Source organism: Ranitomeya variabilis, chromosome 5 (assembly GCF_051348905.1).
Source record: "Ranitomeya variabilis isolate aRanVar5 chromosome 5, aRanVar5.hap1, whole genome shotgun sequence".
Taxonomy (NCBI): domain Eukaryota; kingdom Metazoa; phylum Chordata; class Amphibia; order Anura; family Dendrobatidae; genus Ranitomeya; species Ranitomeya variabilis.
The window spans coordinates 284,086,160-284,230,338 of record NC_135236.1 but is presented as its reverse complement, the minus strand read 5'-3'; the positions used below and the strand labels follow the sequence as shown (position 1 = coordinate 284,230,338).

The 144,179-nt window shown below is 42.1% G+C and overlaps 5 protein-coding genes across 8 annotated transcripts; 2 read left to right on the top strand and 3 right to left on the bottom strand.

The window, feature by feature from the left end:
• Positions 1–31,022: 31,022 nt before the first annotated feature.
• On the top strand, positions 31,023–36,873 carry ATP6V1F (ATPase H+ transporting V1 subunit F). Its single transcript, XM_077264384.1, has 2 exons — positions 31,023–31,249; positions 35,548–36,873. The coding sequence occupies exons 1-2, from the start codon at positions 31,083–31,085 to the stop codon at positions 35,747–35,749; spliced, it is 369 nt and encodes a 122-aa protein (XP_077120499.1). The 5' UTR covers positions 31,023–31,082; the 3' UTR covers positions 35,750–36,873.
• A 15,085-nt stretch (positions 36,874–51,958) lies between these two features.
• On the top strand, positions 51,959–63,138 carry SPMIP1 (sperm microtubule inner protein 1). Of its 2 annotated transcripts, none has more exons than XM_077261013.1 (3): positions 51,959–52,219; positions 52,291–52,835; positions 62,913–63,138. In XM_077261013.1, the coding sequence occupies exons 2-3, from the start codon at positions 52,394–52,396 to the stop codon at positions 63,023–63,025; spliced, it is 555 nt and encodes a 184-aa protein (XP_077117128.1). In that variant the 5' UTR covers positions 51,959–52,219; positions 52,291–52,393; the 3' UTR covers positions 63,026–63,138. The 2 variants fall into 2 exon arrangements, with proteins under 2 accessions (XP_077117128.1, XP_077117129.1); XM_077261014.1 differs by having other exon boundaries at positions 51,960–52,123.
• A 1,476-nt stretch (positions 63,139–64,614) lies between these two features.
• On the bottom strand, positions 64,615–107,106 carry LOC143773615 (uncharacterized). 3 transcript variants are annotated; one of them, XM_077261010.1, is made up of 13 exons: positions 106,825–107,106; positions 104,257–104,415; positions 103,788–104,066; positions 100,740–100,907; positions 95,662–96,111; positions 94,857–94,979; positions 89,334–89,738; positions 86,702–86,839; positions 81,327–81,425; positions 73,656–73,847; positions 67,504–67,608; positions 65,642–65,733; positions 64,615–64,854 (listed from the first exon to the last, which is right to left on the bottom strand). In XM_077261010.1, exons 1-13 carry the CDS (start codon positions 107,053–107,055, stop codon positions 64,758–64,760), a joined length of 2,538 nt encoding a protein of 845 aa, XP_077117125.1. In that variant the 5' UTR covers positions 107,056–107,106; the 3' UTR covers positions 64,615–64,757. The 3 variants fall into 3 exon arrangements, with proteins under 3 accessions (XP_077117125.1, XP_077117126.1, XP_077117127.1); XM_077261011.1 differs by having other exon boundaries at positions 73,656–73,844; XM_077261012.1 differs by having other exon boundaries at positions 94,872–94,979.
• Positions 107,107–107,408: 302 nt separating this feature from the next.
• Positions 107,409–113,827, bottom strand: LOC143774985 (uncharacterized). Its single transcript, XM_077262799.1, has 4 exons — positions 113,804–113,827; positions 113,001–113,627; positions 109,288–109,465; positions 107,409–107,614 (listed from the first exon to the last, which is right to left on the bottom strand). The coding sequence occupies exons 1-4, from the start codon at positions 113,825–113,827 to the stop codon at positions 107,409–107,411; spliced, it is 1,035 nt and encodes a 344-aa protein (XP_077118914.1).
• A 25,737-nt stretch (positions 113,828–139,564) lies between these two features.
• LOC143774984 (uncharacterized) lies at positions 139,565–142,153 on the bottom strand. The gene is made up of 3 exons (XM_077262798.1): positions 141,621–142,153; positions 141,072–141,227; positions 139,565–139,630 (listed from the first exon to the last, which is right to left on the bottom strand). Exons 1-3 carry the CDS (start codon positions 142,062–142,064, stop codon positions 139,565–139,567), a joined length of 666 nt encoding a protein of 221 aa, XP_077118913.1. The 5' UTR covers positions 142,065–142,153.
• Positions 142,154–144,179: the final 2,026 nt, after the last annotated feature.

Here is a 144,179-nt window from a genome sequence, read left to right as displayed (position 1 = left end):
AAAACTGGGGGCTAAAAAAAACATTTTTCTGAAAAAAAAAGAATTTTTATTTTCACGGCTCTGCGTTATAAACTGTAGTGAAACACTTGGGGGTTCAAAGCTCTCAAAACCCATCTAGATAAGTTCCTTAGGGGGTCTACTTTCCAAAATGGTGTCACTTGTGGGGGGTTTTAATGTTTAGGCACATCAGGGGCTCTCCAAACGCGACTTGGTGACCCATCTCAATTCCAGTCAATTTTGCATTGAAAAGTCAAATGGCGCTCCTTCCCTTCCGAGCTCTGCTATGCGCACAAACAGTGGTTTACCCCCACATATGGGGTATCGTTGTACTCAGGACAAATTGCACAACAACTTTTGTGGTCTAATTTCTTCTCTTACCCTTGGGAATACAAAAAATTGGGGCAAAAAGATCATTTTTGTGAAAAAATATGATTTTTTATTTTATGGCTCTGCATTATAAACTTCTGTGAAGCACTTGGTGGGTCAAAGTGCTCATCACACATCTAGATAAGTTCCTTAGGGGGTCCACTTTCCAGAATGGTGTCACTTGTTGGGGGTTTCATTGTTTAGGCACATCAGGGGCTCTCCAAACGCAACATGGCGTCCCATCTCAATTCCAGTCAATTTTGCATTGAAAAGTCAAATGGCACTCCTTCCCTTCCGAGCTCTGCCATGCACCCAAACAGTGGTTTACCCCCATATATAGGGTATCAGCATACTCAGGACAAATTGCACAACAATTTTTGGGGTCCAATTTCTTCTCTTACCCTTGGGAAAATAAAAAATTGGGGGCGAAAAGATCATTTTTGTGAAAAAATATGATTTTTTATTTTTACGGCTCTGCATTATAAACTTCTGTGAAGCACTTGGTGGGTCAAAGTGCTCACCACACATCTAGATAAGTTCCTTAGGGGGTCTACTTTCCAAAATGGTGTCACTTGTGGGGGGTTTCAATGTTTAGGCACATCAGGGGCTCTCCAAACGCAACATGGCGTACCATATAAATTCCAGTCAATTTTGCATTGAAAAGTCAAATGGCGCTCCTTTCCTTCCAAGCTCTGCCATGCGCCCAAACAGTGGTTTACCCCCACATATGGGGTATCAGCGTACTCAGGACAAATTGTACAACAACTTTTGTGGTCCATTTTCTCCTGTTACCCTTGGTAAAATAAAACAAATTGGAGCTGAAATACATTTTGTGTGAAAAAAAGTTAAATGTTCATTTTTATTTAAACATTCCAAAAATTCCTGTGAAACACCTGAAGGGTTAATAAACTTCTTGAAAGTGGTTTTGAGCACCTTGAGGGGTGCAGTTTTTAGAATGGTGTCACACTTGGGTATTTTCTATCATATAGACCCCTCAACTTTTAACCCTTATAACTCCCTAACAAAAAAAAAATTTGGTTCCAAAATTGTGCTGATGTAAAGTAGACATGTGGGAAATGTTATTTATTAAGTATTTTGCGTGACATATCTCTGTGATTTAAGGGCATAAAAATTCAAAGTTGGAAAATTGTGAAATTTTCTAAATTTTCGCCAAATTTCCATTTTTTTCACAAATAAACGCAAGTTATATCGAATAAATTTTACCAACAACATGAAGTAGAATATCTCACGAGAAAACAATGTCAGAATCGCCAAGATCCGTTGAAGCGTTCCAGAGTTATAACCTCATAAAGAGACAGTGGTCAGAATTGTAAAAATTGGCCTGGTCATTAACGTGTAAAACCACCCTCGGGGCTTAAGGGGTTAACACATCATAGGACAAACTCCCTATGACAGAAATCTGTCCATCTTCAACAGAAGCTACTGGAAACCCTATAAAAGCAAAATCTTTTTATTCCAATATACATCCTAAACCACAAGGACCCCCATCAAAGGGCGTAAATAAAGACAATCCTAGTCTGCAAACCGAACTGACTCTCCAGGAGACCTAGAAGCTACCCCATCCCTTTTTGGCCTTATGGAGGAATTGGAGTCAGAGAACAGCAACCTTACATTACTAATTGTCATTTACGATCCTCTACTCAGAAGAATGGGAAGCTCACAAAGCAGTCTTTAGAGGACAATGTATAGCCTAGCCATGAGCTCTAGACATAAGAAAAACTACAAACTGAAACAAGAAGCTTTGACTTCGGAATTAAAGCTTCTCAAAGCAAGTATGTTCTCTAACCTTTCCAGAATATCCTTAAACAACTTATAGACGTTTGGGCTCAGATAAAAACTTAGCTTTGAAACGGGTGGACAAGCTTCTTCTCTATAGTCGACAAAGATATTATGAGAAAGCCAATAAGCACCACACGTTACTAGCTATACAATTTAGAGATCATAGAGAACAGACTACCCCTCATGCCTTACTTAATAAAAATAATCAAATTGCACATAACCTGCAGACATTTTTCATGACTACTTCTTACAACTTTACTCTCTCCCTTCCACTCTCCCATTTAACCCACTAGCCAGAAGTAATCTTGTTGGCTCTTTCTTGGACTCTTGTCAATTACCTTCTTTTTCCTCGATTTGAATACTTTTGTGCCCAATGATGACAGAAGTATTCTAGGAGTGATACCTTTATTGGCTAACCAGAAAATAATATGTTTGCAAGATTTCAGAGCACAGTGGCTCCTTCTTCAGGCAGGATAGCAAATAGATTAATAAGAAACAAGCACAACATTTAGAGAATATTACAGCAGGACATTTGTTCAGGGTGGTGGGAAAGTTTCGTGCCTTCTAAAGATAAGCCAAGGTAATTAAATTAGGCATTTTCTTAAGGTACCTTCACATTAAGCGACGCTGCAGCGATAGCGACAACGATGCCGATCGCTGCAGCGTCGCTGTTTGATCGCTGGAGAGCTGTCACACTGACAGCTCTCCAGCGACCAACGATGCCGAGGTCCCCGGGTAACCAGAGTAAACATCGGGTTACTAAGCGCAGGGCCGCGCTTAGTGACCCGATGTTTACCCTGGTTACCAGCGTAAAATGTAAAAAAAAAAAACAGTACATACTTACATTCGCATCCCCCGGCGTCTGCTTCCTGCACTGACTGAGCCCGGCCCTAACAGCAGAGCGGTGACGTCACCGCTGTGCTGTACTTTCACTTTCACTTTACGGCGCTCAGTCAGTGTGGGAAGCGGACGCCGGGGGACGCGAAGGTGAGTATGTAGTTTGTTTTTTTTACATTTTACACTGGTAACCAGGGTAAACATCGGGTTACTAAGCGCGGCCCTGCGCTTAGTAACCCGATGTTTACCCTGGTTACCAATGTAAAACATCGCTGGTATCGTTGCTTTTGGTGTCAAACACGACGATACACGCCGGTCTGACGACCAAATAAAGTTCTGAACTTTGTTCAACGACCAGCGATATCACAGCAGGATCCTGATCGCTGCTGCGTGTAAAACTAAACGATATCGCTAGCCAGGACGCTGCAACGTCACGGATCGCTAGCGATATCGTTTAGTGTGAAGGTACCTTTACAAATAGAGAGGCAGTGGGAATAATGTTCTTAGTTATCTGGAGTCCGTCTGGTGGAGGTGTGAATTGTATCCATGTAGTGACTCATAAATCCAGGTGTTAAATTGAGTCCTAGTGTCAACTAATTGAACATCTTCATCAGTTTGAATTCCCAAATTTTTCTTTCCCTGTGGTCCTTAAAATGACCTTTTAGTATTAAGACTTTTAAGTCTGTCATACAATGTCCAGTTCCAGAGAAATGTTTTCGTACAGGCGTGTCCATTTCATTCCTGATTGTGTGTCTGTGTAGATTCATTCTAGTTTTGTAGTTTTTGCATGGTTTCCCCAATTTAAATACTTCCAGGGCACCTTGTACATTGTATCATGTACCCCACGTTGGAGGATGAACAAGAAAAGGAACCCGTGACCTTATAGTCCTGATTTGTGTTTGGTACACGGACTATATTGGTTGGTAATATGTGGGTACACGTTTTGCATTTTTTATTGTTACAGGGGAATGTGCCAGTCACTGATGGTGATGACAGGACACTTCTGACAAGGAGGTTCCGTTAGGCGGTTGTTTGTAGGAGAGAAGTTGTAGTTCTCGGAATGTCTTTCAATTTGTGATCTCTATGGACTATGGAATATGGGTTGGAGATCAGCACCAATTTTCCTCAGGATGCTTATGTGGAGGTTGTATGTGACCACAAGAGGCACCCTGTTATCCTCTCTCAGTTTGTAATCCAGGAGGCTGTTTCTTGGGATCCTCCAATGTTCCAATAAATATATTCCTTTATCTAAATAAAAAAACAACAATAAAAGTACACATATTTAGTATCGCCGCGTCCATAACGACCCGACCTACAAAACTGTACCACTAGTTAACCCCTTCAGTGAACACCGTAAAAAGAAAAAAAAAACGAGGCACAAAACGCTTTATTGATACCGCCAAACAAAAAGTGGAATAGCACGCGATCAAAAAGACGAATATAAATAACCATGGTACCGCTGAAAATGTCATCTTGCCCCGCAAAAAACGAGCTGCCATACAGCATCGTCAGCGAAAAAATAATAAAGACGAATATAAATAACCATGGTACCGCTGAAAATGTCATCTTGTCCCACAAAAAACGAGCTGCCATACAGCATCATCAGCGAAAAAATCAAAAAATGTCACGTGCCCGAAAATGTTACCAATAAAAACGTCAACTCGTCCCGCAAAAAATAAGACCTCACATGACTCTGTGGACCAAAATATGGAAAAATGTGGAGACGCAAAAACTATTTTTTACAATAAAAAGTGTCTTTTAGGCTGCTTTCACACTAGCTTCGGTACGGGGCCGTCGTGCTGCGTCGGCCCGACGTACCGACGCATACTGTGAAAAAAATGACTGACGTGGGCAGCGGAAGCAGTCTTAAGACGCTGCCCCATTGTAAGGTCTGGGGAGGAGGGGGCGGAGTTACGGCCGCGCATGCACGGTCGAAAATGGCGGACACGACGTGCAAAAAGAGTTACATGTAACTTTTTTTGTGCCGACGGTACCCCATAACACGACGCAACCGTCGCACAACGGTTGCAACATGTGGCACTGCGTCGCTAATAAACGTCTATGGAGAAAAAACGCATCCTGCGGGCAACTTTGCAGGATTCGTTTTTTCTCCACAACGACGCATTGCGACGTGCAGTGACCGACGCTAGTATGAAAGTAACCTTAGTGTGTGACGGCTGCCAGTCATAAAAATCCACTAAAAAAACAGCTATAAAAGTAAATCAAACCCCCCTTCATCACCCCCTTAGTAAGGGAAAAATAAAAAAATTAAAAAATGTATTTATTTCCATTTTCCCATTGGGTTAGGGTTAGGGTTGGGGCTAGGGTTAGGATTACATTTACGGTTGGAATTAGGGTTGGGGGTGTGTCAGGGTTAGGGGTGTGGTTAGGGTTATGGTTGGGATTAGGGGTGTGTTAGAGTTGGGGTTAGGGGTGTGGTTGGGATTAGGGTTAGGGGTGTGTTTGGGTTAGGGTTTCAGTTAGAATTGGGGGTTTCCACTGTTTAGGCACATGAGGGCTCTCCAAACGCGACATGGCGTCTGATCTCAATTCCAGCAAATTTTGAGTTGAAAAAGTAAAACAGTGCTCCTTCCCTTCCGAGCTCTCTCGTGCGCCCAAACAGGGGTTTACCCCAACATATGGGGTATCAGCGTACTCAGGACAAATTGGACAACAACTTCTGCGGTCCAACTCCTCCTGTTACCCTTGGGAAAATAAAAATTTGGGGGGCTAAAAAAACATTTTTGTAGGAAACAAATGATTTTTTATTTTCACGCCTCTGCGTTATAAACTGTAGTGAAATACTTGGGGGTTCAAAGTTCTCACAATACATCTAGATAAGTTCCTTGGGGGAGTCTAGGTTCCAATATGGGGTCACTTGTGGGGGGTTTCTACTGTTTAGGTACATCAGGGGCTCTGCAAATGCAACGTGACGCCTGCAGACCAATCCATCTAAGTCTGCATTCCAAATGGCGCTCCTTCCCTTCCGAGCTCTGCCATGCGCCCAAACAGTGGTTCCCCCTCACATATGGGGTATCAGCGTACTCAGGACAAATTGGACAACAACTTTTGCGGTCCAATTTCTCCTGTTACCCTTGGGAAAATACAAAACTGGGGGCTAAAAAATAATTTGTGTGGAAAAAATAAAAATTTTATTTTCATGGTTCTGCGTCATAAACTGTAGTGAAACACTTGAGGGTTCAAAGCTCTCACAACACATCTAGATAAGATCCTTAGGGGATCTACTTTAAAAAATGGTCACTTTTGGGGGATTCAATGTTTAGGCACATCAGGGGCTCTCCAAATGCAACATGGCGTCCCATCTTAATTCCAGACAATTTTGCATTGAAAAGTCAAACGGCGCTCTTTCCCTTCCGAGCTCTGCCATGCACCCAAACAGTGGTTTACCAGAGTACTCAGGGCAAATTGCACAACAATATTTGGGGTACAATTTCTTCTGGTACCCTTGGGAAAATAAAAAATTGGGGGCGAAAAGTTCATTTTTGTGAAAAAATATTATATTTTATTTTTACGGCTCTACATTATAAAATTTTGTGAAGCACTTGGTGGGTCAAAGTGCTCACCACACATCTAGATAAGTTCCTTAGGGGGTCTACTTTCCAAAATGGTGTCAGTTGTGGGGGGTTTCAATGTTTAGGCACATCAGGGGCTCCCCAAGTAATATGGCGTCCCATCTCAATTCCAGCCAATTTTGCATTGAAAAATCAAACGGCGCTCCTTCCCTTCCGAGCTCTGCCATGCACCCAAACAGTGGTTTACCCCCACATATGGGGTATGAGCATACTCAGGACAAATTGCACAACAATATTTGGGGTACAATTTCTTCTGGTACCCTTGGGAAGATAAAAAATTGGGGGCGAAAAGTTCATTTTTGTGAAATAATATTTTTTATTTTTACGGCTCTGCATTATAAACTTCTGTGAAGCACTTGGTGGGTCAAAGTGCTCACCACACATCTAGATAAGTTCCTTAGGGGGTCTACTTTCCAAAATGGTGTCACTTGTGGGGCGTTTCAATGTTTAGGCATATTAGTGGCTTTCCAAATGCAACATGGCGCCCTATCTCAATTCCAGCCAATTTTGCATTGAAAAGTCAAATGGCGCTCCTTCCCTTCCGAGCTCTGCCATGCACCCAAACAGTTGTTTACGCCCACATATGGGGTATCGGGGTACTCAGGACAAATTGTACAACAACTTTTGGGGTCCATTTTCTCCTGTTACTCTTGGTAAAATAAGACAAATTGGAGCTGAAGTAAATTTTTTGTGAAAAAAAATTAAATGTTCATTTTTTTTAAACATTCTAAAAATTCCTGTGAAGCACCAGAAGGGTTAATAAACTTCTTGAATGTGGTTTTGAGCACCTTGAGGGGTGCAGTTTTTAGAATGGTGTCACACTTGGTTATTTTCTATCATATAGATGCTTCAAAATGACTTCAAATGTGATGTGGTCCCTAAAAAAATGGTGTTGTAAAAATGAGAAATTGCTGGTGAACTTTTAACCCTTATAACTCCCTAACAAAAAAAATGTTGTTTCCAAAATTGTGCTGATGTAAAGTAGACATGTGGGAAATGTTACTTATTAAGTATTTTGAGTGACATATCTCTGTAATTTAAGGGCATAAAAATTCAAAGTAGGAAAATTGCGAAATTTTCAAACATTTTGGCAAATTTCCATTTTTTTCACAAATAAACGCAGATAATATCAGAGAAATTTTACCACTATCATGAAGTACAATAAGTCTCGAGAAAACATTGTCAGAATCAACAGGATCCGTTGAAGCGTTCCAGAGTTATAACCTCATAAAGGGACAGTGGTCAGAATTGTAAAAATTGGCCCGGTCATTAACGTGCAAACCACCTTCGGGGCTTAAGGGGTCAATATAATAGTGGTGCTTCTTACAATCCATGCATCTTATTGTTTATTGCTTTCCGGGGGTGGTGGCTGCGGTGAAGCGGGGTCCAAGGGTCGCTGCTAGCGGAGGCAGGAATGGGGCAATTATGCGGACACCAGACTGGGAGAAAAGGGTGTTCAGATGTGCGACGCTGCGGGTGTTCGATGGTGCGGGGGCTCCGCCGACATTTTGTGAAAGCCAGTAGCCCCCATGTACTTCCATGGTTTACTTTGAGGTGGACTCCAAGAACATGGATGCCGGGGGCAACGCATGCGCAGATGGAGATCTTAGCACTGAGATCTCATCTCCCAAGATCTTGGTGCTGAGATCTCCATCTGTGCATGCGCTGCCCCTGACAGCCATTTTCCCAGAGTCAATGTAAACCATGGAAGTACAGGGGCTCCAGGCTTTCACAAAATGTCGGCGGAGCCCCCGCACCACCGAACACCCGCAGCGTCGGACATCCGAACACCCCCTCATCCCAGCCTGCGGACTGCAGCAATGCTCTACCCTTGCCTCCTCCAGCAGTGACCCTGGGACCCTGCTCCACCGCGGACTGTAAGGTATATTCGAATTTTAAGTTGCACCCCCATTTCCCCCCCAATTTTTTGGGGAAAAAGTGCGTCTTATAATCTGAAAAATACAGTAATTACTTAACAGGAAATTAAGGATGCAATCCATAACCTTCCAAATAGTAAGACCCCAGGCTCTGATGGTCTGTCCTACTTATACTACAGGACCTTCCAAGATGAACTTCTCACTATGTAAATTCTCCTTTTCAATTCTTCTCTAAACGGAACCCCGATCCCTGATTCCATGCTACACTCATGTATAACATTGATTCCCAAACCAGGCACAGATGGACTACTGTAGACTGGAAAAACTATAGACCGATTGCCCTTCTCAATTCAGATGTTATAATATTCACCAAAATTTTAGCAATACGTCTGAATTAATGGTTGCCTTGTATGATCCACAAAGATCAAGAGGGATTTTTTCCTTTTAAACAAGGAAGTGACAACACCAGAAGGGCAGTTGATCTCATAGAAATAGTTAAAAAATATGGGGATCTACTCCTCTCCTGAGTTTGGACGCTGAGAAGGCATTTGATTGCCTCAGTTGGCCTTTTATGCTTAAGCCCTTTGGAACATACAGTATCTCATAGTAGCCCTCGGCTACGATATATCTTCCTCATAACTCCTCAAAACCAATTAAGATTAAAAACGGCAACAGACAAGGTTGCCCACTTTCCCCTCTACTTTTTAAAGGCAAAGGATTTCAATTATTCCTTTTTGCCGATGATATCCTCCTAACACTCACAAAACCTCATACATCACTCCCAGCCTCCATTCATTGCTTTTAAAATTTGGACAGGGTATAATATAAACACAAATAAAACTGAAGCCCTTCCACTTAACATAAATGACTCCCATTTAGATCACCTGCAGAGTAACTTTAAATACCACTGGCGTACTGCCTATCTCAAATACCTAGGAATTAATCTCACAACCTCATACTCCACGCTATACGAGAACAATTTCCCTCCATTATATAAAGAAATGTGATCCTTAATGACTAAATGGAAATCACTCCCTCTCTCACTATTTGGACGCATTTCAGCAATAAAAATGACTATCCTCCCAAAAATGTGATGTCTTTTTGAGACTTTACCCATATCAGTCCCACTCAAAGATTTACATGCTTTTCAAGGAATCACTTTACATTTCATATGGGTAGGAAGATGCCAGAATGCCAAAGTCAGTAATATTGGCTGATAAAAAGATGGGAGGTCTAGCGGCACCTAACTGTATTCATTATTATTATTAGCTTAACACAGGAACAAAAATGAAATGATGTGTGGCCATTCATGAACATGTAACCTATAAGTATGAAACATGACAGAAAATTATAAAATGTAAATAATTAACAATTTTTTTAAAATTATTGGGGATATGAATTAAACATAAACTCAAGAAGAATGGTTGGTCGATAACAGTTCAGACCCTCTCCCTCTGTAAACGGTACAAAGCGGTTCTGTAAATTTGACAACACCATAAAGTGTAATATTTCTTCATGGCTCACGCTGCTTTTATAGAAGTGCTTTATTTTTAGGTAATGTTTTTCACAACAATAGATTTTCTCAAACATTAGTACAATGTTTTATTGGATTTAGCCTGTATGGTTGAATATTGATTGACTAGGTTGATTTTGTAGTGTGACACTTTACCTTGTCCATTACAGATGATCAGGGATCAAAGTTGTATACAGTATCTAAGCCTAGACCAGTCTGAATTCTACTTTTGTTTTTCCCTCTTTTTCCACTATTTGTGACCATTAAAAGAGTTGGTTATCCATAAATAATGTCATTAGGAATAAACTCCTAAATTCCTTTTTAATTAGAAAAACAATTTTATCCAGGGATCAATATAAAAGCTAAATAGCTGCTGTCTTGTTACTGACAAAAGTGTCCTAGAATAGTAGTAGAGAGTGTGCAGTAGGAAGCTCCACAGCTGTGACCTGGAGATTGCTTGACAGTAGGTGATGTAGGCAAAGTCCAGGTCAATGCAGTGGGGCTCTCTGCTACTGCACAAGCCCTATTATTATTTTAGGACCAGTTACACTCAGTGTAACAAAATGGTGGCTATTTTAATTATAGATGTTTCTACACATTATATTCTAACAAAAACCTAAAGATGAATTGCAATATAAGTTTGTGTGCACGTAATCACATGTTCATGCAGGCCACTAAACAGACAAAATCGAAGATAAAAACAAAATAAGCAAATACCCTGGAGCAAATAGCAATAGTGCATGAAAATAATTCAAGATGCTTAGATAACACAGTTTTAACTAAAAAAAACCTTAAAAGCCATCCTACCATGTCAATGTGACCCTATTTGGGACTGTCCTGCATTCACTCCAACTTATGTTCCAGTCATCTCTTAAGTTTCTTGTTTGTTTTTTTGCTCTGCGCAAATAAGGTGGTGGCTCCCTCTTCCTTGAATTGGACATTGCATTCATATAATTCCCCATAGCTGGCTGTCCATTAGCTGGTTCTCAGTCCATCACAGCCTTTATTCACATTTGTCACTTGACATATGATAAGGTTTTAATACTGGAAATATTCAATAAGTTTGATGTGTCACATGATCCTCTTCCCGTTGGAAAAAAATAAAGTTGGATCCAAAATGGCTTACTTCAAAATGGCCACCATGGTCACCACCCATCTTGAAAAGTTTTCCCCCTCCCATATACTAATGTGCCACAAACAGGAAGTTGATATGACCAACCATTCCCATTTTATTTAGGTGTATCCATATACATGGCCCACCCTGTATTTTCATGCACTGTTGCTATTTGTTTACTGCATGGTATTTGCTCATTTTGTTTTTATCTTGTCACAAATACATTGTAGTAGGCTATTGGTTGAACAAGCTATGATTGCCTGTTTAACAATTTTATATCATAAACCTTTAGGCCTTATTGTCCCTTACAGTAGTTCAGTGATGCAAGAAGGTAGACTAACCTATTTTATGTGAATATTCATACAGAAAGCCCTTTAACCCCTTAATGACTGGGCCACATTTTTGAAATCTGACCAGTGTGACTTTATGTAGTTATAACTCTGGAACACTTCAACATATCCCAGTGAGTTTGAGATTGATTGTTTTTTATGGTGACACGTTATACTTTATGATAATGGTGAATTTAGGTCGATATGTTTTGTGTTTATTTATAATAAATATCCGAAATTTGACAAAACTGTAAAAAATAGCAATTTTCAAACTTTGAATTATCCCTTTAATCTAGATAGTTATACCATAGCAAAACATTAATAAAATTTATCTCATGTCTGCTTTAAATTGGCACCATTTGTAAAATGTTATTTTATTTTGTTAGCATTTTAGGAGGTTTAAAAATGTAATTGCAATTTTTCCATTTTCCAAGGAAATGTATAAATTAATTTTTTTATGGACCTATCCAGGTTTGAAGTGACTTTGGCGGTCCTATATATTGGAAACCCCCCAAAAGTGATACTATTATAAAAACAGCATCCCTTGACATATTGAAAACTGCTGTCAGGTAGTTTACTAACCCTTCAGGTGCTTTTCAGGAATTATTGCAAAGTGACATGACAGGAATGAAAACGTTTATTTTTACCACCTAAATGTCGCTAACGTCAGAACATGTTACTATAGCCGGCAGACTCTAAGGCCGCTATTTGGTCATGAATTGCCACGGCAAACATAAGGACTACATAATCATGATCTCATGGTGCCGATGAGGACAAAGAGAAGCCCCCACACCCTGTTAACCATTTATATGATGTAGTCACTATTGAGAGCAGTATCTAAGGAGTTAAACAGATATGGCTGGTGCCAACACTGATCGTGGCTGATGCAGCTAGTTGTCAGCTACAGAGTACAGCTGCTGGATTGTCACCTGTATGGGGAGGCCATTCTCTTATATCTCAGGTCAGTAAAAATACGTATTGGTGGTCATTAAATGGATAAGACTAATGGAAACAACTGACTTTTTCCAGCGGTGTAATGGTCTGGTACATTTGTGGGGATGCGACACCTGACACTCCTGACAATCGGTTGTTTTTGGTGGCCGTCAGAAGTGCTTATTTGTGGCCCCTGCACAGCTCCTTCAAAGATTTAATGGCCAAGTATTGCACATCTTCACACTATTGATTTGACTAGGGGGCTGATGTGTGGTATCTGACTGCAACCACAAGACCGTTGTTGGTGCTGTGCAGATCGGCAGCTGAGCACTTTCGAAGGGCATTGGAAGCCATGTGTTGCACCTCCACCATTAGATTTTGAAGACCTGTCCTATGGAAAAACCATCACTGTGTGTACAAAACAAATAAAGTTTGAAGTGATGTGCAAATGATGCTGTAGATCTGAAGCCTCTAACTCCAATGCCACCTCCTCCTGCTTCACTGACAGCTGCTATCCTGTGTGACTTCAGAAAATAAAAGCCATCAGTCAAATAGGAGGCTGTGGCGCTGGGCAGGACTTACAGCTGGAGTGACAGAAGCATTTTGGGGTTTTTTTTTGCTGGCGTTTTTCAGGATCCGAAAGTTCAATTTAGCTTCCACCATACAAGCGTCAACAATACAAGGTGTTAGGCCACCAACACAAGAGCTAAGTGAAAAAAAACATAAAACCTTTTTGGAAAAAAGGCCAATTTGATTAAATTGTTTAGTGGAGAAATTTTTTTATGTCTGAAAAAAGTGACTATTCTGAGCAAAAAAGTTCATAAGGTCATGAAAAATAAAGAACTGCAAATGTAAAAACAACAGGGGGAGCTGAATTGGTCAGGCATAGCTTACCAAACACATTGGTAGTGCATTGAGATGGCGGGCATTGTTAAATTTCACACATTGGTCGGCAAGGTTTAGTTTTACATGTTGGTCGGGCCCTTGAGATGGTCAGCCAATGTTTACTTTAACACATCACTATATTTTAAATTTGTTAATCCTAACTGCCATTTTCAGGTGAGGACACATATTTTGGCTTAAACTTGATAAAATCACAAAACTAAATGCGTTTAATATCCTGCTATAACCTGCTTATTTGCCCCTAAAAACGAGGCAAAACTGATGACAAGTTTTTTGCTATCTTTTTTTGCACTTTTTCCTTTGCTTTAAGACTCCTTACCTTAACATGCTTAACATGTTACTCTCCGCAAGGAGGAACGATACTTCTTGGATTCCGGTCAGACGCCTCTCAATCAGCCAAACCAGATCTCCACTTTGCACTGACGAGGGTCAGTACCCCGAAACACAGTGTCTGCAAATTGAGATTCTGGTTTGGCTTTTATCCTAAGTCATGTGACAAGGCTTGTTAAAGGGTCGACACTGACTGTTATGATTGCTACTTCCAATAGATGGCACTAGAGTTCTAGTCCTCTTCCTCTCTGAAGAGACGATTTGCATATTTCCTAGAGTAGCATTGCAGTTTTAAGTCTCCTCACCTTGACATGCAAACATGTCACTCTCCGCAAGGAGGAACGATACTTCTTGCATTCTACGCAAAAACTCTGAAAGAATTGGCATGCTGCTATTTTAAGAAAAAGCAGCAGTTTTCCAATTAATCAAAAAGTGTGTACATGAGATTTCTGAAAGCTTTTCGCTTTTGCTGGTACTGCAAGGTTTTGTGCATACGATGAGGCGCAGGCAATGATTTGATACCTTGGTGTTTACAGCCTGAACTTAAGTTTAGATAATGACTTCTAAATGGGAAGCACATGGCCTCCCTGGGTAAGAGGGCTGATGACTTGAAGAAAAGTTTCTCTATTCCTCCCTGGGGCCCCCGGAGTTTATAACATTAGAAAGATGACAGGAACAGGCTGTAATTTTTTTATCTTGAAACTCCCTTGCTGCCTCACCGCTTCACAGGTACAGATGAAAACTTTACCTCTTGACCCCAGACTTCAAAGAATTGCCCCCAAAAATTTACATAGCTTTCAAATGACACTAGGCTGAGTATGCTAATACATTCAGCCATATAGTGTACCTCTAGTTTCACTAGAAAATAATTACAATTTAGGACTTTACAGTATAATATTATAATTACTCTTCGCGATTTCTGCTGATAACCCACGGGTTACACTAAATATGTTGCATCTATCTTCTGCTGCCCACCATCTTCAGTGCAGGAGCAAGCTACATAGGAGTTTACAGGGCCTACTCCTGCACTGCATCAACAAGTTGGAGACACTCTATACTTCGGGAAGTCTATGCTACGAGTTATTGGCATTAATCTCTAATGGTGAATTATTAAAATGGTTAGACTGCACTATAATCACTTTCTTGTGTAAGTGGAGGTGCACTTTAACCCCTTCCCGACCTTTGACGCCACGTAGGCGTCATGAAAACCCATGCCAATCCGACCCATGACGCCTATGTGGCGTCATGGAATGATCGCGTCCCTGCAGATCGGGTGAAAGGGTTAACTCCAATTTCACCCGATCTGCAGGGACAGGGGGAGTGGTACTTCAGCCCAGGGGGGGTGGCTTCACCCCCCCGTGGCTACGATCGCTCTGATTGGCTGTTGAAAGTGAAACTGCCAATCAGAGCGATTTGTAATATTTCACCTAAAAAACTGGTGAAATATTACAATCCAGCCATGGCCGATGCTGCAATATCATCGGCCATGGCTGGAAAACCTAATCTGTCCCCCCCCACACCCACCGATCTCCTCCCCAGTGCTCCGTTATGTGGTCCGCCCCCCTAAGTCGTCCTGTCCGCTCCCCCGTCCTCCTGCCCGCTCCCCCGTGCTCCGATGCCACCCCCCCCGTCCTCCGATCCACCCCCCATGCTCAGATCCCCCCCCTCATACTTAGCGAGCCTCCGGACGTCCGTCCGTCTTCTCCATGGGCGCCGCCATCTTCCAAAATGGCGGGCGCATGCGCAGTGCGCCCGCCGAATCTACCGGCCGGCAGATTCGTTCCAGGTATATGTTGATCACTGCGATATAACCTATCACAGTGATCAAAATAAAAAAAATAGTAAATGACCCCCCCCCTTTATCACCCCCATAGGTAGGGACAATAATAAAAAAAAAAGAAAATATTTTTTTTTCTTTTTCCACTAGGGTTAGGGTTAGAACTAGGGTTAGGGTTAGGGCATGTGCACACAGTGCGGATTTGGCTGCAGATCCGCAGCGGATTGGCCGCGAATCCGCAGCGGATTGGCCGCGGATCCGCAGCGGATTGGCCGCGGATCCGCAGCGGATCGGCCACTGCGAATTCGTAGCAGTTTTCCATCAGGTTTACAGTACCATGTACACCTATGGAAAACCAAATCCGCTGTGCCCATGGTGCGGAAAATACCGTGCGGAAACGCTGTGTTGTATTTTCCACAGCATGTCAATTTTGTGCGGATTCCGCAGCGTTTTACACCTGTTCCTCAATAGGAATCCGCAGGTGAAATCAGCACAAAAAACCACTGTAAATCCGCTGTAAATCCGCAGGTAAAACGCAGTGCCTTTTACCTGCGGATTTTTCAAAAATGGTGCGGAAAAATCTCACACGAATCCGCAACGTGGGCACATAGCCTTAGGGTTAGGGTTGGAATTAGATTTAGGGTTGGAATTAGGGCTAGGGTTGGAAATAGGGTTAAGATTAGGCTTGTGGTTAGGGTTACGGATAGGGTTAGGGGTGTGTTGGGGTTACAGTTGTGGTTAGGGTTGGGATTAGGGAAAGGGTTGGGATTAGGGTTAGGATTAGGGTTAGGGTTGGGATTAGGGTTACGGGTGTGTTGGGGTTAGGGTTGTGGTTAGGGGTGTGTTGGGGTTAGGGTTGTGATTAGGTTTATGGCTACAGTTGGGATTAGGGTTAGGGGTGTGTTGGGGTTAGTGTTGAAGTTAGAATTGAGGGGTTTCCACTGTTTAGGCACATCAGGGGTCTCCAAACGCAACATGGCGCCACCATTGATTCCAGCCAATCTTGCGTTCAAAAAGTCAAATGGTGCTCCCTCCCTTCCAAGCCCCGATGTGCGCCCAAACAGTGGTTTACCCCCACATATGGGGTATAAGCGTACTCAGGACAAACTGGGCAACAACTATTGGGGTCCAATTTCTCCTGTTACCCTTGCGAAAATAAAAAATGACTTGCTAAAACATAATTTTTGAGGAAAGAACAATTATTTTTTATTTTCACGGCTCTGCGTTATAAACTTCTGTGAAGCACTTGGAATTTGAAAGTGCTCACCACACATCTAGATAAGTTCCTTGGGGGGTCTAGTTTCCAAAATGGGGTCACTTGTGGGGTGTTTATACTGTTTAGGCACATCAGGGGCTCTGCAAATGCAACGTGACGCCCGCAGACCATTCCATCAAAGTCTGCATTTCAAATGTCACTACTTCCCTTCCGAGCCCTGACGTGCGCCCAAACAGTGGTTTACCCCCACATATGGGGTATCAGCGTACTCACAACAAACTGGGCAACAAATATTGGGGTCCAATTTCTCCTGTTACCCTTGTGAAAATAAAAAATTGCTTGCTAAAACATCTTTTTTGAGGAAAGAAAAATTATTTTTTATTTTCACGGCTCTGCGTTGTAAACTTCTGTGAAGCACTTGGGGGTTGAACGTGCTCACCACACATCTAGATAAGTTCCTTGGGGGGTCTAGTTTCCAAAAAGGGGTCACTTGTGGGGTGTTTCTACTGTTTAGGCACATCAGGGGCTCTGCAAACGTAGCATGATGCCCGCAGACCATTCCATCAAAGTCTGCATTCCAAATCGTCACTACTTCCCTTCCGAGCCCCGGCATGTGCCCAAACAGTGGTTTACCCCCATATATGGGGTATCAGCGTACTCAGGAGAAACTGGACAACAACTTTTGGTGTCAAATTTCTCCTGTTACCCTTGGGAAAATTAAAAAATTCTGGGCTAAAAAAATATTTTTGAGGAAAGAAAACATTTATTATTTTCACAGCTCTACGTTATAAACTTCTGTGAAGCACTTGGGGGTTCAAAGTGCTCACCACACATCTAGATAAGTTCCCTAGGGGGTCTAGTTTCCAAAGTAGGGTCACTTGTGGGGAGTTCCTACTGTTTAGGCACATCAAGGGCTCTGCAAACGCAACGTGACGCCCGCAGAGCATTCCATCAAAGTCTGCATTTCAAAACGTCACTACTTCCCTTCCGAACCCCGACGTGTGCCAAAACAGTGGTTTACCCCCACATATGGGGTATCAGCATACTCAGGAGAAACTGGACAACAAATTTTGGGGTCCAATTTCTCCTGTTACCCTTGGGAAAATAAAAAATTGTGGGCTAAAAAATCATTTTTGAGAAAAGAAAAATCATTTTTTATTTTCATGGCTCTGTGTTATAAACTTCTGTTTAGCACTTGGGGGTTCAAAGTGCTCACCACACATCTAGATTAGTTCCATGGGAGGTCTAGTTTCCAAAATGGAGTCAATTGTGCGGGTGCTCCAATGTTTAGGCACACAGGGGCTCTCCAAACGCTACATGGTGTCCGCTAATGATTGAAGCTAATTTTCCATTCAAAAAGCCAAATGGCGTGCCTTCCCTTCCGAGCCCTGCCGTGCGCCCAAACAGTGGTTTACCCCCACATATGGGGTATCGTCGTACTCAGGACAAACTGGACAACAACATTTGGGGTCCAATTTCTCCTCTTACCCTTGGGAAAATAAAAAATTCCGGGCTAAAAATCATTTTTGAGGAAAGAAAAATATTTTTTTATTTTCATGGCTCTGCGTTATAAACTTCTGTGAAGCACCTGGGGGTTATAAGTGCTCACTATGCATCTAGATAAGTTCCTTGGGGGGTCTAGTTTCCAAAATGGGGTCACTTGTAGGGGAGCTCCAATGTTTAGGCACACAGGGGCTCTCCAAACGCGACATGGTGTCTGCTAACGATTGGAGCTAATTTTCCATTCAAAAAGTCAAATGGTGCGCCTTCCCTTCCGAGCCTTGCCGTGCACCCAAACAGTGGTTTACCCCCACATATGAGGTATCGACGTACTCAGGAGAAATTGCACAACAAATTTTAGGATCCATTTTATCCTGTTGCCCATGTGAAAATGAAAAAATTGAGGCTAAAATAATTTTTTTGCGAAAAAAAAGTACTTTTTCATTTTTACGGATTAATTTGTGAAGCACATGGGGGTTTAAAGTGCTCACTATGCTTCTAGATAAGTTCCTTGTGGGGTATAGTTTCCAAAATGGGGTCACTTGTGGGGGAGCTCCAATGTTTAGGCACACAGGGGCTCTCCAAACCTGACATGGTGTCCGCTAAAGATTGGAGCCAATTTTTCATTCAAAAAGTCAAATGGCGCTCCTTCCCTTCCGAGCCCTGCCGTGCGCCCAAACAGTGGTTTACCCACACATATGAGGTATCAGCGTACTCAGGACAAATTGCACAACAACGTTCGTGGTCCAGTTTCTCCTTTTACCCTTGGGAAAATAACAAAATTGTTGCTAAAATATAATTTTTGTGACTAAAAAGTTAAATGTTCATTTTTTCCTTCCATGTTGCTTCTGCTACTGTGAAACACCTGAAGGGTTAATAAACTTCTTGAATGTGGTTTTGAGCACCTTGAGGGGTGCAGTTTTTAGAATGGTGTCACTTTTGGGTATTTTCTGCCATATAGAACCCTCAAACTGACTTCAAATGTGAGGTGGTCCCTAAAAAAAAATGGTTTTGTAAATTTTGTTGTAAAAATGAGAAATCACTGGTCAAATTTTAACCCTTATAACTTCCTAGCAAAAAAAAAATTTGTTTCCAAAATTGTGCTGATGTAAAGTAGACATGTGGGAAATGTTATTTATTAACTATTTTGTGTCACATAACTCTCTGGTTTAACAGAATAAAAATTCAAAATGTGAAAATTGAGAAATTTTCAAAATTTTCGCCAAATTTCCGTTTTTTTTCACAGATAAACTCAGAAATTATCGACCTAAATTTACCACTAACATGAAGCCCAATATGTCACGAAAAAACAATCTCAGAATCGCAAGGATCCGTTGAAGCGTTCCTGAGTTATTACCTCATAAAGGGACACTGGTCAGAATTGCAAAAAATGGCCAGGTCATTAAGGTCAAAATAGGCTGGGTCATGAAGGGGTTAAATGCTATTTTTTTTTAAGCAATGAGACCTATTGTATTCTAGTGAAATGCATTTTCTTTACTAATTGTTTATTTTACAGGTCCTCTCAGGATGTGCTATTACTGTAAGAGGCCAACCATGTGGCAGTCCACCCCAGAGCGTAACATCTACCTAAGTAACATTCGTGCTGGAGAGCTCTTGCACGCAGAGCAGTGGCTTCTCAACAAGATTCAAAAGATGTTCCTGATGAGTGTTCAAAGATGTGGCCTATGAATTGCATGTGGCTTAGCTCCTATTCACAATTCCAATTATCATGTACGGGTTCTTTTTTTTTTTAATGGCAGTAATGCATCTTAGTGTGCAATAAAACAACCTCAAAGCACAGCCTGGTACATGTCAATGTGGTTTACAAACGTTTGTTCACATAAAACAAACTTGCACGCTTTAGATTTTCAACTTTTTATCATGCTACATGAAAAAGAATTGGCACCTTTTCAGCATAACTCTGTATGGAGTTCATAAGCATTCTACGTGACTAGTTCTGGCTGTGTTATATAGCTAGCACATTCTTGCCATTGCAGTTTAATGCCTTAGATACAGCAGTCAATAGCAATTACAGAATTTAAAGGGGTTAGAAGAAGGGGGATGGTGATATGCTCATGGTGTTTTCATTGTTGCTGAGGGCCTACTCAATGACCTCATGTCTTTCATGATTGTGCCCCCACGAAGCACTGTGTTGCAATTTATTGCTCAAGATGTCACCAGTAGAGATGAGCGGTGTTCAAGTTGAACTGTTCACCAATTTCAAATTCGAGCCGTTTTGGGCGGTGTTCGAGTCGTTCGACGAACCCGAACAATTTGCTTAAAATTCGGCTGTTCAAGTTTCTGTTCGATAACTGTTCGTTCAGCAAAAGCCTAGCTTGATTTGCACATTAAAACTGTTTATCATTGTTAATGGACTGTTTCAGTGTATAGTGGGCGGGGGATAGATCTGTGCTGAAATAACACCGATCTCCATTTTTTCTTTCTTTCCCGCATTTACAGAGGGGCTGTGCAGTCTCTCAGCCTATCAGCAGTGCGCACACACACAGCAATGTGCATGTGATGCAGAGAAGCAAGGGCATGTGTCATTGGCTGTGTATGTCACATGTCACTCCTTGCCCAATGAGAACCAGCCATTTCCTCACTGCTGCAGCTTAGTGTTAGACGGCACCACTGCTGCTGTGGGCGCTATACAGTCAAAGAGTCTTTTTTTGCCAGCAAATTTTCTGAGAGATAGGTTTAGGGAGTCGGGAGTTGGGACTAGTTGTAATATCAGCCCTTTTCAGGGTAGGTTACAGCAGTTCATAGCACTGTTTGCCAGGCAGGTCTGAGCCAGTGCGGTGCAAGTGTTAGTCACAGCATTTGGTGTAATCTAGCTCAGCCAATCCTTTTGGGCTAGTAGCATTGTCTGATAGTCATCTGAGTAGCCCGCCTGTGAAGCTAGCTACACCACCTGTGTATCTCAATTTTTACGGCATCTAACCCAGTAAATCGTTTTGGGGTTTGGAGCTTAGTAGCAGTGTCTGCACGTCAGCAGAGTAGCCCGCCTGTGAAACAAACTATACCGCCTGTGTATCTCTATTTTCACTGCATCTAATCCAGTTGATAGTTTTGGGCCTAGTAGCATTGCCTGCACGTCAGCAGAGTAGCCTGCCTGTGAAGCTAGCTACACCGCCTGTGTATCTCTATTTTCACTGCATCTAATCCAGTTGATAGTTTTGGGCCTAGTAGCATTGTCTGCACATCAGCAGAGTAGCCCGCCTGTGAAACAAACTATACCGCCTGTGTATCTCTATTTTCACTGCATCTAATCCAGTTGATAGTTTTGGGCCTAGTAGCATTGTCTGCACGTCAGCAGAGTAGCCTGCCTGTGAAGCTAGCTACACCGCCTGTGTATCTCTATTTTCACTGCATCTAATCCAGTTGATAGTTTTGGGCCTAGTAGCATTGTCTGCACATCAGCAGAGTAGCCCGCCTGCGAAACAAACTATACCGCCTGTGTATCTCTATTTTCACTGCATCTAATCCAGTTGATAGTTTTGGGCCTAGTAGCATTGTCTGCACGTCAGCAGAGTAGCCTGCCTGTGAAGCTAGCTACACCGCCTGTGTATCTCTATTTTCACTGCATCTAATCCAGTTGATAGTTTTGGGCCTAGTAGCATTGTCTGCACGTCAGCAGAGTAGCCTGCCTGTGAAGCTAGCTACACCGCCTGTGTATCTCTATTTTCACTGCATCTAATCCAGTTGATAGTTTTGGGCCTAGTAGCATTGTCTGCACATCAGCAGAGTAGCCCGCCTGTGAAACAAACTATACCGCCTGTGTATCTCTATTTTCACTGCATCTAATCCAGTTGATAGTTTTGGGCCTAGTAGCATTGTCTGCACATCAGCAGAGTAAACCACCTGTGAAGCTAGCTACACTGCCTGTGTATCTCAATTTTTACGGCATCTAACCCAGTAAATCGTTTTGGGGTTTGGGGCTTAGTAGCAGTGTCTGCACGTCAGCAGAGTAGCCCGCCTGTGAAACAAACTATACCGCCTGTGTATCTCTATTTTCACTGCATCTAATCCAGTTGATAGTTTTGGGCCTAGTAGCATTGTCTGCACATCAGCAGAGTAGCCTGCCTGTGAAGCTAGCTACACCGCCTGTGTATCTCTATTTTCACTGCATCTAATCCAGTTGATAGTTTTGGGCCTAGTAGCATTGTCTGCACATCAGCAGAGTAGCCCGCCTGTGAAACAAACTATACCGCCTGTGTATCTCTATTTTCACTGCATCTAATCCAGTTGATAGTTTTGGGCCTAGTAGCATTGTCTGCACGTCAGCAGAGTAGCCTGACTGTGAAGCTAGCTACACCGCCTGTGTATCTCTATTTTCACTGCATCTAATCCAGTTGATAGTTTTGGGCCTAGTAGCATTGTCTGCACGTCAGCAGAGTAGCCCGCCTGTGAAGTTAGCTACACCGCCTGTGTATCTCTATTTTCACTGCATCTAATCCAGTTGATAGTTTTGGGCCTAGTAGCATTGTCTGCACGTCAGCAGAGTAGCCTGCCTGTGAAGCTAGCTACACCGCCTGTGTACCTCTATTTTCACTGCATCTAATCCAGTTGATAGTTTTGGGCCTAGTAGCATTGTCTGCACGTCAGCAGAGTAGCCCGCCTGTGAAGTTAGCTACACCGCCTGTGTATCTCTATTTTCACTGCATCTAATCAAGTTAATCGTTTTGGGGCTTTGGGCTTAGTAGCAGTGTCTGCACGTCAGCAGAGTAGCCCGCCTGTGAAACAAACTATACCGCCTGTGTATCTCTATTTTCACTGCATCTAATCCAGTTGATAGTTTTGGGCCTAGTACCACAGTTTGGCCACTCAGTTCTGCTTGGTTTTCATCCATCCGTTGTTGTGCCAACAACTTCAGATACAGAGTTGCCAATTAAGCACTAAAATGAGTGGCAAAAGGCCTGCTGCTGGTGGAAAGGGGAATAGGAGTGTTGGAAAGGGAAAAAAAGGTTGTGTCCGTGGGGTAGGTGGTAAAGCAACAGTAACATCTGCAGAAGAAAGACCATCTTCCAGCCAAAGTAAGATGTCTACTTCTTTTTGTGGACAATCTGATATGATCCCTTTCTTACGACCATCGCTACAAGCATCGCCAAAAATTCCAGATGAGGCACAAAAACAGCAGGTGCTTGAACGGATATCAAGTGCTCGTTCAAGTGGGCTCTCCTCCATGTCAACTTCAACATCACAACTACTCCAGTCCTCAGAGTTGTCACCCCAATCGCACTTGCTTCCTCACAGCTCCCAAGTCTCCAGCTGCCCGTCTGAGCATGGGGTAGCACACATGGTTGAGTCTGTAGAGCTGTTTACGCATACCATAGCCTGGGAATCAGAGGTCTGCTCCAGAGCTTCTGTGAATCCAGACGAGGAAATGATCTGCACTGATGCCCAGAATCTTTGTGAGTCAGATCCAGGCCCAGATGAAGAAGGTTCTGAGCATAATGTAGACCCTCGCTCCCAAACTGTAACTCCTGTTGGTGGAGACAATGAGAAAGATGATGATAAGACTGAGATACCTGATTGGAACGAAAAGTTGACTTTTCGGTCGGGGCAGGAAGAGGTTGACTCTGAGGATGATGGGTGTGAGAACACACAGGATGATGACGAGGTTGTAGACCACACTTACTGTTAACCCCCAGTCTGCCAGTCCATGAGGTCAGCAGAAGAGGTGGAGGGAGGATGCTAGTGACGAGTCTGACGACGAGGTAACGGTGCGCCTTCCTGGACAGAGACGGAGTACTGGAAGCACGTCATCAACTGCATCCTCAACCCCAACTGTGCCTCAGACCAGAAGTCGTGGTGGCTCTTCAGGTCGCACGGGCTCTAAAGCCTTGCATAGCCTGGGCATTTTTTGACATCGCAAAGGATGACCTAACTCATGTTGTCTGTAAGATTTGTCAACAAAATCTCAGTAGAGGCCAAAAAATCACTAGCTTGAGTACTTCATGCATGAACCGTCACATGGATATGAGGCATAAGTTGCAGTGGGAAGCTCACTGTGCTACAATGCGGCCTAGTGGGCCGGGTCAACCACCGTCTGCCCCATCAAGTGCATCCGCGTCCTCTTCATCCTCTGTGACTGTGGGGACAGCAGTCGCACATGGTTTTGGAAGCAGACCTTCCACCTCTTTACCAGCAACAGCCAGTGTGATTGGCAGGTCATCAGGACATTTGCAAGTGGAAACACCTGCTGGTGTTGAGCGCTCTCCGACATCGACACCACATTTTGATCAAGGCAACATAACATCTCCGCCTGCACCTTCCTCACAGACCAGCAGTTTGCCGGGGACACCCTACTCAACTCCGTCTAAGCACGGCAGCCAGCCCTCAGATGTGGACAAGTAAAAGACCATTTCCTCCTAGCCATGACAAAGCTAAGAGGTTGAATTTCTCCATCTGCAAGCTGTTGGCTACAGAAATGCTGCCTTTCCGCCTGGTGGACACAGAGGATTTTCAAAACCTTATGTCCGTCGCAGTGCCCCAGTACCAGATGCCCAGTCACCACTACTTCTCAAAGAAAGCTGTGCCTGCGCTACACCAGCATGTCACACACAACATCACCGCTTCCTTGAGAAACTCTGTGTGACAGGGTGCATTTCACCACAGACACTTGGACGAGTAGACATGGACAGGGGCGTTACATGTCGGTGACTGGGCACTGGGTAACTACGGCGACATCAGGAGAAGGGGCTGCTGTCCAAGTCTTGCCATCCCCACGAGTTGCTCGTCGATACTCTGTATCTAGAAGTTCCTCCACTGCTTCTGCCTCCTCAACCTCCTCTCGGTCCTCCACCTGCACCCAAAGCCTGTCTGGTAATGCCACCCACGTTGTAACTGCGCAGAAGGAATCCTGCACACCTCCTCACTATGCTGTCACCAGGGCTCAACGGCATCAGGCAGTGTTTACATTGAAATGTCTGGGAAATGTGAGTCACACAGCTGAGGAGTTGTGGTCAGCTCTGGAGACCGAGTTCCATCAATGGTTGTCTCCACTCAACCTGCAGCCAGGGAAGGCCGTGTGCGACAATGCTGCAAACCTGGGTGCAGCCCTTCGCCGGGGCAATGTCACACACGTGCCTTGTATGGCTCACGTTTTGAACCTTGTTGTCCAGCACTTTTTATCCCACTATCCCGGACTAGATGGGCTTCTGCAGAGGGCACGGTCACTGTGTGCTCACTTCCGCCATTTGCATCCTGCAGCTCGATGACTTGCATCTCTACAGAAGTCGTTGGGCCTGCCAGTTCACCGGCTGAAATGCGATGTGCCCACATGGTGGAATTCAACTCTGCACATGTTGCAGCGACTGTGGCAGCACCGACGAGCCCTGGTGCAATACGTTATGACGTATAGCCTGGGCCAACGAGATCAAGAGGTGGGGCAAATCATGCTGCAGGAGTGGTCTCAGATCAGGGACCTATGCACCCTTCTGCACAGTTTTGAAATAGCAAAGAAAATGCTTAGTGCTGACGATGCCATTATCAGCATGACCATTCCGGTGATTTACATGCTGGAGCACACCTTACACAGTGTTCGGAGTCAGGTGGTGGAACAAGAGGAGGAGGAGGAGGAACAGGAGGAGTCGTATGCAGAAGGGATCATATCTCCAAGGTCAAGAAGATTGGCAGCACCAAGGCGGCTGGCATTGGAGGCTGGGGGAGAGGGATTACCGAGGGCACATGGTAGCAGCCAAACTGTTGAGGAAGGTGCAGGAGGCGAGGAAGAAGAGGAGGACGAACTGGCGCTGGGCATGGAAGACTCATCAGATGAGGTCCTTGATCAAATTTTTGTTGTGCGAGGTTGGGGGGAAAGGGCAGACGATGGAAGCATGATTCTCACCTCGCCACCACCAAGACAACAAGGACTTGGTCCTCCTGGATGCGCAAGACACGAGTTCCTTCTTGCTGCACTACCTGCAACATGACCCTCGGATTGTCAGAATCCGAAGTAATGCCGACTACTGGGTTGCCACACTCTTAGATCCCCGGTACAAAAGCAAATTTGGCGAAATAATTCCTGCCATAGAAAGGGATTCACGCATGCCGGAGTATCAGCAGAGACTGTTACAGAATCTAACATCTGCTTTTCCACAAAACACCAGTGGTGCACGTAGTGAATCTCTGAGTTCTAACTTGCCAACCGTGGGACTATCGAGTCATCACTCAAACCGTAACAGTAACATCGTATCTGATGGTAACAGCAATTTTTTCCAATCGTTTCAAGATTTTTTTAGACCATCCTTTGCAAGGCCACAGGAGACAAGATGTCTGACGCACAGCCAACGCCTAGAGAGGATGGTACAAGAGTATCTCCAAGTTAACATCGATGCCATGACTGTGGAACTTGGACCCTTGCTCATTTTGGGCTTCCAATCTTGAAAAATGGCCTGAGCTCGCCACTCATGCCTTGGAGATCTTTTCGTGCCCCGCAGCCAGCGTTCTCTCTGAACGTGTGTTCAGCGCTGCTGGTGGTGTGCTGACAGATAAGCGCACGCGCCTGTCCAGTGACAATGTAGACAGACTAACGTTCATCAAGATGAACAAATCCTGGATCCGCAAAGACTTTTCTACCCCTGTGTCATCTTGGGGAGACTAAAAGCTTGATGATTTTTGAAAATCACCTCACCAACCGTTTTAAAAAACTCTGGCGAAATGCCACTTAAGTGGTGTCTGTGGCTGAATTTTTGGAAAAAATGGAGACTCTTTGATTTAGTCTCCTTGCTGAGTTTTACATGATGTTGCCATTCCAGGTGGGTGGGGTCGTCTGCAGAGTTGTTTACTCATAATATGGCCTGGGATTCAGAGGTCTGCTCCAAAGCTTCAGTGTCTGCTAGTCAGCAGAGTAGCCAGCCACCCACCGCCTGTTTACCTAAGTATTATTTTTAACAGCATCTGGCCCAGGAAATCCTTTGGGGCCTAGTAGAATTTTCTGCAACTCAGCAGCGTACCCCACCCATGAAGCAAGCTACACCGCCTGTTTACCTAAGTACTATTTTTAACAGCATCTGGCCCAGGAAATCCTTTGGGGCCTAGTAGAATTTGGTGCTACTCAGCAGCGTACTTCAACCATGAAGCAAGCTACACCGCCTGTTTACCTAACTACTATTTTGTAACGGCATCTAGCCCAGGAAATCCTTTTGGGCCTAGTAGAATTTAGTGCTACTCAGCAGCAAACCCCACCCATGAAGCAAGCTACACCGCCTGTTTACCTAACTACTATTTTGTAACGGCATCTAGCCCAGTAAATCCTTTTGGGCCTAGTAGAATTTGGTGCAACTCAGCAGCGTACCCCACCCATGAAGCAAGCTACACCGCCTGTTTACCTAACTACTATTTTGTAACGGCATCTGGCCCAGGAAATCCTTTTGGGCCTAGTAGCAATTTCTGCTACTCGGCAGAGTACCCCACCCATGAAGCAAGCTACACCGCCTTCTTTCTTTCTCAATCTAACCCCTCGGCTCTGGGGTGTCAACTCTCCCTCCAGCTCTCTCCTTCTCACAGGTGGACTACCGCGTGTTTTCACACTGTGGCGAATCTTTTGGGCCCAGGCATAAGAAGTCGTCGAGGTAATGGATATGTGCCGCCTTACAAACGTCCATGACGACACATTCGAGGAAGCAACTAAACGCCTCAAATAGTGAGCAGGATATGGAGCACCCCATGGGCAAACAGCGATCTATGTAGTATGCTCCTTCACAGAAGCAGCCCAATGGGAGGACACTATTCGGAGGCACAGGTAGTAACCAGAATGCCCCCTCAATGTCTGTTTTGGTCGTTAGGGTGCCCCTTCCCAACTTCTTGACCCACCTGATTGCCTCGTCAAAGGAGGTACAGTACATAGTACTGTACTTGGTTCCGCGTCGATGTTGTCGTTTACTGACCTGCCCCTTGGATATGACAAATGGTGGATTAGTCTGAATGTATTGGGTTCATTTTTTGCCACAACTCCCAACAGGGGTACCACTACGTCTTCTAGGGAAAGTGTTCTGAATGGACCCGCCGCCATTCTACCTAAAGATATTTCTTTTTTTTTTGTCAAGACGTCTGGGTTTTGGTAGAGTGAGTTTAGATTTTTACTCCAGCCTTTCTTAACTTTAGAAGGGCATGACATGCCTATATCTGTGTCTCCTCCTCCTTTTACTCATCCACCTCTTTTCTTTTCGCATGACTATGTGTAGTTGTGACTTTTCCATGTGTTTGTTGTGTCTTCTGAGCAGTTTGTCAGCTTTTGGACACCTTTTAAGGTGTTTTCTATGTGTTTTCCATGTGTTTGTATGTGTTTGTGTTTGCCTGCCATTGGTTTCAATGGGTTCGACGGTGTTCGTCGAACAGTTCGGCGAACATCTCTCTGTTCGACGAACCGAACCCGAACACTAGGGAGGTGGTTCATCTCTAGTCACCGGTTCAAGAACAGCTAAAGAAATAAACTGCAAAATTGAAAAGGTTTAAATCTCTTTCCCTGACTTTTCCTGTTCTGTTTAATTTTTGTTGTTGTTGCCATGTCTGAAAATGTCAATGAACATTGTAGAGAACAAATCTAGGTTATTGCTTTTTTCCGCTCCCTTCACCCTCTTAATTAAAAATGAAATATAAAGCACAATGTACCCTGAAGTGGGTACTGAAAAAACTGCAGTTGGCCATGCAGAAAGTAAGTCATTATATGGCGCCACGAGAAAAATTAGATATGGATCTTAAATTATAGTGATAGAAATGTATATATTTATTTTTTTAATGCAAAATCAGACCAGTAATATCAATTTGCTTTTGCTGTAATAATAACACTATAAATATTAAATGTGGCTGAGAATTCACCTTTGTTTTACTGTACATTATTAGCAGTAAATTATATAGGGTCTTTCAAAGTAACATCTCATCGTAAGAAAAAGCGTTAATTTAGCTCTTGGAAGAAGAGAATGGAAAAAGGCTAAAAGGCTGATGGTAAGTGGCTAAACGGATTAAATTTCTAACATATCCAGTCTGTTTTGCCTGTAGATAATCTGCTGCTGAGGGAGACTACCTAACAATCCGGATCCCTCTTCCCTACATTTTGTAGGGGAAAAATTTGATCAATAACATTGGTTTTGAAATAAAGCAAAATCTTTATTCATCTTCTCCAGCAGATTCCATTTCTTTTAGTAATCTCGTGAGGAAGAACGCACAGTATTTAAAAACCTCAGCATGTAATTCAGCATGCGAAATGTAGCTCATCCTATTGTTGTATGTTAACTAGATCTTTTGATGATGTATAGGTCACTTTTTTTCCCTTACATTTTTATAGCATCAAATAAAATAATTAAATGCACATTATACATGCGCTCATGCTGCAGAGCCCCCACCTGCCTGCTGCAGGTGATATTTTTTTTCAATATATATAATATTCATTATGTAAAATAGGGTGCAAGTCAGTGAGGGATCAGTGGCCTGTCAGAAGCCACATAGATGAATAGCTAAGGCATCCTCTACATCTGAAGAAAAGACAGTTATATCAGAGACGCAGATTCTCTACTGTAAGAGCAGTGAGACTATGGACCCCTCTGACTTGTGATGTAATGGCTAATTCACTACTCAAGTAGGCCTGGATGCCTTTCTTGATGAATATAATATTGCAGGTTATGGGCACTGGATTGTGTGATAGGCAGATCCAGGGAACTAGTCCGATCCCCATATGGAGGAGCGAGGGAATTTCCCCCAATAAATATCATCTGCCTCATGGGGTTCCCCTTCCTCTTGATTGGGTAATTTGTTGAGCTTGATGGACTTGTGCAGAAGATATCAGAAATCTCATTGATTATGCTGGGAATGTAAAACACTGTGTTGTTCATGTACCAAATAAATGGTGTAAGCGCGCTACAAAAACGCCTGATGTGAACATACCCTAAGGGTATGTGCACACATTGCAGATTTCCTGCAGATCTGCTGCTTTTTTTTTCCGCGCAGAAACGCTGCCGATCTGCAAGTGATTTACAGTACAATGTAAATCAATGGCAAAGAAACCCGCTGTGTTAATGGTGCAGAAAAATAAGCAAGGACAACGCAGCAGCTTCAAAAAAGGACCATGTCAATTATTTGTGCAGATCTGCTGCGTTTCTGCACCCATTCAATGATAGAAAACTGCAGGGGTAAAAAAAGGAAGATATCGGCACAAAAATCTGTAACGTGTGCACATACCAAAAAAAGGCGCAGATTCTGACCAGCGTTTTCTGCCAAGAAATGCAGAATCTGCACAGAAAATGCCACTGTCAAATCTGCAACGTGTACACATACCCTAAGGCTGCAGTCACATGTTGAATATTTGGTCATTATTTTTTACCTCAGTATTTGAAAGCCAAAACCAGGAGTGCGCGAAAAATACAGAAGTGGTGACGTGTTTCTATTATACTTTTCCCGATTGTTCCTCTCATGATTTTGGCTTACAAATACTGAGGTAAAATAGTGACTCATACTGAGGTAAAAAAAAAAACAACAAACCTCTCCAAACACTGTGGTAAAATGCTGACCTCTGAGGTAAAAAAAAACAAAAACAAAACTCTCCAAATACCGATCCTGTGCACGTCGCTTTTTTTTGCTGCAAACAACATAGCACTTCAATATTTTGCCACGTTTTTGGAGCTATGATTGCTAACAGTTGATGACACTCTCTTCTAGTTCCTCAAGTGGGCCTGACGGCCTGTATGAGGAGGTGTACGCAGCTGTACGCACAGGTCACACCTGCTGCGGCTAGAACGCACACACTACAGTGCCAGCTATACGACTGGGAGACGCACAGGCGGCCGGCTCCTCTGTCACAAGCGTGTGACCTTCACACTGAGGAACCCGCCGCCGACTGACACCATCCGCTCAAGTCTGCCGCTCCCTCTCCCCCAGTAACGGACCGCAGCTCCGCCCCTCGGTGTCACCTGACGCGCTGGTCACATGACAGACAGGAGGCGCTAGGCTCTGTGAAGAAGAAGCTGTGAGCAGTCAGGGACTGACAGAAGCAGGCGACATGGCGGGCGGCCTTGCACGGGGGAAGCTGATCGCGGTGATCGGGGATGAGGACACCTGCACCGGCTTCTTGCTGGGGGGAATCGGGGAGCTCAACAAAAACCGCAAGCCGAATTTCCTGGTGGTGGAGAAGGAGACGAGCGTGACGGAAATAGAGGAGACTTTCAGGTGAGAGACTGCACCGTGACCGTATGTTGTGCTGTATCGTGACAGTAGGTAGTAGCCGCTTAAAGGGATACATTATGTGTCGGCACTGTGCTCTTCTGTGGAGACCACTACACACAGGCCGCCTTCTGTGGTGGGGGCTTGGTAGAGCTGACTGGTGTCCCAGTGTGCCCTCCAGGTGTCTGTGGTTGTTATTCTGTGTCCCATGGCTGCCATGTGTAATAGTGCAGTGGTGGTCTCTGGGGTCTGAGCATAGGCCCCCCATCCTGGTAGCTTCATACATGTGACGGCTCACACAGCAGAGGTGCTGGCTTTGGCCTCTTCCTCTTTCTGAGGGTCACATGAGCCGCAGGCCTGGACGCTGATTTTCCACCCATTTTCCTCCCTGTATGTTTCTCACCCAAGCAGAGGCCTGTTTACTGCAAACACCGTCCTGCGGGTGTAGGGAATATCTGCCCTGAGCCGGACTGTGGTGTCCGCTGCCTGCTTCTCGTTTCCGTGAGCCACTAGTCACTTCATGAATCCACATTGTTACATGAAATGATTGCTGTAGGCTGATCTAAAATACTGACCCTCATTTCGGTGCCGCGTCACTTTTTCTTCCAGCTGTTTTCACATGTTTTTCTCTATTCTGCATGGTGAAAACAAAGGGGCTTGCTCATGACGATGACACGTTTATGTCATATAGCGGGTCTCACACCCGAGACCCTAGTGAGCCAAAGTGGCCAGTTGCTATGTAGGGGTGACTCCCATTCCGGTGTCCTGGTGATTCCCTAGTACTACAAGAACTGCCATTTCTGTGCCACAATGTAGTAGCACTCCCCACAGGATGCAGAAGTTGCCAAGTCCCCGCAGCTGATCAGACAACTCTCTTAGGTTAAGTTCACACTTGCTTGTGGCTGGTCTGCAGATGGCTGCGTATGTCCTCCCTTAAGCTCCGCCTACGTGTTGCGTACCTATCTTTAACATTGGATACGCAGGGATATGCGTTGTATCCGGATGCGGGGTTTTGACAAGCTCGCCGACCACACGGGAATGCAACTTTTTGCGTTCCCGTGCGGTCGCCGGGCACATCAAAACTCCGCCTACAACGCATGTCTCTGTGTACCCAATGTTAAAGATAGGGAAGTAGGCGGAGCGTAAGGGACGACATACGCAACCAGCAACATGCAAGTGTGAACTTAGCCTTAAAGGGAACCTGTCACCCCCCCAGGCTCATTTCAAAACCGCGCTGAAGAGGCGGCGCCCGGCGCCAAGAAGACTTGAGTGACAGCTGTGTGGCGTCTGCAGCAGGGGGGAAACGCCTGCCTTCTTGACTGAAGAAAGGTATTTTCTGACAAATTACAAAACGGATTATTTCTGCAGTTACAGCACCCAGAACTAAAAGAGCCACCTTTTCAGAATGCAGCATTACTGCTGCACAAGGTGGCTCTTTTAGTTTCAAACGCCTGGGGGGGTGACAGGTTCCCTTTAAAAGGTTCCCCGGTGAAAACAGGTTCTATTGAATCCCTGGGTAGGAGATAAGTTATTGACTGGTGGGAGTCTAATTGCAGAGACCCGCACCGATTGGTAGAACGGGGCACTTTAATCATAGTTAAAATGGAGCTGCACATCAGATGCCCAATCGCCACTCCATTCATTCTCTATGGGTCTGGCAGATAAAGCCAAGTACTCTGCAGCCCCACAGGAAATGACTTGAGCACTGATCAATCATTGCACATTGCTGCTCTATTTTAATGGGGATAATGGGTGCCTCCTTCTGCCGGTCAGTGCCGGTCCAGTGGTTGGGCACCCGCCAAACAAGTTATTGCCTGTCTCGTTGATGAGTGATAACTTGTTTTTACTGAAGCATCCCTTTAAAGCTTCACTTACACTTAAAATGAAATTTTTAACTTGCTCATTTCACAATTATTTTGCAGTGTAAATGGGCCTCAGATCACATGAACAAGCTAAACACTCATTGGTTGAAACAAAAGCTCATCATTTTCGGCAGCATATTGTCCTGTGTAAACAGGACTCGCCCGGCCTAGATAGTGTTTCCCAAACTGCAATACTTAAGGCCCCAACCGATCATGTCTTCAGAATTTCCTTGGCATTGCACATGTGATGGTATTATTATCAGGGCAGCAGACATTTCTGTAGGTTCTCTCACCTGTGCAATTCTACGGAAATCCTGAAAACTCGATGTATTGGGGGCTGTGATGCCTAAGGCCAGTTTCACACGTCAGTGGCTCCGGTACGTGTAGTGACAGTTTTCTCACGTAACGGAGACACTGACACACGTAGGCCCATTCAAATGAATGGGTCTATGCACATGCCTGCGTGTTTTCACGGACGGTGTGTCCGTCTGCAAATCAGTGAGACATGTCCGCTTTTCTCCGGCAGCACGGTCCGCAAAGCGTCCCGCACATGTGCACACGGAGAACAGTGTGCACTCTCCTCTGTGTGCACGTCCCGCTGCAGGAGAAACAGCGCTACAGTTTAGCGCTGTCCCCTGCGTGTGGTGCTGAAGCCGGCATTCATCCCTTCTGTCCTGCTTGGCTGAAAGCGGCGCTTGCAGGAGAGAAGGGATGAAAGATCAAGTTTTTTTTGTTAAAAATAAAGTTTGGGGTCACCTCCCGCGCACCCGCCCGCTTGCAGAGAAATACTCACCCAGCTCCCGAGATGTCTCCTCTCAGCGCCGGCAGCTTGTGCTGTGTGAGCGGTCACATGGTACCGCTCATTAGTGATTAATATGCGGCTCCTCCAATAGGGGTGGAGCCACATATTCATCACTGTAATGAGCGGTACCACGTGACCGCTCACACAGGACAAGCTGCCGGCGCTGAGAGGAGGCATCGCGGGAGCTGGGTGAGTATTTCTCTGCAAGCAGGCGGGTGCCCAGGAGGTGACCCCAAACTTTATTTTTAACAAAAAATAAATAAAAAAAAAATTTTTCATCTCTTCTCTCCTGCGAGCGCTGCAGGGGACAAGAGATGAATGCCGCCTTCAGCACCACACGCTGGGGACAGCGCTTACTGTAGCGCTGTCTCTCCTGCACAGTCCATGTGGTCCTCAGGCGTCACACGGCTGCAGCACATGTGGCACACTGATGTGCCACGTTTTCTCCGGTACCGGAATTATCTGGACGTGTGAGACTGGCCTAAAACAATGGTAGCCAATGTGCACTGAGTGATCTATTGGGGTATGTGCACACATTGCGGATTTGGCCCTGCGGATCCTCAGCAGTTTTCCATGCATTGTACAGTACCATGTAAACCTATGGAAAACAAAAACCGCAGTGCACATGCTGCGGAAAATTCCGCGCAGAAACGCAGCTGTTTATTTTCCGCAGCATGTCAATTCTTTGTGTGGAAACACAGCGTTTCTGCATCCATTGACTATACATTGAGTAAGGCACATCAATCGCAAGGTAATCCGCATAAATTCCGCATTAAATCCGCAACCATTTTGGCCTGTGTTTTCTACCAAGTGATGCGGATTCTGTGCTGAAAAATCTGCATCCAAATCCGCAACGTGTACACATTCTCTTACAGATCGTTCAGTGCAAGTCATTAAATTTGGTCTGCCTGTGTAAACAAGCTATTTAACATTCGGCAATCGTATCATACCATTGGTTGGTGCATGTAAACAGACTTTTAACTCTTGCTTTACTTTTTAGAACTTCAGCAAATGTGATTAAATAATCTATACTCTCTTCTGTCCCCCATCCAACCATCGCTGATTCTCCAGAAGTTTTCTCTGTCTTTGTCAGGCACGTGACCACTGTAACCAAAGACATAAGGCTATGTGCACACGCTGCGAAATGGTGTGCCTGATTTTTCCGCACTGATTTTGGTAAATCCGCCAGTAAATCGCAGTGCGGATTTACCACGGTTTTTGTGCGGATTCCACTGCGGCTTTACACCTGCGGATTCCTATTATGGAGCAGGTGTAAACCGCTGCGGAATCCACACAAAGAATTGACATGCTGTGGAATATATACTGCTGCGTTTCCGCACGTTTGTTTCCGCAGCATGGGCACTGTGGGTTTTGTTTTTTATAGGTTTACATGGTACTGTACACCTCATGGGAAAACTGCTGTGGATCTGCAGCATCAAATCCGCTGCGTGTGCACATAGCCTAGAGGGCCCCCACCCGAGCGCCAGTGATGGATGGTCGGAGGAGAGAAGTGAGTCTCGTTTATTTAATCACCTACTGTATATATTTTCTAGGGCAGGATACCCCATTAAAGTCAAAGTAGTAGTATTATAGATGCAGTTGAATTTATAGCTGGGTTTCTTTTCTTCCGCTTTACCCAGGAGTTTTCTACAGCGTGAAGATATTGGAATTATCCTGATTAACCAGTTCATTGCTGAGATGATCCGGCATGCTATTGATGCTCACAACGTCTCCATTCCAGCCGTGCTTGAAATCCCATCTAAGGAGCACCCATATGATGCCAACAAGGACTCCATACTGCGCAGAGCTAAGGGCATGTTCACATCGGATGACTTGCGATAATTTGCTTAACCCTATAATCCTTGTCTAGGACCTTTTGCTAATAAAGTTGTGTAACTTCCCTCCTATGTGATTCTGTTTGTTGTAGGTTCCTTTTTATTATACTTTTATTTATTCCTGCTGTCGGAGCTGTCTTTACAATATTTTTCTATACTTATTGTATGATCAAATTATATAAAGCTTGTTCTGCTGTTCTGACTCTTATTCATACTTGTACAATTACTGTATTTAGTGCTCAGATCTCTATATATTAAAGGGGTCACATTCTTATTAGTGGAGGACATGGTCATAGCCAACAATCCCATCGTGTCTGGAGTGAAAAGAAGTGTTGGGTCTGGAGTCTGAGAGCACTTCTACTTCTTGTCTGCACCAGTTAATGTAAATGACATTAATTTCTAAAACTTGATCACCTGAATTATAGGAGATGTTCATACGGTCAAACATGTCCATATATTACCAAAAAATAGAGTAAAAAATGACCGCACCAACAGCTGGTTCTACCACCTAAACAACATCAATCCCGACTTGTTACCAGAAGCTATAGGATATCGGGTGCTCTCGCTGAAACAAAGTCCAAGTCATTCGTGCGAGAAGAAAAAAGAAGAAATGCGGGCACTCACCATCCGAAACTTATTCTTTATTCCAACATAGCATAAAATGCAGGACAGGCAGGGAAATGTATATCCACTAGGTCTAGTGGATATACATTTCCCTGCCTGTCCTGCATTTTATGCTATGTTGGAATAAAGAATAAGTTTCGGATGGTGAGTGCCCGCATTTCTTCTTTTTTCTTCTCGCACGAATGTCCATATATTAGATCGGTGGGGAGCCCCTTACCATTTAAATCTAAGTCCTGTATTTATTTATTTTTTGGGGGGTGCATTAAGCCATCTGCCCAATTAATGAGCAACCAACTAGTTATTTGTTTTAGTCTATTGGTGGGAGATATGGCTGCTAAGCCCCCCACCCCCCCACCCCATGTTTTGTTTTGTAAGGCATGGTACGTGTACACTGTGCCGGCGTACCCATGTTGTTTTTGAAGTGGAAGACACTTAAAGAAAAGTGACACCTTCTTTTACATACTTTGCAGCAGTTTCTGATGCAGTTTTCTTTTTTTTTTTTTTTTTTTTTGTTTGTTTAAATAACATATATATAGCATAGTGCCACCAGAAGAATGCATGGGTCACTTTTTAGCCACTTCGTGACTTTTGAAACCCAAAACTGTTGAAGCTGTAAAAGATTGATCATATGCACAGCAAATCATTTTCACATTGCTCTGCTGATGTTTGTTTTTGAGGGGTTTTAGCTTTTTTTTCAGGGAGAATCCGCCTGAAAAACCAGTTACCGTATGTGCATACTCCTTTATATTGAGAGCTCATATAGGATCCTGTCATTGGACTATCCTTGTTTTGTCTGAAAATGCTTTGTACATGGCTTCAGATATCACGGTAGATAAATTAATGTGTGTATGTATAATATAAATTATAGCACGTACTGATGGTCCGGTGAATGGGAGCTCTTTGACAACTCCCACATTCCTGGATTTTGTGACCTTGTCTCTCCTTGCAGAATTTTTGTTGCTGAACAACTTCAATAAAGACCCAACAACAAATAACTTGAGTAGTGTTTTTATGTTCACCAGAGGCAGCCTTATTATGCAAGCATGATTTTTCCTAAGTGATTTTTCCTAAGTTTCTGCGTATTTATGTTGTCCACTCTAATATATTTTACAGAATTTTATTAGGTATTTTCATTATAATATCAATAATAAGCAAACTAACTACAACTACAGACCTCCCCAAGGATTGGTAATTTCCAGACATTCATGCATATTTTGCAGATACAACCTCCATCTATGGAACAGATTTACAGTCATGGAGACCTCAACCATAGATCTGCTGTAAGTGAATTGTATACTGCAAACCTCTGAGATGACCACACAAAATTGCATGCTTCCCCACAGGCTGTTTGCACCTTCATGACCAGGTCAATTTTTACAATTCTGACCACTGTCACTTTATGTGGTAATAACTCTGGAATGCTTCTCCACATCCCACTGGTTCTGAGATATATATACATTTTTTTGTGGCATATTGTGCTTTATAATAGTGGTTAAAAATGTATTCGATATCACTTGTGTTTATCAGTGAAAAAAAAATTATTGAAAATTTCACAATTTTTCTAACTTTGAATTCTTATACCCTTAACTATTTTGTGTGACATACCTCTCTGATTTAATAAATAACATTTCCCATATGTCTACTTTTATATCAGCACAGTTTTTGAAACAATTGTTTTTTGTTAGGAAGTTATAAGGGTTAAAAAATGACCAGTGATTTCTCATTTTTACAACAAAATTTAAATAAAAAACTTTTTTAGGGACCACATCACATTTAAAGTAACTTTGAGGGGTCTATATGACAAGAAAATATCCAAAAGTGACACCAGTCTAAAAACTGCACCTCTCAAGGCGCTGAAGAAGTTCATTAACCCTTCCGATGCTTCACAGGAACTGAAGCAATGTGAAAGGGAAAAAAATGACTTTTTTTTTTTTTTTTCATTTCAAATTTACTTTATACCCATTTTTATTTTCACAAGGGTAACCACAAAATTTGGAGTGCCATTTCTCACCCAACATTTATGCAATTTCTCCTGAGTACATGAATACCCTGTATGTTGGGGATGACTAATGTTTGGGCGCACTGCAGGTTTAGAAAGGGAAGGAGCCACATTTGACTTTTTTAATGCATACTGCGCTTTCCGGACCCATTTTATTGAAGACACTGTATGTGCGAATTTGCAGACAGTGTCTTGAAAAAAAAAAAAAAAAATGGCACCAGAAATTTACAGATAAAAATGCTCACTACCCGGGCGTAGAACAGGTTCAATAGATAGTGTAATATTTTGATGATATATTCTTAGGATAGGTCATAAATATAAGGTTAATGAAAGTCCGGCATCCTGCACCCCTCCACACCAATCAGCTGTTGTTAGCTTCATTAGTGGCCTGATGAAAACTACACTGCTCAAAAAATAAAGGGAACACTTAAACAACACAATGTAACTCCAAGTCAATCACACTTTTGTGAAATTAGTGTCCAGTTATGAAGCAACACTATGAATCAATTTATCCTGTTGTGCAAATAGAACAGACAGAAGTGATAGTCAATTAGCAAGACATCCCCTATAAAGGAGTGGTTCTACAAGTGGTGACAACAGACCATTTCTCTGTTCTCATCCTTTTTGTCACTTTTGCATTTTGTCATTGCTCTCATCCTTAGAAGTATAGTAGCATGAGGCATTATGTACAGTACAACCCAGAGAAGTGCCTCAGGTAGTGCAGCTCATGCAGGATGGCACATCGATGCAATCTGTGGCAGATACCAGTAGACGTGGTGGGGGCCGTAGGAGGGCAACAACTACTGCTACCTCCTCCTTTGTGCAAGGAGGAGCAATGCCAGAGCTCTGCAAAATGACCTCCAGCAGGCCACTAACATCCATGTGTCTGCTCAAACTGTCAGAAACAGACTCGACGAGGTTGGTATGAGGACCGACTTCCACAAGTGAATGTTGTGCTTACAGTCCAACTCCATGCAGGGTGATTGGCATTTGCCAGAGAACACCAAGATTGGCAGATTCGACATTGGCGCCTTGTGCTCTTCATGGATGAGAACAGGTTCACACTGAGCACATGTGACAGACAACAGAGTCTTGAGATACCAATTGGAAAGTTCTGCCTGCAACATCCTCTAGCATGACTGGTTTGTCAGTGGGTCAGTAATGGTGTGGGAGGGCATTCCTTTGGAGGACCTCACAGTCCTCCATGTGCTAGCCAGAGGTACCCAGACTGCTATTAGGTACCGGGATGAGATCCTCAGACCCATTGTTAGACCATATGTAGGTGCAGTGGGCCCTGGGTTGCTTCTGATGGATGACAATACTAGCCTCATGTGGCTGAAGTGTGTCAGCTTTTCCTGCATGATGAAGGCATTGATGCTATGGACTGGTTTGCCCGTTCCCCAGACTTGAATACAATCGAGCACATCTGAGACATCATGTCTCATTCCATCCACCAACACCACATTGCACCACAGGCTGTCCAGGAGTTGACTGATGCTTTAATCCAGGCCTGTGAAGAGATCCCTGAGGAGAACATCTGCCGCCTCATCAGGAGCATGTCCCGACATTGTAGGGAGGTCGTACAGGCACGTGGAGGCCACACACACTACTGAACATCATTTCCTTGTCTTGAGGCATTTCCACTAAATTTGGATCAGCCTGTAATTTGATTCTCCACTTTGGATTTGAATATCAACTCAAATCCAGATCTCCATGGGATATTAATTTTCATTTACATTGATAATTTTTGTTTTATTGTTCTCAACGCATTCCACTATGTAATGAAGAAAGATTTGCAACTGGAATATTTCATTTAGTGATATCTAAAATGTGGTATTTTAGTGTTCCCTTTATTTTTTTGAGCAGTACCTGGCATTCGGTAACCACTTACTAACAGTGCAGTAGCACTGGGTTAGTGCAAGACCTCACAAGAACACTCAAGATCTCGCTCTTCCTTAGCGATGGGGCTTTGGAGGGTTGCCAGATCTCACTCTGCATGCCGGGATCCCACAAGCCGGGACTATACAGACGTCCTTGGCTCTCAGACCGCAATGAATGGTTTGACTATGTGTGTTCCGACCTGAGCATTACAGATTCATATATTTCTATGAGACTGTCACACTCAGATCGTGAGATGTTATGATCCGGTGACCTTGGAGCCGCATGAGAGACTTTCTCAGGAGTAGGTGGTACCTGTACTGACCGTAAACCCTAAACTAACACCGCAACTAGAAGTAGCCGTGGGATGTACCTAACACGTCCTAGACACCTCGACACAGTCGGAGGACTAAATACCCCTATAGATGGAAATGGGAACTCTATCTTGCCTCAGAGCAGAACCCCAAAGGATAGGCAGCCCCCCACAAATATTGACTGTGAGTATAAGAGGAAAGACACACGCAGGCAGAAAAACAGGATTTAGCAAAAGAGGCACTTCTAGCTAAATAGAAAGGATAGGACAGAATTCTAAGCGGTCAGTATTAAAATCCTAAAAATATCCACAGCAGATAATAGAAATATTCTACATCTAACTAAAGACATAGAAAGTGTATCTGCATCTCCTGAGAATCCAGCATGACTGAAAAATCCAAACAAAGTCTAAGCTGGACAAAAACACAATGAATTGCACTGAATTGCAAAGCACACTGCATGTGTGCACAGAGACAAAAAACAGACACTTATCTTAGCTGAATTGGCAGCAGGGCATGAGGAACCAGAGAGATGCAATCCCTCCAAGAACAATGGACAACTGGCAAGGACTCATGGATCCCTCACACCTAAATACCTAGTAGAACTGCAATCAGCAGAAACACCTGCCCTAGATTACAACCCCAAGACAACTGCACTACCACCAACAACCACCGGAGGGAGCCCAAGAGCAGAATTCACAACAGTACCCCCCCTTGAAGAGGGGTCACGAACCCTCACCAGAGCCCCCAGGCCTATCAGGACGAGCCAGATGAAAGGCACGGACCAAATCAGCAGCATGGACATCAGAGGCAAAAACCCAAGAATTATCCTCCTGGCCATAACCCTTCCATTTGACAAGGTACTGAAGCTTCCGCCTCGAAAAGCGAGAATCCAATATCTTCTCAACCACATACTCCTACTCCCCATCCACCAACACAGGAGCAGGAGGATCAACAGAGGGAACAACGGGCACCACATATTTCCGCAATAAAGATCTATGGAAAACATTATGGATGGCAAAAAAGGCCGGAAGGGCCAAACGAAAAGACACCGGATTGATAATCTCAGAAATCCTATAAGGACCAATAAACCGAGGCTTAAACTTAGGGGAAGAAACCTTCATAGGAACATGACGGGAAGACAACCAGACCAAATCCCCAACCGGAAGCCGGGAACCAACACACCGACGACGGTTAGCAAAACGCTGAGCCTCCTCCTGAGACAACACCAAATTGTCCACCACATGAGCCCAAATCTGCTGCAACCTGTCAACCACAGAATCCACACCAGGACAATCAGAAGGTTCAACTTGCCCCGAAGAAAAACGAGGATGAAAACCAAAATTACAAAAGAAGGGTGAAACCAAAGTAACCGAACTAGCCCGATTATTAAGGGCATACTCGGCCAATGGCAAAAAGGCCACCCAATCATCCTGATCAGCAGACACAAAGCATCTCAAATAAGGTTTCAAAATCTGATTAGTTTGCTCGGTCTGGCCATTTGTCTGAGGATGAAATGCGGAAGAAAAAGACAAATCAATGCCCAGCCTAGCACAAAAGGCCCGCCAAAACCTAGAAACAAACTGGGAACCTTTTGTCGGACACAATATTCTCCGGAATACCATGCAAACGAACCACATGCTGAAAAAAACAAAGGAACCAAATCAGAAGAGGAAGGCAATTTAGGCAAAGGCACCAAATGAACCATCTTAGAAAACCGGTCACAAACCACCCAGATAACCGACATCCTCTGGGAAACCGGAAGATCTGAAATAAAATCCATAGAAATATGCCTCCAGGGCCTCTCAGGGACCGGCAAAAGCAAAAGCAACCCACTAGCACGGGAACAACAAGGCTTGGCCCGCGCACAAGTCCCACAGGACTGCACAAAAGACCGCACATCACGCGACAAAGAAGGCCACCAAAAGGACCTACCAACCAAATCTCTGGTACCAAAAATACCAGGATGGCCAGCCAACACAGAACAATGAACCTCAGAAATCACTCTACTAGTCGATCTATCAGGAACAAACAGTTTCCCCACTGGACAGCGGTCAGGTTTGTCAGCCTGAAATTCCTGCAGAACCCGTCGCAAATCAGGGGAAATGGCAGAAAGGACCACCCCTTCCTTCAGAATGCCGACCGGCTCAAGTACCTCAGGAGAATCAGGCAAAAACCGATATCAAATCTTTGTAGACGATGAAGATGGCACACCTAAGGATGAAGCACTACCAGCAAGCAAAAAAGAAAAGGGTACACAGCAACAAGTGACAGCAAAAAGTACAGCCAAGAAGCAACGAAGAGTGGTGGTGGTGGGAGACTCACTACTGAGAGGCACAGAAGCAGCCATCTGCAGACCGGACATAACCGCAAGAGAAGTATGCTGCCTTCCAGGTGCGATGATCAAGGATGTGACCGATAGGATACCAAAGCTCTTCAGCTCCAATGACGTCCACCCATTTCTTCTGATACATGTTGGCACCAATGACACGGCAAGGAAGGACCTACCGACAATCTGCAAGGACTTTGAAGAGTTGGGGAAGAAAGTAAAGGAACTGGATGCACAGGTAATTTTTTCTTCTATCCTTCCAGTAGATGGGCATGGCACCAGGAGATGGAACAGGATCCTTGATGCGAACAACTGGCTAAGACGATGGTGCAGACAACAAGGATTCGGATTCCTGGACCACGGTGTGAATTACTTGTACGATGGACTCCTCGCCAGAGACGGACTACACCTCAACAAACCTGGGAAACACACATTCGCCAGAAGACTCGCTACACTCATCAGGAGGGCGTTAAACTAGAAGAAGAGGGGACGGGAAGAAAAACATTAGACTCGAACAAAGAAGACCCAGGAAAACATACTCAGAAGGGAGGTAAGAACATTTCTAAAACAATCCACAGCGAGGAGATTGGAACAAAACAAAATCCTCTAAACTGCATGCTCGCAAACGCCAGAAGCCTGACAAACAAGATGGAAGAACTAGAAGCAGAAATATCTACAGGTAACTTTGACATAGTGGGAATAACCGAGACATGGTTAGATGAAAGCTATGACTGGGCAGTTAACTTACAGGGTTACAGTCTGTTTAGAAAGGATCGTAAAAATCGGAGAGGAGGAGGGGTTTGTCTCTATGTAAAGTCTTGTCTAAAGTCCACTTTAAGGGAGGATATTAGCGAAGGGAATGAGGATGTCGAGTCCATATGGGTCGAAATTCATGGAGGGAAAAATGGTAACAAAATTCTCATTGGGGTCTGTTACAAACCCCCAAATATAACAGAAATCATGGAAAGTCTACTTCTAAAGCAGATAGCTGAAGCTGCAACCTATAATGAGGTCCTGGTTATGGGGGACTTTAACTACCCGGATATTAACTGGGAAACAGAAACCTGTGAAACCCATAAAGGCAACAGGTTTCTGCTAATAACCAAGAAAAATTATCTTTCACAATTGGTGCAGAATCCAACCAGAGGAGCAGCACTTTTAGACCTAATTCTATCTAATAGACCTGACAGAATAACAAATCTGCAGGTGGTCGGGCATCTAGGAAATAGCGACCACAATATTGTACAGTTTCACCTGTCTTTCACTAGGGGGACTTGTCAGGGAGTCACAAAAACACTGAACTTTAGGAAGGCAAAGTTTGACCAGCTTAGAGATGCCCTTAATCTGGTAGACTGGGACAATATCCTCAGAAATTATAATACAGATAATAAATGGAAAATGTTTAAGAACATCCTAAATAGGCACTGTAAGCGGTTTATACCTTGTGGGAATAAAAGGAATAGAAATAGGAAAAACCCAATGTGGCTAAACAAAGAAGTAAGACAGGCAATTAACAGTAAAAAGAAAGCATTTGCACTACTAAAGCAGGATGGCACCATTGAAGCTCTAAAAAACTATAGGGAGAAAAATACTTTATCTAAAAAACTAATTAAAGCTGCCAAAAAGGAAACAGAGAAGCACATTGCTAAGGAGAGTAAAACTAATCCCAAACTGTTCTTCAACTATATCAATAGTAAAAGAATAAAAACTGAAAATGTAGGCCCCTTAAAAAATAGTGAGGAAAGAATGGTTGTAGATGACGAGGAAAAGGCTAACATATTAAACACCTTCTTCTCCACGGTATTCACGATGGAAAATGAAATGCTAGGTGAAATCCCAAGAAACAATGAAAACCCTATATTAAGGGTCACCAATCTAACCCAAGAAGAGGTGCGAAACCGGCTAAATAAGATTAAAATAGATAAATCTCCGGGTCCGGATGGCATACACCCACGAGTACTAAGAGAACTAAGTAATGTAATAGATAAACCATTATTTCTTATTTTTAGGGACTCTATAGCGACGGGGTCTGTTCCGCAGGACTGGCGCATAGCAAATGTGGTGCCAATATTCAAAAAGGGCTCTAAAAGTGAACCTGGAAATTATAGGCCAGAAAGTCTAACCTCTACTGTTGTACTACAGCATGGTCAACCTCAATAAATACTAAAACATAACATTTAATAAGCTTTTAAAATACATAAACAGCATAAAGAAATCTAAGTGCTCAAAATAACCAGTGCTCAAGTAAAAAAGGGTTTTTGGTTCAATCTCACCCATATGAGTATTTCCTTCTCATTTCTTTTTTTTGGCTTATTCTTTTAGAAATAAACCGCACCAGCAGGATGAAGAAGATATAAATATATAGTTATGGGGGGGGGATCTTAGGGTCTAAATCTCCTTGTCGTGCCCCTGTATATCTCCCGCCCTAACAAGGGCAGTACCCGAATGTCATCCTGCTCAAAAGGATACCCATGACAAATGTAGCCTCCCTATAGCATGTATACTCCCAACGCGTTTCCTTCCCCGTTACGGGGAATTCATCAGGGGAAATTTAGAATAGGCTCAAACAGTTGCCTGCAATAGCACGTGCAACTTGAAAACCGACTGGTGTGGTCGGTGCCCCTCAATCGGGAAAGTGCTCTCTGGAAAGAAATGAGAAGGAAATACTCATATGGGTGAGATTGAACCAAAAACCCTTTTTTACTTGAGCACTGGTTATTTTGAGCACTTAGATTTCTTTATGCTGTTTATGTATTTTAAAAGCTTATTAAATGTTATGTTTTAGTATTTATTGAGGTTGACCATGCTGTAGTATATATTGTTGCCTATGGGTCAGTTAATGGCAGAATAGATAATTCTAGTTCCTTAAGCTGAATTGTTAACCTCTACTGTTGGTAAAATATTTGAAGGGTTTCTGAAGGATGTTATTCTGGATTATCTCAATGAGAATAACTGTTTAACTCCATATCAGCATGGGTTTATGAGAAATCGCTCCTGTCAAACCAATCTAATCAGTTTTTATGAAGAGGTAAGCTATAGGTTGGACCACGGTGAGTCATTGGACGTGGTATATCTCGATTTTTCCAAAGCGTTTGATACCGTGCTGCACAAGAGGTTGGTACACAAAATGAAAATGCTTGGTCTGGGGGAAAATGTGTGTAAATGGGTTAGTAACTGGCTTAGTGATAGAAAGCAGAGGGTGGTTATAAATGGTATAGTCTCTAACTGGGTTGCTGTGACCAGTGGGGTACCGCAGGGGTCGGTATTGGGACCTGTTCTCTTCAACATATTCATTAATGATCTGGTAGAAGGTTTACACAGTAAAATATTGATATTTGCAGATGATACAAAACTATGTAAAGCAGTTAATACAAGAGAAGATAGTATTCTGCTACAGATGGATCTGGATAAGTTGGAAACTTGGGCTGAAAGGTGGCAGATGAGGTTTAACAATGATAAATGTAAGGTTATACACATGGGAAGAAGGAATCAATATCACCATTACACACTGAACGGGAAACCACTGGGTAAATCTGACAGGGAGAAGGACTTGGGGATCCTAGTTAATGATAAACTTACCTGGAGCAGCCAGTGCCAGGCAGCAGCTGCCAAGGCAAACAGGATCATGGGGTGCATTAAAAGAGGTCTGGATACACATGATGAGAGCATTATACTGCCTCTGTACAAATCCCTAGTTAGACCGCACATGGAGTACTGTGTCCAGTTTTGGGCACCGGTGTTCAGGATGGATATAATGGAACTAGAGAGAGTACAAAGGAGGGCAACAAAGTTAATAAAGGGGATGGGAGAACTACAATACCCAGATAGATTAGCAAAATTAGGATTATTTAGTCTAGAAAAAAGACGACTGAGGGGCGATCTAATAACCATGTATAAGTATATAAGGGGACAATACAAATATCTCGCTGAGGATCTATTTATACCAAGGAAGGTGACGGGCACAAGGGGGCATTCTTTGCGTCTGGAGGAGAGAAGGTTTTTCCACCAACATAGAAGAGGATTCTTTACTGTTAGGGCAGTGAGAATCTGGAATTGCTTGCCTGAGGAGGTGGTGATGGCGAACTCAGTCGAGGGGTTCAAGAGAGGCCTGGATGTCTTCCTGGAGCAGAACAATATTGTATCATACAATTATTAGGTTCTGTAGAAGGACGTAGATCTGGGGATTTATTATGATGGAATATAGGCTGAACTGGATGGACAAATGTCTTTTTTCGGCCTTACTAACTATGTTACTATGTTACTATGTAAAAAACTCCTAGAGAGGGCATCAGCCTTAATATTCTTAGAACCCGGAAGATACGAGACCACGAAATCAAAACGGGAGAAAAACAGGGACCATCGAGCCTGTCTAGGATTCAGCCGTTTGGCAGATTCGAGGTAAATCAGATTTTTATGATCGGTCAAGACCACAATACGGTGCTTGGCTCCCTCAAGCCAATGTCGCCATTCCTCAAACGCCCACTTCATAGCCAACAACTCCCGATTGCCGACATCATAATTACGTTCAGCAGGCGAAAACTTACGGGAAAAGAAGGCACACGGTTTCATCAAGGAACCATCAGAATTCCTCTGAGACAAAACAGCCCCTGCCCCAATTTCAGAAGCGTCAACCTCAACCTGAAACGGAAGAGAAACATCTGGCTGACGCAACACCGGGGCAGAAGTAAATCGGCGTTTAAGCTCCTGAAAGGCAGAGACAGCCACAGAGGACCAATTAGTTACATCAGCGCCTTTCTTTGTCAAATCGGTCAGGGGTTTAACCACACTGGAGAAGTTAGCAATGAAACGGCGATAAAAATTAGCAAAGCCCAAAAATTTCTGAAGGCTCTTCACAGATGTGGGCTGAATCCAATCATGAATGGCCTGAACCTTAACCGGATCCATCTCTATAGATGAGGGAGAAAAAATGAAGCCCAAAAAAGAAACCTTCTGCACTCCAAAGAGACACTTAGACCCCTTCACAAACAAAGCATTATCACGAAGGATCTGAAATACCATCCTGACCTGTTTCACATGAGACCCCCAATCATCGGAAAAAATTAAGATGTCATCCAAATATACAATCATGAATTTATCAAGATAATTCCGGAAGATATCATGCATGAAGGACTGAAAAACAGATGGAGCATTAGAGAGCCCGAATGGCATCACAAGGTATTAAAAATGGCCTTCGGGCGTATTAAACGCAGTTTTGCATTCGTCACCCTGCTTAATCCGAACAAGATTATATGCCCCCCGAAGGTCAATTTTAGTAAACCAACTAGCCCCCTTAATCCTGGCAAACAAATCGGAAAGCAAAGGTAAGGGGTATTGAAACTTGACCATGATCTTATTCAAGAGGCGATAATCAATACAGGGTCTCAAGGAGCCATCCTTCTTAGCAACAAAAAAAAATCCCGCTCCCAACGGTGAAGAAGATGGCCGAATATGCCCTTTCTCCAAAGACTCCTTAACATAACTCCACATGGCGGTATGTTCAGGCACAGACAGGTTGAAAAGTCGGCCCTTAGGAAACTTACAGCCTGGAATCAAGTCAATAGCACAATCACAGTCCCTATGCGGTGGAAGGGAACTGGACTTGGGCTCATCGAATACATCCTGAAAATCAGACAAAAACTCTGGAACTTCAGAAGAGGAGGAAGAGGAGATTGACATCACAGGAACGTCTGCAACCGTGGAAAACCCAGCACAATAGCATCATGCAAATTATGCAACACCAGAAAACGACAATCTTCCTGATGGGCTGGCGCCATGCACATGGTCACCTGTGTCCAAAACTGGGGTTTATTTTTAGCCAAAGGTGTAGCATCAATGCCCCTTAAAGGAATAGGGTTCTGCAAAGACTGCAAGGGGAAACCACAGCGCCTGGCAAATTCAAAGTCCATTAAGTTCAAAGCGGCGCCCGAATCCACAAACGCCATGACAGAAAATGACGACAATGAGCAGATCAAGGTCACAGATAACAGAAATTTAGGTTGTACAGTTCCGATGGTAACTGAACTAGCGATTCTCTTTGTACGCTTTGGGCAGACTGAAATGACATGAGAAGCATCGCCACAATAAAAACACAACCTATTCTGACGTCTGAATACTTGTTGTTCCGTTCTAGACAGAATCCTATCACACTGCATAGGCTCAGGCATCTGCTCTGAGGAGAACGCCACAGCGCGCACAATTCTGCGCTCCCGCAAGCGCCGATCAATCTGAATGGCCAGAGACATAGAATCACTCAGACCAACAGGCGTGGGAAACCCCACCATAACATCTTTAACAGATTCAGAAAGACCCTTTCTGAAAATTGCCGCCAAAGCATCCTCATTCCATTTAGTCAGCACAGACCATTTTCTAAATTTCTGACAATACAATTCTGCCGCTTCTTGACCCTGGGTCAGGGCCAACAAGGTCTTCTCCGCTTGATCCACAGAATTTGGTTCATCATATAATAATCCTAGAGCCTGAAAAAAGGCATCTACATTAAGCAAGGCCGGATTCCCAGATTCCAGGGAAAATGTCCAATCCTGAGGGTCGCCACGCAGCATGGAGATGACAATTTTAACCTGCTGAATGGGATCACCAGAGGAACGAGGCTTCAGAGCAAAAAACAGTTTACAGTTGTTTTTAAAACTCAAAAATTTGGACCTGTCCCCAAAAAACAAATCAGGAGTAGGAATCCTAGGCTCCAAAAGCGGAGTCTGAACAATATAATCAGAAATACCCTATACCCTAGCAGCAAGCTGGTCTACATGAGAAACTAATCCCTGAACATCCATGCTAGCACAAGACTCCTCAGTCACCCAGAGGAAAAGAGGGAAGAAAAGACAAAGGCTACAGAAAAAAAAAGGCTCTTTCTTCCCTTCCTCTGAGATGCATTTAACTCATTGTCGTCCAGTTGTACTGTTATGATCCGGTGACCTTGGAGCCGCATGAGAGACTTTCTCAGGAGTAGGTGGTACCTGTACTGACCGCAAAAACTAAACTAACACCGCAACTAGAAGTAGCCGTGGGATGTACCTAACACGTCCTAGACACCTCGACACAGCCGACGGACTAAATACCCCTATAGATGGAAATGGGAACTCTATCTTGCCTCAGAGCAGAACCCCAAAGGATAGGCAGCCCCCCACAAATATTGACTGAGTATAAGAGGAAAGACACACGCAGGCAGAAAAACAGGATTTAGCAAAAGAGGCACTTCTAGCTAAATAGAAAGGATAGGACAGAATTCTAAGCGGTCAGTATTAAAATCCTAAAAATATCCACAGCAGATAATAAAAATATTCTACATCTAACTAAAGACATAGAAAGTGTATCTGCATCTCCTGAGAATCCAGCATGACTGAAAAATCCAAACAAAGTCTAAGCTGGACAAAAACACAATGAATTGCACTGAATTGCAAAGCACACTGCATGTGTGCACAGAGACAAAAAAACAGACACTTATCTTAGCTGAATTGGCAGCAGGGCATGAGGAACCAGAGAGAGATGCAATCCCTCCAAGAACAATGGACAACTGGCAAGGACTCATGGATCCTGCACACCTAAATACCTAGTAGAACTGCAATCAGCAGAAACACCTGCCCTAGATTACAACCCCAAGACAACTGCACTACCACCAACAACCACCGGAGGGAGCCCAAGAGCAGAATTCACAACAGTGAGCCCCTCGGCCAGTCCATACATTGTGGTCCGAGATCGGATCAAGATCCACAGACGTCTGCATGAGTCCTAACTTCCCTTAATTTGTTGGAGGGTTGACTGCCCTCTGCTGTTTTTGGAACCTGGTGGCTGGAGCCTAAATGCAATTATTCCCGTTTGGCCATAAAACACAGAAATAGAACTAATTAGTGATGAGCAAGTGTATTTATTGCTCAGGTTTTCCCGAGCACGCTTGGGTGACCTCTGAGTATTTGTTAGTGTTCGGAGATTTAGTTTTCATCACGGCAGCTGAATAATTTACAGCTATTAGCCAAGCTGAGTACATGTGGGGGTTGCCTGGTTGCTAGGTAATCCCCACATGTAATCAAGCAGGCTAGTAGCTGTAAATCATGCTGCTGATGCGATGAAAACTTAATCTCTGATAAATACGTACTCGGAGACCACCCGAGCAACGAGTACACTCGCTCATCACTAGAACTAATACTTTCAAGAGGTTGTCGGCTACTTTATCATTAATGACCTATTCATCAATATCATCAATGTCTAATCAGTCGGGGTCAGCAGCTGGGTATTGCACATCCATGTAATTTTCAAATCAATAGAAGGCAGATGTGCCGCGGCCACTATCAGAAGACTGAGCAGCTCCACAATTCAGCATTTGAGAACAGATGATCATTGGGGGTGCCGAGTGTTGGACCCTGACCAATCAGACATTGATGACTTATCTTAAGGATGGGTACTGCATGATAAAGTAGTGGACAGCCAACTATTGGCAAAAGGGAGCTGTGACAAGAACAATAAGCACTGATGTGCAGCAGACTCCTTGATATCTCATGTCCAGACCTGTCCTTTTATAGGTTGTTCTTCCTGGCAACCAGTCACAGATATCCAAACCTAGAAGTGAAGCGTGCAGAATCTATTTTATTCCCATGGCTGCTAACAAAGGAGCCTTATGAATCAGAGGCAGCCACACGTAACTGGAGTTTTCGTACCATGTATTTATTGGATCATATATCCCCAACACTCCTACAAGACTTTTCTCATTGGCATCTGCTTATCAGATCACATCTCACAACTGGCATATAATCTGTCTTGCATAGAAATAGATTTCTGAAATTTCAGAAATGAATTTCGAAAGAGTGTCAAGTATCGGTGAAAGATATCACTTGTCTTTTACTTATGATCATTAATGAAATATACATAACTTTGTGAATTTTATTTGGGTTCATCCCGACCTCCATTCTTTTAAGTGCAAAAATAATATATATAAAAATAAAATGGGCACAATGATGATGTTAAATATGCCCCAATGTGTACAAAAATAATTATGATGATGGCATAATGTGCTAAGTGGGCATTCTGCATTTAGTTCTTATCTCCATGGCAACCTGATGTCAACAATAGTAATGACTCTTGCACAGCCTGCAAGTTAGTGGTTACCAGACCAGCCAGCTGTGACAGAAGAAGAGGCATTACCAAGGTGCCCAGTGAACACACATTTGAAAGGGATGTAATCGGCACATTCATGCACTGGCTAATGCACATATACACCTCCCATATCCAGTAGGTGGATTTCTTGCAATGAAAACCTTATTACTAAGTGACGGATCAAATTAGTGACTTCTGATACAACACAGAAGCTTGGAGTAACCTGCACAGGTATAAAGCTCGGTATGAAGTCACAGTAATAATATTTATTTCATTTTCATTCATTGTTTTTGATATTCCAGGCTACTTCTTCCATCCGACAACCATGCAGTTCAGTTAATTTAGTCTCTTGCTTCACTTAACAAGTATTTCCAGGTGTGAGATAACTGGTTACAATCAACAATAATGGCTCGGGAATTAAATTTAACCACTCAGAAACAAGAATTTATAAAAGAGTCTAACCTGAAAGAGATACAGACCCGCATGAACTGGTGGCGGAAATACAGACAGAACTTGCAGGCTGTGTCCCATGAAACATCTAAGATGAAAGCCAAAGTGAAAGATCATTTAAAGCTGCCAACTATTAGTCATCCAAGTCTTCAGGCAAAGATGGAAAAGAAAAAACAAGATCAGGAGCCATCAAACAGACAGAGTGATCAAATGGAAACTAGCCCAACAGAATACCAGATGAAGCCCGTCAGTGGTGAAACTCGAAGTCTGCTCTACCATGGCACATCCAAGGAGGGAAAAGGGAGGTACCACTACCTAAAAATAAGGAATAGCCTTGGACCGGAGGAGAAATACTACTACCCTTTAGCTACAAGTTGGGTCTATGGGTGGCATGTAGGTAAGTCAAATGTTAGTCACTTAACTACAGGCACAAAGTATCTTCATATTGTGCTAGTTTGTGGTCCATGCGATACAATACAACACACAGATGAAGCTACGAGCCTCAGACTTTCTTACATTGTAAATCCCCTCCCCCCCCTACAAGAAAGTTATTGCATTCATTGCACAATTTTTTAACAATACGGATTATGAATTTTAATTGACTTCAGGCCCTGTTAACGAGGCCAATAACAAGGGTGGAAGAATGTTCATATTACCATTTATTTTTACTATTGTTCAGTGTATATGGGTCTGACAAAATACCAAGTCTCTCATTGTAATACAATTGTCGATGCATTAACCCCTTCACGACCAGAGGTATTTCCGTTTTTGTGGTTTCAATTTTTGCTCCCCTTCTTCCCAGAGCCATAACTTTTTTATTTTGTGGTCAATATGGCCACGTGAGGACTTGTTTTTTGCGGGACAAATTGTACTTGTGAAAGACACCATTGGTTTTAACATATCGTGTACTGGAAAACCGGAAAAAAAGTGCCGTGAAATTAAAAAAAAAAAAAAAAAAAAAGCAATTCCACAGTTTTTTTTTTTACCATGTTCACTAAATGCTAAAACTGACCCCTCATTATGATTCTCCAGGTCATTGACAGTTCATAGATACCAAACATGTCTAGGTTATTTTTTATTTAAGTGGTGAAAAAAAAAACCCAAAATTTGGTTAAAAAAAATAAAATAAATGGCACCATTTTCTGAGACCTGTAGCGTCTCTATTTTTCGCGATCTGGGGCTCAGTAAGAGATTTTTTTTCGCACCGAGCTCACATGTTTATTGATATCATTTTGGTGCAGATACGATCTTTTGGTCACCCGTTATTGCATTTTATTGCAATGTAACAGTGACCAAAAAACCATAATATTGACATTTTGAATTCTATTTCTTGTTACACCGTTTAGCGATCAGTTTATTTTTTTATATTGATAAATTGGGCGATTCTGAAATGCTCAGTTGCTATGATCGCTGACCACAGGGTGGCGCTCATAGTAATCTGGCAATGACAACCATAGAGGTCTGCTTCAGACCTCTGGTTGTCATGCCGACCCATTAGTGACCCGTAATCATGTGACTGGGTCACCATTGGGCGGGATTTATGACGCCCATCCGGTAAGCGCAAGTTAAATGCCGCTGTCAGAAATTGACAGCGGCATTTAACTAGTTAACATCTGCGGGTGGATCGCGAATCCACCCACAGCTGTTGCGGGGACATGTCAGCTGTGTATATCAACTGATATCTTCCTGGAAAGGTGCGGGCTCAGTGCTGGAGCCTGCACCAAACGGGGAGTCTGACATCTGCATACTATTACGGCCGATATCGATAAGAGGTTAAAAGATGCAATCACTTGTCAGAAGCACTTTCCTTCATGTAACTAGGAATGTGCTGCCCGCAATAATGAAACAGTGTGCGAAAGATTGCGTGATCATTCTAACTCATAGAGTGCCAATGTTTGCTCCGCGTAAATGGAGCAAAATGAGCGCTGATCAACTTGATATTCATTTTTATTGGTTACAGGTACAAAAGTTTTATGTAATTAAAATTTCATTTTACACTGTGTTCCAAATTATTATGCAAATAATATTTCCTCATATTTTCTCTAAATTACCTATCTGAATTGCAGTCATTGTTATTTTCCAGTCATCTACTATTCTAGTATAATTGCAATGTTTTGGAACAAACTGCCTATGAAAACAGTATCTTTAAAAAAAAAAAAAAACACTCAAAATGCATGTTCCAAATTATTATGCACAGCAGAGTTTTCAACCTTTTTTTTTTATTTTGAACAAAAAAATGGTCAATTGTGAAGTTATAAGCATTATCAGCTTATTACAAAATGAAATCAAACAGTTTTCAAGTGAAAACGTTATTCTTCGTGATGTTACATTTGCGCATAGGACCCCTTGTTCGAAAGAAGCTTCTGAACTCTTTCGTCCATTGAATTTGTCAGTTTTTGGATGGTTTCTTCTTCAGTTGTTTTGCATGTGGACAGAATACCCTCCCAGAGCTGTTGCTTAGATGTGAACTGCCTCCCGCCATCATAGACACTCCTTTTGATGATGCTCCAGAGGTTCTCAATGGGGTTGAGGTCAGGGGAAGATGGTGGCCACACCATAAGTTTGTCCTCTTTTATGCCCATAGCAGCCAGAGATGCAGATGTGTTTTTTTGCAGCATGAGACGGTACATTATCATGCATGAAAATGATCTTGCTGTGGAAAGCACGGTTCTTCCTCTTGAACCATGGCAGGAAGTGTTGTTTTAGAAACTCCACATAGATTATGGAGTTCATCTTTACCCCTTCAGGGATCATAAAGGGGCCGACAATCTCTCTCCCCATGATTCCAGCCCAAAACATTACTCCACCTCCTCCTTGTTGGCGCCTTAGCCGTGTTTTCATGGGGTGTCCATCAACCAGCCATCCTCCACTCCATTCATCTGGACCATCGAGAGTTGCACGGCACTCATCGGTGAACAAAACAGTTTGGAAGTCAGTCTTCATGTATCGTTTGGCCCACTGGAGCCATTTCTGCTTGTGTGCAGTGGATAGAGGTGGTCGACAGGATGGCTTACGCACCTCTGAAGGACCCTGCATCTTGTTGTTCTGGGGACGTTGGAGGCACCAGCAGCTTCAAAAACTTGTCTGCTGCTATGACAAGGCATTTTTGCAGCTGCTCTTTTAACCTTACGCAATTGCCTGTTGGAAAGAGTCCTCAAATTTTCCTTATCAGCACGCACACGTGTGTGCTGGGAATCAGCTACATATTTCTTGATTGTGCGATGATCATGATGAAGTGTCTTGGCAATGTTGATTGTAGTCATGCCTTGACCTAAATACTCCACAATTTGTTGCTTCTCAGCAGCCGACACATCCTTTTTCTTTCCCATTTTGGCAAAAAATGTAGGCTGCTTAATAATGTGGAACAGCCTTCTTAAGTAGTCTTGCCTTTATTTGGACACACCTGCCAAACTAATTTGCACAGGTATCTGCAATTGCTTTCAGTGATATAAAGAGCCCTGATACACATCACCATCAATGAGTTTAAATGACAAACAAACAAATTCTAACCTTATCACTCCTAAACGATTTGTGCATAATAATTTGGAACACAGTGTATATTTCAATAATTTTGTCCATCACAGAAAATTATTAAACTTTGCAAATCAATTTATTAGGGAATTTGTCTTCATTCCTATAAAAAATGTATGTGTGAGTGGCTTCCAATTCATGGGCTTTAACCATGTTTATTTACCTACATTGAAATCAGAACATACTCATTTGGACTACAGATAATTGCAGTGAAAGGATCAGCACTAGTGATGATCGAGTGTACTCGTTGCTTGGGTTTTCCTGAGCACGCTCGGGTGGTCTCCGAGTATTTGTGAGTTCTCAGAGATTTTGTTTTTGTTGAGGCAGCTGCATGATTTGTGGCTGCTAGACAGGCTGAATACATGTGAGGATTCCCTAGCAACCCCCACATGTACTCAGGCTGGCTAGCAGCCGTAAATCATGCAGCTGCGTCAACAAAAACTAAATCTCCGAGCACTCACAAATACTCGGAGATCACCCGAGCATGCTTGGGAAAACCCAAGTAATCAGTTCATCATTAATCAGCACTTGTTTCTTTCTCTGTGTGTTCAGCTTTTCTGACCAGTTTCTTCCAGCTTCTTCTTACACTCCAATAAGACCTGTAATGTCTATAGTATGTGTCAATATGATTTGCAAAATTTCAGAACTTTGTATATTGGACAAAATTACTTTAAAAATGAGGACAAAATCAACTTAGTTCACTGTTGTGAATTCTGCTCTTGGGCTCCCTCCGGTGGTTATAAGTGGTAGCGCTGCTGTCTTTGGATCGCAGCATTCATCAGGTGTGTCCACTTATTGCAATTCTGACTGGGCTATTTAGTCTTGCTTGACCCTTTAGTTAGTGCCAGTTGTCCATTGTTTCCTGGAGGATTCACTTCCCTGCCTGGTCTCTCTTGCTTGCTGTTCATTTCAACAAAGATAAGTTCTGGCTTTGTTTTTTGCAGTCCACATGCTGTGGGCCTGATCGTTCAAGTTATTTTCCATGTTTTGTTTTGTCCAGCTTGGTCTGTATAAGGATTTGTTCAGCCAAGCTGGTATCTCTGGAGATGCAGATATACCCTCCATGTCTTTAGTTAGATGTGGAGATTTTGTATTTTCTGTGGTGGATATTTTCTAGTGTTTTAATACTGACCGCATAGTACTCTGTCTATCCTTTCTATTTAGCTAGACGTGGTATCCTTTGCTAAATTCTGATTTCAGTCTGCGTATGTTATTTCCCTCTCCTCTCACAGTCAATATTTGTGGGGGGCTGTCTATCCTTTGGGGATTTTTTCTGAGGCAAGATAGTTTTCCCTTTTCTATCTCTAGGGGTAATTAGTCCTCCGGCTGTGTCGAGATGTCCAGGGAGTGTTAGGTACATTCCACGGCTACTTCTAGTTGCGGTGTTAAGTTCAGGGTCTGCGGTCAGTACAGGTACCACCTTCTCCAGAGTACGTCTCATGCTGCTCCTAGGCCACCAGATCATAACAGTTCACAGTGCTCAAATGGACTACCATGAAATACTACTTTAGCTGTTACAGTGTGAAATGTGTGTCTGGATGCAGGCATGGGGTGGGTTTATTTCTGATTTTCACAATTCCTTTCAGGGACAGTCATTATCAGAGTTATTTGACCTAAATACTCCACAATTTGTTGCTTCTCAGCAGCCGACACATCCTTTTTCTTTCCCATTTTGGCAAAAAATGTAGGCTGCTTAATAATGTGGAACAGCCTTCTTAAGTAGTCTTGCCTTTATTTGGACACACCTGCCAAACTAATTTGCACAGGTATCTGCAATTGCTTTCAGTGATATAAAGAGCCCTGATACACATCACCATCAATGAGTTTAAATGACAAACAAACAAATTCTAACCTTATCACTCCTAAACGATTTGTGCATAATAATTTGGAACACAGTGTATATTTCAATAATTTTGTCCATCACAGAAAATTATTAAACTTTGCAAATCAATTTATTAGGGAATTTGTCTTCATTCCTATAAAAAATGTATGTGTGAGTGGCTTCCAATTCATGGGCTTTAACCATGTTTATTTACCTACATTGAAATCAGAACATACTCATTTGGACTACAGATAATTGCAGTGAAAGGATCAGCACTAGTGATGATCGAGTGTACTCGTTGCTTGGGTTTTCCTGAGCACGCTCGGGTGGTCTCCGAGTATTTGTGAGTTCTCAGAGATTTTGTTTTTGTTGAGGCAGCTGCATGATTTGTGGCTGCTAGACAGGCTGAATACATGTGAGGATTCCCTAGCAACCCCCACATGTACTCAGGCTGGCTAGCAGCCGTAAATCATGCAGCTGCGTCAACAAAAACTAAATCTCCGAGCACTCACAAATACTCGGAGATCACCCGAGCATGCTTGGGAAAACCCAAGTAATCAGTTCATCATTAATCAGCACTTGTTTCTTTCTCTGTGTGTTCAGCTTTTCTGACCAGTTTCTTCCAGCTTCTTCTTACACTCCAATAAGACCTGTAATGTCTATAGTATGTGTCAATATGATTTGCAAAATTTCAGAACTTTGTATATTGGACAAAATTACTTTAAAAATGAGGACAAAATCAACTTAGTTCACTGTTGTGAATTCTGCTCTTGGGCTCCCTCCGGTGGTTATAAGTGGTAGCGCTGCTGTCTTTGGATCGCAGCATTCATCAGGTGTGTCCACTTATTGCAATTCTGACTGGGCTATTTAGTCTTGCTTGACCCTTTAGTTAGTGCCAGTTGTCCATTGTTTCCTGGAGGATTCACTTCCCTGCCTGGTCTCTCTTGCTTGCTGTTCATTTCAACAAAGATAAGTTCTGGCTTTGTTTTTTGCAGTCCACATGCTGTGGGCCTGATCGTTCAAGTTATTTTCCATGTTTTGTTTTGTCCAGCTTGGTCTGTATAAGGATTTGTTCAGCCAAGCTGGTATCTCTGGAGATGCAGATATACCCTCCATGTCTTTAGTTAGATGTGGAGATTTTGTATTTTCTGTGGTGGATATTTTCTAGTGTTTTAATACTGACCGCATAGTACTCTGTCTATCCTTTCTATTTAGCTAGACGTGGTATCCTTTGCTAAATTCTGATTTCAGTCTGCGTATGTTATTTCCCTCTCCTCTCACAGTCAATATTTGTGGGGGGCTGTCTATCCTTTGGGGATTTTTTCTGAGGCAAGATAGTTTTCCCTTTTCTATCTCTAGGGGTAATTAGTCCTCCGGCTGTGTCGAGATGTCCAGGGAGTGTTAGGTACATTCCACGGCTACTTCTAGTTGCGGTGTTAAGTTCAGGGTCTGCGGTCAGTACAGGTACCACCTTCTCCAGAGTACGTCTCATGCTGCTCCTAGGCCACCAGATCATAACAGTTCACAGTGCTCAAATGGACTACCATGAAATACTACTTTAGCTGTTACAGTGTGAAATGTGTGTCTGGATGCAGGCATGGGGTGGGTTTATTTCTGATTTTCACAATTCCTTTCAGGGACAGTCATTATCAGAGTTATTTGTAACAGTTAAGGAGAAAATGATGGGTCCCAACTATCCTCAGTTACTAAAATGACATGGGTGCAGATATCTTAATCCTAATAAGGTGTTTATTTAACCCCTTAGTGACAGAGCCAATTTGGAACTTAATGACCAAGACAATTTTTACAATTCTGACCACTGTCACTTTATAAAGTTATAGCTCTAGAATGCTTCAACGTATCCCACTGATTATGAGATTATTTCGTGACATATTGTACTTCACATTAGTGGTAACATTTCTTCGCTAAAACTTGCATTTATTTATGAAAAAAACGGAAATTTGGCAAAATTTTCAAAAATTCTGCAATTTTCAAAATTTAATTTTTGTACCCTTAAATCAGAGAGTAGTGTCACACAAAATAGTTAATAAATAACATTTCCCACATGTCAACTTTACATCAGCAAAATTTTGGAAACATAATTTTTTTTTGTTAAGACGTTATAAGGCTTAAAAATAGACCAGCGTTTTCTCATTTTTCCAAAAAAATTTACAAAAACATTTTTTTTAGGGACCACCTCACATTTGAAGTGAGTTTGGGGGGTCAATATAACAGAAAATACCCAAAGGTGACACCATTCTAAAAACTGCACCCCTCAAGGTGCTCAAAAACCACATTCAAGAAGTTTATTAAGCCTTCAGGTGATTCACAACAACTAAAGCAATGTGGAAGGAAAAAAATGAACATTTTACTTTTTTCACAGAAAAATTATTTTGGGACCAATTTTTTTTATTTTCACAATGGTATCAGGAAAAATGGACCACAAAATTTGTTGTGCAATTTCTCCTGAGTAGGCCAATACCCCGTATGTGGGGGAAAGCCACTATTTCGGCACATGCCAGGGCTCAGAAGGGAGGGAGCACCGTTTTACTTTTTCAACACAAAATTGGCTGGAATTAATGGCAGTACCATGTCGCGTTTAGAGACCACCTGATGTACCTAAACAGTGGACCCCCCCAATTCCAACTCCAACCCTAACCCCAATACACCCCTAATCCCAACCATAACCCTAATCCTAACCCCAACACACCCCTAATCCCAACCCTAACCCCAACACACCCCTAATCCCAACCCTAACCCTAATCTCAACTCTAACTGTAATCCCAACCCGAACCCCAGCCCAACTTTAAATTTTGCCCAACTCTAACTTTAGCCCAACCTTAACTTTAGTCCCAACCCTAACTCTAGCCCAACCCTGACCCTAGCTATAACCCCAACTATTACCCCAACCATAACCCTAGCCCCAGCCTTAACCCTAGCTATAACCCCAACTATAAGCCCAACCATAACACTAACCTTAACCTTACTGTAACAATGGAAATAAATAGATTTTTTTAATTTTATTATTTTTACCTAACTAAGAGGGTGATAAAGGGGGGTTTGATTTACTATTTACTATTTTTTTTATTTTGATCACTATGATAGAAAAGGGGGATGTGATTTACTATTTTTTTATTTTGATCAATGCGATAGGGTCTATCACAGTGATCAAAATGAACCAATAGGAAAAATTTCCTATTGTTGCCGGGTGCTGGCTGGCAGATCTCGGCGGGCGCACTGCGCATGCCCCTGCCATTTTCTTCCCAGAAGAAGATGCCGGTGGCCGAGGGACAGGACCGGGGGATGGAGGAGGGTCCAGGGACACCGGAGGTACCAGGGTGTTGTGAATTCTGTTCTCGAGCTCCCTCCTGTGGTTATGAATGGTACTTTGGCGAGTTCTGTTCATGGACTCCCTCTGGTGGCTGTGAGTGGAGCTGCTGGTTCTGAGATTCCTTCTCCAGCTCATCTCGTTCAGGTCTTGGCTGGCTGCTCTATTTAACTCCACTCAGATCGTTACTGGATGCCAGCTGTCAATGTTCTAGTACTGGTTCAGTTCTCTTGGATCTTTCAGATGACCTGTCTACTTCAGCAAAAGCTAAGTCCCTGCTAGCTTATTTGTTACCACTGTGTTTTTGTCCAGCTTGCTATTATGATTTTATCTTGTTAGCTGGAAGCTCTGGGATGCAGAGTGGCACCACCGCGCCGTGAGTCGGTGCGGTGGTTTCTTTTGCACACTCTGCGTGGTTTTTTTGTTAGTTTTTATGCTGACCGCAGAGATACCTTTTCTATCTTCAGTCTGTTTAGTTAAGTCTGGCCTCCTATGCTGAAACCTATTTCATTCCTGTGTTTGTGACTTCCATCTTAACTCACAGTCAATATATTTGGGGGCTGCCTATTTCTTTGGGGAATTTCTCTGAGGCAAGGTAGGCTGTATTTGCTATCTTTAGGGGTAGTTAGCTCTTAGGCTGTGAAGAGGCGTCTAGGCAGAGTCAGGAACGCTCCACGGCTATTTCTAGTTGTTGTGATAGGATTAGGGCTTGCGGTCAGCAGAGCTCCCACTTCCCAGAGCTCGTCCTGTATTGCTAGTTTGCTCATCAGGTCATTTCTTGTGCTCCTAACCACCAGCTCAACATAACACCAGGGGAGATCAGGGGACCCCATTTCTCCCTCCTCAGATGAGAGAAATTTCAATGGGAAATCTGACTGGTTTTTTTTGCGGTCACTGTTATTCCGTTAATAACGGAGATCGCAACACTGGGGTTGGTAAAAACGAACCCAAATCATGTTCTTAGAGAAATTCCGATGCGGGGGTGCTATACACTTTTCTCAGCACTGAGGAATAAAGTACCCTTTACTGCCGCCGTTAAAAGGCATTTTGGCGGTCGTTAAGGGGTTAAAGAAAGTTGATTTATCCTGCAGCGCCGCATATGCTAATGAGTCAGAACTAGTCCAGTGGGGCGTCCAGTGGGGCGTCTTTTCTCCCCAATTAGCCCTTTCCTGGATTTTTTAATCATTCTCTTCTGGGACATGATTGATAGCCTGCATAATGACTACCAAGACAAGCTGTCAATAACTGCCTGAGAAGCGTGATTAGAAGATCAAAGGCACGATCTAGCCCAGGGATAGATATGACCCTCTGGATTAGTTCTATTTATTACCACAAATAACACTGTATGATAATACTGTTCTTCAAATATTGCAGTGTTAATAATGGAACAGCATATAAGAATACAGAATTCTGAGTCACACTGCTATAGTAACGATTGGTGACAGTCAGGGGATCTGTCGGTTCCTTTAATTCAGGAATGCCTTATACTAGACATCATTTGGGCACAGTGGTTATGCCTGCGTGACTACCCTGACGAACATGTATGGTTTGTTGAACAGTAATACCATTTTTACAATCCTTTCCTTTTTTTTAATCTTTGCTTTTTTATTTACTCCCAACATGTGACTTATTCTCTAAAGTACATTTGATTTATAACCAAGCTGGAAATGATTCTTAATTGTCTAAAAATTCTGTTATGCTTAATACCTTCTTTTTACTTGTTTCCACTATTACCAATATGTAAGTATTAATTTCATACTGCAATAATAACTAAAGTGATCTCTCTTTGCCAGGTAATCTTGTAGACAACTGTCCCCAATTTCGACGTTGTCGCATTGTGAGTGACACCTTCTACAGGAAGAATGGAATACCCACTCAGCCAAAATATACAGACATGGCCTTGTAGCCCTGCAAATGGCAATTACTGAAATCTTTTAATGAATTGTCATTTTTGTGCATTTGATGTGTGAGTAGCTGCAAATAACAAATAGGACACACTAAATGGCTTCTTGCAGTTTTGTGTTAAAATGATAGCAACATGATTCTTTATGTTCAAATGATATTTAGTGCAAAGCAAAATCGATAAGTATAAGGAAAACACTAATAGAAACCAACAAATACAACTAAATCTCAAGGGCGATAAATGCCCACTATTACAGCAGCTATCAGTTACTGTTGGCTCCAGAATTTGGTGCATGTCCTGTTGCCATCTGGATAGGGATTCTCTTTAGGCAGGAAGCGCTTAGAACATGAGAAATTACTGCCGTTAATGAGCTCACCATTGGTATGAAACGTGAGTGGGTTTTGTCTGCATACCATTTTTTTTCTACCTCCTCATAGAGTTTTTCATCTGGATTTTTTGGGGTGGAATCCATGCCAACATTTGCACCCAAATATTATTCCAACCTACGTGTATTAAATTGACCTAGGTTGTTGTTTTTTTATTGCATGAAAATGAGCATCATGTCCATTTTTCTTTTCTTCTTTTCCAAATTTGACATTGAAACTAAAGAAAATGGCTAAAATAAAAAATCCATACAGAAGTCCTACAGATTCTAAACAAGTGTGTAAAGGCCCCATATAATCGGCAGAACCCACCGATAATGGCGAGATTGGCCAACTGTCTAATGTGTATGGGGGCTTCCCAACAGATGACTGATGGGGGAGAGATTGATCCGGTCTGCTGAATTTCATCTGCTCATCCTTTTGTTCACCCCGGAGATTAGTTGCTACCAGAGGAGTCTGACAGTGGTCCTCTCATAGAGAATACAGTAGCGCTTAACTGAGCCCCACATTCCTGTGTATGGGGAAGTTGGAAGAGATAGCTATGAAAAATCCTTTGGCCAACAGCTAGCTAATGTATATGGGGGCCTTTAAGGGGTTGTCTGATCTAAAACTACAAGTGTGCAGTCACTCGTTGTGACTGCAGACTTGTGGCTTCTCACATCAAGCGCTGTAAGGATTCTCCGGTACTGGCACCAGGAGATGAGGGGGCATGATTGCAGTTATGCGATATGCATACATGTGGTCACGTGCCAACTAGACTGTATCCGGCCTTGCTTAGTGCAAGTGTATTGAGTGAGGCCAGATACATTCTAGTCGGAGTGTGGCCGGAAGTATGCAAATTGCATTCTTTGTCATATTAGACAGGCCAACCCCTAAAAGTAAGTGTTTACAAGGTGTACAATATAACTGTATGCATAGCAAATTCCCTGTTATTGTGCATATAAGTAGGAACTGCCCTATTTCCTTATACATTTGCAATGAAAATCTTGTGTGCATAAAAATCAAATGGTAAAGATAATGTTTCATAAATTTAATTCTAGATTTAATAAAATAAAATGTAGAGTTACACAGATGCCGACAAGTGAGTAACAATGTATCGGATCACTGCTCTTCTTTTACGGACACTGGAAGACAGATAACGCAATCAACATCATGTATCGGGTATAGGTTACCACTGACATATTTAAAAAAAACCACTCAGACATAAAATCTCTCATAATACAGTTTAATCATAGTACTAAACACTGAGTGCAGCATTGCACATTGCCTTGGTATCTCCAGAGAAATAATTGTATATATAATCAACACTCAGTTGCCTGTTTCAAGATCCAGCAGCCGGTCTGACCTGTTCTTCAGTGCCTTTCTACTTCACTCAACTCTGATCCGCTGTCCTCTCGCTTTTTCCCAGTAAGTACAGGATCCAGCAACTCTTTGAAACTGGTCATGTTTCTGTTATTGGGGAAACATAGTAAGATGTCATGGATAAATCACTGTTATATGCAAGACTTTATAATATAAAAGTGGTGTACTCATGTAAAGCAGCTATGGTGTGGGAAGGACGTGTCCCGAAACAAGCCGCTCTGCCTTAGTAGAAGAAAAACCCAACACTGTCTGTCTCATGGTGGCATGTGCAGATGTGGTAGGGCCATTATTTGTTGCTTGTCACAACTTACAGCTAAAAATGGAATGTACATGTACAAATAAATGCTCTAGTGTTAGCAGGGTGATTTATTGCTGTTATTATTTCTGACATTAATTTTATACCCATAGAGAATTAATAAACTTAAAAGCGGTTTCCTCAGCATCTGCAGGAGTGCACTGCTTCCCAACCTGATTGCTAGGGGGTGCTTGATTTACTGTGATGATCAGCAGCACCACTGGCCCAATGTGTGCGATTTCTGATGCTGTTATGTGAAGCAGCTTTGCCTCTTTAGATCCAGTGTTTCAGCCAACTTCAGAGCAGCGCATAAAAGCTGCAATGGAAAAAGTTTGTAAGCGCTGCTCTCCTTGACCAGCCACCAGTTACCCAGGCAACGGGTAGTAAACAATAGAATTGTAAATTGATCCATTATTGAGAACAGAAAGCATTTTATAAATAGGTAAATTGCAAAAGTTGCTGTTTTTCACAACCACTTTGCAATTGTAACCATTTATGATAATGAAAATAACTTTTTAAAATTATTGCTCATTAGGATTTAAAAGAATAGGCAGAAGCATATGCTGCATCTGCAATTACCTGTCTCTCCTGGTCTGCATGATATATGTGCGTTCACGTTTCACCTTCTCCAGATGCTCCTTCACTGCAGACTTTTGACGCTCTATATCTCCCTATGTATGGTAAGATGAGAACAAATGCCATAAGTCAGTCCTTGTCCTCAGTGGGATTTACAATTTACTTTTCTCTTTTTAGTGACACATTAGGCTCAGTTATTCATAGGAGGTCAATAAGGCTGGGGTCACACAGCGACACTCGTTGCAAACAAAGGTTGCTAGGTGTTGTTGCTACATGGCAGCGCAATGCAAGTAAATGTGGTTGCATTGTTATCCTGAGGGTACTGCGACCATGAGACGCAAGTCACAAGAAGGCCAACCGAGTCTGATTTTTTGCTACTTGTCATAATACCCTCAGGGATGCATTGAGACCCATTTACTTATATTGTATTGTGATGTAGCAGAGAAACATAATGAACTTCAATCATGGAACAAGTGTCATGGCCAAAGTCGCCGTGTAACCCCAGTCACACAAAAAAAGTTCCTTTTCATCAATAGATCTTAGATAAACACGAGGGAGAAAGTAGGGCAAATAAGGTCTTATCCAACATACAATTAGAACATGTTTGTATCAGATTGTGCTAACCTGATCCATGATTTTATGAGTTTAAATCGTTGTTCAGCTGCTGTGGAACCACGGGATGTCAAAACCTATGAGAATGAAGATATGTAGAATTTGTGGAGGCCTTCCGTGCTGTCGACTATTCACAGGAAATTATTAAAAAACGAATGTTTAATAATTCTTCAATAATCGACAGGGTGGGAGGCATCTACAAATTCTCCATATCTTCAATCAATAGATGCTGGAATAATAAAATGTTCCACACATGGATGTGTTAAAAAAATTATCCTGTGCCGAGATAATCTTATAAATTTGCCCTATGCTATGTACTGAATAATGGCTGTGTCTGACCGTGCAGGAACATAGTCTGATCATAACACATAGGGTAGGCAGAACAGTACCCATAAAAAATGGATGCTATTCTGTGGCTCCATACGGCATCCGATTTTTTTTTTCACGCATCCTTAGACTTTAATGGGTTAGTCTCATCTGATTTATGGAAGACACTATTGCATGCTTTCATTTTTTTTCTCGTGCAGATTCGGTCAGTTAAAAAAATTGTTCATCTGCACTGCCACAATGAGTAACATTGGTCACAAGGCAGTCCGTTTTTTTAATTGACTGCTCTTGGATCGTAAATATGGTCCTATGAACAAGCCCTAAGGGTTACCCTCTAAAAAGTAGAACTAAGCTTTTGGTAAATGCTTCCTAACATCTGAGGCAAACTAATTAGAAAGTAAAATGTCTACGTGTATTTGTCAGCTAGCCATGCTCTTCCCTCGGCTGATCTGCTACAGCCACTTAAAACACAAATTGTAAGCAGAAGTAATTGTCCCAAAAATATTTATTACAGGTTGTGCTAGTCGCTGGGGGTTAATTCCCTTTACATGATATATATCCCATTTATTTGTGTGTTATAGAATACTTCATTAAATCCTTATTAGGTTCATTGTGGCCAATTTAACGAGCACACAAATAAGATGTATACTGCATAGTTCTGTATTATAAGGTAATCCTAAATTTATGATCCAGATGGAGCCAAGCATTATTTGAGGAACACCTGAAACCAATGAAAGAGAGTGTGGTCGTACTAGAAGGATGAATTTTAAAATATTGCTTTACCCTTAGCATCACCAGAAGGACACAGAAGAGGTGATGTGAAGCCTTTGTGCGGAATGTTGCATCTCTGTTCTTTATTTTACATGGGATAGACAGATACTGTATACTATGTGCATTGATAGGTTATCTGCTGTGCACCCGCTCACCTCTGCCAAAGGCTCTGGGGTCAGCTGAGGAGATCTTCTTTGTGTAATGTCCATAAGATCCAATTCAGATTTCCGATTACGAGCTATGGAAAGCCGCTCTTGAAACTAGGCATGGAAATAATTAATAAAGTTATTTATTAATTTCTTTCTGTAAATGTATTATTGGAGGCAAACTGAAGCGTTGGGATGAGAAATGGCTATTAGGAAAGATGAAAACCTGGGTATTATGATATCAAAATACTGTACAAAATATACTATACATTCTGGAAAAGGAAATGTAGTTTTCGTTATATGTATTTTTCTTTATATACCACCAATATACCAAGAAGGAGTTCCTAAATCTAAGTATAAGGGTGTGACGGGCTCTCTGACTGTATTAATATGTGAATCTGCATAGCGTTTCATTGGAACTACTGTAAGAGGTTAATTTAATGTATTGTGATTAATGTATAATGTTATTCATGTATAGGGTATAAGGAAAGTCTATGGTTAAGGTTAGAGTATCTAAAGCATAGCCTAGGACTTAGAGATTAATTTAGAAAGGGGGAAGATTTAGTTGGGAGCACATTAGATATAGGAAGTTTGGTGCACACTGTTAGAAGGTAGTGACTGAAGTTAAATAGGTGAAAGGTGAAGTTTCCCCAGCAACACACAGCTTGGGCAGACAGTGAAATGCTTGGGCAGACAGTGAAATGCTTGGACAGGAAGTGAAATGTTTGGGGCCAGCACAGTTTGGGAGGAGGCAAGGTCATTTAATAAGGGGAGCACTTCCTGGTTTTAGCTAGGCAGATGAAAGTTAGAGATTAGATTAGATAGTATGAAAGTTCAATGTTAGTAAGAAGAAAAGCAAGGTTCAAGGGTAGTGGGCTTCGAGGCACAAGAAGTTCCTATCGTTGGGCCATATGGGATCCAGGGAACTCGTTGCGTACATTCCTGGAACGTCCGGAGCCTCGAGCTCTAGTCAGTCACTATGGAGAGCTCTGACATTACTTTCATAACGTGGAAGATCGACAGCGAAACGCATGAGAGGGACGTGGCAGATCCTGTGAGTACTGCGCAGCCTTATCAGGAAATCCCTGGGATTGAAATGTCTAATAAGTGGAGGGATAGAATAGGCTGAAAGAACAGAGAATGCAAATATTTACTACACCGGGAAGCTTAGTAACAGAAATGAAGGTTATGCCCAGTACTGCAGTACTGCATCATACCATCTGTTGAACCAAGACAGTTAAGTAAGGTTACATAGTTACATAGTTACATAGTTATTAAGGTTGAAGGAAGACTTTAAGTCCATCTAGTTCAACCCATAGCCTAACCTAACATGCCCTAACATGTTGATCCAGAGGAAGGCAAAAAAAAACCATGTGGCAAAGAGTAAGCTCCACATTGGGGGAAAAAATTCCTTCCCGACTCCACATACGGCAATCAGACTAGTTCCCTGGATCAACGCCCTATCAAGGAATCTAGTGTATATACCCTGTAACATTATACTTTTCAAGAAAGGTATCCAGTCCCCTCTTAAATTTAAGTAATAAATCACTCATTACAACATCATACGGCAGAGAGTTCCATAGTCTCACTGCTCATACAGTAAAGAATCCGTGTCTGTTATTATGCTTAAACCTTCTTTCCTCCAGACGTAGAGGATGCCCCCTTGTCCCTGTCTCAGGTCTATGATTAAAAAGATCATCAGAAAGGTCTTTGTACTGTCCCCTCATATATTTATACATTAAAATAAGATCACCCCGTAGTCTTCGTTTTTCCAAACTAAACAGCCCCAAGAGTAATAACCTATCTTGGTATTGCAGACCCCCCAGTCCTCTAATAACCTTGGTCGCTCTTCTCTGCACCCGCTCTAGTTCAGCTATGTCTTTCTTATACACCGGAGACCAGAACTGTGCACAGTATTCTAAGTGTGGTCGAACTAGTGACTTGTATAGAGGTAAAATTATGTTCTCCTCATGAGCATCTATGCCTCTTTTAATACATCCCATTATTATATTTGCCTTTGTAGCAGCTGCCTGACACTGGCCACTGAATATGAGTTTGTCATCCACCCATACACCCAGGTCTTTTTCATTGATGGTTTTGCCCAGAGTTTTAGAATTAAGCACATAGTTATACATCTTATTACTTCTACCCAAGTGCATGACCTTACATTTATCCCCATTAAAGCTCATTTGCCATTTATCAGCCCAAGCTTCTAGTTTACATAAATCATCCTGTAATATAAAATTGTCCTCCCCTGTATTGATACCCTGCAGAGTTTAGTGTCATTTGCAAATATTGAAATTCTACTCTGAATGCCCCTACAAGGTCATTAATAAATATGTTAAAAAGAAGAGTGCCCAATACTGACCCCTGTGGTACCCCACTGCTGACCGCGACCCAGTCCGAGTGTGCTCCATTAATAACCACCCTTTGTTTCCTATCCCTGAGCCAGCTCTCAACCCACTTACACATATTTTCCCCTATCCCCATTATTCTCATTTTATGTAACAACCTTTTGTGTGGCACCGTATCAAAAGCTTTTGAAAAGTCCATATACACTACATCTACTGGGTTCCCTTGGTCCAGTCCGGAACTTACCTTTTCATAGATGCTGATCAAATTAGTCTGACATGAACGGTCCCTAGTAAACCCGTGCTGATACTGGGTCATGAGGTTATTCCTCTTCAGATACTCCAGTATAGCATCCCTTAGAATGCCCTCCAGGATTTTACCCACAGTAGAGGTTAAGCTTACAGGCCTATAGTTACCGAGTTCAGTTTTTGTCCCCTTTTTGAATATTGGCAACACATTTGCTATACGCCAGTCCTCTGGTACAGACCCTGTTATTATGGACTCTTTAAAGATTAAAAATAATGGTCTATCAATGACTGTACTTAATTCGTGCAGTACTCGGGGGTGTATCCCATCCGGGCCCGGAGATTTGTCAATTTTAGTGATTTTTAGATGCCGCCATACTTCCTGCTGGGTTAAGCAGGTGACACTTAATGGGGAATTTTTGTTATCACTGATCATATTGTCTGCCATGGGATTTTCTTGTTGTAAATACTGATAAAAAAAGTCATTTAGCATATTGGCTTTTTCCTCATCCTCATCCACCATTTCCCCCAGACTATTTTTAAGGGGGCCAACACTTTCATTTTTTAGTTTCTTACTATTTATGTAGTTAAAGAATATTTTGGGATTATTTTTACTCTCTCTGGCAATGAGTCTCTCTGTCTCAATTTTTGCTGCCTTGATTTGCTTTTTACAGAATTTATTTAATTTTTTGTATTTATTTAATGCCTCCTCACTACCTACTTCCTTTAATTCTCTAAATGCTTTCTTTTTGTCACTTATTGCGCCCCTTACAGCTCTATTTAGCCATATTGGTTTCCTCCTATTTCTAGTATGTTTATTCCCATACTGTATATACTGTGCACAGGTCCTATCCAGGATGCTAGTAAACGTCTCCCATTTTCTTTGTGTATTTTTATGTCTCAGGATATCGTCCCAGTTAATTGCACTAAGATCATCTCTCATCCATTGGAAATTTGCCCTCCTGAAGTTTAGTGTCCTTGTCACCCCTCTACTACACATCTTATTAAAGGATACACAAAAACTTATTATTTTGTGATCACTATTCCCCAAGTGACCCCCAACCCTTATATTTGATATGCGGTCTGGCCTGTTGGTTAATATTAGGTCTAGCAGTGCCCCCCTCCTTGTTAGGTCCTGAACCAGTTGTGAAAGGTAATTGTCTCTCATAGTTGTCAAAAACCGATTACCTTTGCTGGAACTGCAGGTTTCTGTTCCCCAATCTATTTCAGCGTAGTTGAAGTCCCCCATAATAATGACTTCTCCTTGAGTCGCAGCTTCATGTATTTGCTTTATGAGGATATTCTCCATTGCTTCCATTATTTTTGGAGATTTATAACAAACCCCTATCAGTAATTTATTATTTTTTCCCCCTCCCCTTATCTCCACCCACAGGGACTCTACATTTTCATTAAATTCACCTATATTATCACACAGGATGGGCTTTAAGGATGATTTTACATATAGACTCACACCTCCCCCTCGCTTATCTGTACGGTCATTTCTGAACAGGCTATAGCCCTGCAAGTTAACAGCCCAGTCATGGCTCTCATCCAGCCATGTTTCAGATATCCCCACCATGTCATAATTATGCTCCAACAACATTAATTCTAATTCATCCATTTTGTTGGCGATGCTTCTCGCATTAGTATACATGCACTTGATGTTCCTCTCTGTACCTCTATTCTTTCTTAAATTATTAACTGTTCTAACCCCACCCCCCATGCCACCGCCACCCCCAACTTCCTTATTTGTGCCCAGGTCTCTATCTGCCCTATCTTCCCCTCCTATAAATTGAATACCCTCCCCCCCAATCCCTAGTTTAAACACTCCTCCAACCTTCTAGCCATTTTCTCCCCCAGCACAGCTGCACCTTCCCCATTGAGGTGCAGCCCGTCCCTAGCATAGAGCCTGTAGCCCACAGAGAAGTCGGCCCAGTTCTGCAGGATGGACTGGTTAAGCAGAACTGGGTGTTGACTGGTTTATGAGCTGCTGCCCCTGGATCCAAAAGCAAGGAGACAGCGGAGGCCTGTGGGTGATCCATGAGTCTACTACAGCACATACACAGTGCATGGGAATCAGGACACCGTTTATTTGTAGGGTGTCAGAGTGTGGGAATACAGCAGCCCCTCGCTCATGACTACCTCACTGTACACCTTACATAAGCATAATGTTTTATCACATCTATCTTTTAAATTAAAGCCTTTTGAATGTTTAAATATAACCACATCAAAGTGATTGTTACTTTTATAACATGTAAAGCAATACCATGGCAATTTGTGCCTTTAAAGTGAACCCGACAAAGTGAACACATTTTTATGAGAAAGACATCGATACAAACAGTATTAGGAATCAAAAAAAAAGCTGTCCCAAAAGTAAAAGCAGAAATTTGTAAGAACAGCACTTCAAAATGCTAAATATTTCAGGCAAAAGTGCCCCCCAGAAGAAGCAAAGTGAAACGCAGGTCGGGGTGGAAAGATATGGTTCTGTCTCCAGTATGGCTGCAGTAAACTTTAGTAAGAAAGGTAATACCTTCTACTATAATGTTTTATGCCACTTAGATAAATGGCTATTATAGCATATGGATTATTAAGCGATCTATTGATTAGTAGGTGTCAGCTATTGGTAGGCTGTTATCCCTCTGTTCACGTATACATAACCCTTGTGTTATTTTCATTGCACTTATAATTGCCAGGTGTTTAATCCACGTCCTCTCCTTGTGAGGCACCTTTTATAATTATTAATGTATTGTGAAATGTGCTTAATAAAGATTTTTCAGACTTCTATGTTCACTCCCTTTGTCTATTGACGCACCGTCTCTTAGACACTGTTGAAACATCATTAGGAGGCTGATGCAGCACTTCTTACAATTTATTGGGGTAAAACCTGGTGTCAGGTTCCTTTAAAACGGTTTTAGCTTAGTTTGGCACATCATTGCAATACAACTGCTACAATATGTATTCCCAATTGTACATAACCTTGATATCCTTGTTAAAATGGATTTGTAGTTTAAAGCATTCTGTAAATCTATATTCATTTATATAAGACGTGATTCTGACACTATTGACAGCAGAAATGATTAAAATAATTATTTTATTGTTTATTTAAAGGGAATCTGTCACATGATAAAATACTATTAACTTGCAGATATGGTTTCTGTGGGTGTTTTCTTGAAGATCAGGCCTCCTTGGCAAACAATAATAGATTCATAGGGTTACAAAAGACAGAGGGCAATATCTGAGGAACCTTGTGGAGCAAGGAGGAAAAATATGCCAGATTGAGGAGAACAGCATTTGCAACAAGTTAAAAAAATGACATATCTTTTGCGTGACAGATAGTCTTTAACACACGTCTGAGTCACTCGAAGTTTGAAATGATAGTTTTAATAAGAACATGGTTTCATTCACCAGTACAAAACACATGCAAATTATATTTGTATGTCACTTCTGTAATTTTTTCACATTTTATTTTCAGCATTACATCTGTTTTCTACATCACTACATTTACATTTTTTCAGTAACAGAAATACATCTTCAGTCACCCCATTTTTTTTCTTTTTTACTTACCCTTAGCATCTGTCTTCTCCTGTCACTGGCACATTTCATCTCTGCCTCCCTCTGTAAATCTCTCAGTCTTTGCATGGCATCCTGCTGCTCTTTCAGAGACAGGCGGATGAACACTTTCTCCCTCTGGAGTATAGCCTGTCCAGGTGGTAGTGAGCAGATCTGTGGGATGTAACTGCTTACTGCACAGTCCTGCTGATAAGGGCGAAAATAAGTATTTGTTTTGCCATTATATTTGCATTTCTCCAACAACTAACTTTATGGTGGGATACTAGCATCTCAATATTATTTATTAAATTAATCTTTTGGATGTTAGATATGATAATATCATTGCTTTTTGGACAAAAATCCATGCTGATTTATTCTGATGATTCATTCTACGCAGGATGGAATCACACTTGTAAGTTACCTTAACAGGGTGGCCCAGCACCTAAAATGTATTTTCTAAATAGCTACTCTTCCATTTTTGTAATTTGGTTTATTACACAATACCCTGCACTTTTACCTATCTAGCTAATCCCTAAATGTGTTTTTATTACTGTATTTCCTCCGACATTTTGTTTGAGAGGAGTCTCAAACGTGACTTCATAGGAGGCTGGGGCTGCACTCACTCACCACAGCTTCCATCTCCCCTCATGGAACAAGACGTCACAGGGTGCTGCGCTGCAGTTACTTACTGGCTTTTTACATCGCTGTCGCCTCTGAAGATGCCCTGAATCCTGGTTTATGGATATCGTGGGAGAGGCCCTCTAATTCTATCTCCACCTCCACTATAGCTTATAACTGAAAGAAGATGTCATCAGGGGGAAGACAGAAGCAGTGAGTGACATCAGTGCCGCCCCACAGCTTATAGCACCACCCTCAAATGAATTGTCATCAGGGTGTGGCACTGGTATCACTCACTGCTTATATCTCCCCCCTTCCCCGATGACATCTTTCACAGAAGCTACAGTGAGAAACTAGTAAGTAACTGTAGCGCTGCCCCCTGGAGACGTCCTGTTCAAGGATGAATGATGGATGCCGCAGGGTGTGAGTGCAGTCTCCGTCTCCTGTGGTGTTACATATGAGACGCCTCTCAAATGAATGTCGCAGGAAGTACAGTAAAAAAAAAAAAATTTAGAAATTAGCTAAATAGGGAAAAGTATAGGGCATGTTGTAATAAAGCAAGTTACAAAAGTGGTTAGGGTGTGAGGATCAATATTTAGAAAATATATTTTAGGTGTCAAATCACCCCATAAATGATAACTGTGCAGTTTGTCCCATAAGAATACAAGGGTTACACATTGTGTGATTTGCTTCTTAAAAAGAAGTTCAAAATATATCATAACTGAATATTAATAGATTATTATCTTCACAGATGAAGATTACTGAATTTTCATAGGTTATCCTGATCAAATATCAACCTTATCAGGGGATGATATAGTGAAAATGGGTCAATCTGATTGGACCAGCCTTTAAATAACGATTTGGTATGGTATTTAGCTACAGTAATGAGAAACAAAGCCATTTGAATTATATGATTTTTCATATGACGTCATAGTAAAAACAATACCGTTTTAGAAGGTCTTCAAATTAGGTAAATACAACCACAAAAGATCAAAGCATGACATTGTAATAATTTAATAAAAAATAGACCAAAAGGCAGAAGCTGTATTATTTAAGAGTGTAATTAGCAGCTGGGTACTTCTAATCAAATGCCATTGATTAAGTGTGACCACCTAAATAAAAGCAGAAGTTTTGGGAGATTGCTGGCCTGCAGCAATCAGGTATGTGTTAACGCAATACCAAAGTGGAAAAGGAAAAACATCAGCAAATGTTGCAGCCCATCAAATAGGGGAGTGTTATAATGCCATCATTCTAGAGTAACAAATATTATTCACAAATGGAAGATGTTGAAGACAGTTGATAATCTTATCATGACTAGATGTCCCAGTAAATTCACACCAAAGTCAGACTCAAGTGCTACAGCTTAGATTCTAAAGGCCTCTGCTAACATGCTAAACGTTCAAGCCCAACCCAATACAATTAGAAAAAGACTAAACAAGTATGATTTGTTTGGAATGGTTGTCAGTAGAAAACCTCTTGTTTCTAATAAGAACATAGCAGCATGACTAAAAACTGAAAAGTTGCATCTGAACCACAGTAGAGATGTTTGGCCATAATGCACTGCACCTCATTTGGTGAAAATCAAATACAGCATATCCACCCAAATGCCTCAAACCAACTGTCAGCACAGTGGTCAAGGGATGATGATTTGGGCTAATTTTGCAGCCTCCAGACCCAGACACCTTGCAGTTACTGAGTCGTCCATGAACTCTTCTGTATACCAAAGTGTTCTAGAGTCAAAGGTGAGTCCATCTATCCAAAAGCTAAAGCTTTCCATGGATTGGGTCATGCAACAGGACAATGATCCTAAGTATGCCAGCAAATCGGCATCAGAAGGAAGGAGAAAGGAAAAGAATTAAGGTATTGCAATGGCCCAATCAAAATCCAGACCTCAACCCAATTGAAATGCAGTGTTGGATGGCCTTAGGAAAGCTGTGCATAACTGAATGTCCACAAACCTCAATGAGCTTCAGCAACTTTGTTATCAAAATTGGGCCAAAATTCCCACAGAATGATATTAGAGACTGATAAAGTCATACAGAAAACAATTACTTCATGGTAATGTTGTTACAGGGAACCTGTCACCAGATTTTTCACATATGAGGTAAGGTCTGTATCTGTACGCCCTCATACACAGCATTTTAATATGCTGTATGTCACAATTGTGGTTTGTGGAACCACTGTGCCATGGACTGCAGAGAGCCTGGAGGGGTCTGACTAAGCGATCACCTGACTGTTCACTAGAGCCTCTGATGGTGAGGTTAGACTTTGCTCCCGATGAATGCCAGGTGCCACTCCAGTACAGACCAACAGTCGGGCAGCAGCTGGACCCAGAAGGACAGGCTGGATGGAGCAGCAGGCAGCGCTTGCATCAGAGTGCAGTAGGCAGGATTTGCACTTAGGGTGCAGCAGGCAGGGTTTTCATCAGAGGGCAGCAAGCAGTATTTGCATCAGAGTGCAACAAGCTGGATTTGCATCTGAATGCAGCAAGCAGGATTTGCACTAGAGTATTGCAAGCAGGACTAGTACTGGTATGCGACCTTATACAACTTAGACTGAAACAGGAAGGTTGCTCAGGCACCTCCCCAGTGTGGAGGAAGCAATATATAGTTCAAATGCACAGGAAATAGCAACCCGCACTGCCCACTGTCCTGGGTTGAGCTCCGAAGTGTGGATTAGTACGCTAATCAGCCTCTGATCTCGGGTGCCTTAGCCAGAAAAATACTTTGCATAGCGATATAACTGAAGAAGAAATGATGGCCGCACTCACCGATCTCTTTGCAGGTAACTTTATTGGAAGTCAATCTTCACGGCACGGGGGTGTGTATTTACAGGATTTGTGAGAGCCGAACGACGGCCATTTCGCACCGACCAGGAACCCATAGAAGCACCTGGTCGGTGCGAAACGGCCGTCGTTCGGCTCTCACAAATCCTGTAAATACACACCCCCGTGCCGTGAAGATTGACTTCCAATAAAGTTACCTGCAAAGAGATCGGTGAGTGCGGCCATCATTTCTTCTTCAGTTATATCGCGAGGAAGCAATATATACCTAGTGTCCCGCAGCTATTGGCTGGAAAGGAAATAGCAAGTGCACGCGCTGACCCTTTAAGAGGGCGGGAGTGCACGCACGCGTGCATGCTCTAAGAACATGGCTAGAGGACCGGCTTACAGCATGCAGAGCATGGGGGAGGGAAGAACTGACCGCAGCACGGGTGAGTGAAGTGACACACCGGCGATACTGCCTGTCAGGGCAGGGATCTGGCTAACACTGTATATATGCCCCCAATCTGACCTGCAAGACAAGAAAAAGACCTTTTATTATACTCACCTACGGGGAGGTCTGGTCCAATAGGCGTCACTGGTCTTGGTCCAGCGCTTCCTCTCTTCTTGCAATTGCCGTCCTCCTTCACTGCTTCGTGTGGATGATGCCTCCTGCATTAGCCACACAGTGTTCCATTGTGTTCTTGTGCAGGTGTACTTCTCTCTGCCCTGCTGAGCATAGAGCAAAGTACTGTTCTGCGCATGTGCGGAGAAAGACAAAAGAGTGCCGAAGCATGCGAGCTGCAGTACTATACTCTGCCCTTCACAGGGCAGAGAGGAGTGCACCTACACAGGAGAGCGATCCTGACACTGTGTGGATGACATAGGATGCGTCATCCACACGAAGCAGTGAAGGAGGATGGAATCGCAAGAATAGAGGAGGAGCTGGATCAAGACCAGCTATGGCCATCGGTCTGGACCACCCCGTTGGTGAGTATAAGAAAAGGTGTTTTTCTTGTCTTATAGGCCAGATTGAGGGCATATATGCAGCACATTAGAATGCTGTATATCAGGGCTGAAGGGTACTGGCCTTACCTCATATGTGAAAAACCTGGTGACAGGTTCCCTTTAAAGGTAATTCTACAAATGATTGATAATGGGTGTTCTTCATATTTCACAAACTGCTTTGACTTGGAGTAATTTGTAATGTGTTCTTCATCTGAGGTTGTATTTACCTAATATTAAAAGAAACCTGACAGCTGATATATGTTGCTTGAACCACAGGCAGCATATATCAGTCACTGGCTGTGTGATCTCAGCTAGATATGTTTGGCTCTAAAACTCTGCAGCATTTCATAGAAAAATATACTTTAAAAGTCGCTGAGGACTAAGACGCATGGGAGACTAGTCGGAAAGGCCTGTCCTTGGCCATCTCTTGGCTTCTGAGGACCCGTTTGCTTCACTTGTCTTCCTTGCGGCTTGGTCTCTGAACGCTTTTAAAGTACAGTAGGTGTGGAAAGTATTCAGACCCCTTTAATTTTTTCACTCTTTGTTTCGCTGCAGCCACTTGGAGAAAAAAACAGAAATGTAGTCATTTTTGCAAATGTAATAAAAAAGAAAAATTGAAATATCACATGGTCAAGTTTCAGATCCTTTGCTCAGACATTCATATTTAAAGGGCCACTGTCACCCCCCTCCAGCCGTTATAAACTAAAAGAGCCACCTTGTGCAGCAGTAATGCTGCATTCTATCAAGGTGGCTCTTTTAGTTTTAGGTTCAAGTATACCCCAAATAAAGTGTTTTTATACTTAGCCACAATTCCTGTCTCTAGCCAGGTAGGCGGGTCCTCACTCCCCAGCTTGACCAGCTCCTCTGCCGTCACTCCAATCTTCCTGCGCTTTCGGCGCCGCCCCCTCAGCGCTGTTATCGGTTCAAAACCGGCGCCTGAGCAGTGTACTGCTGTGCTGCGCAGACGCAGTAAGCTCTGGCCGTCTGACGTTCCAGCCAGGCTTGCACACTGCGCCTGCACGGGCATTGCGGCCACCCACCTATTGGAATCCCCGCCCCGCACTGTGCATAATGCATAACACATAGTGCGGGGCTGGGATTCCAAAGGTGGGTGGCCGCAATGCCCGCGCAGGCGCAGTGTGCAAGCCTGGCTGGGACGTCAGATGGCCAGAGCTTACTGCGTCTGCGCAGCACAGCAGTACACTGCGCAGGCGCCGGTTTTGAACCGATAACAGCGCTGAGGGGGTGGCGCCGAAAGCGCAGGAAGATTGGAGTGACGGCAGAGGAGCTGGTCAAGCTGGGGAGTGAGGACTCGCCTACCTGGCTAGAGACAGGAATTGTGGCTAAGTATAAAAACGCTTTATTTGGGGTATACTTGAACCTAAAACTAAAAGAGCCACCTTGTTAGAATGCAGCATTACTGCTGCACAAGGTGACTCTTTTAGTTTATAACGGCTGGAGGGGGGTGACAGTGGCCCTTTAAGTCACATGCTGTCCATTTCCTTGTGATCCACCTTGAGATGTTTCTACTCCTTCATTGGGGTCCAGCTGTGTTTAATTAAACTGATAGGACTTGATTTGGAAAGGCACACACTTGTCTACATAAGATCTCACGACTCACAGTGCATGTCAGACCAAATGAGAATCATGAGGTCAAAGGAACTAGCCAAGGAGCTCAGAGACAGAATTGTGGCAAGGCACAGATCTGGCCAAGGTTACAAAAGAATTTCTGCAGTAAGTAAGGTTCCTAAGAGCTTAGTGGCCTCCATAATCCTTAAATGGAAGTAGTTTGGGACCACCAGAAGCGTTCCTAGACCTGACCATCCAGCCAAACTGAGCAATCATAGGAGACGAGCCTTGGTGAGAGAGGTAAAGAAGAACCCCAAGATCACTGTGGCTGAGCTCCAGATATGCAGTAGGGAGATGGGAGAAAGTTCCATAAAGTCAACTATCACTGCAGCCCTCCACCACTCAGGCTTTATGACAGAGTTGCCTGACGGAAGCCTTTTCTTAGTGCAAGACATATGAAAGCCCTTATAGAGTTTGCTAAAAAACAGATCAAGGACTTCCAGAAATAAGATTCTGGGTCTGGTTCACCTTCCAACAAGACAACAACCCTAAGCATACAGCTTAGTGTCATTGTGCAAGACATTTGAAAGCCTGCATAGAGTTTACTAAGAAAAAAACAGATGAAGGACTCCCAGACTATGAGAAATAAGATTCTCTGATCTGATGAGACGAAGATAGACCTTTTTGGTGATAATTCTAAGTGGTATGTGTGGGGAAAAACAGGCACTGCTCATCACCTTCCAAATACAATCCCAACAGTGAAACGTGGTGGCAGCATCATTCTATGGGGGTATTTTTCAGCTGTAAGGACAGAATGACTGGTTGTCATTGAAGGAAACATGAATGCAGCCAAGTACAAAGATATCCTGGATGAAAACCTCTTCCAGAGTGCTCTGGACCTCAGACTTGGCCGAAGGTTCACCTTCCAACAAGACAATGATACTAAGCACACAGCTCCAATAACAAAGGAGTGGCTTCAGAACAACTCTGTGACCATTCTTGACTGGCCCAGCCAGAGCCCTGACCTAAACCAATTGAGCTTCTCTGGAGAGACCTGAAAATGGCTGTCCACCAACATTCACCATCCAACCTGACACAACTGGAGAGGATCTGCAAGGAAGAATGGCAGAGGATCCCCAAATCCAGGTGTGAAAAACTTGTTGCATCATTCCCAAGAAGACTCATGGCTGTACTAGCTCAAAAGGTGCTTCTACTCAGTACTGATCAAAGGGTCTGTATACTTAAGACCACGTGATATTTCAGTTTTTCTTTTTTAATAAACTTGCAAAAATTACTACATTTCTGGGGGGGTTTTCAGTCAAAATTAGGTGCAGAGTGTACATTAATGAGAAAAAAAGGACTATTTTGAATTTACCAAATGGCTGCAATGAAACAAATAGTGAAAAATTTAAAGGGGTATGAATACTTTCCGTTACCACTGTATGTTGTTCGCTGAAGCACCGCAGCCTTTTCGAGTCAAACATACATAACTGCAATCATAGCCAGTGGCTGTTACTTCCTGCCTGTGGTATTATGACCTGATATATAAAATCTTAGAATTCAAAGTTGTACTTAGTTTTTGTCATAACTGCATACTTTCTGCCATATGAAGACAAGTTTTATGCTTGAATTCTAATTTCATTGTAAGGGTTAGAGTCATTAAAGTGTAATACAATTAGAATTTTTTTTTTTTTTACAAAAAAATTAAAGTGTAAATAAAATAATATCACCTGCTTCATTGTGCCGAGATTTGTCTCTGAGATATTCTGCAGTGTGGCTGATTTCACTTGAGCATCATCAAAACTGCGCAAAGGACTTGACAGCTGTTTCTATTAGGCAGATGAAAAATGTATTTTATCTGTAAATTATTAAAGATGTGACATTAAGCAATGTTTCCTAAAGTAGTCATTTCTATTTGGAAGCCGTTAGAGCTGTGTTTCCCAAATCCAGTCCCCAGTACATCATGTTTTCAGGATTTCCTTAGTGTTACACGTGAGAGAATATGTGGCAATTTCCGATGCCTTAATAACGATTCCATTGCCTGTGCAATACCAAGGAAATCCAGAAAACATGAAGTGTTGGGGGTCATGAGGACAGGAGTTTGGGAAACATTGCGTTAGGTGGTTACATGGTGACTAGTGTTGAGCATTCCGATACTGCAAGTATCGGGTATCGGCCGATACTTGCTGTATCGGAATTTCCGATACCGAGATCCGATATTTTTGTGATATCGGGTATCGGGTATCGCAACAACATTAATGTAATAATGTGTAAAAAAGAGAATTAAAATAAAAAATATCGCTATACTCACCTGTCCGACGCAGCCGGGACCTCAGCGAGGGAACCGGCAGCGTTGTTTGTTTAAATTTCGCGCTTTTACTTGGTTACGTGAAGTCCCGGCTTGTGATTGGTCAGGGCGGCCATGTTGCCGGGACGCGGACCAATCACAGCAAGCCGTGACGAAATTACGTCACGGCTTGCTGTGATTGGTCTGCGTCCCGGCAACATGGCCGCCATTAACCAATCACAAGCCGTGACGTCACGGGAGGCTGGACATGCGCGTATTTTGAAAAGCGCGCGTGTCCAGCCTCCAGTGACGTCCCGGCAACATGGCCGCCATTAACCAATCACAAGCCGTGACGTCACGGGAGGCTGGACATGCGCGTATTTTGAAAAGCGCGCGTGTCCAGCCTCCAGTGACGTCCCGGCAACATGGCCGCCATTAACCAATCACAAGCCGGGACGTCACGGGAGGCTGGACATGCGCGTATTTTGAAAAGCGCGCGTGTCCAGCCTCCAGTGACGTCCCGGCAACATGGCCGCCATTAACCAATCACAAGCCGGGACGTCACGGGAGGCTGGACATGCGCGTATTTTGAAAAGCGCGCGTGTCCAGCCTCCCGTGACGTCACGGCTTGTGATTGGTTAATGGCGGCCATGTTGCCGGGACGCGGACCAATCACAGCAAGCCGTGACGTAATTTCGTCACGGCTTGCTGTGATTGGTCCGCGTCCCGGCAACATGGCGCCGTGACCAATCATAAGCCGGGACGTCACTGGAGGCTGGACACGCGCGCTTTTCAAAATACGCGCATGTCCAGCCTCCCGTGACGTCACGGCTTGTGATTGGTTAATGGCGGCCATGTTGCCGGGACTCGGACCAATCACAGCAAGCCGTGACGTAATTTCGTCACGGCTTGCTGTGATTGGTCCGCGTCCCGGCAACATGGCCGCCCTGACCAATCACAAGCCGGGACCTCACGTAACCAAGTAAAAGCGCGAATTTTAAACAAACAACGCTGCCGGTTCCCTCGCTGAGGTCCCGGCTGCGTCGGACAGGTGAGTATAGCGATATTTTTTATTTTAATTCTTTCTTTTACACATTAATATGGTTCCCAGGGCCTGAAGGAGAGTTTCCTCTCCTTCAGACCCTGGGAACCATCAGGAATACCGTCCGATACCTGAGTCCCATTGACTTGTATTGGTATCGGTATCGGATTGGATCCGATACTTTGCCGGTATCGGCCGATACTTTCCGATACCGATACTTTCAAGTATCGGACGGTATCGCTCAACACTAATGGTGACATGTCTTTGAACAGAAAAGTCTTACCATCAGTTAGGGTGTGAGTACAATGTGCACTCCGCTCTATGGTATACAGTCATGGACAAAAGTGTTGGCACCCTTAAAATTATTCTAGAAAATGAAGTATTTCTCCAATAAAATTACTGAAATTGCACGTTTGTTATACATATTTTTATCTCCTTTGTGTGTATTCGAACAGCACAAAACATATAATTTGGCCATAATTTCACACAAAACCCCAAAAATCGGACAGACAAATTGTTAGCATCATCAACTTAATATTTGGTTGCACACCCCTTGGAATAAATTACTGCATCAATTGCTTCCTAAAACTTTCAATAGGTTTCTTATGCCTCTCAACTGGAATTTTTTACCATTCTTCTTTTGTAAACTGCTTCAGGTCCCTCATATGTGAAGGGTGTCTTTTCCCCACACCAATTTTGAGATCTCTCCACATGTGTTTAATGGGATTTTCATCCGGACTCATTGCTGGCCACTTCAGAACTCTCTAGCGCTTTGTTTCCATCCATTTCTGAGTACTTCTTCAAGTATCTTTGAAGTCATTATCCTGCTGGAAGACCCATGACCTACTACACAAACCCAGCTTTATGACGCTGGGCACTACATTGCAACCCAAAATACTTTGGTAATCTTCAGATTTCATGATGCCTTACCTACAGTCAATGCACTCTGTGCCAGAGGCAGCAAAACGACCCCAGAACATCTTTGAACCTCCACCATATTTGACTATAGGCACTGTGTTCTTTTTTTGGTAGTCCTCATTCCATTTTCGGTAAACAGTAGAATGACGTGCCTTACCAAACACCTCTAGCTTGGTCTCATTTCTCCACAAGACACTTTCCTAGAAGGATATTGGCTTACTCACTTACTTGTCCCTGTGTCAGCAGTGGGGTCCTCCTGGGTCTCCTGACATAGTGTTTCATTTCATTGAAATGTCAATGGATAGTTCGCGCTGACACTGAGGCACCTTGAGCCTGCAGGACAGCTTGTTTTTTTTTAACTTGATTGGGGCTGTATATCCACCATCCGGACTATCCTGCATTGCAACTTTTCATCAATTTTTCTCTGCTGTCTGTGTCCAGGGAGATTAGGCACAGTGCCATGGGTTGTAAACATCTTGATTATGTTTCACACTGTGGACAAGTGAACATCAAGATCTCTGGAGATAAACTTGTAACCTTGAGATTGTTGATATTTTTCAACAGTTTTGGTTCTCAAGTCCTCAGACAGATGCCTTCTCTTTCTGTTCTCCGTGTTTAGTTTTTTACACATGACAAACAATGTAAACATTGAGTCATCTTCTCCCTTTTTTTATGGTTTCAGGTGTGATTTTTCATATTGCCCACACCTGTTACTTGCCACAGGTGAGTTTGAATGAGCATTGCATGCTTGAAATATAATTGTTTACCCAAGTTTAGAAAGGTGGCAACAATTTTGTTTGGTCAATTTATGGAGTTTTGTGTGAAATTATGTCCAATTTGCCTTATTTGCAGTTTTGTTGTGTTGTTCCAATAAGGAAATAAACATGTGTATTGCAAAACATGTGTACTTGCAATAATTTTCTGGAAGGAACATTTCATTTTCTGAAACAATTTCAAGGGTGCCAACACATTCAGCCATAACTGTACTTGTAACTGATATATTAATAATCATACAGCAATCATACAATCATACAATCTGGCAAAAATTAAGAGACCACTGCAAAACTGTCAGTTTGTCTAATTCTTCTCTTTATGGGTATATTTTTGAGTAAAATGTAAATTGTTCTTTTAGTCTATAAACTTCTGACAACATGTCTCCAAATTCCCAAGCAATAAATTATTTTTTTTCTGAAAAGGAGAAATGGTCCAAATTAAAAAAAATCCAGTGCTTTCAGACCTCAAATAATGCAAAGAAAACAAGTTCATAATCATTTAGAAACAACAATACTAATGTTTTAACTCAGGAAGAGTTCAGAAATCAATATTTTGTGGAATAACCATGATTTTTAATCACAGCTTTCATGTGTCTTGGCATGCTTTCCACCAGTCTTTCACACTGCTTCTGGCACAAAAATGTAATCAGTTCTTCTTTGTTTGATGGCTTGTGACTATCCATCATCCTCTTGGTTACATTCCAGAGGTTTTCAACGGGGATGAGGTCTGGAGATTGGGCTGCCCATGACATGGTTTTGATGTGGTGATCTCTTAATTTTTGCCAGAGCTGTATATTTAAATCATGTACATGCCCTAGTTATGTTTAACCAGATTACTTGTTAAATTCTAGTTCTGTACTTTATCCCATTCATATTAACTGCAGATGACTACAGATGTTGCAGTGCTGAGTTTGCCGTTATAGCCATGGTGTCATTAAGGATTTGTGGCAGATATGGACCAGTTGTCTTTATGGCTGGTCAGCTGATGTTGGTTTGTAACCACTGCAACCCCTTTTAAATTATCACATGACCCATCAGCTGATCGTCGGTTCTTCTTCTATGCAGACCAGCTAGGGATGTGGAGCTCTCCTGTGACGGTGGTGTTGCTGCTGTTTGAGTTCTGATTCCTGGTGCCGTTTGCTCTGCTGTTGTGAAAGTTAGCAGCAGAGCCCGAGCTGAGTATTTTCCTCTTTGTCTGTTCTCTGTTTGTCCCTTCCTTTGTGTTTTACCATCTGCAGTGGTGAGGCTAGAGTCCTTGCTGGCCAGTGCACTAGACAGGGTTAATAGAGGTGACAGTCAGGGATTAGGCACGTGATGGGGGCAGGGGGGAGGACCCACATAGGGCATTAGGGAAGCTTAGGGACAGGCATAGGTTGGTGTCAGGAGGTGTCCCATCCCACACTCCATACCGTTAGGGCTTTCTCTCCTTTTTCCATCCCGTCTTATTTACATGCTGTGTTGTCCGCCGAACGTACCTATGTCCGAGCATGACATATGGTGCCTGTGCTTTGTTGTATCATATGCCATAATATCTCAAATACTTATCTGTGTTTGCCACAGATCTGCAGTGATACTTACTATTTTATCTTGCAAGACTTTCACTATTTGAAAAATTGATGCATGCTAAAAATGAATGGCAAGGCTTCCTTCTTTATTTGCCTAAATCTCTAAGTGTTTTAGGCTACGGTCAGACAGCCGTAGACTTTCTCATATGAGAGAACCATAGCACACTATGAGGAGAAGATGGAGAACAAGATTTCTCCATCATTTGCATTCTAATAGTCCCCAGAAATCAGACTGCACTCAGATGTGTTCCGAGTGCAGTTCGATAATTTCTATGCACTCATAGACTTGAATAGGTGTGTGTCACGCTGCAATTTTTTTCAACTAACAGATTATGTCAGTGAAACAATCGTGCATCAGCGCTGCCCCACTAAAGAACATTGGGTCGAGTGCTAGCTGATAAAAAATCAGATAGCACTTGTCCCATGTATACACTCGTGTGAGCGAGCCCTTACTATTGTAGTAATATTGCTATAGAAGACATATTCCTTTGTGCAATTACTGAATTATCACAATACTCACCTCATTTCTCACCAGAACGCCATTTGCAGGCACTTGAGCCATATGACCAAAAAAAGTGCTCGTCTGCGTCGTAGTCACTGCAGCTACTGCTAAGGTCTGATTGGTTGTTTCCCAGAATTTTAACCAAGGATCTCGTCTCTGTGTGACATTAGAAATATACTGAATATTAGGTGAATACATTACTAGTAGAGATGAGCTAATCAATTTGCAGGATCCCGTTCCAGCAGATGTAGCATTATTCCATGGCTGCCAGACTTGAGACCTGTAAACCACCTCCTACTTTCTGGCATCTACGATGCCTCTCCTGATCGGTAGTCCCGGCACAACATCATGTGTGCATCAAGCCACAACTATGGCATTACGCTGGGTCTACAAATTAGAAGAGATGCAGGGGATTCCAGCAGTCAGTTCTCAGAGCTCCCATCCAGTGGCCACAGAATACTGCCGTCTCTGCTGGACCAGGGACCAGCAAACGTATTCACTCATCTCTAATTTTATAAGATTACATTAACATCAAATGCAAACCAATCCAAAGCCTGACAATTGATGATAGTGGAGTTTGGAGAGAGGTGTATCCTACCTGTGCTGCATGATTGCTAGATGGTACTGTTAGACTTTCTTAGTTATAAAACTGCACAAAGAGATATCCCACCACAGCAATAATAATCAATGAAGGCACAGAACATGAGTAATGCACACAGTGATATCCCAACAGAGTAATAATATAATGAGTAATGCACACACGGATATCTCACAGAGTAATAATAATCAGTAAAGTCACAGAGCATGAGTCATGCACATAGTGATATCCGAGGCAGAGAGTCTGCAAACTATAAGCATGCAAGTTTAACTTCTACTGTGGGCAAAATCTTTGAGTTTTCTTAGAGATGCTATCCTGGAGTATCTCATTAAAATAACCCCATAAACCAGCATCAACATGGGTTTATGATGGACTGTGAGGGACTGGTCCTGTCAGACTAATCAGATAATCTTCTTTGAGGAGGTAAATTCCAGACTGGACCAGGTTAAAGTTATGGATGTTGTCTGTCTGGACTTTTCAAATGCGCTTGACACGGTGGCACATAAAAGGTTGGGACACAAAATAAAAACAATTGGACTAGGGGAAAATATTTGTAATTGGTTAACAACTAACCCAATGGCAGGAGAAAAAATGGTTAGTAATGGAATAGGCTCTGATTTGGTCACAGTTAAAAGTGGGATACTAAAGGGGTCAGTATTGGGTCCTCTCCTTTTTAATATATTTATTAATTACCTTTTACAGAACCTACAGAGAACAAGTTCCATATTTGCAGATAATACTAAACTTGGCAAGGTAATCAACATAGAGGATGATAATTTAAAATTAAAAAGAGAATAAACTGGAAGGATGCAGAGAAATAGCAATGGATACATTTAAGATCGTGGGTATAGCAAATAAAACTGGTTAAAGCTGTTGATGAAAAAGACATGGGTGCATGAGTGGCAGTAAACTCCACAGTAGTGACCTGTGCCAGGCAGCTGCCGTCAATGCAAATAAAATCATGGGATGCATTAAAAGAAGTATCGATGCTCATGGCGAGAATATAGTTTTGCCTCTACACAATGTACTAGTGCGGTCAAACATAGAATACTGTGTACAATTGTGTGCTCCAGTGAATAAGAAGGACGTAGCTGAACTAGAGTGAGTGCAGGGAAGTGCAACCAAGGTTAGTAAGGGAACTGTAATACCAAGACAGGTTATCAAACTTGGCCTTTCTTGAAAAATCTAATATTACAGTTTTTAGGTACTGGATTTTGTGATGGGATGTTGATCCAGGGATCTAGTCTTATTGTTGTTTGTGGAGTCGGAATTTTTTTTTTAACTTCAACTAGCATTTGCCTCAGGGTTTTTTGCCTATGTCTGATCAACATGTTAGGTTACAGGTTGAACTCGATGGACCTTTGTCTTCTTTCAACTTGAAGACTATACTGTATGCTGCCACCAGAGTAATAATAATCAGAAATGTGATAGAACATGAGTAATGCAGAAAGTGATTTCCAGAGTAATAATAATCAATGAAGTCACGGAACAGACATAATGCACACACTAATCTCACATTACAGGAATAGTAAATATGTTGATGTTATGGCACATTCATAAAGTTGAATTTGGATCTTTTTCCTACCAGACAGAAATAGACGCAGGGGACACTATTGATTATAATAGGGCCTGTGTGGGATGTGTTATGTGTCTGTTTATTGGATGGAACAAGAAACTTGTCATGTATATTACAGTCAATGGCTCCCTTCTGCTTCCATTTGCTTTCTTTTGTTTTTATAAAACAGATTTGTATTCCAGTTGAATTTCATTACTTCAGTAATGCAGGTGTGAACTGAGTCCAATAAATACAGTGGTGTCCCAGTGCAGGGGCAATAAATAGCTATGTGTCTGATCAGGGATAATACAACATGGATATCACACCACGTGAATAATTACCAAAGTGAAGCAAAGTAACCACACAAGTCTGAAAAGTTACAATAATGTCACAGTGCAGAGTGATATACATGAATAATATACAATATCATCTTCTGTATTCCACATTAACCGTTACTGATGGCTCTATTCATCCAGCAATCCATTAACAAAGCTTACCAAGTGATGTAGATGAGTAAGTCCTGATCCCATTCCCTGATACATATCTGATGTAGTTGCTGTCCCTGCCTTGTTTAGCTGATCCTCATTTTTTTCATTTGGTTCCTTTCTATTCTCTTTATTCTGTTTTTCGTCGTCTGTATCTTCTGCGTCCTCTCTTTTCCTTTTTATTACTCCGTTCCTTATATAACTTCTCAGAGTTTGCATCTCCCCTAGATCTTTCATTTCTGGATCAATTATCTGCCCCTCCTCCTTTCTTTTATTTTCTGGGTGTATTTCTTCATTCAGCCGATTATCAGTTTGTTTTAATGGGTCTATATTATTGCTTCCGCCTGGTACATGTGTACTTTCAGCAGTGTCTAACTTAATCTTCTGTAGCTCACATGTATTATTTTGTGAAGATACCTAATATGGAAGACAGGTAAAAGATAAAAATTACATTACACCCATAAATAACTATTTAAAGTGATTTTCTAAGCTTCTAAAATTACGTGTCTGAATTCACACCAAAATGTTGCCACCGTATATCTTAGAAGTAGTTTTGCACAGTTCTGTGCAGGACATTTGTTTGATGACGCAGGGTTCATATTTGACAGTATTACCATGTAAAGGAATACAGTTCCAAGATTTCATGTCACAGGAATTGCCTTCTGGTACAGCGTGGAAGCGATGTTGTTGGCGCGAAACGGCCGTCGTCGATCCCTGCTTACCTCCTCCTTTTTCACACTACCTCGTGCCGTGAAGAAAATGGTGATGTTTTATATGTCTTAATAAAGGACTTAGACCACACTGAGGTTGGTGAGCGCAGCTGCATTTTTTCTATTTTTTTACCTGGTACAAGCTAGTGCTGTCATTATTTTCAGAGACATTGTTCTGCTGCTCACTAACTGGCCAGTATATGGATATACATCGAGTCCAGAATCAGAGATGAAGAAGGGTAAACTAGTGAGAATTCAGGATAGCAGGAAGAAAAGCAGGAGAAATACACCAAAGACATGCTCATGTGACTGCATATATAAATCATACCATACCTCCCAACAGAAACATGTAGCCCCTAGCCACACTCATTTACCATTGTTTTATACCCTGGCAGGAGGAGATGTGGCAATGAGGGACATTCAGCAGATAATAATAATAATTGTATTTCTATAGCGCCAACATATTCCGCAGCACTTTACATTATAGCAGATGCTTGAAACTGCAGGGCATAGACCCAAATCTGAGAATGTCACACTATATCAGGGCCATTTGGGTCTAAAAATAAGTGGATTCACTGAACTCTGGTCTAGTGTCCAGGTTAGTGGTATTTGGCGGCTAGAAGGAAGGCCCACAAATCTCTTATTTTCCAGTGTCCCGGGCACGGCTTTTGATTACCCAGGGCTGACGTGAGTTCATCCTGGTCATCTCTTGTTGGAACCTGTGGATTTATTTTTTGTCCATTCATTCATAGTCGTAGCAGCCAGAGCTTTCTCATTTTTACATTAGCTTCACTTTATGACTTCTGGCTGTTTTGTGTCTGTGGGGCCGGGTTCACATGTAGTGAAAATACAGAGTTCTTTGTTTTCAGCAGGATCTGCACAAAACTACGCAATAACTATCTTATCTGGCTATTGAACTTTTGTTTATTTTTTTATGCCTTATTCCCCTTATTTGATGTATTTTTGTTGCTAATGTGAAGCAGCGTTTTTAAGTGTTTTTTGATAGTATAGAAAAGCTTTCATTCTACACTTAAAAAGTAAGTGTAGTTTTTTCCGTGCGTTTTTTAGGCTCCACATACAGGTGCATCTCACAAAATTAGAATATCATCAAAAAGTTAATTTATTTCAGTTCTTCAATACAAAAAGTGAAACTCATACTATATAGATTGATTACAAACACAGTGATCTATTTCAAGTGTTTATTTTTGTTAATGTTGATGATTATGGCTTAAAGCCAATGAAAACCCAAAAGTCATTATCTCAGTAAGTTAGAATACTTTATAACACCAGCTTGAAAAAATAATTTTAACATCTGAAATGTTGGCCTACTGCAATGTATGTTCAGTAAATGCACTCAATACTTGGTCGGGGCTCCTTTTGCATCAATTACTGCATCAATGTGGCGTGGCATGGAGGCCATCAGCCTGTGACACTGCTGAGGTTATATGGAAGCCCAGGTTACTTTGATAGCATCCTTCAGCTCATCTGCATTGTTGGGTCTGGTGTCTCTCATCTTCCTCTTGACAACAAGAGAATCTATGGGGTTAAGGTCAGACGAGTTTACTGGCCAATCAAGCACAGTGATACTGTTGTTTGTAAACCAGGTATTGGTACTTTTGGCAGTGTGGACAGGTGCCAAGTCCTGCTGGAGAATGAAATTTCCATCTCCAAGAAGCTTGTCGGCAGAGGGAAGCATGAAGTGTTCTAAAATTTCCTGGTAGACGGCTGCACTGACTTTGGTCTTGATAAAACACAGTGGACCTACACCAGCAGATGACATGGCTCCCCAAACCATCATTGATTGTGGAAACTTCACATTAGACCTTGGAAATCAAGGCCCCAGAGTCTGGAGGAAGAGTGGATAGACAGACAATTCTATCTGCTTGAGGTCTAGTGTGAAGTATCCACAATCAGTGACGGTTTGGAGAGCCATGTCATCTGCTGGTGTAGGTCCACTGTGTTTTATCAAGACCAAAGTCAGTGCAGCCGTCTACCAGGAAATTTTAGAGCACTTCATGCTTCCCTCTGCTGACAAGCTTTTTGGAGATGGAAATTTAATTCTCCAGCAGGACTTGGCACCTGTCAACACTGCCAAAAGTTCCAATTTCAGCAAGTTTCTTCAATTTGTGGCAAGTGTATTAAAAGTTCCTCGATCATGTTGCCTTGTAAAAATGTTTTCCTTTTGGGAGGCATTCATATTTATGTATAAATGCCTGTGTAGTGACCCAGTCCAGAGTGTGTCCTTCCCTTTAAGTAATCCTGGATTGTGAGTAGCTTCTGTACACTACAGCTCACTCTCTAACTGCCCCTCTACATTATTACCTGCATTTGTGAGCTGTAATTCTCTATTTCTAGTCACCTCCATTTTAGATGCAATGCTTTTGTCATTTGCTGTGTTCTGGCGCCATCTAATGGTGAAAGTGTACAATGACTCATAACTATTGTTTTGTAAGGATCTGAGATGTGAATTCGGCGTCCTATTGGCCTGCTCCTAATGACATGGTCAATAGGAGGAGCTGTTTTCAAGGTGAGTCTAGAATGTTCTTTAGTCTGAGGGATGCCTTCAGGGAGAGCAGAACACACATGGAGGCTGTTTTCACTACAAGTTCTGCAGGCCTAAGAGCCTGGATTCCCTCTCTAACCAGTACAGACATCATTCTAAAGTCTTTCTGACTGGACTCACCTCAGTTTTTACATTTACCTATAAGTACTTGTGCACGTGCCATGACACACTGTGGAGTTAACCCCAAGTACAGGTCTGTAACCTCTAACTGCTGTGTCTACCTCCTTCTGTAAACTACCAAAAGACACTGTCCAGTGCTCTTAAAAGCTCCAGACCCCAATCACATCTCAGCATCTAAGTGTGAACTGTAAAGGTACCTTCACACTAAGCGACGCTGCAGCGATACAGACAACGATGCTGATCGCTGCAGCGTCGCTGTTTGGTCGCTGGAGAGCTGTCACACAGACAGCTCTCCAGCGACCAACGATGCCGAAGTCCCCGGGTAACCAGGGTAAACATCGGGTTACTAAGCGCAGGGCCGCGCTTAGTAACCCGATGTTTACCCTGGTTACCAGCGTAAAATGTAAAAAAAACAAACAGTACATACTTACATTCGCGTCCCCCGGCGTCCGCTTCCTGCACTGCCTGAGCGCCGGCCCTAACAGCAGAGCGGTGACGTCACCGCTGTGCTGTACTTTCACTATCACTTTACGGCGCTCAGTCAGTGTGGGAAGCGGACGCCGGGGGACGCGAAGGTGAGTATGTACTGTTTGTTTTTTTACATTTTACACTGGTAACCAGGGTAAACATCGGGTTACTAAGCGCGGCCCTGCACTTAGTAACCCGATGTTTACCCTGGTTACCAGTGTAAAACATTGCTGGCATCGTTGCTTTTGGTGTCAAACACGACGATACACGCCGGTCTGACGACCAAATAAAGTTCTGAACTTTGTTCAACGACCAGCGATATCACAGCGGGATCCTGATCGCTGCTGCGTGTCAAACACAACGATATCGCTATCCAGGATGCTGCAACATCACGGATTGCTAGCGATATCGTTTAGTGTGACGGTACCTTAATTGCCATGGACTACCCATGAGAGACTATTCCTTATTTGTTCCAAGTTATAATTCCTGTTCCTGCTGAAGTAAAAGCAACTGTTATCCCTGAGACCGGTGTGTGCCATAATTCCTTCGGTTGCGGACACCGTGTGGGGGTGGATAGCAGGGAACATTCGGCCTGGTCATTACTAGTGATGAGCGAATATACTCGTTACTCGAGATTTCCTGAGCATGCTCGGGTGACCTCCGAGTATTTTTTAGTGCTCGGAAATTTAGTTTTCATCGCCGCAGCTGAATGATTTACATCTGTTAGCCAGCATAAGTACATGTGGGGGTTGCCTGGTTGCTAGGGAATCCCCACATGTACTTATGCTGGCTAACAGATGTAAATCATTCAGCTGCGGCGATGAAAACTAAATCTCTGAGCACTAAAAATACTCAGAGGACACCCGAGCATGCTCGAGAAATCTCGAGTAACGAGTATATTCGCTCATCACTAGTCATTACACTTGTATTGAGTCTTCACCTGTTTATAATTTTTCTTTATAATGTTGAAATAAGGAATTAGAAAAATTGCAATAATAATTAAAACACTATAATTACACAGAATTATTTTTTATACAAATGTTATAATAATATTTTACTTGGAAGAAGTCACATTCAACATGGTATATTTACAGTATATCATGTTATTATTAAATACACTTTGTTTGTTTTTTATTCTGGTGTATAATTTAATACATTTTTCTAATTTCTACATTTTTTGCATGTGTTTTTCATAATTTTGGTGTGTGATTTTATTCATATATCATTTTTTCACTTGCACTGTGGAAAAATTCATGGATACTAGTAATGTGCAGTTTTGTAATGTCATTCGATTATTTTTTACTTGCTATAAGTAACACCTAATTGTTAAGTGAATTAAGAACATCTGTGTTATACCTTGTAAAAAATATATATATAAATGACTGCATGTTATTTGACCATTAGTCATGAGTAAGACTGCTTAGTGCAGTCGAAACACGTCGACTGGATCATGTCGAACATGTAAATTTTTCATTTGTATGCACTATATTTTCTTTTGAAAAAGAAAAGAAAAGGAAAATCCAGTCCTGTTGAGCCGGACTCCAATTTTTTCTATTATCATAAATAGAGTTAAAAACAAACAAATGTGTAAATTGGGCCTTAAAAATTTCAATGATTTACCTTAATTTTACTCATGACATTGTATCTCCATTTGGCCAGTGGATCATCAGTTACCTGCATATGACTCACTTTTAAGCAATATGAAGTGCTTGAGACCCCCTCTGGTGACATAGTGTGGTCTATGCCTATTACGGACACAGGTGTAAGAGGAGTATCCATCCCTCGATGTTTTATTAACTGAAAAAAAAATCAATAACATATTTTAAAAATTATAACAATTACAATTTCCTATTTTTGAAAAAATGTCTGTTTGAATATTCCATAATATACTGTATAATAAGGTAAAGGCTCCTTTAAAATGTAGAAGTGGTTTTCTTATCAATTAATTGGCTATTCTCAACTGGGTAAGTTGTCAAATATACACAATATAGGTGATCTCTTACTGATCGCTGGGGGTCTCCCACCGATCCTGAAAATGGTGTTTTGAAATAAACTCCCTACATCGTTTATGGGACTAACAGAAATTGCTTAGTGCTATTCAATGACATTTGTCCCATAGACAATGAATGAATGTGTGGCCAATGGGTCCAACCGGGGCCCCAGCAGTTGGGCCCCCAGTGATCAGCAAGGTTATCACCTATCTGATGGAAAGGTGATAACTTGTCCAGTTTAGGATAATTCTTTACCTGTTTTAACTGGATGCCTTGGGACATTATAAGTGTGTGGCATACCTTTCAATTAACAAAATAAAATGTATACTATGAAATTTAATAATGGGCGCTCTTTAAAAATAAAAAGTCCTAGCATGGTATAAAAATGACAAGAAAAAAACCCAATCTATACTTATTTACTGATTCCCTGTGATGCCCTGGTACATAGAACTAATCTTACTTTCTCTATCCTAGAGGGTTTCTCCTACCTGTCCTTCCGTAGCCATCTCTTCTTGGAATATTTGGGCTTGATTCTCAAATTGCATCTGGGCAATTTCTAAGTTTCCTGTTTGATATGAAGTCTCCACAGAATGGGTAGAAATCTCTAGCTGTGTGTCTGTCTGCATGTGACAGTGTTCTCCTTGGTTTGGATTATTTTGGATTATGGCAAGGTTTTTCGATATGGAGAACATCACTTCACTACTCTCTACTTTTTCTTCATATCTTTCCTGTTGTCTTTGTATACCCCCTCTGCAATATTCATTCACGATTGTCTCCTGTATTGGGTGATTGTTCATGCTTTTGTCATTCATTCCTTCATAGTTTTCAGTCTTTGTTGAAATGTCCATGATAGAAATGGAAAAGGGACTATTACTGTCACTACTTCTATTGATTTCTTCTGCTGTCATCTTTAGTGACCCTGGAGCCTGAGTAGACAACTTCAAAAGACAAGATCAATAGATTCATTTATCCAAGCAAGTGCTATTTAAATTGGCTAATATTTAAAAATAACTATTCACCAGTTGTTGCATGTTAAACTGGCCACATCATGATAAAGTATCTGAAAAGCTGAATAAAACTTAGATTTTTCTTTTTTTTTATTTCTATTCTCCATTGCGGAAATATTGGCTTTAAAAGGTTAGGACATCTAATATGCTAATTTCCTATTCAAATAGGGAGTGTTGACAGAAATTCTTCTTTTGGGCGTTAACTTTTTCTCTGTATGACATTACCCAATCATAACATAGTGCAAGGTCTTGTAAGGTAAAGAAGAAGACACTTTTTGCTACCATGGATTCTATTGTTGTTCTCTTCACCTTTGGATCTTATGGAGGATTGGGATCATCCTCTTTATGGCATACTTGCAACCTCTACCTGAATATCAATTTATTTGCGTTGAGGTGCAGCCCTACACTTGCTACTTTACTGCCCAATCATACTGACTCCTAAAGTTTAGAGCACTTAATATGCTAATTTCTCCTTCAACCAAAGTGACATTAGCGGAGATTCTTCTCTGGAGGCATTCACCTTTTCCCCTCTATGACGATGCACTAATCAAAAGAAGGCAGTGCTGTAAGGAGGTCGACCGGACCACGGGAACCTGCATGCCGGGTCCGGAACTGGAAAGGCTGCATCCTCTGTTCCTGGGGGGGAAAAGCTTGAAGGGGGCAGACCTTCCCCTGCTGTGAGAGGGACGCCTGAGTGAGCCGGACTTTCCTCCTGACGAAGAGGGACGGGGAGAGCCTAAAAAAGGTGCACAGTGTCAGAGGCATAAGAGGAAAAAGCACGCGAAGCAGGGGAGTCTGGCGCTGCAGAGCAGTGCAAAGGGCAGCACAGAAAGCAGCGCACAGAGCGGTGAGTGGCGTGCTCTGCTTCCCCCACTAGAGAGTACCTGTGGCACCCCAGGAGTTCAGGTACCACAGTGATGCTGCCTTCCTCTCGGGGAGGGTAGTGCCATGCCTGGAGACAAGTGGGATCCCTTTGGCAGGTAAATCTTACACACAACATATTCTAACTCCAGGCCAGAAGGGGGAGCTCAAAACTCTGTTTTAGGGGAACTTCCCTCAATAAAGATCCTGGTCTGGAGGAAGAGGAGTCAGTTCAGTCTGGAGCAGACAGTGAAGGTAGAGGAGTGATTAGGAGCTCAGGGAGGCTGCAATTAGGCCTCCTGTGAGCCAGAGCGACTCATACCAGCATGGTGACAGGCAGTATAGAAGGAGCCCCTTTCGCCTGCAGAGAGCCGTGCGGAGCAGAGTCGGGCTAAGCAGAGCCGTGCTGAATAGAGCCAGTGAGAGCAGAGCCAGCGAGAGCAGAGCCATCCAGAGCAGTGTAGAGCCAGATGTTGCAGCAGCCACAGAGAGGAGTGCTCCATCCTGGAAGCACCAGTGCCACGCAGACCAGCATCCGCGGTTGCTCGCCACCAACAGCGCGGACCAGCGAGAGCAAGATGTGCAGTGTGTGTCCAGTGACTGCCACAGAACCGAGTGCTGTACACTACATGACCATGAGTACTGCACAAGCGCTGCCCAAGAGAGACCGCAAACGAGACTGAAACTTGCGCCCTGACGTTGTCAGCAGATAGTTGTCCTGACATTTGTGACCTGATTTTTCCATTGAAGACAGTTTAGGAGCCACATTGGGCTTGTACAGGACTGTGGCCCACACCTTTGTTAGTCACTGCATTATATGGACTGGGGCAGTGGAAGGTACCAGAGACCGACCGCTGCCACCAGAAGACGGATCATCAACTACAGGAAAAGGCATTGCACCCGGCGTTGCTGGTGCTATTGAGTTCACAGCAGGAGCTGTAGTTTTGGGACTTCCTGATATGCTTGCTATTGAACTGTTGTTCACTTGACCCGATCCCATCCCACTTCATCCCAAATCTCGCCACAGTCCTCATCCCAACCCTAACCCACCTCTTCAACTTATCACTAACAACTGCTGTTTTCTCCTCAAGCTTAAACATGCCTCAATCACACCTATCCTCAAAAAGCCCTCTCTTGACTCATCCTCTGTATCTAGCTATCGCCCTATATCACTTGTCCCCTACGCCTCAAAACTACTGGAACAACACGTCCATTTTAAACTGTCCTCCCATCTCTCTTCCTGCTCCCTCTTCGACCGCTTACAATTTGGCTTCCGGTCACACCACTCCACTGAAACTGCCCTAACTAAGGTCACCAATGACCTATTAACCACCAAGAGCAAGAGACACTACACTGTTCTTCTCCTCCTGGACCTGTCCTCTGACTTTGACACAATGGACCATTCCCTGTTGCTGCGGACCCTCTCATCCCTTGGCATCACAGACTTGCCCCTATCCTGGATCTCGGCATACCTAACAGACTGGACATTCAGCGTCTCCCACTCACACACCACCTCCTCACCTCGCCCCCTATCTGTCGGAGTCCCGCAAGATTCAGTTTTAGGGCCCCTGCTCTTCTCCATTTACACCTTTGGCCTGGGACAGCGCATAGAATCTGACAGTTTTCAGTATCATCTCTATGCTGATGACACGCAGATCTACATCTCTGGACCAGATATCACCACCCTACTAACCAGAATCCCTCAATGTCTGTCCACTATTTCATCCTTCTTCTCCGCTAGATATCTAAAAATTAACAGAGACAAAACAGAATTCATCGTCTTTCCCCATCTCAAGATCCCCCCCAACAAACCTATACATTACAGTAAACGGCTGCCAACTCTCCCCAGTCCCACAAGCTCGCTGCCTTGGGGTAATCCTTGACACTGATCTCTCCTTCAAACCACATATCCAAGCCCTTTCCACTTCCTGCCGCCTTCAACTCAAAAATATTTCACGGATCCATACATTCCTAATCCAAGAATCTGCAAAAACCCTAGTCCATGCCCTCATCATCTCCCGCCTCAACTACTGTAACCTCCTGCTCTGTGGCCTCCCCTCTAACACTCTCGCACCCCTCCAATCTATTCTAAACCCTGCTGCCTGACTAATCCACCTGTTCCCCCGCTATTCCCCGGCCTCTCCCCTCTGTCAATCCCTTCACTGGCTCCCCATTACCCAGAGACTCCAGTACAAAACCCTAACCATGACATACAAAGCCATCCACAACCTGTCTCCTCCATACATCTGTGACCTCGTCTCCCGGTACTTTCCTGCACGCAACCTCCGATCCTCACAAGATCTCCTTCTCTACTCCCCTCTTATCTCCTCTTCCCACAATCACATACAAGATTTCTCACGCGCATCACCCTTACTCTGGAACTCTCTACCACAACATATCAGACTCTCGCCTACCATCGAAATCTTCAAAAAGAACCTGAAGACCTACCTCTTCCGACAAGCCTACAACCTGCAGTAACCACCGATCGACCAAACCGCTGCACAACCAGCTCTATCCTCGCCTACTGTATCCTCACCCATCCCTTGTAGATTGTGAGCCCTCGCGGTCGGGGTCCTCTCTCCTCCTGTACCAGTTGTGACCTGTATTGCTTAAGATTATTGTACCTGTTTTTATTATGTATACTCCTCCTCACATGTAAAGCGCCATGGCATAAATGGCGCTATAATAATAAATAATAATAATAATATTTGAACGGTTGTACTTCACTTTGCCATTTATACTGTTTAACACCTCACCTCCCTGCGTGGAGTATTCCCCTGTAAATAAACCTGTTAACCCTTGCTCTGCCTCCCCTCTCTCACTACATCCCGAGTTCCTGCAAGAACCTTACAGTGTCATACACGGTAAAAAAAGAACAATCCCCAAGAGAAGCTCTGAACTGACTTTTTCACTCTGATTTGGGGAGACTAATTCCTATCATTACAATTGCAGGAGATGTCATTACATACAATGCACATGATCTATCACAGGCATTGAAGAATAATGACCTCATACTTGGGATAAAGAGCGTTGTATATGTGACAAACACTGCTCGAATGATGAACTTCATCACTGCGGAAGCTCGCCTTTCCTGACGCTGTAATGACATTCGGACTATAAGCACATGACAGTACCGGGAGAGAAGAGCTGCAGCAGTGAGCAGTGTTGTAGATAATCAAGGAGGCAGGGATTGTCACATACAACACTCTGGATAATGATAGACACATCAGTCTGTGCAGATCACAGTGAAAAAGTCTGTTCTGACCTTCTCTGGGGTCAGTTGCTTTTTTCACTATTTATATAGCTGCCTTCTTATAATTGGGCCGTATCGCTCAGAAAAAAAAGTAAATGTCCAAGAGTAAAAACCCAAAAGAAGAATTCACATTTTCAGGCCCTTTCTCATGAGGTATAAATTTAACATGCAAAAAGGCATGAAAGGTAAGTTTTAAAGAGGTTTTCTGATAACAACAACTCCGGTCCAAAGGTAGCAAATTTATTTGAATGGCTAATATGTCATGCTAAATTATGCCTCTGCAATTTCAAGAAACAAATGCACCTTCCCAATAAAAGTTGATCGCTAATTAAAGAATCTGGGTTCCCAACAATAAGGTGATTATTGAGATGGCTTCTATTATATAGACATTTACAAATTATACTAAAAGTATATTAAAAGTTTCTACCTTATCTTTGCTACCTACTTCAAATCTTTGCTCTGCAATATCTTGTACATTCTGCTCAATCTCTTTGCCAGAGATAAATGAGTCAGACGCCTGAGATCTTCCTAATCCACCATTCAAGGACTCCAATCTTCCAATCAAACTATTTGTGGCTTCCAGTAAAGTGAGGGTTAAATCTTTAAATGACCCCTGGAAATTAAAATTGAGTGGTTAGTACTTGATTACTGTTTAAAGACCCTTTACACCAGCCAAAATACACCTTTAGGGCCCTTTCCCACAGAGTGTTTGTCCATGTTTGGAACAAAACGGGATTCGGGCGTATGCACCAACGGGGTCATACACTATAATGGTGCCACACAGAGTCAACGTGTCCTATGACGCACATCATTTTCAAGTGGATTCACTTACTGGAGGCAGACACCCACACAAAGTCTACTACGTCTGAGTGTCCGTCTCCAGTAGCCAACTAATGGGAACCAAAACGCTCTGTGAATGGCCCCAAGGGCTCATACTCACCTGCGAGAAACTCGGATGAGTCTCGCACGTCAATACCCGGCGCTGCTGCCAGCACTCAGGAGCGGAGCGTGCAGCTGCATGTATTCCTATGCGGCTGCACGCTCCGATCTGAGTGCCGGGTATTAACATGTGAGACTCATCCGAGTTTCTCGCAGGTTAGTATGAGCCCTAAGTCTCAGCTCTTTTGGCTGACGGCTATCTCTCTAAACTCCCCATACAGATGCACACTCAGTTCTGATGCTAATCTCATTGAAAACAACAAGATCAGGTAGCTGAAAACCAGCTGCTCAGTTCTCGGAGGCCCCATATACATTAAACAGTTTGCTGATCCTTTGAAAATTGTTAGGTTGAGCTGATATACATCTATTATATATAAACATCTTTTGGGTTTGTTCACGTGTGCTGATTTTCTGTTAGGATTTGGGACTTTTCATAGCCATTGCCTTTTAACAAGAATAACATACAGTAGCTGTAAAAAAAATACAAATAAAGGAAATGCAGAGCACTCTTCTATGTACATTATACCACGATCACCAACAATCAACAAAATATGAATAGTAAGGCAGCACATCCAGTGAAATGAGCCTTATATTAACCCATGCAACATTTCACCTACAATGCTTTTCTCATTTGAGCTGAAACGTTGCATGGGTTAGCAAAACGGTTAATTTCACTGGATGTGCTGCACCATTTTGCTCACTCAATAACCATCTTCCATCCTCTCCTTATTATTGACAACTCTCCACCTGTATTGAATCCTTAGCCCTGCGTGTACTGACATTGCAGGAGCTGAGAGCGCACACAATGTCATTGTTTGTGGGAGGCCTCTGATCCCCTTTGTCCTGTCTGCAATGGCTGCACAGTGGATCGCACAGCATCTAGCAGCCGATGCTAACAGGATAGCATGAGAGCCCTTTCTGACACAGTGTGCACTTGGCTCCTGCATTGTCCGAGCATGCTCTCCTTCTCCTGTGAGCATTGGCCAGCCACGTCTGTGTGATCCTGTGTGATCCTGTGTGATCCTGTGTGATCCTGTGTGATCCTGTGTGCAGCGTGTGGCCGCTGCAGACAGGGCAGGAAGATCAAAGTGCGTCCACACACTGATATTGTGTGCTCTTACCTCCTGCGATGTCAGTACACACAGGACTGAGGAGCCAATATAAGGGGAGGGATGAAGGATAGTAATTGAGGGGACACAACAGTGCACCAAGCATTTGACCATGCCAAGGGAGCATCGAGTATCCCTCATTTACATATGTAATAAAATAAAACAAGTCATAGCTGCACCACAATTATGATTTTTATAGGGACTAGGTCACTATATATGGGCAGCACAGTGGCTCAGTGGTTCAAATCCCACCAAGGACAACATCTACAAAGAGTTTGTATGTTCTCCCCATGTTTTCGTGGGTTTCCTCTGGGTTCTCCAGTTTCCGTCCACACTCCAAAGTCATACTGATAGGTAATCTAGAAAGTGCTGAAAATTAATGGTGCTATATAAGCGAGTAAAATAAATAAATATGAATATATAATGTTAGGATGTTTGATATTATGATGTAATTAATATTTAATTTCAGTTTTGGTGGTGACAGATTCTGTTTCTTATTGGTACTTGTCACACTATTTAATAGTGCAATACTTATAAGCATGAGATGGCGATGAGGTGCTGAAGTAGAAGGAAAACCAACATTCATATGGTAGTAGAATTGTAGAAAAGTCAAATGAAAACAATGATACACAAGCCATATTATATCTGGTAGCCACCCATAATAAACTCTCGAAAATAAGAAGACAGATGTGAGTGATGGTGACCACAGGGCCGGCCCGAGAGATTACGGTGCCCTAGGCGAAACTATTTTGTTGCGCCCCTACTACTTTTAACATACCTCCCAACTTTTAAAGATGGGAAAGAGAGACAAAGCGAAGCGCGCCGTGGCAAGGTTTAGGCCATGCCTCTGACCACACCCATTCATAACTAGCCACACCCATATCCACGTCCCAACCACACCCATTTAGCACTGCTGATCACACTGTTTCATAAAGAATAATTATAAACAAAAAAAAATGGCCACACAGTGCTCCATACTGTATAATGGCCACACATGATGGCTCCGCTCCGTACACCTCGTACACATTTAGCTCCGCTCCATACACCTCATACACACACGACTCCGCTCCGTACACTTCATACACACGGCTCCGCTCCGTACACCTCATACACATTCAGCTCCGCTCCATACACCTTTTGCCTTTTGAAAATATTTTTTATAATTTTTTCTATTTTTTCTCTGGTGCCCCCTTAGGGTCGGCGACCTAGGCGGCCGCCTAGTTCGCCTATACGTTCGGGCCGGCCCTGGGTGACCACTGTATTGCACGGGGGAATATGTTGGAGCCAAATAAAGAATTAAAATAACACAAAATATACAGACTTTCAGGCAGGAGAACAGAGCACCACCGCGTTTATCAAGAAAAAGAATGAAGATAATATAAAATGAGGGACACTAAGTGCAAAATGAAAACAAATAACCCATCTAAACATGGTTTTTCTCTTACTTGTTGAATATTGTTGCCACGTGCTGTGGTTGTATCTGGCTGTTTTCTCTCCATATTTTCTGTCACATGGTTTCCATCACTTTCTTGTATGACATCCATGTGTTTACCATTGTCCGTGTCCTCATGTCTGGAAGACGTTGGATTATCCTTTCCTTGCACCTTAGTCTCACAGAGGACTGTAGTTGTAGGTGAGGACTTTCTTAGTCTTTGCTCATAGGAGGAAGAATCACTTTTTGATTTCTCAATAATCTGAAATTTTATTTTGTTGGAAATAGAAGACTGAAGAAAAAGGCAAGAATTGATGTTACATTTTGTTTTCCTGCTATTTTATCTATAATATTCTTTTTGTAAGCCGCACTTAATAATTCTTTTTAGAAATGTATTTACTATTTTATTTCTTTTCTTGCCATTGACAATTTCTAGATACGCTTGTACAAATTGTTGACTTTTTAGGATGGTTTGTGTTTACCTCCAGTTTTCGGCTATCATCAAACCTTCGCACTTGGTCCATCTGCCGCTCACACACTGATCTCCACTTTTGCTTCCAGTCCCTATTCCCCTGATTGACAAGATCCATCCCTTCTGCTTGTCTATTTCTATATGTTGAGTGTGACAAACATTGTTTCCCCTGGAAAGCAAAACAAAATTCATAATTACTATTTCAAAATATCCAGTATGAAAGAAAAATGCCTTTAAAAGTTCTATTGATAACACATTAACATTAACATATTAACATTTTACCACAGTCAGTAATCCTAAGGGGAGATATCGAGGATGATTATTGAAGGGGTGGAATGGTGCCTCAAGCACTTGGAAATGCCAAGGATGCACCAAACACCCTCAAGTAATCTAGCTGACAAGACCTGATGCCTAAGTGTACCTAATATGAACATGCAAAATAAAATGAATGAGGATTATGATTTTGACTACATTTTACATATCAGATCATCCCCTACATTTATGATTGGCTTATGGGATATGCCAGTATGCCAGTTTCATGGGTGCAGATAGGTATACCTCTGGGATCTGTACCATCAGTGAGGTCAAGACTGACTTGATCTCCATTGTAGCTGAGGATTTGTGAAAGTGTTTCACTCTGCTTTTTGAGCCAAAGCTAGAAGTGGATGCAGCAAGCAGAGATACTGAATAAGTCTTTCCTTTATATTTCCCACTTTTCGTGAATCCACTTTTGGCTGAGCCAAAATGGCAATGATATCTGCTGTCAGTGCAAATGCTTGTGATCTTTTAATATCTGATCATATTCTAAGGGTGTGAAAAAGACTGCCGTGTTCCTGCCCCTGATGTGTGTGGCTGTTCCTGGAACCAAGGACGAGGCTATAGCGGAGGCCTCCTGCCTACAAGTGAGTACAATGTACACAGCACAACACTTATGGACTGGGACACGATTTGTTTGTAATGTGCCGAGGCGTTATGGAGCAGCAGCTCGCTCACGGCTACCATCCTGGGCACCTTACAACATCATTCAGATCTAGTGCTGAATACAATACTGAACAGTAGTTATGACATCTTTAAAGGACATTCTTGAGTACATGCATATTTAGCCCACATTATATATATTAGCATTGTATATTAGTAGGATTTATGTTTGTGTTTAACAAAAGTTACATTTTAGTGTCGATCTGGCATTTAGGGAAATTCGTTGCCACAAAGCAATTTGTAAAAACACTTCACTACCAGAGAAATTGCACTGTTTTACTAAAAACTTTGCTGTTTTTCTAATTTTTTTATGTGGAATTCATGCTTCTTTAATGGTAAATTTGCCCTCCAGCAAAATGTCTGATGAACAAATTCTCTTATTTGCTTGGAGTGTAATGGTCCTTTTACATAAGCCAATATTTGTCTAAAGTACATTCCCAAGATCCCGATTATCTGCTGCTGTACATAAGTCAGCAATCACCTTTTGATGATTTGATTTTATACATGCATACAAAATCATTGATATCGACAGCACATTGCCCATGTTAAAAGGAGATGTACTGCCGATACCATGAACTGTATACGGGGAAAGATCGATCACATTAGTGCAATTTGTTACCATCTTTCAGTTAGCCATTAAAAGGTACCCACCTCTAAGGGTACCGTCACACAGTACCATTTTGATCGCTACGACGGTACGATTCGTGACGTTCTAGCGATATCGTTACGATATCGCAGTGTCTGACACGCAGCAGCGATCAGGGATCCTGCTGAGAATCGTACGTCGTAGCAGATCGTATGGAACTTTCTTTCGTCGCTTGATCACCCGCTGACATCGCTGGATCGTTGTGTGTGACAGCGATCCAGCGATGTGTTCGCTTGTAACCAGGGTAACCAGGCGCTTAGTAACCCGATGTTTACCGTGGTTACCAGCGTAAACGTAAAAAAACCAAACAGTACATACTCACATTCCGGTGTCTGTCCTCCGGCGTCTCAGCTTCTCTGCACTGTGTGAGCGCCGGCCAGCCAGAAAGCGAGCACAGCGGTGACGTCTGACGTCACCGCTGTGCTTTCCGGCTATGGCGCTTACACAGTGGAGAGAAGCAGAACGCCGGGGACAGACACCGGAATGTAAGTATGTACTGTTTGTTTTTTTTACGTTTACGCTGGTAACCAGGGTAAACATCGGGTTACTAAGCGCGGCCCTGCGCTTAGTTACCCGATGTTTACCCTGGTTACCGGGGACTTCGGCATCGCTCCAGCGCCGTGATTGCAACGTGTGACCGCAGTCTACGACGCTGGAGCGATAATCATACGATCGCTGCGACGTCACGGATCGTGCCGTCGTAGCGATTAAAATGGTACTGTGTGACGGTACCCTAAGGATTCTCAAATCTTAATATTTTTCTATTCTGTTCCCATGATTTCCCATCAGTCATCCGGTAAACAAACACAGAGTGACTTGTGAATAGTGGATCAGTGCTTGGTATCCACCTGAAACCACTGAGTGTACATGGAATTTAATGTACAGCTTTTTACAAATAATCATGTCCACATTCGTGTTGACACCAATGAACCCTGTCTATGATTGGACACTTACTTTCAATGCAGTTTCACCCCCCATCATAGATTCACTTCTGTCATTTAATGGTGTCTTCTTCCCATGCTCTTCTAATACTGTTTTAATGACACTTTTACCAGTAATTAACCCCTGCGTGTTATCCCGTGTTGAACACTGGTCTTTGTTTTCACATTTTGTACATGGATCTTCTTCCTGTTGTTCAGAAGGGTCTTTAGAATTTACACTGGCATGGTTAAGATTTGGCTTCATATTTGCAGTATATTCAGTATCGTCATTTGGTTGGAGACACGGTTCTTCATGCATTTCTGAATTTTTCTATTGAAATAAAATATATTTTATTTAGTACGATTTTCCCGTCTTACATGTTTCATTATTGGAACTGAAATTTACAATAAATCTGTAAAAATTAGGAATTAAATCTATAACTACTCATGCTCAAGCAATTTATCGACTACGGATAAGTAAATGATAACAGATACTATAAGATTTTGAAACATAGGTTTCATAGCCAAAATTATACCAACATAATTGTTGAGCTCTAAAAACTAATAGAATAGGCCACCAACTGAAGCATGTGGCACAGCAAAATCATCTTTCTTCAGTTACAAGCTTTGCTGACTCTGATCATAAAATATAACATTTGTTGAGTTTTCCCATGCCTTGAATGTCTGATGTGAAATCACCACTTTCAAACATTTACCCTTGGCTCCTGAGTAGTGGAGATAGAGTGATGACTTTTTCTTTGCATAGTTTGGTGTAGACTTCTGAATCCAAGGTAAGATGAAGTATATAGGTACGGCAGTTTTTTCTATTAAGTTAGATGTAATTTAGGAAATGTCATCATGTATTCATAAAAAAATTTCCTCTAATTTTACATGGAAGAACTTAAAGAAATTGTTCAGGGTAAGAAAAACACAGCATTTTTTTATCCACAGAACAATCCCGCACTTGGCCAATCCAATTCTTGTATGTGGTTCTGCAGCTCTTCTCCGTTCATTTCATTAGAGCTATGTTGCAATCAGAAAAAAACAAAGCTTCTAGAAGAAAGCCGCTAAGTTTTGCTATTGCTGAACAACCCATTTACCTGGCTGTCAAGACCCCAACTTCATCATAACCTCTTTAATTAAACCGAATAGATCAACATGCACGTATAGATGTTCAATGGCCAACAAATTTTCGCTGTCTAGATTTCACATCCCCTTTCCGACATTAGGCGTAATAGTACGCCAAGGTCGGACTTCCTACCTTTGATGTGGGCTCTGGCGCTGAGCCCACATCTTTTCGGGCACATGTCAGTTGTTTTGAACAGCTGACATGTGCCTCCAACAGCCGTGGGTGGATTCGCGATCCACCCACGGCTGTTAACTAGTTCAATGCCTAGTTTTACTCACACTTATGGCAAGCGCGCTGGAAATCCCGCCCATCTGTGACCCTGTCACATGATCGCGAGTCACCGATGGGTTGGCATGACAATCAGAGGTCTCCAGCAGACCTCTATGGTTATCACTGCCGGATTGCTATAAGTGCTGCCTGGTGGTCGGCGCAGATAGAAAGTGAGCAATTCTGCTACATACAGGTGATCCATTCATCATCGATATGTAGCAGAACCGATCAAACAAGTGCAGCTTCTAGTCTCCCATAGAGACTATTGAAGCATGCATAAAGTAAAAAAGTTTTTAAAAATATTAAAAAAAAAAAAAAAATTAAAAGTTCAAATTACCCCCTTTCGCTCAATTAAAAATAAAACAATAAAAAAATCAAACATACACATATTTGGTATCGCCACATTCAGAATCGCTGATCTATCAATAAAAAAAGTCAAAACGCCAGAATTACGGGAGATCAAAAGATCGTATCTGAACCAAAATGATGTCATTAAAAAAATCAGCTCAGCATGCAGGAAATAAGCACTCACCCAACCTGAGATCACGAAAAATAGAAACACTATGGGTATCGAAAAAGGGCACATTTTTTTTTTTTTAACAAACTTTGGAATATTTTTTTTCACCACTTAAATAAAAAAGAACCTATATATGTTTGGTGTCTGTGAACTCGTAATTACCTGGAAAATCGTAATGGCAGGTCAGTTTTAGCATTTAGTGAACATGGTGAAAAAAACTAAACAAAAACACATCTGTAGGATTGCATTTTTTTTGCAATTTCATCGTACTTGGAATTTTTTTCCCATTTTCCAGTACACGATGTTTAAAACCAATGGTGTCTTTCAAAAATACAACTTCCCCCACAAAAAATAAGCCTTCACATGGCCATTTTGACCAAAAAAATAAAAAAGTTATGGCTCTGGGAAGAAGGGGAGCAAAAAATCAAAATGCAAATTCAAAATTACCTCTGGTTGTAAAGGGGTTAATCAAGGGAACTTAAAATAAATAGTTTTACAAATTAACATTTCAGTTAGTTGCTTTGAAATGGGATGCAAAAGTGAAATCCTGGACACGTTATAAAATCACAGAAGTATCAAACCTGCCTTCACATATGTGTAATCTTCTGATGAACACTGCTGTTTATTATCAGTGTTCACTGATCTTATTTTATCATGTTTCCCCAACTTTTCTTTCAATGAGGTCAAACTTCCAATCAGATCCTGTGTTGAAAGGAGGACATTCTTCACCGATGTACTAGAAGACGCCTCACATGGACTCTGTTCACAACAACAATTGTTTGCATACATTAGTAAACATATTGATTGCATATATAATAAATAGAATGTTTGTTTGTAGGAAAGGTAGAACAATCATAAAAGGTAATTATATAAAAAATGACCTGATGTAACCCCAAACACTACAAAACAGACATGTGTGTACAAAGCCACTCAGTATTTTATGTGAACTTTGAATAGTGACGTGTGGTTAAAGCAACACTGAAAATATACAATATTCATATCTTAAGGTCTTGTCCTTTTGACTAAAACGTATATTCACATATAAATTATTCTGTAGCTGTCCCAGGAGATTAGCCATTTTGCTTCTCATGACAATCATGTGATAAAGAAAGTAATCAATATAATATATAATCTACAAGTTGCAAATATTGCTTTGCTAAATCATTATGTTCTTATTGACCTTATACAGTGGGTACGGAAAGTATTCAGACTCCTATATGTTTCACTCTTTGTTTCATTGCAGCCATTTGGTAAATTCAAAAAAGTTCAATTTTTTCATATTAATGTACACTCTGCACCCCATCTTGACTGAAAAAAAATCAGAAATGTTGAAATTTTTGCAAATTTGATCAAAAAGAAAAACTGGAATATCACATGGTCATAAGTATTCAGACCCTTTGCTCAGACACTCATATTTGTCACATGCTGTCCATTTCCTTGTGATCCTCCTTGAGATGGTTCTACTCCTTCGTTGGAGTCCAGCTGTGTTTAATTAAACTGATAGGACTTGATTTTGAAAGGCACACACCTGTCTATATAAGACCTCACAGCTCACAGTGTATGTCAGACCAAATGAGAATCATGAGGTCAAAGTAACTGGCCAAGGAGCTCAGAGACAGAATTGTGGCAAGGCACAGATCTGGCCAAGGTTACAACAGAATTTCTGCAGTACTTCAGGTTCCTAAGAGCACAGTGGCCTCCATAATCCTTAAATGGAAGAAGTTTGAGACCACCAGAAGTCTTACTAGACCTGGCCGTCCAGCCAAACTGAGCAATCGTGGGAAAAGAGTCTTGGTGAGAAATGTAAAGAAGAACACCAAGGACACTGTGGCTGAGCTTCAGAGATGCAGTAGGGAGATGGGAGAAAGTACCACAAAGTCAACTATCACTGCAGCCCTCCACCAGTCAGGCCTTTATGGCAGAGTTGCCCGACGGAAGCCTCTCCTCAGTGCAAGACATATGAAAGCCGGCATAGAGTTTGCTAAAAAAAACACATGAAGGATTCCCAGACTATGAGAAATAAGATTCTCTGGTCTGATAAGATGAAGATAGACTTTTTGGTGATAATTCTCAACGGTATGTGTGGAGAAAAACAGGCACTGCTCATCACCTACTTAATCAACCTAATGATCCAGCAATAATATGTGCTGCCAACAGCATGTAATTCCATTTGTGTCACCATAAGCTCTCAAAGGAAGTGAACAGAAAAAGCACAATATTCACCATTGTCTATAAAATCATTTTTTATTAAATAATAAACTAAACTACAATAAATAGCAATAAACCAAATACCTCAAATGTGAGGGACTATCCAGCTACTGATCTCTTTAAACACAAGGCGCGTACCCAGTACATCCAAAAATAGCAGCACATTTGCTTAATGATACAAAGTTGTATCATGACCCATTAATTATAATGGTGTCAAGCCACCGTCAATATACATATCAACAATGAATGCACAATCCCAGGGTCAGCATAACATAAATTTCTCATGCCACAGCAATATATTTCATAGACTTCCATATAGAGCTCCAATTACCAAGAGATCAATAATTCTATGTTGCCATGGAATGATCAGGGTACATAAATCAATACATCGGTAATAAACGCTATACTTACTAAGTGTGAGATGAGTGCCAAGTCCCTCAACCCCGACGCGCGTTTCGTCCACACTTCTTCAGGGGGCGTGTCAGGGAAGAGGGAAGTCTTTTAACCAGCACTGTGGCCAATAATCTGCCTGTATTGTCAGTCATGTGAGCGGAGGTTGCCAAGGATCTCCGGTGCACCGAGTCACCGGGGTGTTTTTCAGCTGCAGGGACAGGACGACCGGTTGTCATTGAATGAAACATGAATGTGGCCAAGTACAGCGATATTTTGGATGAAAACCTCTTCCAGAGTGATCTGGTCCTGGACCTCAGACTTGGCCGAAGATTCACCTCCCAACAAGACAATGACCCTAAGCATGCAGCTAAAATAATAAAGAAGTGGCTTCAGAACAACTCTGTGACCATTCTTGACTGGTCCAGCCAGAGCCCTGACCTAAACCCAATTGAGCATCTCTGGAGAGACCTGAAAATGGCTGTCCACCAATATTCCCCATCCAACCTGGCGGAACTGGAGAGGATCTGCAAGGAAGAATGGCAGAGGATCCCCAAATCCAGGTGTGAAAAACTTGTTGCATCAATCCCAAGAAGACTCATGGCTGTACTAGATCAAAATGGTGCTTCTACTCAATGCTGAGCAAAGGGTCGGAATACTTATGACCATGTGATATTTCAGTTTTTCTTTTTTAATAAATTTTGCAAAAATGTCTACATTTCTGTTTTTTTCAGTCAAGGTGCGGTGCATAGTGCACATTAATGAGAAAAAAAATGTTTTTTTTTAATTTACCAAATGGCTGCAATGAAACAAAGAGAGAAAAATGTAAAGGGGTCTGAATACTTTCCGTACCCACTGTATGCCAATTATTAATGTATCTAAGCAATATTTGTAGCTTGCAGATGATATATTATATAGATTATTTTCTTTATCACAGGATTGTCATGAGAAGCAAAATGGCTATTCTCCTGAGACAGCTACAGAATAATTATGTACATCTGTTTTAGTTTTAATTTCAACTTGTGAAAAGGTCAAGACATTAAAATAGGAATTGTACAAAACAATAAAATAATTATTTGCCATGGAGGTCACATACTATAGTGATTGAGGTCTCGCTTGCTGTTTTTAAAACATTTTCACAGTAGACGCAGTATAATGTGCAATACAATTTCTCACGTTTTTTTGTTCAATTGTGAAAATGTTATAAAAACAATGATTTGGAAAACAGACTTCTTGTCTATTACTGAAGGACAATGCTGTCTTGTTTATCAGTATGAGAACATTATTTTTATCTCGAGCACTATAGTATGTGGCCTCCGTGGCACCTGTTTCTTTTATTTCTCATTCTTTATCTATACTTTTCTAATTGTGACTTTAATTTTAAATACATTTTATTTCTAGTCAAATAACCTGTGAATAACGGATTTTTGCTGAGCGCGCAAATTTCCATATCACCTGTATCTAGATGTAAGAAAACTGACTGCAGCAGGAGCCTCTCCCCTTTGTTCTGTCTGCAAGTGGACAAAGATAATTGAGCCCCTCTTCTTGGCTAATCCACACCCCTTCAAGAGGAAATTCACTGTTGTGTATTATGTATCATTTCTACTAGACTGTTTCACAAAAATAAGTAGATAGACACTTGGAGTAAGATTATTTCATTCTTACTTTACAAATATAGTTTGACTTCAGCACTTACCAGCTGGGACATTAAGGGCTTAATACTGTCATTGGTTTCATCAGCTTTCTCTTCATTGGTCGTATAGCCATGTCCACTGCACACACATGATTCATCACTCATCGGTTCTGGTTTTGATTTACTTTTGTGAACGTTCCCAACAGTTGTGATTTCAGTTTCTGATTCTTCCTCTGTTCTTGACTCCTTGTATTGTTTCTCTGCTGCACCTTTGGCTCCACTAATAGTCGTAGTGTCATCTAGCCCAGCCTGGGTCAGTGGATCTCCTCTCTCACTTGTGGCTACCTTTATTGTAGTATTTCCATTGTCAGCTTTGTTTTTGTCCTCATTTTCAGTCTTTCGTTCATCATTACACATAGGTGCCTTTATATTAGGTACGTCGTTGTCCCCTATTTCCTTACATGGGGGTAGAAATGTATCTTCTGTTACTGTTCCCATTTTGCTTGGTACCTGAGAAGTTTCTTCCTTTATTGTCTCAAAGTCATCTGAAGACTCAACTTTCTCTAAGGTCAATTTTTTTATTTGATTTCTTTTCTCTGCTCTTTTCTTACATTGTGATTCCCTAGTGCTGTCACAGCCTTGTGAATGGCAAGTCATCTGCTCAGCATCCTCTGTGTCTGGAATTAAAAGCTGTTGGTAGCATAATAAATACACAGTCAGACACTATCAATGCTAAACTATAACGTCTTGTCATTATTATTTAACAATTTGAATAATGATTCTAAAAACTATTTTAATTTCCAGATGATTAGATCATAAATAAAGGGTTACTTTCAACTTCTTGAAAGTGTAAAATTGCAACTTACTTGTAAAAACAAGCAAGTTTCCATATTTGCTTATTAAATATCTTCTCATTATCAAGAACAGAAGGGATTTTGAATTCTATTATTTACTGCCAGTTGTCTAGGTTACCACTGCGGTCTATACGTGGTGGCTGATCTCCTAGACAACAAGCTCAGTGCTGGCAAGCTCTTTGCTATGGAGCTTGTAAGCTCTTCTCTGAAGCCATCCAGACAGTGGGATTTGGCCATTTTCAGTGCCCCTGCACTCCTTCATTACTGCAGAGTCAAAGATGTCTCTGCATGCATAATCGAAGAAATTACAGTTTGGGTCAGAAGAGTAACCATGCCACTGGTCTAAACTGACAATCTTTTGAGAAGGCACCACCCCTGGTAAGCAGGAAGTCTGGGGAGCAGGGAACTTCTAAAGACGGAACATGAACCCTTTAAGTGTTTTATCATTTTAAATATTTTTTCACACAACTCTAATTTCTATCTCTCCCCGCCCTATGGGTAAGCAGTGTGTTTTCCTCATATAAAGCTCATAATCATATTTCCCTCTGGTCATCCTTATAGAATTATACATAGGGAAACAAACTGCATAGAGATTTATATTACTTCCCTTGAATTCACTGTAATCTATCAGCTGTTAAACAACAGCTGCAGTCTGTAAGATGGCATTAGGTTGTGTGTGCAGGGAAGTTTTGTAAGGAGGAAGACTGGGCTGTGGGTACCTGCTTGCCGGGTTCGGAACTGTTGAGGCTGCCTCCCCTGTTGCCGGGGGGAAGAAATGAGGGACCGGACCAACCTCTTGACGTGGGTAGGAGGGGCGCAATAAAAGCAAAAGCGCGCGCGCAGTGAAGGGCAGTTTGGCGCGAACCAGCAGCGTGCAGCAGGGTGAGCAGTGTGCGCCGTCACCTGAGCATCAACGCTGCAACCCGTCGGGCTTGCTGGCTCCCGCTGACTTTAGCGGGACCGTAGGAGAAAGAGACTCCGTGCGCTCTGTGAGTACCGCGCACGTGCAGAAGGAAGAAAGCCGGGTGCTGGACAGACACACGCAGCCTGCCCTGCCAGTTGCTAGACTACAGCCCGTGATTGTTCCTGGAAGTACTGCGGCCCTTCTTACTTTTGGCCGCACAAGTATATGGGCTGAGGGCTCAGCGGAAGGTACCGGAGACCGACCACTGCCACCAGAAGACGGATCCTCGTTCTAAAGACCCCTTCTGTGCACATCTTTCTGGCTGTTGCCGGCGCTGCAACCACTGCGGGATCATCTGCGGTGGAGGAGCATAAAGGACACTATAAGTCTAAGGGCATGTGCACACGTTCAGGATTTCTTGCAGAAATTTCCTGACAAAAACCGGACATTTCTGCCTGAAATCCGCATGCGTTTTTTTTACGCGCTTTTTGTGCTTTTTATTTGCGTTTTTTCCCAATGCATTAAATAGCGGGAAAAACTCGAAAAATCCGCAAAATTAATGAACATGCTGCTTTTTTTTTCCGCGATGCGTTTTTTTCGCGGACAAAAGCGCATCATGTGCACAAAAATTGCAGAATGCATTCTAAATGATAGGATACATATGTATGTGGTTTTTGTGCATTTTTATCTCTAAAAAAATGCGAAAAATCCTGAACGTGTGCACATACACTAACAACGGGACCGGTATTGTTCTGCACTTGTTATTCCTATTATCTACCCTTTAACCATTTATCTCTCTGCGAGGAGGTAATACGCTGTTTGATTAAACTTAAATCTGTTAACCCTTGCTCTGCCTTCTGTCTGTCACTGCATCCCGCAGCATGCTTACAGTTTCATGAGGTTTTTTTGTGAATGTTATTGTGGCAGATGTATTGGTAAAAGGGACTTAAAGGGGTTCCTCAGGAATGTAATGAAGTAGCTCACATCACATAATTCAAATATGGTCCATCCTAGTCAAGTGTCAGGACAGGCTGCAGTCTTAAGAAACAGAGCTCTCGAGACCTGTGTGTCAACTACCAAAGGATTTTATTTATCCAGCCTCACTCTTCTGTTCCCAGTTATCTGAGGAGAACACATATTTCTTCTGTCACACACTTCTCCTTGGCTCACGGAGGTACATGTGCTTAGGATACCGCTCTTGTCAGGTCACACACAGTTCTCGGGAGCAGTGTTCCTTCAGGCTGTAGCCCGTCCTCACATGTGAGCAGGATGACATGTCATTTGAATAATGTGATGGGGCCATTTTATTACATTCCCAGATAACCCCTTTAAGGTGAAAACACAAGTTGCACAATGTCCAGAATATTAAATATAGAACAATTCTGAATATGTAATAATTTTGTTTATTTTCTGAACAAAGTAGCCAAAACTCACAGAAACACAGTTTCATGGAAACTCACAGTTTTCTTGATGAGGGTGTGTGCTGGAGTAAGATGCTCTTGATCAATGAAGAATCATTCACCTACTAATGAATCAGTAGCATCAGACAACATACACCTTTGTTTGTGCCTTTTCACAAATCCTATTCCAGTCCCTGCTGTAGTAATATTTGTGGCATAGGGAACGTCGCCGCCTGTCATGAATTTGACAAGCAGCAGTCACCATGACCTTGTCCGCCACAGCTCCAACCCCTTTATTGGAGCTGGGCAAAAATGGTGTTAGAAAGCCAAAGGTCACAAAACATTAGCGCAGCCTGAAGTTGCACCAAATTTTTGCAACTTTTCAAAGCTTTTTATGCAAGAATACTAGCATAACATTTTTGATGAATTACAGGTAAATTAGAAAACTCAAAATAATTACTACTATAAGTAATCTATGACTACTGGTCAGAATATTGTTATGAACACACTAAAGGTATATAGCTGCAAAATGAAGATGATTATAATTACAATAATGTGCACAAACTACTTTTTCTTCAAAAACTTCATCGATTTATCTATATTTCAGCACGAGTTCCGTTTTTATATTAGCAATCATCAATTGTGTTTTTAAATTATGTCCAGATATTTTGGAATAATCTGTTCATGCAGCACCTTCATAACTAATCCGAAATTACTATTCCACTTAAAACACACATAAATTCCTTTAATATAATTTGTCAGCAGGTTTTTGCAAAGTAATTTGAGAGCAGCATGATGTAGGGGCAGAGATCCTGATTCCGGGGATGTGTCACTTATTAGGCTGTGTGCTGTAGTTGCAATACGATCAGTGTTTTGTTAGCAGGAGATTATCACTGCCTGACTAGGTGTCACATACAAAGCTGTCTAGATGTATAATCTCATCAAAATCACTTACTAGCAGCTTGCTCTCAATGAACATTGTACACAGAAAACTGACAATTAGTGTTGTGGGCGGGATTATACAGGGATCAGCATTCTGACCACTGCTACATCTACAGCAGAGAAAACGGATTTTTATGAAAACTGCATCAAACAATTCAGTAAGTGACATATCACTGTAATCAGGCTTTCTGCCTCTGCATCACTTAGTTCTCATACATTCTGCTCACAATAGCACAATAAACCTTCATAGTATGGTGAGCATAAAGTAAGGGGCCTATAGACACAATAATACAAGAATTCTTCATTTTCTTCTTCACAATAACATGAGCAACATGAAGCCTGGCACTGTCGTGTTAAAAAACGCCTCCTGGGACACTTTCACATTCCTACACGAAGGCCTCTTCATGGTGTTGCCTTGTGGTCTCAAGACCAATCTTCAGGTATCAATGCATCCAAGTCAAAAGTGGGACCAAATAGCTGAAGGCGATAGCCCTCCATTCTAGCCTCCATTGCTATCTTGTTCTGCACCATGATAGAATTTGAGAGTGGTGACATGAGTTCAGTGGTCCAGCTACTGGTGACATGAGTTCAGTGGACACCTGTAGCTGGACATCTGGCACGTAGTCCGAAGTCATGAAAACGCCTTCTAATGTTCGTGTAAATAATGTTTGATGAATTAGGATTGCAAAACATGATGAATAACTATGTGCCATCCTTCGAATCTGATGAGACTACGTGGACATCACCATAAAGAGGTTTCACAAGACAACATCACGCTGGTCTTACTCTGGTGATTATGCAATGGGGTGGCATCATTTATGGTAAGCGGACACCTCTAGTCTTCATTCAGGTACACTAACAGCTCGCCGTTAAATTGATTTTGTCGTGGAACCAGTGATACAATAATTTCTACAAAGTGTCCCAGGAGTTGCTCATATTGCTCGTGCTATTGTGTGGCCTGAAAGGGCTACCATGGCCTCCCGCATCCCCCGACTTGTCTCTCATCGAGCACATCTGGGACGTCATTGGTCGATAATTTCAAAGGGTGCTGCCAGCAGCGGACCTTGATGATTTGCATGCCTAATTGCACTCAATGTGGCAGAATATTCCTCAGACAACCACAATAACCTCACTGATAACAGTACAAGGCATGTAAGTGCACATGATGCAATATTAAATGAATTGAGATGTTTGTTTTCCGATTTTTCATCATTTGCATATTAGTAACAGGTGTATTGATCCTGTGGTTTCCATAATTCTATGACTTTTCCTTCTTTGTATTACAAATTCAGTGTTGATGAGTGTATATTCTTAAGCAAAATTTTAATTTCAGACATGAATAGAAAGCTACCTGTCTACCTTCTTCTGTAAGCGTTGTAGTTGGTTGGCATTCTGGACAATCCCCTGACAGATTGCCATGGCTGTCACTTAGAACACAATCAGCAAGTAGCTCCCATGAATCTCCCTGATTTCCGTTTACTGGAACACAACTGTGGTCATCAGTCTCTTCCTCACCTTTGAGCAGAACAACTTGGGATTCTCCAGCCGAAGACTCCTATAAAATAAGCTTTACCTGAAAACACTGGGGCACAATGAAATATGAGATTTTGCATACATTTAAAGTGTATTAATAATTTGAAAATGTGTCTGACCCATTTCTTAAGAAAGGAATATTGTTAATACCACAAATATATTGTTAGTTAAATAATTTCTAGTGATCTAAATTGTAATAAAACCCAAAAATAAAATTCTATACCCCACTTTTGTATATACTATACATTGCTTTGATCTCATACTCAGGATTTCCATCTAAATGCAAAAAGGGTCCCTATAACAAGAACCAATAACAATATTTGTCATAGCCAGATGATCTAGGGGACACCCACATTATCCTATACAGTAAAGAAAATAAGAGCAATCAAGAGTTAACCACTAACCTCCAAAGTACTGACACTCCCACTCGCTTCAGACGATTCTTCACCTTGGCCCAAAATTAGATCACCATTCTCGGAGTCTGTGAGTATAACAACCACTCTTCTCACTGCTTCCTCTTTCCCAGGAATCAATTCACCAATTAAATTATGAGCTGCTTCCAAAAATGTCATAGCCAACTTGTCTGCAGAACCCTGAAAGTTTAGAAATGAGCGCATAATGTAAGGATCATGTAAATCCAAGATTCAATAAATCATAATATAGGAGCAGAGATGAAGAATCTTGTCAAATATCGCATTGTTCTAGTTCTTCACACTAAGAATCAATGGGATCAGTTCCACATAAGCAAATGAGGCAGCTTATGAGACAAATGTAAGTATCTTGTGAGATTTTAGACCCTTGAGTGTAAAATGGCCAAAAGAACAAATTTAGACCCTCTTCTGTCAACTGTTAGCAACTCATCATTACATATGTGTGGACAATCTTAATCTACCATGTTGGATATTTTTTGGCCATTGTTAAGTGCAGTTGTGATAAACGACAGATGTGCATCCCATCTATAGAGGGCCAAACCAAGGCCCAGATTAAGGCACAGAGGGTATGTAAGCATTATACACACTCCCGGCTACACTTGTATTGAGCGAGGCCGTGGCTGTCCAGTGGGTGTAGCTGATCAGAGTATATGGAGAGAGGCCTCGTCCACTGGACTGGCTCTGGTCGGGAGTATGCATAACATGTATATTACAAACATACTGGCGAATCACACAGACTGTCTGCAGACTTATCGATTTCAACCAGAAAACCCTTTTAATGCAGACCCGTTATGTTCTATTATGTTATGAAGTAGGTGCCAGTGTATGGATAGAGTTCAGTAGCTGAAGGCCCCTATGACCGCCATCTTAGTACCCGTGCGGCACTCACACGACCACTGCACACAGCTAGCCAGCAGTGACAAGGAGACCTCTGGTTGTCATGCCAACCCACTGGTGACCCACGATCATGTGACGGGTGTCACCGGTGGGCGAATTTTCGGCGTGATTGACGGAAGCGCATGTTAAATGCTGCTGTCAGCGTTTGACAGCAGCATTTAATGGATTAATAGCCACACGTGGATCGCGATTCCACCCGTGGCTGTTTTGGCACATGTCAGCTGTTCAAAACAGCTGACATGTGCCGGAAAAGGTGTGGGCTCACCGCCGAAGCCTGCACCAAACAGGGGGAGGCGTCCAATGACAGATAAATCCGTCATTGGTTGTTAAGGGATTAAGCACAAAACCCATTTTTGGCCGTCGGGCTCTCATACCACTTTCATGGAGTCTGTTCCTGTCAGGTTGAGCAGACATATGGATGTTAGTGAAACAAAACACGTGAGCACTGCTATTATGGTGCGCAGGTAGGTTCCCAAACCAAATGCATATAATTATAAAGAACCTGGCACTCAACTTGGATTAAAGGTTTTTTTATTATTCTTGTAGTACGGTCAAACGTTTCGGCCTGGTATGGCCTTCGTCAGTAACTGGGTAGTGCCTTTACTGGCAAGTAGAAAGCACGTCAGAGTGCTGATGGAGTGCGGGTCTATGCGCGGTGTCCACCGCTGTCAAAAGTGCTGCCCGGGCACTAATGGCACTAATCCAAGTTGAGTGCCAGGTTCTTTATAATTATATGGATGTTAGTGGCCTGCTGGAGGTCATTTGGCAGGGCTCTGCCACTGCTCCTCCTGTTCCTCTTTGCACAATGGAGGAGTTAGAGCTCCTGCTTCTGAGTTGCTGCTTCCTAGGGCCTACTCCATGTCTCCTGGTGTACTGGCCTGATTCCTGATATCTGGTCCATGCTCTGGACATTGTGCTGACAGACGCAGCTACCCTTCTTGCCACAACTCGCATTGATGTACCATTCAGGATGAGATGCACTACCAGAGTAACTTCTGTGGGTTTGCTTCTGCATCTCTAGGAGTAAGAGCAATGACAAAATGTAAAAGTGACCAAAACAACAGCCAAAAAGGACGAGAACAGAGAAATGGTCTGTGGTCACCACCTGCAGAACCACTCCTTTATAGGGGTTGTCTTGCTAATTGTCTATCATTTCTACCTGTTGTCTGTTCCATTTGCACAACGACAGGAGAAATTGATTAACAATCAGTGTTGCTTTATAACTGGACAGGTTGATTTCACAGAAGTGTGATTGACTTGGAGTGTTTCCTTTATTTTTTTTGAGCAGTGTATAACATAATGCTACTGTGAATTACTTTTTTATTTTTTTTTTATTTACAAATCTATAGAAAATTTACAAGAATAGACTTTGTTTTGACACACCAAAGATGGTTTAGCAAAATATAAAGGACTACAATAGCGAAACTAGTTGAGGTCTCCTAAAAAATTGATAATTCAGCTACTTTATTACCAAAGCCCAATATTGGCATCCCAACAAAAAGAAGAAGAAAGGGAAAGTAATTTGGGTTAAGAAAAAGTAAGGCAAAGTTGTGTGCACCTATGTTGGCAGTGCAAGAATAGTGATATACTTTTATAATTTTATTGTTTCCTCTTTTCTAGTGAAAACAGATAACCCACTGGATTGTAATGTGGTCTAATTCAAATGGAGGCTGAAGTCTGGTCAGCTCACAGGAAGGATTATACATCCGAAGGTGTAATTCCTTTATAAGGCTCGTCATGTGTCCTGATTGTCATTCAACATATTCAAGTCATATTTCATAGGGATTTTCTGGTCATACTATATTAATGACCTATCAATGTGATAAGCTGTTACTCAATTGTCCAGGCTTCAGTACTGGGCCCTGCATCCTTCTCCTATGGCCATCTTTCTTTGTTGTGGTCCATGCCCGATTTCTCAGGTAAGCAGAGTAGAAACTTCAGCACTCAAAATTGCAGCACCCCTGCACCAGACAGCTTCAGCACACCCTTGCTCCAGATAGTGCTTTGACAGCACAGTCATCCAGACAGCTTAGAACGGCCCTGCCCCAGATTGGATGGCTGAGCTGTCAGTAACTGCATTGAGGGGTGGAATCGTGACAATTTACACATTTAATGGACATACCCACTATGGCATGTGTTTACATCCGACCACCGGAGCCGTTTTCAGCTGATCAGTGGGGCCGCATGGTGTTGGACCCCCACAATCTTATATTAATGATATATGTTGTAGATAGGAGGTCAGTATGGTGTGATTAGACACCTTTAAATCTGTCTACTGAGAATGAATAATTAATTCTGAGAACTACCTTAGTGCACTAATATCAGTATTCACAATCCAATTCAAATTCTGTAGCGGGCCATAACCATTCCCACTATGCATACTGTACATCTATGCACATAATTGGGCTTAATGTGCCACGTTCCTCTCTCTTGTATAGAGTGAGAGCTTACATGCTTCTATGCTGTTAGATTAATACTGCTGTCTTCAGAGGTGTGAATGTAAGATCACAAAGTTGAGGATTACATTAATATTTTGTAAGAAAGAATGTATTTTATATATGTACCTTTAATTCTGTGAGCTGTTGCACTGTCTGGTTATATAAGATGAAGCAACACACACAAGGGGTTAGTTCTATCACCTAAGTGGTAGTTAGGGAAATTAAGGTGGGAGGAGTCAAAATTGTAAAAGCTCCAGCCATTGGCTGTTGAGCAGAGTCCAGTCAGAGAAGAGCAGAATGGCAGCCAGCAACATGTAGGAGATTTATTCTCCCTGTTCCAGGAAGCCGGCATGGAACAGACTAACCTGAGAAGTTGTGGGACAGCACATAAACACTTCATATAAAGAAAAGGAGGAATACCCTGATCCCCCAGTGCACACCAGTCTAAGTCCATTATGCAGTGGACGCAGGAGGAGTGTGCCAAGGACCAAAGTCAGTCTCCCCAGGGAACCATGTGGGGACACTAGCTGCTCACATATAATGACGATTAGCGGGAACTAGGACATGGACACCAGCTAGGGGTCACGGTTCTAGTGGGGTGGAAGAAATTCCATAGTGTCAGTACTAGACGCCAGCTTAGATGCCTAGATGGACTTGCTGCTACACACTCTTCATAAGTACTTGTTTTTCATTTTCTGCTGCTATAGCCTGGTACCTGAAAGTTGCCTTAAAGACAACCTCACTGACTGTAAAAATCTGCTGCTGCTTCAGTAAAGTTTACATCTGGTTTATCAGAATCATGCCTGCTTGCTGACTCTCTCCTGTTTCCTCCATCATATCTGCCAATAACCAAAGAAAACTCGAGTCGTGAATTATTATACTAAGGTCCCAAATAATGAAAAATAGCTAAAAAAGACCCTCTTGCTATTTACAACCTATAAAGAGCTGGGCTTATCAAATTAGCGACACAGTGAGAGGGAGGCAGGTAGTCTAGCCCTGTTTAGGCCTATTTAACATCCCCTGCCTTGCCGTGAACGTTGGCACATTAGTATTGGGATATGGCACCCTTGCTCACCATCGGCACACCATTCTGGAATGCTGTAGATAAGCCCCTGATGCCGGTGGGCTTAGCTCACCGTCGATTTTGGAGGTGACAGGTTCCCTTTAAATTTTTTACTCTTTGTTTCATTGCAGTCATTTGGTAAATTCAAAAAAGTTAATTTTTTTCTCATTAATGTACACTCTGCACCCCATCTTGATTGAAAAAAACGGAAATGTAGTAATTTTTACAAATTTATCAAAAAAGAATAACTGAAAAATCACATGGTCACAAGTATTCAGACCCATTGCTCAGACACTCATATTTAAGTTACATGCTGTCCATTTCCATGTGATCCTTCTTGATATGGTTCTACTCCTTCATTGGAGTCCAGCTGTGTTTAATTAAACTGATAGGAGTTGATTTGGAAAGGCACACACCTGTCTATATAAGACCTCACAGTGCATGTCAGACCAAATCAGAATCATGAGGTCAAAGGAACTGGCCAAGGAGCTCAGAGACAGAATTGTGGCAAGGCACAGATCTGGCCAAGGTTACAAAACAATTTCTACAGTACTCAAGGTTCCTAAGAGCACAGTGGCCTCCATAATCCTTAAATGGAAGAAGTTTGGGCCCACCAGAAGTCTTCCTAGACCTGGTCGTCCAGCCAAACTGAGCAATCATGGGAGAAGAGCCTTGTTGAGAGAGGTAAAGAAGAACCCCAAGATCACTGTGGCTAAGCTCCAAAGATGCAGTAGGGAAATGGGAGAAAGTTCTACAAAGTCAACTATCACTGCAGCCCTCCACCAGTCGGGCCTTTATGGCCCGACAGAAGCCTCTCCTCGGTGGAAGAGACATATGAAAGCCCTCATAGAGTTTGCTAAAAAACACATGAACGACTCCCAGACGATAAGAAATAAGATTCTCTGGTCTGATGAGACGAAGATAGACCTTTTTGGTGATAATTCTAAGCGGTATGTGTGGAGAAAATCAGGCACTGCTCATCACCTGCCCAATACAATCCAACAGTGAAACATGGTGGTGGCAGCATCATGCTATGGGGGTGTCTTTCAGCTGCAGGGACAGGATGACTGGTTGTCATTGAAGGAAACATGAATACAGCCAAGTACAGATATATCCTGGATGAAAATCTCTTCCAGAGTGCTCTGGACCTCAGACTTGGCCGAAGGTTCACCTTCCAACAAGACAATGACCCTAAGCACGCAGCTAAATAACAAAGGAGTGGCTTCAGAACAACTCTGTGACCATTCTTGACTGGCCCAGCCAAAACCCTGACCTAAACCCAATTGAGCATCTCTGGAGAGACCTGAAAATGGCTGTCCACCAACGTTCACCATCCAACCTGACCGAACTGGAGAGGATCTGCAAGGAAGAATGGCAGAGGATCCCCAAATCCAGGTGTAAAAAACTTGTTGCATCATTCCCAAGAAGACTCATGGCTGTACTAGCTCAAAAGGGTGCTTCTACTCAATACTGATCAAAGGGTCTGAATACTTATGACCATGTGATATTTCAGTTTTTCTTTTTTAATAAATTTGCAAAAATTTCTAAATTTCTGTTTTTTTCTGTCAAAATGGGGTGCAGAGTGTACATTAATGAGAAAAAAATGAACTTTTTTGAATTTACCAAATGGCTGTGCAGCGCCCCAGAGTCCTGGTCGTTGCAGTACTGTGGCTCCGCCGCTAAGGGGAGCTATGGTACGTCTGATGGCACTGAAGGAGTTCATCTGACCAGGTATCACAGACACCAATACATTTCACAGCCGGGCCTCCAGGGGGAGCTAAGGGTTCTATTCATTAGGCCACTCCTCACATACTGGTAAAACTGGGGGTCAGGCAGGAAGTTAGAGAGAAAGCCGACTGGATGGGAACCAGGCAACACCTTGTGGCAGAGGGTGTTGCAGGGGAAGATTCGGTAGGGTCCCTGTCAGGGGTGGGATCCTGACAGAGACTTGGCAACTTGAGCGAACGTAACGGGGCCGTGCCTGCTCAGCATAGCGGCGGTGCCCAAGGAGGGATTGGAAGCGAGATAGATTGTGCTGAGTGAGAAACGAGATCAAAGCAAGAAGGAGAATACCAGTAGGAGTCGTGCTGTAAGACCGAGGCAACATCCTACTGAGGCGCATAGCCGGCGGCCGGAACGCCGAGGGAGTATTACAATATTCAGCTTCAAGCAATACTCTGAACCAACGGAAAGGACAGTCAGTCAAAGGCGGGCTGTCTCATCTAAATCACCTATGCAGTCTTGGGGGGCAACTTGTGGAGAGGGGCGACTCTATGGTCCCGGAAGAGCTCCGAGCCTACCCGTCATACGGGTGCCGTCCTAACCGTAACATCAGGGAGGGACGGAGGATTAGCAGAACATCATCTAATCGAGTTGTGAGGGAACTTAAGAAACAGACACAACAGTTGTGGGGACTTTCCGTAAGCACAGCAGGGAAGGACCGCAACACATAGCGCTAGAAGGAAGGCACAGATTTCCACCTGTTAAGAGAGCTCTGGAGGTGCCATTGGACCGGCCAGACTTGCGAAGCCTGGTTATCCGGACTCCGGACTGAGGACCCAGAGATCTTCAGTAAAGAGGTAAAGAGACTGCAACCTGGTGTCCTCGTTATTTACTGCACCGCACCACCACATCCACCTATCATCATTATCCGATACTGTGCGTCCCTCGGCAGGGTCACGGACCGGGGCCTAGCCACCGTGACAACCCCAGAGCAGAGACTCAGAGGCCCGGTACCGGGTGCCCCTCGGCCCTGCGGCGGTGGGGGCGCTGCAGCTGCAATGAAACAAAGAGTGAAAAATTTAAAGGGGCCTGAATACTTTCTGTACCCACTGTATATAATGTTTATCATTTATAAACATGTAGATGATACTTATCATGCGTCTTTGCTCAGATATACATTCCGAATCCCAAAGTGTTTTCCCCCTCTTGTTATAGGGGTTCAAAAAGGTATGTAAAGCAGCCCTTATGGCCTGGAAAGCATTGAGTGTTTGATGATTCAATGTCTCCTAAATACAGGAACACAGAGTTCAAATTGGAGCCGACTTATTCCGGGTCAGGTTAGGTACGCCATGTGTCCGTGAGGGAACGGCACCTGGCCCAAATCTCCATTTATACTCACTGCGAGACCAATGTTTCCATGATCCTGCACCGCAAATATACTCGACATAGGTGAAGATGTGACCGGAAGATACCAATCACATGGTACACAAGGTCCCGCTGGAACGCAAATGCGCTCCACAACGCGTATGATGGGAAAAATAGCTTGGTCATGGCCCTTCCTCAGCTGAAGTGCCAGATGCGTATGTTTTGGAATACAAACTGCGCTCCATACAGATGTTTGTGTTCTGAAACACAAAATGCATTCCACATCAAGGTAAACCACTTCCTGAATGATGTATAAACATAAAACGAGATAGTCACCGCATCAATAAATGAGGAATGTTTTATTAGGTATGACACATTGGCAGAAGCTGGAGGAGCCACATCTACTTACGGTCAAGCCAGGTACCAGTTGGTTTAGGTGGTGTAAAATGGCTATGCACCAAAAGGTTCTATAGGGATCTACCCCTTCTAATGGAAACAAGATGGTAAAGATGTGATGCAATGTCCAATATGAGGGTCTGCCATCAAAAACCTTCCCAAAATGCCCATGATTTTAGTTTGGTTATCTAGGGTACCAATGAAGCGTGTAAAGTCCTCATTTTCTTGTCTCAGTCAGGGTGCTAGTAGGGTTTTCCTATTTACTGCCAGTGCATGATTATAAGCAGCATTGATGATATTATATGGATAACCCCTTGTTTTGAATCTCCATTAAGGTCATCCCCTTCTTTACAAAAATCTGCATGAGTCTAAGCAACTGACCATAGGGGATCCCTTTCTTTAGACTTTTTGGATGATGGCTTTCCCAGCTAAGCAGATTGTTTTTTGATGTCTGTGTACAAAAACAGAAGTCTTTAGGGAGTCATCTTTTTCTTTTGGTATCAGGAATGCAATTCTATCCACCTCTACTTCACATGTAAATGACAAATCCAAGTTGTTCCCACACGTTACAAAGGCTTCAATGGTGGCTTATCTCAGATATCATCCTCCTCATAGAACACAATTGTGTCCTCCCACCAACCCAGGAGCAAATTTGCATACATGGGGCACATAGGCTCTCCATGGTAGTGTCCTTGAGTTGGTGGTAGTACTTGTTGTTAAACATGAAAAAATTATGGCTCAGGATGTAGTCTAGCAAAGACACTATGTAATCTAAGATGTATACCTCTGGTGTTTAGATTTAGTCATAGAGAGACCAGCTGTATGAGGGATGCTACTATACAACAATTCTAGATCTATCGATGCCGGAATCATGTTTTTATCCACTACCATACCCTCCAATTTGGTGAGGAGATCTGTTGTATCCCTCAAGTAGGATGGTAGGGCTGTGATGAAGGGACACAACATCCGAAAAAGGTATATGCTCAGTGTCGGACTGGGTTGCTAAGGGCCCACCAGTAACATTGACTTTTCACCTGCATATAAATATTACACTACCCTCGCTCACAAATTTACCTATTTCTCTATATAATAAACTGGGAGGTTTGGTTAATCGATGATGAGATGCTGCTTTTTTCTGTACTGCTCATACAGTGGGGTTGGGGCCCTGATCTGCACTGGGGCCCACTAGGGGATTTCCCTGTTACCCTATGGGCCAGTCCAAGCCTGTATATGCTCAAATGTTGGCATAAAGAGGTTACACTTGAAAATATTGCATTATAGGATGTCCTTTAAGGGAATGAAGCCCCTTATGGGCTTTGGGTAAGCCATAAAATGATGCAATTATCGATCTCTTAGGGAGCAAAAAATCAAATTCACCCATTGAGATCAGGTTATGTTCATGGGCTTCACTCAATCTTTTATACAATCCAAGGGACTACTCATTCAAAGGATTTTTTGGAAGGATTTTGTATGTGATTTTATCTAACAATAACGAGCAGCACATTTTTATGTACTTATCGTTATCCATAACTACCACATTGCCCTCCTTATATGATTGTTTATGGTGATATCAGAGTTTTATTTAAACCATAAAAGTGCCTCACTAGTATAAAAAGACAAGTTAGAAGGTGTTTTAAGGGTCCTGGGGTTAATCGTAAGAATTTCATCAGTTACGAGTAGAGCAAATATATCAAAATTACTATATCTCCCAACTATGGGGAAACAGTACATTTTAGACTTGTAAGTGATGTAGTTCCCCTCATTTGACCTGTCCCTAAAACTGGTGTCAGTAATAATTTACAAATATAATTGTTAATATAAGTCATTATAAAATTATCAGTAATTAACAATAATAATAAATGTACCTGTTCAGTGGAGCCATCTTCAGATGAACTGTCCACCGTTGACGCAGCCATTTCCTCTCTACCTTTTTCCTCTGTGCTATTGTCTTCACCAGATTCTACTTTCTCTTTTAATGGAAGCTTCTGATCATCTTCCTGATGACAGTCAGTCTGTATTATCTCTGCTCTCGTATGTGATATGTCTCCTGTTTTTGCATCTTGCTGTCCTTTATGAGCCATAGGCACTTGTATTAAATTTGAAGATTTCTCATCTAAACATTTTAAACCACAGTTCAAATATTCACTTTTATCTTCTGATGATGTGTTTTCTAAAACAGTAGACTATAAAAAATGGTTCTTGTTATATACATGTTCAATACTGGTAGGCCAAACATTTACTTGGGTTTTGTGATTTCCACTTGTGTATATACTACTTACATAATGTGTTCCAGCCATAATCCCATCTGAAAAATGTTCTCTTGTGACTTCGGAATCCCAAAATTTAGCATGGTTACAACCTTGAGAGCATTGAGGATGTAATTCCCAAGAGACTTCTCTAACCAGTATACAAGGACCAAGGTCAGACTGTTCATGTAGACTAAAGTAAGGTAAAGTTCATACATTATGATTTAAGAACATGGTGGCTATTGAAAGATAGATATATAGATAGATAGATAGATAGATAGATAGATAGATAGATAGATAGATAGATAGATAGATAGTGTCAGGAGGCTAATGGCAGGAGGTATGTGTCACAGAGATGGCTGCTCTCTGTGATGTAACCCGGAGTATTTTCTCTAGTGCACGTAAGCACTAAGAGGTTCATTTGGTGCACCTGGGACTGGGTTAAGGATAGCTATCAGAAATGGGTGGGTCTGGCTACCCACATACCTAACCTCTGGGTGTGGTTAGCAGCCTATGTAATGGAGGCTGTTGTTTGGCACATGGTTTTTGTGTTGGGAGGGAGAAGGCCTCCTGTGTGTTTGGCTCCAGACTCAGCCTGAGTACTGGACACTACCCCAGCTTGTGTGCCCACAGGCCTGGCAGCGCAGAGCCCTATTATGGACATTGTTACTTTGTTTGCCTGAGCTAAAGGCTGTTTATTCTTTGTTTGTGCTTCTGGGGTTTTAAGAAGCAATAAACCCACATGAACTTTTAAAGGAATGGGCCTCCTGTTTTCCTCTCGTCGCACCCAACTGAGTAAAACCCCTATGATAGATAGATAGATAGATAGATAGATAGATAGATAGATAGATAGATAGATAGAGGATTAACACACATGTACCTTCCATCATGCTTTTTGCTGTCTTCTAAAGTTTCCATATTGTTTCTCACTGTGGATGAAGGTGGCTTGTTCTCGCAGTCTGCGCTGGAAGTACCTTCTATATTCCTCTGTTGTTTCGGATCTTTTCCCATAGTTTGTTCCCCACTCTGTTCAATCAGTTGTGATTTAGCATCATGGCTGATTTCCTCTTTAAGAGCCTTAAGGCTCACAATGAGGTTTTCTGCAGCTTCCATTACATTTGAGGAAAAATTTTCAGGTGAAGTCTGTAATTTATATTGTCCATATATTAAAGCTGTCTTAGGTGGGATATAAAATGATTATAACATCTACTATATTTAAAAAATTATAAAAACTCACACTGATGTCACAAATTTCTTCAAATGTTCAGTTCTACCATGACTGCTCCAAGTGACACCACTGACAGTATTTCTTAGAGATGAGTGAATCAATTTGAGGCACATTGCATTCATCTCGAATTTTACAAAAAAATGGGATTTTCCTGAATCCATTTTTTTTATTTGCTTTATCTGATTTCTGAAAATGGTTGCCAGTCAGCCATTATTTTACTGATTTGTAGAATGGCAGAAAACTCACTATTCACCTGTCCCACTACTGAAGTTTCCCATCCTGTCACTTGCAAAGTTCTGTTCGGCACCCTCTTTTTTTCGGCACATGACATCCTCTTCTGGCACTTACACTCTGGTCCACAGACCTACATGGCGTTGGAAGTTCTGATGTAGAGTGAACATCCTGGAAGAGAACGTCATATGCCGAAGAAAGGAGACCAGGCAAAGTTTTGTGGAGGATCAGATGGGGGACTGCTGGGTAGGTGAGTGGCAAAGTATTATTATTTTCTTTTTTCACCTTATGTGTATTTTACTCTGGGTCTAATGAGACCTTCGGGCATATTAAAAAAAAGTGATTTGCATAACTTTCATGCAAATCTAATTTTCTGGACAAATTCAAAAGCATTGCCGAAATTGCAATTTTGGCAGATTCACTCATCACTAGTATTAATATACTCAGTGTACAAGTTGCATGTTATCTGGGGCACTTTAAATGATTGGCATACTCACTGTCAGAGGAGCCAAAACAATGTTTCAGGAGCTTAAAGTAGCACTCTTTTTTTTTTTAATTCATCTTGTCACTAGTCCACTACTATATATAATTCAGGTTTTACTACCGTATTTAGTTATTTCTGTCTATCTAGAAATTCATAGTATGCGTCTGATCAGTTAGGTAATGTGACCCCCTGGGAATTACACGGCTTTATCTTTTCTCAAGGAGGTCTCAGTCACCAGAACTGCTTGTATGATGAAATGGCATGGAACGTTACGCAAAGTTCTCAACAGGTTAGAGGGAGCACAGAGCGAATATCAAAGTTAATGATGATGACTGCACAGTGCCTGCCTGCAGGTAGCTTCCCATACTGTATACTTATATTCTATTAGTTTATTATATAAAATGAGAATAATGGAGATAGGGGAAAATATGTGTAAGTGGGTTAAGAGATGGCTCAGGGATAGGAAACAAAGGGTGGTTATTAATGGCGCACACTCGGACTGGGTCACGGTTAGCAGTGGGGTACCACAGGGGTCAGTATTGGGCCCTCTTCTTTTTAACATACTTATTAATGACCTTGTAGGGGGCATACAGAGTAGAATTTCAATATTTTCAGATGACACTAAACTCTGCAGGGTAATCAATACAGAGAAGGACAATTTTATATTACAGGATGATTTATGTAAACTAGAAGCTTGGGCTGATAAATGGCAAATGAGCTTTAATGGGGATAAATGTAAGGTCATGCACTTGGGTAGAAGTAATAAGATGTATAACTATGTGCTTAATTGTAAAACTCTGGGCAAAACCGTCAATGAAAAAGACCTGGGTGTATGGGTGGATGACAAACTCACATTTAGTGGCCAGTGTCAGGCAGCTGCTACAAAGGCAAATAAAATAATGGGATGCATTAAAAGAGGCATAAAAGCTCATGAGGAGAACATAATTTTACCTCTATACAAGTCACTAGTTCGACCACACTTTGAATACTGTGTACAGTTCTGGTCTCCGGTGTATAAGAAAGACATAGCTGAACTAGAACGGGTGCAGAGAAGAGCGACCAAGGATATTAGAGGACTGGGGGGGTCTGCAATACCAAGATAGGTTATTACACTTGGGGCTATTTAGTTTGGAAAAACGAAGGCTAAGGGGTGATCTTATGTTAATGTATAAATATATGAGGGGACAGTACAAAGACCTTTCTGATCATCTTTTTAATCATAGACCTAAGACAGGGACAAGGGGGCATCCTCTACGTCTGGAGGAAAGAAGGTTTAAGCATAATAACAGACGCGGATTCTTTACTGTAAGAGCAGTGAGACTATGGAACTCTCTGCCGTATGATGTTGTAATGAGTAATTCATTACTAAAATTTAAGAGGGGACTGGATGCCTTTCTGGAAAAGTATAATGTTACAGGGTATATATATTAGATTCCTTGATAAGGCGTTGATCCAGGGAACTAGTCTGATTGCCGTATGTGGAGTCGGGAAGGAATTTTTTTCTCCAATGTGGAGCTTACTCTTTGCCACATGGGTTTTTTTGCCTTCCTCTGGATCAACATGTTAGGGCATGTTAGGCTATGGGTTGAACTAGATGGACTTACAGTCTTCCTTCAACCTTAATAACTATGTTACTATTTAGGAGAATATTGAGGAAAGAATAATCACAGTGTCAGCCTAGTAGATAGGGGCAGTATTAGTTTTAGCAGGTCATGCAGCACTGTTGCATGATTGGATTTATTGCAGAGCATAGAGGAATAATATGCAGGTTGAAATCTAGAAATCAAGATGGAGGCTGGGGGAAGAAAATAGCAAGAAAAACATGGAAATAAGTACATTGTAAATAAGAGAAGTGCAGAGACATGTAACAGAAAATTAGGTGATGGTGCAGTAACAGAAGAAAAAAGTAGGAGTACATCTTTAGGTGTGGGCTGTGATAAATTTCTCCAGGTTTGCCATAACTTATAGAAATTATATTATGTCCTACTCGAAATGGAAATATTGTACATTTTCAAATAGAGAGCGCTATTAGGCTCTGTTCACACTGGCATTTTGTTCAATTTATCAGGAACCCAAAACAAAATTGAACATCTGACAGACATTAATTGTAAGTTAATATGGTTTGTAATGATTACTATGTGTGCATTAGAAAATAGATCGGCACGTGGCTAAGGCTACTTTCACATTAGCGTCGTGTGACGCACGTCACAATGTGTCGTTTTTGAGAATAACGCATCCTGCAAAGTTGCCCGCAGGATGCGTTTTTTCTCCATACACTTGCATTAGCGACGCATTGCGACAGATTGCCACACGTCACATCCATCGTGCGAAGGATGCGTCATGTTTTGGCAGACCGTCGTCACAAAAAAAGTTACATGTAACGTTTTTTTGTGCGTCGTGTCTGCCATTTTCGACCACGCATGTGTGGCCGAAACTCCGCCCCCTCCTCCCCGGAACTCACAATGGGCAGCGGATGCGTTGTAAAACTGCATTCGCTGCCCCCGTTGTGCTACATTAACACACTGTCCGTCGGTACGTCGGGCTGACGGTTTGTGATGGCCCGTACCGACGGACTAGTGTGAAAGTAGCCTTAGCTGTGATTGCGTATACAGGCTGTTGAAAAGTAAATCACTCTATTGGCAGCTTTGTTTTTCTAGTTGTGTACAGCTACTTCAAGTTCTTTCCTATTCTATTTATTTTAATTGGATTATTACCTGCCACAGAGCTAATACTCACTGATTGTTACCTAGAACAGCTAGTATTCACTAATAGCCACTCGGCACAGCTAGTACTCACTAATTCTTACCCTGCAGAGCTAGTACTCACTAATTGTTACACGGCACAGTTTTACTTACTAATAATTACCTGGCACAGCTAGTATACACTAATTGTTACACTGCCAATCTAGTACTCACTAATTGTTACCCTGCAGAGCTAATACTCACTAATTGTTACACGGCACTGCTAATACTCACTAATTGTTACTCAGCACAGCTAGCAGTCACTAATTGTTACCCCGCAGAGCTAATAATCACTAATTGTTACCTGTCACAGCTAGTTCTTACTAATTGTTACCTAGTACAGCTAGTACTCACTAATTACTTCCCGGCACTACTAGCAATCACTAATTGAAACCCAAAACTGATAGTGCTCAATAATTGTTACCTGGCACAGCTTGTACTCACTAATTACAGCCCGGCACTACTAGCACTCACTAATTGAAGCCCAGCAGTGCTAGTACTCACTAATTGTTACCTGGCACCAAAGCTAGTAAACACTGACTGTTTCCTTGCACTGCTAGCATTCATTAATTGGTACCCAGAACAGCTAGTACTCACTAATTGACTAATTATTACCTGACATTGTTAGTACTCCTAATAATGTAAATAAAAGTGAATACAAACAGACAAAAATATTGTCATATGCCTACTCTAGGTTGACTACTGACTGCATTAACTTACAAGATAATGTGTACTTACCTGTAAAGAGTCATCAGGAATACTGTACTTTAATTCACCATCAAGGGTATTATTTTTATCCATTCTTTCATGCAATTGGTCTTCTTCTGCCTTTGTTGCTATTTCTTTGTGTCCATGACAGAATTTCTGTCCTGGGCTTTTTTTCATTCTCCGCATTAAATGCGTATTTTATCTAATATCCTCTGTTTTGCATCATCTTCTTTGATAAAAAAAAAAAAAGCTTTCCATCATTGTAAGAGGGTATATTAGAGTTGCCCCAGTATTTTTCAATTTTCAGTATTGGCTTTTCCATTGTTTTAGGTTCTGTCTGTATGTCCATCTCCTTCTTTGGCATCACCGAAAGAATGGAGCATAGCAACAAAACTAAAACACGTTTGTCTAACAGTGTTTAAAGAAAGATTCTCAATTTTTTAATCAATTAGGTGTGTTTGACATGGTTGGGTTGAGCACCTGTTGTACTTTTCCAAAAATAGCAATAGTTTCAGCTATGTGCAAAGACAAGGCCATATGCAAATGGAGTAGATGAGGTCTCCATAGACCCAATTCAAATGACTAAAGATATCATTCCCACTTAGCTGGACATGTAACTTTGGAAGCTAATAAATTTGCACAGGGACCTGATCCATGAGTCTACGGTCAAAAACTCTAAATATACCTACCATACCTCTTCCATTTGGTTGGAGTATATATAGCCCTTGAAGCTCTGTAAACATTCTTTAGCTTTTCCACCCAAAACAGAAATAGCGATCTATTAATGAATCAGAATTTAAAGCAGTGCCCAAAATGTGGTAATTCTGTTTCTTTTAGTTAGAGAAATATATACATTTTATTATTTAAGTGACAACATGAAGTGCCGCCATAATGATTGTCATATTTGAATGAGCATCCCAGTAAGTGATAGTAAACTCAAATTTTAATTTTTCATTCCACTGACAATGACAGCTTGTTTTCAAGTTTCTGAGATGCTGCTAACTCAAAAGGAAACATCAATGTAACCTATTGCCACTTTTTCAGTGTTGCCCGTCACACCTAAATATAGCAACATAATTAACACACTTTGGCAAGGTCTCTATTTTCTGATTCATTAATAGATGGATTTATTTACATTTTGGCTTCTTTAAGGGAGAATTTCGATTTACAACAAAAAATCAGAAAGTGTTTATTATGGGGAAATACAAGATATTTTGTCATTTATATTTTTATGTATAAAGGCGTTATATGGTTTAAAAGACATTTAGAATATTTTGAGTCATAGAGTAACTGTCATTTTACATTTTATTTTATAAATCAATAGTACACAGGGAATTCTGCTTCTTTCTTCCCTTTCAATTTAAAATTCTCAATTTTACAGGTAAAATCTGTATTCAGTGAATACAGATTTTTGCATTACTGAGATAGGAGATGACAGCTGGTACTGTTAAGATTCTATGGGGAGGGAAGGAAGGAGCAAGAGCCAGAGTTTCTCCTTTCTCCTCCCATGTTCATAGAATCTTATCAGTACCAACTGTCATTCCATTCTTCATTATAAACAAATTTTACTTGTAATTTGAGATTTTAAAAAAATGAATGATCCGTCCAAGAAGAAAAAGAAGCTATTTTTTCTGATGAAATATGTTACAAAGTTGTTTATTATCATGTGGACTATTGATTTATGAAATAAAAATTAAACGGGTGATTACTCTTTAATATCGATTATCATCAATTCACATCCTAGAAATCAGTGGATGGAGAGCAGCTACATAGATTGGTCCTTCTTCTGGTGGACCTGCCATGTATGTACAGTACAGACCAAAAGTTTGGACACACCTTCTCATTTAAAGATTTTTCTGTATTTTCATGACTATGAAAATTGTACATTCACACTGCAGGCATCAAAACTATGAATTAACACATGTGGAATTATATACTTAACAAAAAAGTGTTAAACAACTGAAATTATGTCTTATATTCTAGGTTCTTCAAAGTAGCCACCTTTTGCTTTGATGACTGCTTTGCATACTCTTTGCATTCTCTTGATGAGCTTCAAGAGGTAGTCACCGGAAATGGTCTTCCAACAATCTTGAAGGAGTTCCCAGAGATGCTTAGCACTTGTTGGCCCTTTTGCCTTCACTCTGCGGTCCAGCTCACCCCAAACCATCTCGATTGGGTTCAGGTCTGGTGACTGTGGAGACCAGGTCATCTGGCGTAGCGCCCCATCATTCTCCTTCTTGGTCAAATAGCCCTTACACAGCCTGGAGGTGTGTTTGGGGTCATTGTCCTGTTGAAAAATAAATGATGGTCCAACTAAACGCAAACCGGATGGAATAGCATGCCGCTGCAAGATGCTGTGGTAGCCATGCTGGTTCAGTATGCCTTCAATTTTGAATAAATCCCCCACAGTGTCACCAGCAAAGCACCCTCACACCATCACACCTCCTCCTCCATGCTTCACGGTGGGAACCAGGCATGTAGAGTCCATCTGTTCACCTTTTCTGTGTCGCACAAAGACACGGTGGTTGGAACCAAAGATCTCAAATTTGGGCTCATCAGACCAAAGCACAGATTTCCACTGGTCTAATGTCCATTCCTTGTGTTCTTTAGCCCAAACAAGTCTCTTCTGCTTGTTGCCTGTCCTTAGCAGTGGTTTCCTAGCAGCTATTTTACCATGAAGGCCTGCTGCACAAAGTATCCTCTTAACAGTTGTTGTAGAGATGTGTCTGCTGCTAGAATTCTGTGTGGCATTGACCTGGTCTCTAACCTGAGCTGCTGTTAACGTGTGATTTCTGTGGCTGGTAAATCGGATAAACTTATCCTCAGAAGCAGAGGTGACTCTTGGTCTTCCTTTCCTGGGGCGGTCCTCATGTGAGCCAGTTTCTTTGTAGCGCTTGATGGTTTTTGCAACTGCACTTTGGGACACTTTCAAAGTTTTCCCAATTTTTCGGACTGACTGACCTTCATTTCTTAAAGTAATGATGGCCACTCGTTTTTCTTTACTTAGCTGCTTTTTTCTTGCCATAATACAAATTCTAACAGTCTATTCAGTAGGACTATCAGCTGTGTATCCACCAGAGTTCTGCACAACACAACTGATGGTCCCAACCCCATTTATAAGGCAAGAAATCCCACTTATTAAACTTGACAGGGCACACCTGTGAAGTGAAAACCATTTCCGGTGACTACCTCTTGAAGCTCATCAAGAGAATGCCAAGAGTGTGCAAAGCAGTCATTAAAGCAAAAGGTGGCTACTTTGAAGAACCTAGAATATAAGACATATTTTCAGTTGTAGATAATTAATAAATCACTGTAATGTAGCATAACATGCTGCTATAACCAAGTTTTAAATGCATGTGAAACATATTTCTTGTGTTATATGAGTTTAAAGAAGGCACTGGGGGCTGACATCTTGGTTTCACAGCAGTAGCAGGACACTATCAGTGTCATTTTACGGCACCCCATGGACATAGGAGATAATAGACCGGCGCTGACCCTGTCTCTAACATTGTAGCTGCTTTAGCAGTGAGCTGGGCACGCCTCTGTGGGCTGCACAAATCACTGCTGTAGGTGTGACTGGCCACCATTTTATTATAGCCCAGTGCTATCTGCCGAGCTCCACTTACTCTATCACAGGACAGAAGTGCACTGGAGCCGGAGGATGGAGAGTGGGGAGTGCGGGTGGTTTATCTCCCTGCTCCTCTGTACTCCAGTCCAGGCACTGCACGTTCTGAGCAGACATCCTCTGCTCCGCACACGCTGCCCTCCCTGTGTGTTTCTCCTGCTCTGTCTCCGCCTCCCCCCTCACACACAGTCCGGTAAGAAGCTGCATTTACAGCCTGCAGACAGGGAGCTGACACCTGGAGAAAGAGCAGGGCAGCTGACAGGACAGGGATTAAGGTGGGGGAAGGTGGCATGGCTGCTGAGCCCACTTTGTTGTGCTCTTCTGTAAACTCTGTAGCTGTGTTTCTGATGCAGTAACTGCTGGTGATAGCAGATCACAGGGCAGTCACACACAAAATGGCTCTGCCCTGTGATGCTGCTGTTCATTCTGCCCCAGGGATACTAGACCACCCAAAAGGGGAGGGAAATGGTGATGTCAGCAGGTACTGCCCCAATTTTCCAGCTAACAGTAAAGCTGGTAAGTCTTACTATAGCTGCTTGAGGTCTAAAACGGAAAATGCTCCCCCTAGTGGTCAATATATATATTTGTAAGAAAATATATAATATTTTTCATATAGAAATGTTTGCAAACAGTGCAAACATTGCATTAGTACATTTTATTTACTATTTTAAGCTTAATTTCACACAAAAACAAACTACAAGAAAACTCGTGGCACCTTCCCTTTAAGTATATAATTCCACATGTGTTAATTCATAGTTTTGATGCCTTCAGTCATGAAAATACAGAAAAATCTTTAAATGAGAAGGTGTGTCCAAACTTTTGGTCTGTACTGTATATTACACAGACATCCAATTAAATAAAATGTCCACTGTGTAAAACTTCAACTCCCTTTTGCTGATACCAGAATGAAATTGGGACACTGCCTGGCAGTTTCCATCATATATACCAATTGATCTTTAAGGACAACCAATTTAAAATATAAAATATTAATTATATCTCTGCATGGTCATAGAAATCCTACTTATTCTCTTTTTTTCTATATACAGTGTCTGACCAGGTTATAATAACTTCTACTCCCGCACATCCTATTCCACACATAGTTGTTCATTCTAGTTTTCCAATGCACATGTAATCTGTAGGAGCCATACATAGCGTTGTACGTAGAAAGCAGAAAAGGCTTTGTAGAGAACATGCAACCATTACTTATGCTCACAGGTCCTGTATCTGAAGACTTTTTTTTCTTGCACAAAAATTGTGGAATTTCACCTTTCTTAATGCATAGCATAAAATCGTCAGTACATTTGCAGCACAATTCACCGTACAATGCAACACAAAGAGATTTTGGGTTGGATTTGCTACAGCCTTGTAAAGTGCTCCTTAGCAGAATTATTCAGCTACGTCTAAATTTAGGCCGCTTTCTTATTTCTGGTACTCTGAGTATGGAGTATGTATTGGGATAACTGAACTGGCCTCGGGATTTATGACCTGAAGGCAACAGCATCATAGACATACAAGAGTCTGATGATTTCAGTTCAGGAAACCCAGAGCCAAACCAGACATCGCGGTCTATCCTCAGACTGTGAATGTTGGTATGTATCATTAAGTTTTGGTCACAATTTGCAGAGAATATTTAATTGTCAGTCTTAGCTACAGAGAGACGGATTCTTAAAACCTCTTACACTGCATATACACTCACCGGCCACTTTATTAGGTACACCATGCTAGTAACGGGTTGGACCCCTTTTGCCTTCAGAACTGCCTCAATTCTTCGTGGCATAGATTCAACAAGGTGCTGGAAGCATTCCTCAGAGATTTTGGTCCATATTGACATGATGGCATCACACAGTTGCCGCAGATTTGTCGGCTGCACATCCCAAAGATGCTCCATACAAGGCAGGATGGAACCATGCTTTCATGTTGTTTACGCCAAATTCTGACCCTACCATCCGAATGTCGCAGCAGAAATCGAGACTCATCAGACCAAGCAACGTTTTTCCAATCTTCTACTGTCCAATTTCGATGAGCTTGTGCAAATTGTAGCCTCAGTTTCCTGTTCTTAGCTGAAAGGAGTGGTACCGGGTGTGGTCTTCTGCTGCTGTAGCCCATCTGCCTCAAAGTTCGACGCACTGTGCGTTCAGAGATGCTCTTAGGCCTACCTTGGTTGTAACGGGTGGCGATTTGAGTCACTGTTGCCTTTCTATCAGCTCGAACCAGTCTGCCCATTCTCCTCTGACCTCTGGCATCAACAAGGCATTTCTGCCCACAGAACTGCCGCTCACTGGATTTTTTTTCTTTTTCGGGCCATTCTCTGTAAACCCTAGAGATGGTTGTGCGTGAAAATCCCAGTAGATCAGCAGTTTCTGAAATACTCAGACCAGCCCTTCTGGCACCAACAACCATGCCACATTCAAAGGCACTCAAATCACCTTTCTTCCCCATACTGATGCTCGGTTTGAACTGCAGGAGATTGTCTTGACCATGTCTACATGCCTAAATGCACTGAGTTGCCGCCATGTGATTGGCTGATTAGAAATTAAGTGTTAACAAGAAGTTGGACAGGTGTACCTAATAAAGTGGCCAGTGAGTGTATACTTGTAGTGATTTGACTAATAATCTTATGCTTTAAATAAACCATGAAAGTACAAAAACTCTGACACATTCACATAGTTCCACATTCAAATTTTTTCTCTAAGGAAGAAGTTTCCTTTATATATTAATAAATAATATAATAAAAGTTATGCTATGGGATGTCTTCTAGGAAAAAACACCTTTTCTAGACATGAATTCAGAAACTAGTATTAATCTGACCATAAGAAAGTAGGAGATGGAAATAACAAATATGTTATGAAAACTGCACAAAACACAATGTTCATATCTTTATTTTGAGACTATAATTTACATAGCCTTTCCAATATTAAACACTTACAGCTTTTGTGTCACTCCCTGAAGGCCCTTGAGGTGAATGTTCATCTGGTCCTCTTTTCATATAGACTTCTTCCACTTTTGCTTTAAGTATCATTAAGCCTGCAATCAGATTCTCCGTGGCTTCCATCACCGATGAGGCTAGTTCATTAGAAGGGACCTTAGAGAGAAGAGACAATATATTGACGTTCCTGTTGCCCATGAATAAGACATAACCTGCCAAAATAAACACGCAAGCCACTTCATGAGATTGCTTTAACCATGATAGAATATAAATGTTAAACCTTATGGGCCATCTCTGCATTGTTAGACCTTTTCTATATTTAGGATTGAAAAGTCTGTGGATTCAGGTAGATGTCCTTAACGCACTAGTGGTGAGCTGATCTTCCGTACATGGTCAAAATATTGATGTGATATAAAATAAATGTAAATGGTACGCCACTCGATTTTGATCAACATGATTATTAGTTATCCCCCTGGTCATAATAAAATGCTTGTAATCTAGCAACACACACAGATATGAAGCACACCATGTACAAGCCAACGCTCCTACCTGCTCAACATGCTTATTCTCCGTCTGCTCACACTCTCCATTCTGCTTAGATGTTGCCACCTTACTGGTTCCCCTTCGTGGAGTTTCCATCAGTAAATTTCTTTCTTTCTTACATCTTTCACATTGATGCCCTTGTTCTTTTCCATGCTCTTTTAACATTGAAGAAACCATAGCCTTTTGTCTTCTATGGATTTTCTCCAGCGGCTTTTCTTTGATAGAACTTTCTTCTGGTCTTTTTCGGTGGACATCTTTTTTTCGCTGATCTACAAGTGTTATATTTCTGGCGCTGCTGTCAATTACTGATACATTCTTGTTTTCTTCTTGCTTACTATTGCTGAACATCATTCCCCGATTGTCAAAGGCTTCTTTGATATTCTTGTTATCCGGTTCCTCTTGCACTTTCATACATTCTACGCTAGAGACAAGCTGTGCAATATAGCGCATTCATGTTATTATCATATAAACAGATATTGCTATGAGGCATTATTACTATCATTGAATGAATGATGCAGCAGCCTCTTACCTCAGGTTTCAACTGCTCTAAATTGAGCTGCTCCTTGGGTGTGATAGGTTGTAGTAGTTGAATGAGGTAAGACACAGGATCACTTCCTTCTAGGACTGGCTCTTGTATTTGCTGAACACTATAATCATCCTTATTCACCTATAACATTTCACAAGTGTAGTAAGAAAATTGATTAGTTATTGATCATTTTCAGACGATATTGAGTGGGAACTTACATGCAAGTGAGATACATTGCAAAAATCAAAATTGTTTCCCATATCCATGTTAAATCATGACACATCATCTTGACTAACACGTGATACTTTCTATTCTTTTAGGAAGGCAAGGTGGTATAACTAGTGATAATCTGCTGCTTATCATACACTTATTTTATTGAGACAACAGCAAGCAGTCCAGTAAGTGACACATCACTGGAATCAGGGTTTCTGTCTCTACATTATGATTACATTGCAAAGATTTCCTTTATAATAATGAATTTCTTTACTATAAATTTATGATAGATTATAAATTCACAACCAATTCTGTTTTGTTTTTCATGTGAAAAGCATCCATACCATCTTAATTCCGTTTCCTAATGCTGTTAATTAGTTTTTGGAAAAGTACTCTAATAAAATGTCTCACCCCTCGAGATAACTCCTGGATGAGCTCACTCAGTTCCAACTCCTGCTTTAACTGCACTTGTACCAGGAGTCTCTCTGCACAGTCACCCCAAGTCACCATTTCACGATTATCCAGCAAACATGTCTTTGTCACCGTCATGGCAAGGAGGAAAAGTTCTCGTAAGGGGTTTCGTTCTACTTTTGTTTCAGAAACTGGAAAAGTAGACAAAGCCTTTTCAATAAATAAACCTTGCAACTTATTTTTAATTTAAATGAAAATTATTCAAGTATTTGACAGGTCGTAGTTATAATTACCAGCTTATATCATTCATCAGCCTTGCTGTGAATATATGATTAATGCATTAACCCATAATGTCATACAATACACCATCCTTACCTATATGATACCGTGTATTTTATTTTAAAATGATATGCCCAATCTTTCACTGACGAAACCAAAGCTGTTACATAAGCTCTTACCCTCCTTTAAGGGGTCCATATTTTCTTTGGATGGATTGTGTAGCAAATTAGATGAGGGCTCCTGTAGTTCCTCATGGCTGCAGCTTTGCAAGAGGTGAAATAAGAGGTCTCTTGCATCTTCCTGTCTCTTAAGCAGAGACAAGATTTTGTCCTCCTGTAAAAAGATGTGTAATAAAATACAATAGCTAATAAAGCTGGCTATAGAGATCTAATAGACATACAGATAGATGACTGATTGGTTATCAAACTGTACTTACAGTCAATACAATGCTAAATGCTTATAACCAAGTATGACTGAGTGTCAGTAAATACAGCAAACACTAGAAGAAAAAATATATGTTTTGGAGAAAATTTCTCCAGAATGATATGAGAAATAGTCATAAAAGATATTGCTGCTAAAGGTGGTTCTACAACCTACTGATTCCTGGGGTGTACTTAATTTTTCACACACTGCTGCTTTTTTTGCATAGTTACTATTAGATCAGTAATGACATGGTGTAATTTGTTATGTTTTGTTCACCAGAGGTTGTATTTATCTAATTTTAAGACCTTCTGTAAAGAATATTGTAGATATAATTTCAGGTCAATCATTTGTATCCTATTTGGCATAGGATTATACAACCCCCTTCAGTGCATCTGTAAAAGAGCACTTAGCAGCAGCAGGAGAGGGGTCAAGTGTCCAAAGACTATGAGGGTACCGTCACACAGTACCATTTTAATCGCTACGACGGCACGATCCGTGACGTCGCAGCGATCGTATGAATATCGCTCCAGCGTCGTAGACTGCGGTCACACGTTGCAATCACGGCGCTGGAGCGATGCCGAAGTCCCCGGTAACCAGGGTAAACATCGGGTAACTAAGCGCAGGGCCGCGCTTAGTAACCCGATGTTTACCCTGGTTACCAGTGTAAACGTAAAAAAAACAAACAGTACATACTTACATTCCGGTGTCTGTCC

Coding starts and splice junctions, on each gene's coding strand:
- LOC143774984 (XM_077262798.1), bottom strand. CDS start 142,064: ATGCGCTATATTGCACAGCTTGTCTCTAGCGTAGAATGTATGAAAGTG. Junction 141,228..141,620: donor AGAATAAGCATGTTGAGCAG/GTAGGAGCGTTG, acceptor CTTCTCTCTAAG/GTCCCTTCTAATGAACTAGC. Junction 139,631..141,071: donor CAGGGAGTGACACAAAAGCT/GTAAGTGTTTAA, acceptor TGTTGCCTTCAG/GTCATAAATCCCGAGGCCAG.
- LOC143774985 (XM_077262799.1), bottom strand. CDS start 113,827: ATGGAAACTTGCTTGTTTTTACAA. Junction 109,466..113,000: donor AGCCCTTAATGTCCCAGCTG/GTAAGTGCTGAA, acceptor TGTTGTGAACAG/AGTCCATGTGAGGCGTCTTC. Junction 107,615..109,287: donor TTACACATATGTGAAGGCAG/GTTTGATACTTC, acceptor CTAACTTAATAG/AAAAAACTGCCGTACCTATA.
- SPMIP1 (XM_077261013.1), top strand. CDS start 52,394: ATGGCTCGGGAATTAAATTTAACCACTCAGAAACAAGAATTTATAAAA. Junction 52,836..62,912: donor GGTCTATGGGTGGCATGTAG/GTAAGTCAAATG, acceptor TCTCTTTGCCAG/GTAATCTTGTAGACAACTGT.
- LOC143773615 (XM_077261010.1), bottom strand. CDS start 107,055: ATGAAGCCAAATCTTAACCATGCCAGTGTAAATTCTAAAGACCCTTCT. Junction 100,908..103,787: donor GTGGCAACAATATTCAACAA/GTAAGAGAAAAA, acceptor TTTAATTTCCAG/GGGTCATTTAAAGATTTAAC. Junction 65,734..67,503: donor CCCCAGAGCCTTTGGCAGAG/GTGAGCGGGTGC, acceptor TACCATACATAG/GGAGATATAGAGCGTCAAAA.
- ATP6V1F (XM_077264384.1), top strand. CDS start 31,083: ATGGCGGGCGGCCTTGCACGGGGGAAGCTGATCGCGGTGATCGGGGAT. Junction 31,250..35,547: donor GAAATAGAGGAGACTTTCAG/GTGAGAGACTGC, acceptor CGCTTTACCCAG/GAGTTTTCTACAGCGTGAAG.